This window comes from Molothrus ater, chromosome 3 (genome assembly GCF_012460135.2).
Source record: "Molothrus ater isolate BHLD 08-10-18 breed brown headed cowbird chromosome 3, BPBGC_Mater_1.1, whole genome shotgun sequence".
NCBI classification, from domain to species: domain Eukaryota; kingdom Metazoa; phylum Chordata; class Aves; order Passeriformes; family Icteridae; genus Molothrus; species Molothrus ater.
Window position 1 is genome coordinate 7,435,086 of NC_050480.2, and position 144,179 is coordinate 7,579,264.

Sequence of the window (144,179 nt, forward strand, 5' to 3'; positions counted from 1 at the left end):
TCTGCATTCTTCACACTGGCAGGTTTCTTCTTACTTTCCCTAAGCTGTTCCTTTTTTCACATTTCTTTTTCCTCCTGGCTCGTTTGTTTTATGCCAAGAGGCTTATTTGTCTTTCCTGGCTTATTTGTAGTGCATCTGGATTTAGGCATTCTGATAAATCAGTTCCTCTGAAGACTGTGATCTAAAAATGAATGTTGAGTTGGATTTTGAGCTAATTTAAACTGATATACATCTGATGAAGTGAAGTTTAGCCATGTAAAATTCCACTGCTTGAGCAAATGCATAAACAATGAGCATTATTCCCCTTCAGTGTGTCAGAAAAAGATACTGTCTACTCCTTCCAAAAAGATTATTTTACATTTGAGACACGTATCTATAAATGTCTGTATTTTGCAGTTTTGAAAATCTAAGCATGGAAATGTATTATGTTAAGACATTCCACGTGCTTCAAGGGATTGTCTTCTACTGAGCACATTATTTTTGAGAGGAGCTAAACCTTTCATTAGTTTTATCTGCCTGAATGTGTTGGCTTAATTGTGTGTTTTATTTGCTCTATAATATCATATGTGCTTACTATGCTTCAGCAGACAAACATAAGCTGGGGTCAGAGTGCAGGCTCAGACAATAGTCTGCAATTTTCAATACCCTGCAGGATTTGGGATTTCATTAGTAATTTTTGGTTTTATTTTATTATTAAACACAGAAGGAGAGAACCATTGAACTGATTCATCTTAGGCACTGTACTTATATGACTGGCTTGGAATTGAAAAAATATATTTTAGTGACAACTTTGCTTCTGATCTTAGGGAAAGCACTGATGGGAATTAGTTAGCTGCTGTGCCTTAAAAAAAAAAAGGCACATAATTAGAATTCAAATTTTAATCTTGCTGCCTTTGAAAGCGAAACAAAATCAGTAACAATCTAAAATCATGTCCCTTGCTCCTTTTCCCTTCAGTCAGAGGAAGATCCCCAGTGATGCCAAGAACATGACTCCATGCTGAGAGATGAGCTCTGGTGAATTTTGCTGCAGCAGCTACAGAAGTGGCTGCCTTGGCTGGAGGTCACTGCCACCCTGGCAACCTTGGCTGGAAAGAGCTGTCACACCTCAGTTTCCTCATGGAAAGCCTGATTGTCTGCTCACATTCACCTCAGCTGCATTTTTGGCTGGGTTTACACTGGTCTTTCTGCAGGGCTGGAAGCAGAGAGTTCTGCTGCATCGGGTGGAAAAGCCTTTTTCAGAAGGACAGGTTAGCTGAGGGTGCAGCTCTTGAGTGAGCCACAGCAATGCTCATCTGGCAGAGTGGTGTATGACAGCTGTGTGTCAACAACAATTAGACAAAAAAATAATTACAGACTTCAGTGGCAAAATAAACAAAAATATACCTGTATGGAAATCAGAGAAAGGCAAAATGCTTTAAGGCCAAACATGGTGAGTAAAATGAATATCTCCTTTTCCAGCATTATATTTGTTGTCATATGCACGAGGGCCTCCACACCAGTGGTGCTTAGTCCTTTGGTTATCTCTGAAAACATGAAAATGACACTTGGAATGAAAGTGCAAGAACACTGTGGATCTGGATCTACCACCTGCCAATAGAGAAAAGAACTACCAGCAACTTTCAACATTTGGAGTGGCATCCAGGCATGCCAGCCCTAACTAACTGTCTCTAGACCTACTGGAGACATGTTTGGACATCTAACTTCCTAATTAATTATTCACCTAAGTCCTAACCAGAAGCAAAACACATTTGTCCAGCAAACTGTGCAATCACTCTGGGAACTGCTGAGCTCCTGCCTTTTTGGTGTGCTGTTGAAAATCAAATTATATAGCTTGAGCAACAGAACTGTAATTAGGGTCAGTAGAAAACTGTGGGTAGGATAATATTATGGATTCTGCAATTTTTTGTCATGTTGCTCCAAAATATGCCAGAAACCAGAAGTTTTATCGCTCGACAGTGCATTAACACTGTCAGTGAAACATCCTCTGCTTCCTGATGTGGAACTGGCCCTTCTGTGAGCCTGTTGCCAAGGCTGGCCTCAATTTACAATAATTCACAACTGTGTTCCTCCTGGAGTGGATGGCAAAGCTCTTTGTTAACTCCTGTAAGAACTGGACAGGTCTAGGCAGGGAAAATAGGGAGGGATAAGGAAGATGATAGAGCAGAACTGAGGAGAAAAGAAAGCAGGCTATGGTGTTTCATCATAATCTCCCCAGTAATCACTGGCTCTCATACTGACACCACCAGGAGGCTTTTTCATGGATTAAAATTACTTTGTAACTAAAAGTTAATCAGTTCTTACTTTCCTGTTCTCCATCACACTCAGAAAATCTCTGCTCCAGGCTACTGCTGCTCCTGCCTCTGGCCTCTTAAGCTCCTCCTTTTTCTCCTTATATTTTCTTTTCCTAACCCCTCATCCTTCCTGCACATCTTTATTCCAGCTGTTTCCAGATCTTGCCTCTTGGGGGGCTCCATTCTCTCCACTTGCACCATTCCAACCCCCAAAATAATCAGCTGTGGGCAGGCTAACTCTGACTGATGTGTCATTGTTGGCCCTTTCAGCCAGGAGAATACACCTCTTGAGATCATTCCTTCAGGATGTCAGCAAATTCAGGCAAACTTTACAAGGCTGATATCATAATTGGAAGGCTGCCTAGGATCAGTTTTTATAGAAAAAAATATTTATATATATATATATATGTTTTAACTCTTGTGACTATAGTGGTGGTCTGAAGATGTAATACAGGGTCAAATAATTATTAAGATAATGCAAGATCCAGGCTCAAGCTTCATTCCTTGTGACAGGAGAGGGAAATAAAAATGAAGAAGGAAAAAAAAATAAGAGCTAATTGTGGAAAAGAAGCACAGAAACAGAAGAGGTGGAAAGGAAAAGAATGATGAAGAAATATAGAATGCTTTCATTTTTTGTTGAAAAAGTGTGAAAAAAAAATAAAACCCCAAGAAGCAAAGAAAAAATAAAAGGAAGAAGAGTAGGAAGAACAGCGAGATAAACTGGGGGTTGGTTGAATTCTATTTGAGCACTGCAGTGAAAAGTTCCAGCTATGGAATTACAGTCCAGATTCTTTAGATGCTGAAGCAGCCCATGAACAGCCTGGATCTCTGACTTAGGGACTACCACTGCCCAAACACTTCCCAAGAATAAAAGGCTGAAGTAACTGTGGAGCACGGGAGGACTTGGAGGAACCTCTGCATGAGGTGTAAGAAATGGACTGGATAAAAATGGAAGTGCTCAGAGCAGATGAGCAATGGTTCAGCTCCAATTGTTGTATTCCTGTACTTCCTGCTTTCTGAAGGCATCACAAGTTCCCTTCACACTGCTTTATGTGTGTGTGCATATATATACACAAACACACACATATTGAAGAATTTCTTAGCTTTCTAAGGAAGGAAAGTTGGTTTCTTTGCACACGTTGCTACATTCAGTTCCATTTGTTTCCTTGGAAGGAATACCAGACCCACAGATTGAAGCAGAGGTTCATGGACAACTCTCACTGTGCAGTAGTGTATCATCCCTGTGCAGGCTGCAAGGAGAAAAGGCATAATTATTTTTTTTAGTAGATCTCAGTAGGAGAAATAGAAAAATATGCAAGTCAGAAATTTTGGGATCTATTCCAGATTCTGGGAGGAACCCATCTAAGCACGGTGTCAGCTCTTAACACAACTCTGAAGTGTTCAACTCCTACTTACTCTAGCTTTTCCTTCTTACACTCCCAATTTAGCCCTTTTAGCCTTACATCTCCTTGTCTCCATCCCTGTTTTTCAGTCTCCTTTCAGCTTCAAGTTTTAGTCCCCACCATTGCCATATCCTACCTGCCAGGAATTCCAGACTTAAATAGAAATAAAGAATGTACAACCTTTGGGTTGATAGGATTATTTCTCCCTGAGGAAGATAATACACCTATCCACAAGCAAATTTTCAGAAGAGAGAGTGAAGAGAGGTCATCTTCTAGACCTCATCCTAGGCTCCCTTTCTTCCAAGCTCTGTGGTATTCCAGGTACCTCAAAAACCTTGTCACAGGGCTGCTCCCCCTGCATTTCCACCCTGCTCTCTGTCACAGCACACAAGTTTAATCCAAGCCTGCCCATTCTCTACTGAATGACTGAAAAGCAATTGGCAGAGGTTTGCTCTAACCTTCTGAGCGGTTAGAGCAAACCGCTTCTGAAGCGGAGAATAAAAAATAAAATATAAAATAAAAATATTGTTCCCTTCAGAGAGGCTTCTGAAGGGAACAATAAAAGTTGCCTCCTTGATATCAGTATCTGTGATCCATCCCTCCTTCAGGGTAAGGATGGCCTAGGATCACTACAGGAAAGGATGTGAATGTTTTTAAGGCAATACAGTATCCTTCATTTTTGCTTGGGTTAGATTTATTCCAAAGAATTGAGATGAGTTGGATACCCAGCAGTGTAACTTTCAGCTGTCATCATTAGTACTTGCTAATGTTGGAATACTGTAATTCAGCAAGAAAACAGTGAATTAAATGGAGAGTGTAAAAACCTCAGCTATGGGAAGCCTTATCTTTATTATCCATAATGTCACAACCTCCTGTATGAAATAGCCACATCTGCTTTGAAAATTGCAACCAACGACCTCAGTTCACATTAAACACATTTACAGGCTCTCAGACTTCCTGGGATGGGGAAATTATCACCATGAAGGCAGAAATGGAGACACAGAGGCATCACAGGGTGGTTTCAGAGTGCCACAGGGGACAGGAGGGAAAACCAGATCCCACATTAACTTCAATTCCTGTTGTATCCTAAATATCATCATTCCCTCCTCATGGTGTCAATCGATTCAAGGAATCCCAGTGCCTGAGGCACAGTGAGTGCACTCCAGGTGTGCCAGGAAAGGCAGGAATCACTGAGATGGTTTTGTGCTCTATGCCAGAGAGACACAAGCAGCTCTTTCCCCAAAGCTGTTTGCTGTTTTATCAATTATGCCAACAGTTCATTCATGACAGGGCCCGACCTACTCAAAAATCCTTATGACTTGCAGGATCATGGCTTGAGAAATGATGTTAAAAATTAAAGCATGAAAGTTTTTTGCTGACTCCACTATGCCAGCTTATTTATCATTTAGCACATGACCAGGGCTGTCACTGATTTACATCTGAAACAGGAGAGGTTTTTCTCCTCAGCTCCTGATGTCCCAAGGCTATGCATGTGTACACAAACCATATGTAAAAGAGAGGAGCTCTGTTTTCCAAGTGTGAGAAGGAAATTGTTCTGCTGTGAGACATAGGTCATCCCTTTGCCTTTGCTCCCAAACATGGTAAAGAGCAATAAAGCTGTTTGTGGACTAGAATGTGACGTGGAGTAAGAACACACAGTCCCCATTTTTCCTGCCTGTATGTATATAACAATGTCAGTGTGGGCATCCAGAGAATGAATGGTTATGAAATACTGCTCAGCAGCAATGTATAAAAGGTAAATGACACACAGCAAAGGAATCTCCCTTCAAATCACATAGCACATGAAGCCATTTTGGTCTGTGACAGCTACACCACTAGATTTTTTCCATGTTTATCCAAAGTAGCTTAGTAAGCATAACATGCATGCCATTCACTAAGTCTGTGCACCAAAATACAGAGTATGATGACCCCAAGCAATGTCTCCAGTGCTTGTAAACTTGTCAGAAAGGAGGACTGGCTGCTGCTACCTCTGTAAAGTATCTATTTCATTTAATTTTGGTGAGAGAAGTGACAAAAATAGCTCTTGTTCTACTACAGCTATTCAACTGTTATTTCAGTGAAATTACACCTGTGTAGATTTCTTAGAAGTAGGAGTTGTGCACATGTTCTGTGAGCTAATGAGACTTCAGAAAAGGTTGTCAAGAATGGCACAAGACATATCTATTATTTTTGATTCAGAATGAACCCATTTATCTTTTCTCTTTGCTAAAAAGGGCAATTTCAGGGTTTTTCTGGTGGCTGAAAGAAAAAAGCAATGCTAGATGCAGGCTTCCTTCTGTCCCATATGTCTTAAGTGTACAAAGCTTTTTTTAGAGAATAGCTTTCTTTCAGGGTAAACCAGTTCTTACTAAAAATAATTCTTATGAGATCAGATAAAATGAGAGGAATGTTGTTGGCAGATCCTGATACCTTATTTACAAAAAAAAAAAAAAAAAAAGGCTAAATCAGCCTAATCCAGGCCTGTAATACAAGGAGAGAGCTGAAGAACCTCCCCTGTTCCCCAGGGCTGTGGTTGACAGCTCCAGAGCTATTTTGGTGGCTGTGGTCAGAGGATGCAAAGTGCTGGGACAGTCCTCTCCACCAGCCTGCCTTAACCCCTGGGCATGCCCCAGAGAGCCACTCACAGCCCCATGCTGAGGCTTTTGGAAAGGCACAAGGACAAGCTCCGTGCCCAGCTGGGGGCCTGCAAACACAAAGCACAAGAGCATCTCTTAGATTGGTCACACCTTCCTTGATATGCATCTGTTTAATGAGAAATATTCAGGTCTGGCTGGGACAGAGCTTGAAATACAGCAAGGACCTGGTGATTCTCCCTCCAGCAGGTCTTGAGATCACACGCTGTGTGACAGTAAAACTTGCATGGGTTTTGGTGTCACTGTGCTCTTGGCTTTGAACTTCACATTTCTGCCTCCTCTTCTTTCATACCAATGTCTTCTCTCAAGCCTTTAGGACTGAGCAGTGCCATATCCCTGCTAATTTCTGGTGTTGTGTATAATTTTCCATCTTTTTAGCCCATTTTGGAGGTAGACAGCAAACCCCTGAGGCGGGGACTTGTGTCATCTATTAAAAAAACGCTCAGTAATTATTTATGATTCATTTGTTGCAGCATTTGTGTTCATTATTTAATAACAGATATGGACCACAAGTGTTGAGCAGACAAAAAGATTCATGTTGTCAGGCAGACTGAATGTGATTTTGCAGACTTCACATGTTGTCAAATACCTACATCAGTAGACAAACTTACTGCACGTCTAAATTCAAATCAAGCCAAAGCAAACCAGTTGCCTTTTCTGTGAATTGGTTATCCACAGTTACTTAAACTGACATGAAACTGTTTGGCCTGGTTTTACATGTGGCTTTACTCTTTGTTTAAGAGCAAAACAGAAAGGTCTGAGATGGGTTGGGGTCTTTTTTCTTCAAATAAAGCATTTCCTTGTAAAGAATTCAATAACTGAATGTGTTAAAAAAGTGTCCCTCAAGCAGGTTAATTTTATTTTCGCACTAGAAGAATGCCAGGATCCAGTTGTTCATTTATAATTCAGCACTAAGCTAAAGAAACAAGAGCAGAAAATACATTGTTGTAAATCATGCTTGCAGCCACAGAACAGTGAATTGCAGAGCAGCCATTTTAGGTTTTTGGTTGCTTTATCCCCTTTCCACATAATGAAGCCTGTTAAATGAATCCTTATGGGAATTGTTCCCAAGGTTTGTGTTTTGTACATGAAATTCCAAATACAAGAGTTGAATTTTGTGAAGTAAATGGTCTGTGTTCTGTAAAAATTGGTCCAAGGTACTTTTTTTTGGGAAAGGCTTCTTGCTTTCTAGATATAACAACAGCTTTATCCTTTTTAGTAAAATGTAAACCAAATGGCTCTGGAAAAAAAATATTTCAGTGGAATTATTTCTGTCAGAGGGAATAAAGGTGGCAACTGCAAATCCTGGTGTATTTTACTCAGAAGAATTCCTAGATTGTCTATAGCTAAATACATGGACCAGATCCTCCTTTCTCCTCTATTGTGGAAATCTCAGAAAGAAATAAACTGTTGCTGTTTCACTTCAGTCTTCAAAGTGAAGGCCTAACAGGGGATAGAGTAGAGGCTTTACTCAGTAAATGTGTGTAATTCTAGCCCACTTTTTTATCTTAATGCTTTTTTGATGAAATTATCACACTCTCTCTTCTGAAAATTTGCTTGTGGATAGATGTATTATTTTTCTCAGTGAGAAATAATCCAGGTGTCCAATCAACCCAAAGGTTGTACATTCATTATTTCTATTTAAGTCAATTAGAACAGTGCAGATGTCTCTTCTATTTGATGATTTGCTTCCAGAGAAAGACTAGAGAATTAATTAAAATACACAATCTAATTGAATGGAAAATCATAAGATTTTGTTTCTAGGAAACAACTTGTGAGTACAGGGGATCTAAAGTTGTGCATTTATGTCTAAGTAGAGAACATATCATCTCGAGCCACCAAAGTTTGACTCTGAGGTCAGTTTTCAGACTTCAAGTCTAATTTAGTTTCAGAGTGGAGCTTAAGGTTCCCAACATCCAGAGACCTGGGTGGGGGCGTAGGGGGGAAACATGTGATTTTGGTTTCAGTTAATTTCAGATTTATTTCTGTTTAGCAGATCAGTTTTCTCTTTCTAAAAGTGTTTTCATTTTGGCAGACTCCTCAAATGAAAGGCTTATTTCCGAGCTCTTTCCTGTGGAGTAACTGCTGCTGCTGCTGCTGCTGAGAGGTGAAGGGAGACATACACAGTGCTGAAGGGAACGTATGGAAGTGTCATGGCAATGAGAGGCACGGAGCCAAAGGCTGCCATTATCTTTCCTTCCATCCAAGAGGAGCTAAGCAGACAGTGCAGAGGGAGAACATGGCATTAGCAGATCCATCCTCCAGCCCTTTGGGTGCTGCCAGCCAGGTATTCTGAATGTGGACTGTGATTTGTGTCTCATGTGGTCACAGCTTCCAAGCCTTCCCTTTCCTTGCACAAAGATTCCCAGTAAGCTTTGTAAAGGCATGGGGATTCTTCAGCATTTATTTCCACTGTGCTAAAGACAGCAGAAACCAGAATTCTGCACAATACTCCCATTTGGACAAACCCACTGTAAAGAATCTGTCTTTTGAAGGAAATATTCAGCAATCTTGGCATTTTGATGGATTATGGAAGATCACTGTTTCCAACTAAGCATTTCTGTCTTTCCCTACTAATGACCACCCTTCTGCAATTACTCCATAGTTTCTATACCCACCTGTCACAGCCATAATAATGAATTTAACATTAAACAAATTTTTTCTTTACAGAATAAAGGAGAAGAGCCAATGAAGATAAAATCTTGGGTGCTTAGGACGAACTTTTTAAATTGCCTTGTAGATTAACAGGATTGTCTCTGCTGTTACATTTAAGTCCCCTGACTACACTTGGACAAGCTTTTCCCTGGTTCTTACAACCAGCCAGAACTCCTTGGTTCAGTTGCTGTAAGAATGCAGTAGCTGGAGAGGAATCATTAAACAAGTGAGGTCAGCATCTCAGGAGATCCTGTCTGCAGAACTTTGTAGGTAAAACCTCAGCTATGGAAAATTCTCAGCTTTTGAGGAAAACCTGTTGTGAAGGATTTCGCAAAAGTACACACAGCAGGATGTAGGAAGAGAAACGCATTTTTGGCTGCTTGAGAGCCCTCACAGAAACCAGTAAGATGTCCAAAAGGTCTGAGAATTTGAGGGAGAAATGCTTGTGAAGCTGAGCAATTTTGTGAATTGCAGCTGGCTTCACAGAATTCTTAGATGAGGAACAAAAAATGCAAGGCAGTCTCTTGTGTGCTTATTTAATGTAATTAATTAATGCATTTTGAACCACTTTTTTTTTTGGTGCAAAGGGATCTTAATTATAGCATAAAATTCAGCTGTAATTGATGTAAAAGATCTTCACGTAAATGAAAAGATGAGCTGCTGTGTTTGAAACTGGAGGGAAGAAGAAATGCCCTGTTGTAAGGTCACAGTTTATGTGGGTCTGACTCTCAGCTGTGTTAAAGGTTAACTGACACAGAGAGGACATGCTCAGGTACTTGTGTAGCACATGAACCAGCATTGCTGTCCTGGGTGAGGCTGTAATGCACTGATAATGAGGGTAACTCGCTTATTTCTGTGACTTAAAAAATCCATTCCAAAAATTGCCTGAAAATGCTACAAATGAAGAGGTTCATAGAGAAAGCTTGTGGATTTAGCTGTGCTCAAGAAGGACTCCTGTGTCCAAGACCTTCCTGCAGCCTACACCAGACTGATCTTTCCAAAAAAATCAACAGCTTTGGGCTTTCCTCAGTGACCTGAATGTAAGTGGAAGCAAGAGCACTTCTTTCTTATTTAATTTAATATGAATGCAACCAGAATTTATTTACTGGGGTGAAATTTCCTACATCTCTGTAGAAGTCACAGACCAGGATTCCAAAGCAATGCTTTCAGTCCTATTTTGTTCAGGTTCAAAGGCATCACTTCTTGTGGTGTGCTTTGACCTAACATGATCTGAATCATGCATGAAATCCCCCTGGGATTCCCTGGGCTCTTGTTCATCTTCTGAGCTTTACCTAACTCCTCTCCCTTCCCTAGCAAATCCTGCAGCAGCTTCCAGCCTGCTGTGAGTTACCTGAAAGGAGCATTATGAGACAGGAATCCCTGTGCTTTGCTGGGACAGGAGGCACATGTCTGCTTTCAGCTGTCCTCTGGACACTCCATCTGTTCCAGATTATGGAGAAGAATGTGAAGTTCATGATGGTTATTGTCAAATGAATCTTGTCATGTGTTTGCTTTAAAACTCCTTTTGAGTTTTTCTGATGAAGTTAAGAGATGGGAGAGCAATATAGGGCAGCTTTATCAGAGTAACTGGCCTCCTTTGGTTTTAAAGCCAAAATTAAACTGATAAATGCAAAGCCCACCTCTATAATGGCAGACTGACTTTGGTTATATTTATTATATTTTATTATATTATATTTTCTCTGGATTTGGTTTAGAGTAATGTTGTTATGTTTAGAGTAATGTCTATGAAACATGATTATATGGTAATTCCTAGAAAAAAAATTCATTCTCTGCCTTTGTAGATCAATGACTTGTTCTTTTCTCAGGACAAATGCTGATGAATTCATACAGGGTTTTATCAATTTTTAGCGTTGTAACCTCACCACCTTCTTGCTGAAGCCCCATTTCATTTCCTGCTCAGCCATTGCTCCAAAGGAGCACACAAGGATTGCCCTTGCTGCTGGGTCCTAGGAACAGGCTGGCAACCTTGCAGAGATTCCCATTCAGTTATGCATTTTTCACCTTATCCACCACTTCTCGTGGAAAGAGATGGGCATCTTATCTTTCTAGCATTTTTATCTGAACATGTCTTTACCAACACATCAGCTCATATTTGTAGAATCACAGAATCCTAGGATGGCTTGAGTTGGAAGAGACCTTGAAGACCATCTAGTTCCTTAGGCAGGGACACCTTCCACTACAGCAGATTGCTCAAAGGCCTACCTAAACTGGCCTTGAACACTTCCAGGGATGGATGCCAAGATCCAGGACCTTACACTTGGCCTTGTTGAGCTTCATAAGGTTCACGTGGGCCCAACCCTGTCAAGGTCCCTGTGGTGTCCCTTCCCCCCAGCACCTTGACAGCACCACTCAGCCCGTGTCCCCAGCAAACACACTGAGGGTGCACTGAGGGTGCACTCCATCCACAGTCCCTGTCCCTGATGGAGGTGTTAGACAGCAGCAGGCCCCACAGTGACCCCTGAGGAGCACCACTCACCGCTGGTTTCCTCCTGGACACTGAGCTGCTGACCACAGCTCTTGCAGAGTGACCATCCAGCCAATTCCTTATCCACCAACTGCCAGCTCCAATTGCCATGATTTCTCAATAGGATGGATAGTGGCTCAGCCACTTCAACCACTGGTGCCCTCAGGACCTATGCATCTCATGCATCTCCTCGGGTTCCATGGATTTTACACCTTCACACTCCTTAGATGCTCTGGTGTCTGTTCTTCCCTTACACTGTGTGGTTCTTCATTCCCCCAGTCACTGCCTTTGCCTTCTGTGACTTGGCTGGTGTGGCTGGAGCCCCTGCAGGTGAAAATGGAGGCAAAACCATCACTGAGATCTCACCCTTCTCCATGTCCCACCTGGGTAACCAGCTCTTCCATTTCCTTCTGAAGATGGCCTACATTTTCCTTGGTTTTTCTTTTATCATCAATGTACCTGTAGAGGCCTTTTTTGTTCTCCTTGATGTCCCTGGCCAGGTTTAATTCCATCAGGGTTTTGCCTTTCATAATCTGATCCCTGGATACAATTCTGTCTATATTCCTCTCAGGCTACCTGTTCCTCTGTTCCTGCTTCGATCCTCTGTAGACTTCCTTTTTCTGTTTGATTTTGTCCAGGAGGTCTTGGAGGATTTTATTGATGATTTTATGAATATACCAACCCTATCAGATGCTAATGGTTATGGCTGCTACCAGTTTAGGATGATTCTAAACCATGAACAGGTAAGTAGTGGAAGGGTTTTATTTCTTTGTGGATGTGCCAATACCCTAGTACAGTTGTTTTAATAATAATAATAATTTAAAACATTGCAAAGCTGGCATTTCCCCTTCACCCACTGGTGTAGTCACAGCAGAATGAATGGATCATTGTTAGAAGAGCCATTTCCCTGCACAAAGCAACCTCTATTCACGATTGGAAGTTTAGAAATGTTCAACCAGTCATGACAATTAAATAAAATTATTGGCTGAGCATCTCTTAGGGTTACAAATCATGCTGTCTCCAGTTGGTGCTACCTGTGCTTTGTTAGAAATCCACAGAATCTTTAAGACTGACAACAACTTTAGTGGAAACAGTCTCTTGAAATATGATTTCTCTTTCCATGTTCAGAAGCAAAGACCAGTTGTTTGTACCTTGAATAAAGAATAATTTTGTGCCCTTGTCCCCAGGACTAGAGACATGGGAGGGAGCCTAGAACAAAACCACAAAGTATCAGTGGAAGCTTTTGAGAAAGTGAGCTATGGGAACAATGAAAAATTTTGTTTGGTGACAGAGAGCAGTTGATATTTTTGGGATAGTTGATGTCTGAAGAAATCTGTGATAAAATTTACAGCTATTTAGAAGAGAAAAAAATCAGGGAAGATAGAATTTATCTAGACACAGTAAGCCTAAGAGAAACAAGAGAAGTTTTACAAAGAAGAACTTCTGACAGTAAAATGTATTCCAGATAGCAGAAGGTTGTTTTTTGAAAACTCTGAAAAAAGCCTGGTGGGGAATATTATTGGTCTTTTCCTACCTCTACTTATTTACACTCTCCAGAAGATGAATTCTTTCTTATTAACAGTAAGAAAGGCCAGCATTCAGCAAGGATTTGAATGTAGAGTCTCCAGCAGTACTGTTTAATGAGTGTATTCTTGGAAAGCACTCAGTTGACCGTGTAGTAGCTGAATTCCTGACTGCAGCACTCCAGGCAGTGTCAAACACTCAGGATGAGTTGTTTAGAAATAAACCTGTGACACAGGAAATAGGCTACGAGGTGGTTCTGTGCTGTCTGAGGGTGGAAGGAGCTGGAGAAAATCCATCACTGTTTATGTGGTTGTATTTGTGACACATGGGAGCTGAACTAACAGAGGAAGTGGAGAATAAATAAATACTCAGCAGAGAGTGATTATGGTTGAGATCCCTAGTCCTGTGAGCATGACTTAGGGCCAGTTGCAAGGAATTCCTTCTCATTGATTTTACAGAGTATATCTACATTCTGAAACAGTTTCTAGCTAGTTATAGTAATAATAATGGCATGTGTTAATGTTGTAATCTCTTAAGAGCTCATTTCTTCACAGGTCTTTTTATAGAAACATTAATTCTTTTGGCAAAAAAAAATTTGTGATGTTCTTTCTAAAATACTGAGGAAGAATATTTTTGCAACTGCTGCTTTGTATATTTTGGGTCTCATGCATGATTTATCACTTACTAAATTTGAAATCCAAATTATGGAACTGGCTATAGCTATTGCCAGAAAGCAGAATCTGCAGTGCTGGAAAAGGACTAAAAAGGTTATCATCTGACTAAGCTGCAACCTTTCTTGGAAGAATATTTGTATTGTAGGTTACTAACAGCTTTGCAATCCACAGGTGCTCACTCACAATAGCAAAAGTGTGGTAATTCATCTATAATCAGGACATTATTTTTACTGCAAGTTATTCTGACTTTGCAGTCAATGGAAACTAACCAGCTATAGTAAAAGTGTTGTCATTCATCTATAACTGGGACAGTACTTCCAGGGTAAGTTATTCCAACTTTGTAGTGAATGAAAACTTACCAGCAATAGCAAGTGTGTTGTCATTCATCTAAAATAGAAGGGAGGAGAAAGGAGAAAGATGGACAAAATGCAGAGCAATGTATTTGCAAACGAGTCTGAGTAAAATAACCCCAGGGGACTGCAAGGTAATGTGAAGTTGGTGAAATTCAGTACAGCTGAAAGGCTACAGCATTTCCTTTGGCATCTGCCTGCCTGATCTCAGGATGAAGGGGTTCAGTGCAGTGAACGTGCTCTGGTGAAGTCAAAGCTCAGCTGGGGTTGCAGAAGCTGCTTGCAGAGCTCAGTGCACTTTAAGTTAGGGTAAGTAAGATAAGTAATACCTGAGTATTTTAAAGCTGGCTTGGACATGGGAGATTGCAGTGTAGACATCCCATACATAGCTCTTCTAGGCAAGAAGCCTGCCCTTTTTTGTGCTGGAAGAGCACTGTAGGCACTTGCCAATCATTAATAATAACTAATTAATAATGGTCTGAATGCTTGGCTGTGATTGAGGACCTCAGAGAACAACTCAGCTAGAGTTGTAAGAAAAGATGGCTCAAAACAATCTTAACCAAATCCTGGGCCAGCTTTGTGCCTTGACTTTGCTCCAGCAAAAGATAAAGCAGCAGAGTACAATTTGTTCTAAGACATTAGCAAGGGAGAGAGAAGGACATAATGAATACATTTTATTGGTAATGCACAAGAAGAATGCAGAGTGGTGGCAAATAAGACTATTAGGGGATAAGAGTATAAAATTAGATGGAAAGGAAGAGATGAGAGTGGTCAATTCCACTGGTCCTAAATCAACATTTCATCTCAGAAACCACAAAAGTCAGCAGCTGAGTGGAGGCGAATGAAAGACTAGGGTCAAAACAACAATCATAACTTATCTGAGTGTCAGAAAAGCATTTTTACACTAAGTACACAACACATCGATTTACACTTGATAGACAGTACTTACACAAAAAGAGACTTCAACCCTCCCTGAATAGCCTGCAGCACAACACAAATTCTTTTCATGGTAAACCTAGGGGGGAAAACCAATCCCTTTTTATACAAGGAATTTTCACTTAAGTATTTGAGTCTACTGGGAACAGCCTGAAAGACACATGCCATACTCCCCACTCGCATCTCCAGAGGCTGGTGGTTTGATGTGCTGATGCTATTTGATAGTGTGGGGGGCACTTTTAGGAACCTTGGTGGAAAGAAGCACAGCAGAAAGCTTCAGCTGCTGTTTTCATTCCTCTTTGGAGGTGCCTGATGGAAGATCTAGGAGTTGTTTACTTGGACAACAAGGAGCAGGGTATGCTGGTAGGAAGACCAAGCTTCACCCTAGGGAGTCAAAGGACTGTGTTTGATAGCAAAAGATTTGCTTCCTTTGCTGGTGATGTTGTTTTTGCCTTTTTTACAACAGAATAAAAATATTATTCCTTTAAGAAAAGACCTTCTTGGCTATTGTTGTTGTTATCTGCTGAGTCATGCCAATAATTGTTTATTTTAGCATTCCTAGAGAATTTTAGAGATAGTTTACTTCCCCTTCCCCAGAAGGCAGTTAGGAAAAACTGTGTAATTTCATAAATAAAATAAAACTAAGGAGTTTTTAGTTGAAAGCATTTCCTTTAATGGTCTGCTATGCAACAGTTCAGCAGTCAGCTGACTCATGGCAACCTGAAATTGAAAATGACTTGGGGTTGAGGGAAAGCAAGAAGAGGACAGGAAGAATTATACTGGCCAGTATACTTTAACTATCTATATAATAGTTGGATCTTCATTTTGTTCAACTAACCATGACCTCACAGAATTGGTTCAGGCATCAGCTCTGTGTCTGGTCCAGAGCAACAGATGTATTTATAAATTAGATTAATATAATCACTGATGAGAAAAATATATTCAATTACTTAATTCACTTTTGTTTTGATAATCTTCAATGCTACCAGAAGCACAGTGTCAGAGCTATTTTCTTTTAGTTCACCATTTTTGGAAAGCCCTTCACTCTCTCTGGAGAGAAAGCTCATGCTTTGTTGTTGCAACTGTCTCACTTCTATTATATAGCAAATTGTGTTTTCTTTCTATACTAGTTCTGTAGAAAATAATCCAAACAGGTGAAATAAAGTATCTTTTCTTATGTATTCAAAAACCAAACTCTGGATGTATTAAGTGAAAAGAACAATAACCCTCAAAAAGCCAAACCACCAGAAAAAAACCCCACTTTCCCCTGTGCCAGAAACTTCTTTGACTGTATCCTGCATGATATTATTTACAGCCATTGAAGAAAGCCAAAGTAATTTTGCATATGAGCTGCTGTCCTAGGACACTGACTTTTGTAAGCCATATGAAGATCTCAGCTACTTTTTCCTTTCTGAAGAAACAAAGACTGGAAAGTGGGAGATTGTTTCAGAGAAGACAGGGGATATCTCACAGTGAGATAAAGAATTACTCTGCTTTTTGAAGCTTTTGGATTCCCTGAATGTCTCCAGAACATTAGAACATCATGCATCCTCCTCCTGACCCTGTGTCAAGGGTGATCCACACTGATGAGATGTGATGGGATCTGCTGGGTTTACTCAGGAGTAGCCTGCCAAGCCTCTTGCATTTGGCTGATATGAAATAGGAGCACATCCTCTTCTGCTTTATGCCTGGGTGAGCCATTTCTGTAGCCATCAGAAAGCCTTCATTAGTCAGGTTGCTTGGAGAGCAGGCACACCATACTGCTCAACCTGAGCTGGCTTAGCTTTTCAGAGCCCCTGAATTACAGTCCTAACTTGCAGCTGAGCAGCAGAAAACGCAGGAGGGAAGAATGCAAAGTGGTTTTGGGGTATTCTGAGCTGCTTGGATCCAGAGGAGGAAGGGCATGAACACAATCCTTGGGCACTGAGTGGAAGAACCATTACGCGGGTTGTCACGGACCTCGGGTTGTTAGCGTGACACCACCAGCTAAGAAGGCTTTGTGCCACATTGGTTTGGGCACTGCCAGAAGAAGGGAGAGCAGTGGGAGAGGATGCAGAGGGCATTGACACCCATGCTGTGCTGCTGGAGGATCCTGTCAGCCAGAGAGGTGACAGCAGGGTCACACCAAGTGACTTGGACACAGGACACACCGAGCAATTACGGCTTGGGAGCACACAGGCTGCTGCGAGAGCAGGCAGATTTCCCAATGCATAATTCAGTACCATAAGCATGTACATGACACTAACTCCTTCTTCTGCCAGACTACTTTCATTTCTTGACAATAACCTCACTAAATTGACCTGGAAAGAAAGAGGCATTCAATGTTTATCATTTCATTTCTGCCCTATATAATTTTGGCTCCTCTCCTTCTCATGTAGCTGCTAATATGAGTTACTGCAGATTTAGTATTTTGTTACAGATTAATTCAATGGGATTTTTGACTAAGCTAGCGTCCAAAATGACTTTGCACTTGGTGGCATCTGCGATGCCAGCATGCAAAATGATTCTTCTGGCATTTTTACAAATTCTATTGTACCACTGAATAGGTCTTGAGAAATCCAGCTATGACCATATCTGATTTGGCTAAGAACACCGAGTAATATAACACAAATAGCGATAATAGTTATTTTGCAGGAGTAAAAGCTTCTGGCTATTTTCATTCCCTCTCAGGCAGACCTGGAGCCCAGGCATACTTTCAGTGTTTTTTATATACCTGTCACAGTCAAAATTATTTTAGGTTTGACTAATAAGACCAGACAGTTGCATCAGGACAGACACATTATGATGCTGATTTTTTTCTGTTGTAGAACAACTGGTGTCTTTGAACAGAATCCTCCTTCTTCTGACTGTCTCTGCCATCCCTTCTGATGTACCTGCTGAAGCCCATTAGACACACATCTTAGATGTATCTATATAGATACAGATTTTAACATTTCTGCTTGGCTGCCTTCAAGAGACTTTTCACTGCCAGAATGGCTTTCTTTCCAAACCTTTTATTTGGAGGATGTTCTGGTGGTAGGAAGCCCAGATCTTAGAAAATTCATTATGCCTTAAGAACTGAGGTCCACTGCCAGTCATTAGAGTCCTCAGCATTGAAAGCAATTAAGGTAATTTTATTTATCAGATTCAATTGTGTCCCTTTTTCAGACTGTCTTTGCATTGTTGACAAAGGTACACCATTTTTAAGATCACAATGTCGCTTTTCTTATGATTACTCATCTGCATTTTGTGATTCACCTCTACTGCAACATTTTCATTGACATCATCCCTTTGCCAGTAAAAACATGTTTTCTTACTAAACTATTCTTCATTAGCTTCAGTTTCAGAGCCTGTCCTTGTTCCCAAGTTAGTGTTTTCTAACAACTGGCCATTTTTTTCCTCATTGATTAGTTCATCTCTTACTGTGCTACTGACACCATTAATTGACAGAGAGCGATTCTGCCTCACTGATCAAGGAAGAGGTGGTGCCAAATAGCTTGAGATTCATGGTACAATCCCCTTACATGTGTGGAACCTACATCAGACATACACATATATTTTTTTAATTCTTCATTTTTTATATCTAGAAGTCTAGATACTTATAAAGAAGATGTTTCTTTCTTGTGTATATTTTTACTACTAGACCGTAGAAAACCCTGGTATTCATTAGGGAAAAATGAAATTGGAGGTGCAAAAGCACCAAGATGGCTTAACGGCATTGGGAATTGCAAAGACACTTTGCTCATCACTTCTTTTGACCGAGACGAAAGAGAACGGGCATTCACTCGCTAGTTGACAGTAAGGAGCTGGGTTAAAGTTACTTGCACAGTGCGATGGGTCCGCTGCGGGTACCGACAGCAGAACGTAAACCCGCATTCAGGGCAGGCGCGGGGCTACCCAAACATGCAGAAAGAACATTCCTGCAGAATTCCTGGGAAAGGCTTAGGCCACCGGCTCCCGGGGCACCGAGGGGCCGCTGCCCGCAGGTACCTGCCGAACTCGGGCAGGGGGGCTCCGTGTTCCCTCCGCACCGGCAGCGCCGCACCGGGCGAGGACTGCGGGCCGGACCGAGCCGGGTGCGGGCAGCGTGGGGCCGAGCGGGGCAGGCTCAGCGGGCGGGGGAGCTGTTCACACGCCGGGAGGCTCCGCCGGCCGGGACGCGGCTCTCCGGGAGCCCATCCCGCCCCTCCGCTCCGGGGCGACTCCCGAGGCCGCCGGGGAAGACGCTGCCACGGTCGGGCGGGCTCTCCCGAGGAGCCGCCGCTTCACCTGCGGCCGCCCCGTCCCTCCACCCCCGCCACCCCGCGCCGGGGCCGCCGAGCCCCAGCGAGCCGCCCGGGCGCAGCGCGGCGGTGGGCGCGGCCTCCTCCTCCTCCTCCGCCGCCCGCCCCTTCCTCCCTCCCTCTCTCTTTCCTCCCGCCCGCCGCCGCTCCCGCACCCCCGGCCGCCGCCGCCGCTCCCGCGGCCCCGCCGGTGTCTCCGGCCGCCCCCGCCCGCCCGCTCTCGGTCTCCTCCTCCTCCTTTCCCCCCGCCCTTCCCGCGCGGTGGTTCGCTCCTCCCCGCCCCTTTCCCCCACCTCTCCCGTCCCCTCCCACCCCCGGCTCCCCGCGGTGGTCTGGCCCGGCCCGGCGGCGGAGGGAGCGGCGGAGCGGGCGGGCGGTGCTGCCGGGCGGGGGTCTCGCTCTCCGGGGGTCTCGCTCTGCGGGGACGCGGCGAGCGGCGGAGCGGGGCGGGGGAGGCAGCGCAGCAGGGAGCGAGGCAGCGGGAGCGGCTCCCCGACCGCGGGCAGCACCATGAGGTGAGCGGCCGGCTCCGGAGCGGGCGGCGGGCGCGGGGTGGGGGGCGATGCTCCGCGCCCCCCGGCTCGGACGGCGCACGGCCGGGAACGGGAACGGCAGTGGGAGCCGGGGGGATCGGCCGGCGGCGGGGGAGGGGGCCGGGCCGAGGGGAGCCCCGCGGTGGGGGAAGGGCCCATTGTTAGTGGCGGCGGGGGAAGGGCGGCCCGCCGTCCCCGTCCCCCCGCGGCGGCGGCGAAGTTGCGGTCGGGGGGCGGCGGCGGGGCCCGAGTCCGGGGCGGGGGGCGGCCCCGCTGCGGCGCCTCCCCCGGGCCGGGCACGGCGTGAGCCCCGGGCGCCCGGCTCCTTTCTTTCTCTGCCGGTGGTGATTTTTTTTTTTTTTTTTCTCCCCCTTTCCCTCCGCCTTAGCCGGCGCGTGTTGCATTGCAGCAGCAGCTGGGCTTTTCCCTGGGTAATCAATAAAGAGGCGCCGGGGGCAAGCGGGGAGGGGGGATCCCCCTCTCGGCAGCCGGGGAAGTGTCGCGTTTGGAGGTTCGGGATGTAAACACAGAGGTGGCCGCGGCTGGGGGCGGCAGGCAGGGAGGTGGGTGCCTGCCGCCTTCCCGCCGGGAACTCCCGCTCCCCGCCGGCTCATTCATTTGAAGGCGATTTTCTGCCTCCCCCCTTCCCCCCGCCGTCCTCCCCCCAGCTCGCTTTTAGCGCCTGTTCTGTTTCCATAATCTCCTTTCTGGATTGGTGCAGGACCCGGTGAGAAATGCGGCTCGGTGGCCGAGCGAGCGCTGGTCCGGCTGCCCGGGGACGCCGTGCTCCCTGTAGGCCTGCCCCTCTCTCAGACAGCTGGGGAAACCAGTTACTCATGCCTTCCCTTTTTTTTTTTTTTTTTTTTTTTTTTCCGCCTGGAAGTTATTGTCTGCCTTGCAGTTGGATATGAAGGTTCTTTGTCTTAAAGACACGACTGTAAGGTCCTTTGGAGTAGGGGTCCGGCGAGGTTTGCGTGATCAAAGTCGGCGAATTCCTCTGCTGCCTAAAACTGACGAGCCATTAGAATTCCTTGTCGATTACAGGAAAATCCTAATAAAATTTTTTGTACTGTGAGGATTCCCTCTTTCAGTGCACCTTCAGTGGAAAGGGTAGCGTTGCAGCGGGAAGCATGGGAACAATCTCCCTGCTGTTTTGTTTAGAATTGTGTTCCTGTATTTCCCTCTAGTTTTCTTTGTTAACTGTAGGTATTTATGTCCCGCGTTATTTTAAGCTTTGTTTTGTCTTGTGATAATTTATTTTCAGTTATTCACGTTGCTCATGTAGAAGTCAGATATCCTGCAAACGAAAAGTTACAGCTGGGAAAACCTACAAGTTTGTATCCAGATCCTTTAAGCAGAGGTGTTCTTTTTAATTACCTTGACAGCCTTCAGCACAGCGAATGCTGCTAATCGAGCAAGGCTTGGCACAAATACCTTGGGAAGCCCCATGGAAGTTTGGGTTTCGTGCTGGCAAAAGGCTCTTTAATTGTGAGGGTGATGCTGAGTGAAGAGAGCTAGAGCAGCAAGGCTGCTCACTGTTCACTGTGTAACTGTATGTGTGCTAGGACTTGTGCCAGCTTGGAGGGAGCACAAGTATTTCTCTCAACCAGCACAACAGGAAAGTGTCTAGGTTGAACCTACCCTTAGGTTGCTTATTTAGGTGTTTGAATAGCTGACTTGCAGCAGTGAGTAAATGTAGGTAAATGAATTATATTGCTGGCCTTGGAGCTTTCTGCCCTGCCTGGAGAGCATCAGGCTGCTAAGGGGGAGATGCAGTTGTGATTTGGAGGGTTGCTCTGATGAGTGGTCGTGGGGTGTTTAGAAGGAAACTGACTTCCAGAACGCTTGGTTCCAGCCCTCTGGAAAAAAAGAAACAAGCTGTACCAATTAAACTTCACAGGCTAAAAAAATGATGTGGTTAAAGAAGTATTTTCTCTCTATAGAGGCACTATTAAACTCACTCAGTTTTGTTTAATTGGTCCGACTCCAGTACGATGGCAAGCTTTCACTGCTCTGCTCTCTCTTTGGGCTTGTTTAGACTATGGTTGATGGTATATTTCTGAAACATGTTTAAACAATATCTTCATGCTGTATATTGTTCAGGCAATGACTTTTAATGTGCATTTGCTGGTCAAGGCAAGGTCTGATGGGTGAGGAGTGACAGGGTAGATGGGACAAGCAACCAGCATTTCATACACAGCTCCTGTGTTTGCAGATGCTGTTAAATCTTAGCAGTTCATACTAAAAATATACTTTTGGCACAATATTGATGGTCTTGTGGAATGAGTAAACTGCATTCTGTCATTGCTGTTGGGCAGGTAAGTGTGCAGTTGGTGCTCCAAAGAATCAAAAAAATGAATATATGAACTGGGGCGGGGGGGGGGGGGGGGAAGCACCCTCACTTTCTCTCCTATGTTTTGGCTTTTCTTCAGCCATCATGAGCCTGAACTAACTCTGATGATTTTGTGTTAAGATCTTGTGTCTTGTCTGGGTGTTTAGCTGGTCAATTACCAAAGAGGAAACTGATTTTCCTTCTGTCAGATAATACTAAAGATAGTTGTGAAGAGCATCTTTGAATGTTCAGATCATCAGCAGTTCTGTAAGACACAAACACCGACGCTGCACAAGAATTAATTCTTGCAGAAGTCTGCTTTGTATTCAAATTGAAATGATATGCTATTTGAATAACATCTGTTAGGGGTTTTAGGTTGCAGAGAAACCCTGAATATTAAATATCCCAGTGAAATGCTCTAGCCTGAGTATGAAGTTACTTGGTTGAGGAGCCAGCTTGAATAGGGCTGTGTGTATCTGTGTCTCCTGCCCTAGGTAAACAGCTGATTCCCACGGACACCTGTTGCTCTCTTTGTACTCTGCTTAGCTGACAGAAGTGCTGCCCCTAATCCACTTTCCTGAGAGCACTTATAATATAATAGGTATCCAGGAATGGGCATATTCAGTGGAGTTTCCATTCACCAGCTGGCTGGAAGGTGGTGGAGGTGCAGGTAACAGCAGAGTTTGGTGCCCCTGTTCTAGTAAAAGCATGACTTCCCATCCTGTTTGTACAAGAAGAACGTGTGTGAACAGACTTTTATTGTAGCATATGTTGAAGTCTGTGTTACAGAAGCTGGTAAACACAACTCTGCTGCTAGAGCTGGGATTCTGCAGTGAAGGTTAACTGAATTACCTTCTTTTTTAATTTTTTTTTTTTGCATATCAGGCTCATTTTGAGTTTTAACTCCAATAAAAATAAATGAGCTTTACAAGGTACTGACTTTTTAAAAATCAAACTGTACAGCCTTCTCTTGGGATTACTACATCCATTTCTTTGTGTGGGAAATAATTGTTTTTCAGTAGTGTGCTGGTCAGAAAGCAGACTGCTTAGTCGGGTTTCATTACCCACATTCCCAAGAACTGGGAAAGAAACAGCATTTTAAAGAAATTTTAAATTTGAGTATTTCCAGAGCCCAGTATAATACTTCGTGTTTATGATGGGCTACTATGCATATCATATGTATGTGAATTTCATTCCATGTTTAGGTAGGGCAAACAGCTAAATCACTATAGATTTTGCCTTTTCTGAAAAGTCACGTTGTATTCTTGCTTGTGTTTTCAAGCTAAAAAGGTAGCTAAATTTGTGGTCTCTAAGCCACACTGAAATTTCCACTTACTTCCAATCAGCAGCTTTTCTGCTCAAAAATATTGCTACAGAGTACACTTCATGTTATTATTTAAAACTCAGCATTTTTTATGCCTGGGTTGGTAAGCCTTCATTGTATTTTAAGTGTTGTGTTAAGAAAACTAATCCCATACTCAGTGTTTACTGAGTGAAAGCCCACAGCACAAGTAACAAAACATGTACCTCCATTAGGGGCTAGGAATGCTTGAAGGAACCCACACACATTTCCTGGGGTTTCCAGGAAAGTGGGTACACCAAGAGCATTATTAGAGACAATGGTACACGTCAGTCTGCTGCAATAACTGCAGTTATTTAAGGTGGTGAAACAGCACAGCAGCAAGGCCATCAATTTGATGGTGGCATTAAGTTATTCTTGGATACGTAAGGTAAATCTTTGGAATTGTGCCTTTAGTTTTAATACTTGCCCGAATGGTGTATTTGAAATAGGAGGCTTAATTTAGTTGAGAAATATTTGACAAAATGTTGGAAGTGCAAGCAGGCAGTTAAATTAGACTGGATATGCATAACTGCAAGCAACACAGTTCCTAAAATTGCTTGTATCTCAAGAGAAAAATTGGTGGTGTGGGCAGGTTTTATTTTTTTTCAGGTGGATACAAAAATTCAGGTTACTTTCCGTGTTCTTAAGTATACTAACAGATGGACTGAGTCATCTGTCTGATAGAAGTGTGGTCTTTAGCTTGCACTTTATTTGTGACAGTTGCAAGTAATTTTTGGACAGGCTGTTTCTGCCCACCTGATATGGGATCTGACAGCTGTTTTGCCCCCAAGGCCTCTGGATAGTTTAGTGAATTATTTTGATAGTAAAAGTATAAATCTTTTAAAAATTTACCCTGTGAATGGAGAGTGCAGGAATGAGAATCCAGTTTTTTTAGACAAAGCTATTTATGACCATCTTAGCAATTATGTTGTCAGCCTCTAAAAATTAGAAACAGTCTGGGAGTGTTTATAATTCAGGAATGCTCTCTGGAAGGGCATGTACAAGTTTTTTCTTGACTCTGGTTCAGGGTTTCATGTTTGCTGTTGGAAGTCAGAAAACAAGAGCGAGTTAGCTGGCATCCTGCTTCAGGCCACTCTAGCCTAAAAGCCTTTTTTCTCCACTTCCATAAAAAGCAGAAACATTTTTCTCCCAGCACCTGTTTCAGCGGATGCTTTGCCCTAAGTGACGTCTCTGGGCTCTGCCTCAGGCATGTGATTGGAAATACTTTGTAATGAGGGCTGCTCCTTGCCATGCCAGGGCAGCTCATGTGGAACTATTATAGAAGGAGGTTATTGAACCACTGGATAGAGTCATTTGCTCTCATTACTAGAGAGAGCAAATGTATTTTGTGAAACAGATATTATTCCTTTCTTTGCTTTGACCTTTCATCTAGCATTGCTTTTGACAGTTCATGCCTGCTTCCACTCAGCAGTGGAGAAATCCATGTGCCAGCTCTTTAAACATCCAGGCATGTTTAGGTTTTAAGAGTGCTGTAGTGGTGAGAGAGAGCAGAAGATATGTGCTTTTTGTGTTCAATTAATAAAAAATTGATTTCTAGTCATAGCTCAAATTAAATGTAGCAGAGACTGAAGTCACATCAGCCTTGCTGAACTGTCAGCTGTGTTATATTTGTTGGTGCCTGCCTCGCTCTCCCACCCCACCTTGCCCTGCCAGTCCTTGGGAATTCAATACAGCTACTTTGTGTTCTTGGGCTGTTAGAATCTCCCTTGGGATTAATGTGGGAGTGAAGCTGCTTTTGTACCTGCCTGTATTTAAACCTGCAGGTGAGGAGCCACTGTTGTTTCCCTGCTGTGCCTCTCCTGCCCTAACTTCCCATGGCTTCCCACAAACCTGGAGAAGAACATAGTTTGTATGGAGCTTTTTTTTGGTTGAATAATATACAGAAACTTTTTCCCCTTTTAAAAATAGCTGCACCACCTTATTTTACCTTTCAAATTTTCTAACATGAGAAATAAAAACATGTGTCTAAGTAATTGAGTCTGATTTGAAAATGCTCCGTAGCAATACTGGTTACAGAGGAAAATGTTGAATTTTACTTCAAATACTCCTAATAAATTGTCCTTCTAATTGCCAAACCTTTTCCCTGCTATCATGTATTACAAGTCTCCTTCACTTGTAGCTGTTTCATGATAAGTGTTAGAAGACTTCAGAGGAGAATGGGGATGTTGTGCTTACCAGCCTGTGATGGTGTTATGTGTTGGTGTGTGCTGCTCCTGATGTTATGGCTCTGTATGGGAGCTCATGGAACTGCTGCTGGGGAGGTGATGTGACATCTCTCTGGGGCTCCTGCCCAAATGCTGGTGACAGCCTGGTGGAGAACAGCAGGCTGGCTGCTCAGTGGGATGTGAGATGATGTGTCAGTCCATTTTGGATTAGTCTTTCCAGCTGAACTGCTTGTAACAAGCACATGTTTGTGGAATCAATGCACAAGTTAATGTGAGGAATTGAAGTACAGCTCTCTTGTCTCTGTGAGTAATCTTTAGGCAAGGCTCATTAAAAGAAAACACCATCAATATTCAGGCAAAAGAAATAATCTGCTCTTAGTTTCACATATTGAAAATTCTCCAGGCAAAGCTGTTTTATGTAAAAGAAGAATAGTAAAAACAATTTCAGTTTAGTCCAAAACTAGTCTGCTGCTTTGCTAAGTGTGTGAGTTGGTGTTGTGTGTTTTTACATTTTTTTTTATTATGGTAAAGAAAGGTGCTGACACCAGGTGAAGTATGGGAGAAAGAAGTGGAAACTGATTGCACTCCAGAGGGTGATACAAAAATGCTACTTTGCTGGACTGGTGTGCTGCCAGAAATAACTCTAAACTTCTAGTGTGCAGCACAAATGCAGTTGGAAGGGTATTGTTTGAAATTGTTCTTCATTGTCTTTTCTTCACAAATTTGAAATTTCTGTTTCCTGAACTGGGTTACAAAATGATCTATGCTTACTGCAAATTCCATACAGAAGGTAAGGCAAGGTTGTTGTTTGCTGAAGTATACTTGGTACCTAGTTCAGAACAGAACTTTTAAAACCTGGAATTCAGCAGAATGGTAAAAGAGCAAGAGTAATCATTGATACAGCTGAGGCCTATATTATGCATTAGTTGCAGTTTTATAGCAAGTAAGGAAAGATTTAAATTTTCTTTTTAGAGGAAATAAATCTCTATGTGTGTCCTTAAAGCAGTTTCCTTAAATGTAGTTTAACTGACTTCTGTCAGTTTATTGCTGGTTCCCATACAGTGAAAGCAGCTTTTAAACTGAAATGCTTTGAAGGGCATGTAGTTTAGGTAGAGTTTTATTGTGGTCCCATCTGGCTCCTGGTGAACACTTTTCTGGTTCAATATGTCTTTGTAAGTGGTCATGTCTGCTAGAACATTATATTTTGTGGAGATTTCCATTAAGTTGCATTTTTTTTTCCTGTCGTACGGACTGAAAATGGAAGTACTAAATGGAAAGATGATTTAAGACTCTGTTGTAGTTCATGTATTTCCAACAAAACTTTCAATACTGCTGCATTAGTGGTATTTTTACTGGCACTGGTGGAAAGAGGTGGTTGGTAGTTTTAGGTTCCTTTCAGCTTTCTGGTTGGCTTTGCAAATGTGACTTAAGCATATGCTCTGAGTAAATCTGGGCATAGAACCTGGCAGTAGTGCTGCCTAAAATCACTAGTTCTTCCAATAACTTATGTTGAATATGTGGCTTTTTTCAGGCTCCAAGCTTCCAGCTCCAGATGAGCAAGAATTTTCCTTTTCTAGCTGCTGTATGTTTTTCATGTCAATAATGCATTACAATGAACACTATACACTGCTACTCATTTTGAAAACTTGTTTTCTCCCTGTATTTTCCTGTTCTATGGAAATCTCATTGCCCTTTGCTTTCTTTTAAAAGGTTCTATAAAAGAGTCTTCTATAAACAGTGCATAGTGATGTGTACACCTTTTATTATATCTCCTGTGTTGAACTCTTATTGGTGTTTGAGGAAAATGTATGATCCATTTGGCAAGCCTTAGTTCATTAAACAATGCTGGCTCTTCTTTGAGAGTACCCAGCCTAAGTTTAATAAAACTGATTTTATTTTTAAATCTTGTTGGATTTGTATTTAAAACTGTACACAGTGAAGCTTTCCTAGAAAACTTGTGTTCTTGAATGCATTTGCAAAGCCTGTTTTTAGAAATCTGCAATTGGCTACTGTGGATGATGGTAAATGAACTTCACAACTTCAGAATAAACATAGTTACCTATTGTCTGAAATAGATGGTGTGGCCAGACTGACCAAACAGTGAAAGCTGATCCAAATGAGCCTAATTTTGGCAGAGATAATGGATCAAAATAGTGAATGACGGCACTAGGAAAATGAACAGTATTGAAATTTACCATTTGTATATGTAAGTTTAATCACTGAATGTGCTACTTAAGAGCAGGTATGGTTTGGTTTTTGATACGTACTACTCTAGCAGAAATACTGACTTATTTTTAAAAAAATTATGTTTAGAGGTACTTTTTTTTCCTACTTGAGAATACTTCTGCTTTGATAGAAATCTCTGAATATGGTCAGAGATTATATTATCTTTCAATTTATTGTTATACACTGATCTACTTAGTTGAATCACATTAGTGTGAGTAGAACAGGAGGGTGGTGCAGGAGGTGTCTGATGTATGTATATGAAATAAACGTGTTTGGAACACAGGACTTCTTTCCCAGTCAGATGTGACCAATCTGGTCTGGAGTCAGTAGTGTTTGGAACACAGGACTTCTTTCCCAGTCAGATATGACCAGTCTGGTCTGGAGTCAGTAGTTCTGTCCCTAGTCTCTGGTACAGTCAGTGCTTTTCCCCCTTGGTTGGAGCCTGCTGTTCCAGGGCTCAGGGAAGACTGAACTTTCCAGCTCAGTGCTGTTCTCACCAAGGGAAGGCTGAGAAGAGAGGTCCATTTTGGAAAACTAGCAGGGAACCTGTGTCTAATCATGAGTAGGAGGATGAGGAGATGAATGATGAGAGCACTTGAGTAGTAAGTGTTTGAACCTGAGCACCAGTTGTCCAGCTGCTTCGTCAGTGTTACGTGTTTTGGGGAGTAATTGGCAATGAGGTTTTGTGCCATTTCAATGGTTTCCTTGGGTTTTTAGCTACTGAGTGGAAATACAGTAGTGGCTTTTGGTTGGAAATGTTTACTTTGGGATTGAGGAAGGAGACTAAAGCAGTAAATGCATTAAAGAAGTCAGTCAAAAAGATTTTGCATCTTCAAGATCTCATGCTGCAATCTGAAGGATTGTGGTGGAACTGTTGTTCCAGTTTCACACTGTGGTGTCATGAGTCCAGTGATTTGCTTTAGTGATCAGCTGTGTTAACTGCATCATGTATGAATTATCCTCAGAATGATTTCTGCTGCACTTAGCATCTGACCTTGCATCTAATTGTGAGATGAAGAAATCTGGACTGCTGCACTCAAGGATTTGATTTTGTATTCTGGCAGTATCTTTGAGTAGTCTGTTCATAAAGTTTGGAGGAGTAGGGTGGCTTCAGGCTTTTTCTTTGGCATACTATCAAAGGTGACTTTGAAACCAAAGGGTATTCCTTTTATTTTGTGTACCTTTCTTAGTCACTGATAGAACAGGTCTGTGCTCCTGTAATTGTCACAGGAGCATAGCTTCCAACAATAGCTAAACCCACAAATGGATGGCATATGACAAGCACAAAGGTTGCCTTGCAGGTTATGAGTGCTGTTGCTGTAGCTGTGTTGCTCTAAATTTATGAACATGACAAAGGTTTTATAAGGAGAGGCAATATATTTTATTACATCACCTGCTGCAGTGGTGGGGAGCAGGACATGGGCAATTTCACACACCCAAAGGCTGAGTTCCTCAGAAAGTTGCTCAATTATTTGGAGACATCATGTGGAGATTTTGTACTGTGTGGATTGTTGCAGATACAGGTAAATGCTACTGTGTGGTTTATTTTTTTATAGATAGCTCATAGTTTTGATGTCTGACCTCATAGCAATATTTGGTGTAATTCTTATTTCAGAGATTAAGGAATTGGGTGCTTGAAAGCAGGTTAGCAGCTGTAGGATCTATTTAAACTGCAATTTGTTTTTGTATTACTCTACAAAGATGATGTCTGCATAAAGGAAGTGGAGATTGCATTGCAGAGAGCAATGTCAGAAAGTAAACCTGTGAAAATACTTTTCAAATGTCACTGTTTCCATGTAAAGCATCAAGATATATTTTCCTTTGAAGCATCTGACTACTGGAAACCATTGGGGGAAAAGGATGCTTGGAATGCCTTTTTTAAAGAGCACATGTCTGTTATTTTTGTGGAGACACAGTCTTGGTCACTGGTGTGACTTTTGTGTAGTAAATCTGTAGGATGCAGATAGAAATGGATTGCATTGCATCTTTAGACATGACTAATGCTTAATAACACTTAATAGTAGGATTTTATTTTCCCTGTTGAAATCCCCAGTTACCACAGGATAGAGGAGTGTACTGTTAAGCCAATTCTGAGTACTCTGGATATCTTGCCTTGAATTTCCAGGCCTCCTTTTCTTAGGGCAGATGGATGGAAATCAAGGGACCGCTCCTCTTGTAGTGCTCCCTGCCCAAAAAATAAAAAGAAAATCTTGATATGGAGACTGTTCATTTAACTGTGAGGAATGCTTGCAGCTTGGGTGATTTGTGTGTTACCAGTCTCAGCATTCCCCAGATTTTGGATCCATGTATTTGAAATCTAACATTTTTTCATCTTGAGTTGAACTAATCTCCTGGGCCTTGAGTGTGTCTGTGCTTGGGGTGGCTCTAGGGGCTCAACTCAGCCCAAAGCCCAAACTTATCAGGCATTTTGGTTGTAACTCTCAGTGAGCTTAGCCTGGTCTTGTCTTGGAATGGGGAGGGTGTTTAAGAAAGAACTAGCAAAGAAACAAAAGCCTGAGAGAGTATTCTCTCCAATTTGCTGCTGCATATTATTATATAATTTATGATGTATCAATGTATCAATTTCCCAGCCTCTTGAGTGATTGTAATTTTCTTGTTCTTTTGGGAACGTGGGGAAATCTTGTGCAATTCTTACAAAAAACCTTCCCATGAAGAGGCACAGAGTTTAAGTGTTCATACATTGAAGATAAATGCATTTTAACTTCAAAGTAGTTTGGGTAGGTGCTCATTTTTTATATTTTGTAAGACAAAACGATCCCCCAAACAAAACAAAGCAAAACCATTTGGAAATAAAGCCATAGGCTTTTCTTTCAGAATCTGAGTGCTTTAATTTTTTTTACATAGCATGACAGAAATATTGTAAAATGACAAAAGCATTTCATGCTTAAGAATGGAAGTTTTGTGCATCTAAGAACTTTTTATTGGTCATTATTAAAGAATTACAGTGTTGCTGGCCATATGCATTGCAGCAGGGAATTTTCTCTTGGCAGCACCCTTCCCTCCAGCCACTCAAATGCACAAAATCATTTCAATACAGAACAGAGTAAATGCTGGAGATGGCATCTTTGGTGGACTGGTGACAAAGGTAATGTTTATGCTGTGGATATTCTGTTTCTCAGGAAGACTGGGGTTAATTGTAGCTTGGCAAGTGGGGGGAAAATAAAAAAAAAAAGTTCCATATTGTTTTTCTGCAGTAGATTCCTGTTGCTATGCAACAAACAGAATGTCACTTAGTACAGGATATATTAAATTGGTATTCCCAGCACATATCTGTGCCCGTTCATTTTATACTTGAGCAGGAGGGGATGGTTCTGGTTTCCTGTAGCACTGGAGTATGAAATGTGTATTGGAGCTGCTATTCTGGGGCTGCAGTGACGTCAGTGCACTTGCAGAGCCTCTCTTTGTTTGCATGGATGGGACACCTGTGCAACACAATCAGGCTTCCAGGCACACAAAAAAGGGCTGCTGGTTATCTTCCCCGAGGTGGGATGGCATTGCCAAGCAACATGTTAGCACTTCAAAAGGGAGAAATTTGTTACATGGGAGAAAGATGATTGGGCTGTGAATTGTGAAGACCTTTATACGTGATGCAGATGGCATCATCTGACTCTTTAAACCAAAATATCTGGTTAATTTTTAATTATTAGATTTAATGTTAATATTTGAATATGTTCATACCTCCTCTGCCTACCTCCCCATTCCCTCCAGTGCTAAACCCAACCAGTCTCAGCATCTGAATTCTGCACATTTGCTTTCAATGGATTCTGGAATAAATGTTTAGAGCGTGTTGGGGAAAATTACCCTCTGTGGCTCTGGAAGCAGTAATTAAGTAATGGACAAATGACAACATCTGGTAAGGCATTATTTTATAATCTAGTTAGTCTTCCGTAGTGGAAAACAAGGCAAAAGTAATATTTGAAATCTAGGAGGATGATAATTTGATCTGTCAAGAAGTATAGATGTCTGAAATAGAGAAACTGGGAAGCTGAGGATTTGTAATACTGTGGTTTTGTAACATATGCATTGTGTCTCAGGCATGATGTTTATACTATGGAATCATCTTATTTTAGTCAGTTTTCTGAATTTTCCTGTGGGTTTTGAAGGACAATTCACAAAATTGAAGCTGAAATTAAGGTAGATATTTAAATTAGCAGGTCAAATACTGTCACTTTCTTGCTCTTAGAACTGTCTAACATCTCTTTAAATCGAAGCAGATTGGAAAGTAGCTTTTCTTTAAAAAAATACTATAGTAAATGTACTTATGTGTAGCTTCTTAATAAAGCAGAAACCAAAAGGAAGAGTTGAAGTAAAGCTAGAAAAAGATTCAAAACACCTCTCAGTACTGTTCTCTTGCTTGTTTTGCCAAGGGGGTGTCTCTAATCTATAAAGCATCATTGAGCAAGCAGCCTTTAGTAGCACAAATGCCTTTCTGGTAGTCTGATGCTTAATTCAGACCTCAATGCCAGGGAGTTGTGTGCCTGTTCTCAGGAAGGCCCAATAAAAAACATTGGTGTACACAAAGAGAACTTGATGCAACCTAAAAAAATTCTTGGGGCATTTGGTGAGATCAAACCTGAGCTCTGTCACAGAAATGATTTAAATACATGGATGGGGATGCTTGGGGCCTTTTTGCTTTCTGTTTGGAAAGAGGGAGCTCTGCTTCTGTTGCACAACTGCTTGGTGAGAATGAGAAAACTGCTTGTGACTTTCAGTGCTGTGATGGCTTGTTTTAGTTCTGTCTTTTGGCACAGGAAACAGTAGGAATTTGTAAAAATGGAGTATTAGGAATTTGTAAAAATGTCTCCACTTCTTGAGACAGGAGGCAGAATGAAATTTAATTGAGAAAATAATATTTTAATTTGTAATTTTAATGAAATGAACTTATTTTAGTGTGTAGATGGAGAAGCTGTAGAATATACCCAGGAAGGTGAGAAATTTGAGCTGTAAGTTTTAAGTAGTGTGCTGGCAGGCTGCTTAGGTAAATCCTAAAGGAACTCAGAGTAGAAAGTGGATGTTCTGGAAACACTCTGATTATAGAACAAAGAGCATTTAAAAGCTAGCTTCAGGTGCTATGCTGCTATAATAGGGCTATGACAAAGCAGTCAGCTTTTCCTGTCCATCATCTTCCCCCCCAAACTGAAATTAAGCTGGGACAAATCTTGTAGGTTTGATACCAGTGGTCCAAAGTTCTGTTTGGCTGTTGAAAAGAAATCAATACAATCTTTGTGTATGTGTGAGCAGTGCCACTACCCTGCTAGTTCTTGGTCATTGATTAATACCTGCATGCATACACCAGATGCAGAATTACCTCAGAAAGGATGTTGGAGCATGTGGATGATTTTATGCTATTTTTTTCCTCCCCTACAATAGAGCCTGGATTCTGGTTTGCAGCTAGAAATAGATGGGGGTTTGAAGCCTGCTTTGTTTTGTTTGTTTGTTTTTTAGTTTGCCTTTCTCTGTTGCAGAGGTTGGAAAGTCTCTAATGAATGAGATAGGGAATTGCTTGAAGGTAAGATGGTTTCATGGACTCAGTGTTTTCTGCAAGCACTGACTGCTTCTTATTTTTCAAAGAATTTCTGTCCTTTGGTGCTGCTTGAGAGTTGTCAGGGGTGTTCATTAGCTGTGTCCCAGCTTGTTTTCGTACTGACTAACTTAAGACTGTGGGCCTGATCTGTCAAAACATTAAATTATTCAGCATCTACCTTAGTCCTTCAAAGCAGAGAGAATCTTAGATGGCCACTGAAGACAAAGGCTCGTAGATCATCTTGGATTAAATGAGCAATATCAGAAGACTGGGTGCACCAGCTGTTGTGCTTCAGCCCTCCCATGGAGGAAACAACTTTTTGTCTATTTCTCTTTTACTTTCCAACTTTTGCTAATTTCTTAAAAAGAAGCTATGCTCAAGTTTGCAGCTCTCAAATGCTATATTTTGTGACACTGTGCTTAAACTGTGAATAACTTCTGAATTTGGTATTCAGAACAAGTTTTGATTAATGTGCAAAAAACGTCACTACACATTGAATAATGAAGAAACCTACTAGCTGTTCGTTTACTCCTCAGTTCATCTATCCAAAGTCAGAGGCAGTCTGAGAAAAAAGGTAGGAGGGGTGAGAGGAGTAAGTATGTAACTAAGACTTTTTAATGGTTTTACAACTGCAAGTCACTCCTTCCTTCATATATAAGCAACCAGAACTTTGCAGTGCTCTTAACTCCTGTACTTTTTTTAAACTTTGGAGTTTATTTTTAAACCAGAACCCAGTGTAGTTTTTTATGTTCTTTAAAAATGGAAATAATAGGCCAAATATAATGTGCCATGATATTTGAAAGGCAGCTAGATTTGGAGCAGATTGTGTTGCCTAAAATCACTGTAACTCTTGGGAGTTCTTGTCCTGTCAGCAGAGCATGCTCATGAAGGAAACAAAGTGTGATCACAGCAAGGTGTGCTTGCCAGGAACCCAAACTCCAGGGATCTGTGCTCTCCTTGTACTGCTAATCAGAATTGCTAACTTCAGCCAATTAACATCCATCAATAGTTATCCATCAGCTTTTAAGACAGGACTGGAACATTTTGTTCACTGTCCAAGTGCTTTGTGTAGGTGAGACCTGGTGGCTTTGTCTGAAGGTGCTTTGGATTGGATTAAATTGATCTCCCCTTTTGCCATACAGATAAAAGATGGATGATGTTCACCTGCCTGGGGCAGTCCACTTCAGTGACTCCTTTCAGATAACTGGAGTGCACCTACAGGAAATGATGAGATGGGTCACTGTTGTGAGTTTTGGCTACATGGCAGATGTTGGCCTGGTTATTAAGGAAGGAGGTGTTGTGGTACCCTCTGAGCAGCAAGGGACAGCTTTTCAAAATATCTGTACACGTTCTCTGCCTAAATCTTTGGAGGCTGCAGAGAAAAATGATGCCAGAGACCATCCAGGCAGACAGATTTTTCCTGCAGGCTCTGGTCTGTAGGTTGCAGTTCGGGCACCTTATTTAAATATATCTTTAATCTAATATGGTATCACCTCTATTGTGAAACTTTTTCCCATTCTGAATTATGATTGGAGGTTTTGTCTCACTACATTATTTAAATCTCCCTTCTGTGTATTAATGCTTCCATACTCACTAACCATGGATAGTACTGACCAGCTTATTCTCTCTGAAGCTACTCTAGTGTATGGGAGGCTTTGTGTTTCTCCTGAGTCTTTTGAAGATTGAGCTCACCAATTTCATTGATTTCTCATTGTGGTCTGTTTTTAAGACCTCCTGCCAGTTGTTACTCTCCACTTGGTCCACCTCATTTGGAAGCTAAGGCTGATTGTTGTCCCCTCTGTCACATCCTGATTTGCATCTGTTCACTGGCATGTATCTAAACATAGACCTGAACTTGTTTTTTCTGTCACTCTTCCAGTGTGCCAATATTAGTCAGAATTCTTACTCTGCTTGCATCTTCTGGGCTCCTGTCCTCTCTGGTAGCAAGAATACTCTTCATGGTTCTGCTGCAGCACAGGCATTGCAAAGCTGCACTTGATATATTTTCTCTGAGTGGAGTATCTGGTGTCAGAATAAGGTTTTCAGATCTCCTTTCTGCTCTCCTTACGGTAATTTTGTGCATACATCTCTTACAAAAATGCCCTGTGAATGCTGTCAAGAACAAAGTCATTTGACAGCATCTGCCCTCTGTGCTAATTCCTGTAGAACTCCAGAAGAAGTGGAGGAAATTCAACTTATTTGACATCATTAGTTCATAAGTGGCATTGGAGATGCAATTGTTACCTTTTAGCAGGTTTTTACTAATAGTTTGTGCTGGTGTTTTTCTTGTGATTGAAGTTAAATATAGGCACTTTATGGACATGACAGCCTGCCTACTTCCCCATCCAAAACCTCACATCTGCTCTGGATGTAACACTGGGCCATGGGCTTCTGCAAACATGACTGACATCCCTCCATGGGCTGAGCTTCTGAGCACCAGCTGAAATGTAGTAGTTTCCTGGAAAATGTTGCTGAATTTCACAGCTTGGAGCTGTATCTGTTCAGTGCAAGCCAAACAACTGCACTCTCCTGAAAACTGAGGTTCGTAGCTGTGGCATTCAGGTTTTTCTCATGGGGAGAAGGTACATAGTAAATGCAGACACAAAATATACCAAAAAAAAAAAAAGTCATCAGTCATGGTTGTAGCTTGCAAATTTTTGCACATTTGAGAAGATGAGCTTTGTAAAAAGCAGTGTGGAGCAATCTGTTGCTGGTATCTCTGACAGTACTGCAGGGAAAAGACTGAAGCATGAAGAGTGAGAGTGGTGTGGGCTCCCCTGGTAATGCTCCTTTGTGAAGGATTACCTGCCTGGGATCCAAGCAGGGTGGAGCAGCTTTTGGGGTAAAATCTTGGGCTACAACCTGCTGATGACAGGCTGAAAGAGTGGAGGAGGTTGGTTTTGCAGGAATAACCCTCTTTTTACCATAAACTCTTCTTGCTGTAGTTACACAACTGCGCTGTGCTTCAGATTTCATTGCCTTACTGTGCTACCAGTGTGTTGCAGGCACCTGATTAAAATCCTTTCAGTCTGGCCCAGGCTGTTGTTTGCTGCAGTAGATTGTAGCAGAATCTTATATTTGCTCTCTACTGAATCTTAAATTTGCTCTTACTTTCAGCAGAAATTCCATGTCTTCATCAGAATGAGGTATATTGTCATAAAATGGATCTGCATAGTTTAGAAACCTTTAAGGAAGTCTAATGCATGAGAGGTGTTTTGTGATTTATAGTATGTTCTTCTACAGTATAACGTTTATAAGTATAAATTTTTAAAATTATTTTTAAATTTTTAATATTTAAAAAAATATATATTTATAAATATATATTTATAAAATATATTTTTATTTATAAAATAATTTTTAAATCATTTTTTAAAACAAAATGTTTTAATTGAAAATAAACCAGTGCTTGAAGAAGCTTTGTGCTATGAGGGGTAATTTTGCTGAGATGTAATTAGCAATGCTCCTGGCTTGTGCACCTAGCAAAAATACTAGTTGAAGAGGCAGGTGGTTTATCTCCTTTGTACCCAGCTTATTTGTGTTTCATAATTGTCTGGAAGTGTTGGAAATACTGCTAGACTGGGTTATCAAATACTCATTTTCTGTTTAGCTGCTTGGTACACTTAGGGGATAAGCTTTTAAACTGGTAATCATGGATTATTTACTTCTATTTGAAACGATTTGAATTTTTATTAAAAACAGTATCACCACTCGTGTCTGCAAAACAGCTTGAAAACATGAGAACCTTTGCATTTTACTCTCCTTTTGTGTTGCAACAAGCTGCTATTTGTAGTTATGGTCTTTCCATGGAATTCCTTTCATCTCCTGTACACTGCTGAGTATCTTCAGGCTTAAGTGAGTAACTTCAAGCTGCTTGTCTCCCTGTTGGATGTTAGGTTTAAAAAACTTCATAGAAAGTATTGGAAAAGAGATCAGAAGAGGAGTGGGAATGGGGAGAATGCCCATCCTTTTATCCAGCAAATTCCATGTACAGAGAGAACTTAACTGGTCTGTGGGGTTTTTTGTTTTTGTTTTTGGGGTTTTTTTGGGGGTTTTTGGGTTTTTTTTTTTTTTTTTTGGTTTTTTTTGTTTTGGTTTTTTTTTGTTTTGGTTTTGTTTTTTGGTTTTTTTTTTTGTTTGTTTTGTTTTGGGTTTTTTTTGTTTTGTTTTGGGTGTTTGGGGTTTTTTTGTGTTTTTTTTTAATTTTTTTTTCTTTTGTTTTTTTAATTACTGTTTATTTAAAATTACTGTTCTAAGTAAAATCCAGAGGCTGAGGTAAGTGGCCATTTCTCCTATCAGGGTTATCACATGCCTTCCAAAAACAAGCACTGCCTTTTGCTCCCCTCTTCACCACTGGGGCCAGCAAAGGCACAAGTGAAAACCTGAAATAGATGCTTGCATTTTAAACCTCTCTCAGTGGTATTCTTAATGAAACAAATGTTCATTTGGCAGAGAGTGCCTTTCTGTCAGCTTTCTGCCTGGGATGCTTTCCAGGTGATTGCTGTAGGGTTACAGGTACCTGTTGATGGGATGAGCAGCAGAGCATCCACATCTTTAGAGCCCAGCAGTTGTGGAGCTGCTACCAAAAAATGTAATAGGATGAAGAGGACTTGATTTGTAGTGGTGTTTTACAAGCTTGTGTAAGGCATTTAGCCAGCCTCCTTGTTTTTCTGTGTTTTACCAATAACTTAGCTCAAGGTTTTGGAATTTAATTATGCTTGGTCAAAATAAATGTTGTTTTGAAGGCTTACCTGATCACTGCTTTGTCTAAGCTTCACTAAGTGCTGAGGAGTGATGCCTAGCACTTGCTAAAATTGTATTTCATTGCAAGCTTTGTAGAAATTAGAAGCAGAATTTTTGTCTGAAAAAACAGTTATCTGCTTTTTTGCCATTCTTTTCCTAAAAATTCTGAAGTTAATGGAACAATTTTTCTAATATTAAATAAAATAATTTTTAAAACATTTTATTCCTCTAGAGATCTTTAGTGGTTTTTTTTCTGTGATTTTGACTAACTGGGCAAACTGCAACTGAAACATCAATATTAAATTTAGTTTGCATTTTAAAAGATCTTTTATATGCCTGGTTTGCAAAACAGGTCGTTGTCTAAAAATGAGAATTTTTGTTTCCTAGCTTTAGAATGTCCTACTCTATGGTTTAGGCAAGGCTTGGTCAGCTCAAACCACTTTAGAATCTATTTGCTCATCTTCAGAGATAATAGTATAAAAAGCCATTTTAAAAAGTGGCCACAAAAGCCCCAAGACTTCCCCCAGTATTTCCCCACTTTGGGGAGAACTTCATTGACAGCCTGTGTTCTTTCTCCCTGTGACCATGGCAAAAAATGCTGGGATTATTTGCAGCTCTATTTGATCTGTGGAATGCACTGCATCTATTGTTAGCTCTCCAGCTGAAGCAGGAGCTGGAGTTGTTTTTCTCTTTTGACACTGCAGCAGCTCTGGCCAGACACTGCTGCTGTATCAGTCTGGAGTAGTTAAAGGTGATAGGGTTGGCCAGCTTCCCATCCTTTTAGTAGCTGAGATGTGGGAGATCATAGCTTAGGTAGTTGGGACGGCTTTAAAATTCTTCAGAGGACTGCAGGCAGTGCCTCCCTGCAAGCCTGTGAAGTTCACAGTGTTCAGCTTTCCTGTTGGGTTTAGTGTCTCTTGGAAGTCTAAGCTCTTTTCCTGGATAATTCCTTACCACAGAGATTAAACACTGTGTGTGTGATAGTAATGAGGGCAACATTGGCACATCTTGCCTGTAAACACACCAGCCCCACTAGCACACAAACACGTGCTCCTTTGCTGCTGACATCATCTCTTTTTTTCTTTTATTTTCTCTTCAGCATAAAATTTGGGTGTTGAACTCCTCACAGTTTGTTCACAGAGCTCACAGATCTGTTAGTTGTCTCAGGTTCAGTCTTATTCTGCATTGTGCTTTCTGAATTCCTTCCATCTGACAGCCTGTTCTTAGAGGGGCAGTGCTTTTCTGGAGTTACCTGATAACCAGAGAACAGGGCTTGTAGGGACTGGATTTAGGTTGGTTGGTTTGTTATGAGATAATAGATAAAAATATATCAGAAGTAGTGTAGCAGTAGATTACTTATGAAATAATGCAAATAGGTTTGAAAGCTGTTACATCTAAAATTAATATCAGATTAAAAAAGAAAGCTTGTCAGCATTTCCCCAGTGGTGATCCCTTGGCAGAGTGGCTGTTTATTTAAACTGGGACTTCCTTCTGACTACTTAAAACAATAGCAAATGGCTTTTTATCTAAAAGACTTTGCTTCCTATCTTAGATTTAACTGCCTTGATAACAAGATGAAGAAAACAGGATGTGTAATTTAAACAAGACAGATACCAGCCTTCTGTGATCCCCTGCCTGTGGAGGGAGTTAGGCTTTGTGTGAACTCCAGAGATTTTAATATTAGAATAGCACATATTAGAATAGCATAATTTTAATATTAGAAATGGGAGAGGTGCTGTGCTGGGGCAGAGCACTGCTCAGTGCAGTCCCATGCACCATCCTGGAGAGCAGCAACAGGAGAAGCTGCTTGGCAGAAATCGCCAGCAGCCCCGTGGGGATCTCTTTTCCTCTCCCTCTGCCAGCACCCTAGAATCCATTGTCTGTTTTGAGGTGTTTTGGAACATGCCTATGGATTCCTTTTATTATTCTTTTTAAAGGACCTGTTACCCATGAATTCCTCTAAATTCCTTTGTAGCTTGCTGATCTTATCTCTCTCCATAACTTCCTGTAGCAACAAAGTCCAGAAATTCGCTATCTTTGTATGTAACTTTTTAACCTTTAGGGTGGTAGAGATTTATTTAGGTGAAGTCAAATCAGAAGTTCAGATTTGCAACTCCTTCCCTTTGCCCTGTCATTGTGAGTTCTGCTTCTTTTAAGCAGCCTGGTTTATGGTGTACAATACAGTGAATATATTTCTTTGCAAGTAAAATGAAAAGGAGGAGCAATCATGTTGCTCCTAAAACCAAAAGGGCATTGTTAATTTTCCTCACTGTGGATTAAGTGGATATGCAGATGAAGGAGTTCGGAGTATCCAAACAGCACCTTCCAGTTTATTCCTTTTAGCAAATAAAGGTCTGCACTAGTAAGGGAAGATCTTTCTAAACATTTTGACAATTTTTTGACAGGTTCCTTTGGTGATTGCTCTAGCAGTCTGTAATATTTTTATGGCACAGTTTCTATAAAAGTGTTCTTTGTGTGTCTAGCACAGAGGCAGCGCACGTTGCGTAATTTTTATGGCTGGAGGGAAGAGCCTGAAACTTGCACAGCTCCTGTGTATGATTTACACTGAGCAAGAACAGGGCTTTCCTGCAGCTATTCCTTGCACCAGGTCACTGTCCTGCTGCTGTACCTGGTTCATTATTCAGATTACAGGTCAGTTTTGCTTGTTTTTCTTTTTCCTCCCCCCCTTTTTCTTTTTTTAGCTGTCCCTAGGTAGCTGTGTTTAGAGCAAAGCACAGAAAACTGAATAGAAATCCTGTGACACAGAGGAATATTAAAATTTTAAGCTTAGAACCTGTAATGCAGGAATGTGAGTTTCAAGACCTTAAACTTTAAATTCACAGGACCATTGTTTGTCAGGAGAAAAGTCAGTAGATCCTTATGGTGTAGTAGTATTGGTTGGCTCTTTAACCTGCCTTCCCTTTATCTCCTTGACATGAGAGTTGTAAAATGGAAGCATGGTGACCTCAGAAGATAGTTCTAGTGGCATCACTCTGTATACTGTGGCTTTGATAGAAGCTTTTCAGTGTAAGAGAAATACTGACTGGAAAAAAACCCCAGCATCTATGATATGGTTAAAGTCTGGTGAAATGCTTGAATTTACTCCTCTTTTAAGTTGTATGCTGGCCATTGCATTCATGCTGCTGATATGTGTGGATTGGCATAGTCTGTGTATTGTGACTGTTAGGATTACTCCAGGAATTTTCTCACAGCATTTCTGGATGTTTTAAGTCTTAATCTGACACTAATGAAGGTTTGGGCTTGATTTCTCTTATATCCTTGCTTGCAATAAACAGGAGTAGGAGTAATTTTTCAGTGATGGAAAGTGGAAATTTTGTAGGCTTTAGATATTGAAGAGGTTAACAATCTAGTGTTGAAGTACAGGCAAGAAACTGATGAGTTCCTGATTTGTTGTGTGGAATCTGAAATACTGTTTAAAACCTTCACAGGTAGTGTGCACTCAGAACGTGCAGGTAACTACAGCAGAATTCTTATTTTTTTGTCTGTTAGATGCTGGCTGTAAAGAGAATGTAGTTGTGTATAAGAAAATGTGCTTGTGTTCTAGTTAATTCAAAATTCAGTGATGTTTCCATGTCGGGACCAAAAGCTGTCTTTATTTACGGTTGTAAAGCTCCCATTGAAAGGAGTGGAGGTTATGTAATTTAAATTTAGGCCAAATTAGGTTCTTTTGGATTGTAAAATGGAGCAGTGAATGATGCAGGAAAGGCCTTACTTGTCTCTTAGAATCACAGAGGGGTAACACCTAGTGAGGATATTTGCTGACCACAGTGAGTTGCCTTTACAAATAACTTACACTGAGCTCCCATTTTAAGGTGGATAACTCTTTTTGATACAGAAAACCTCTGCCTTGTGTTTCCTTTAAAAGCAGTTGTGAGCTTAATTCATTACCTCTCTGATCCAATTAAGAGACCCAACTTTGTGTTTAGCTGTTTAGTTTCTCTGCAGTATTGTTGCTGATGGCTAGCTGCAAAAATCAGAGTGTACTTAGGTGTTTTAAACATAGCTTTTTTTCACATGCCCTTTTTTTTTGTCCTGGGAAATGGAACTCTTGACTGAAAAGGTGTTCACTCTTTGTTTGGGGCCATTTAATAAATGAATATTTTTTCTGCTAATTGCTTTCATAGGTGAATAATACTAGAACCTAGATTAAAATCCAAAAATACTGCAATAAACTTGGATTCCTACTCAAATTGCAGTGACAGCAAATTGATAATGAAATGTTGTCTAGAGGTACTTGCTATTATAACTGAATCATTTGGTTTAAGTTTTATCACTGGAGTACCCAGAACTGAATATTAATGAAGGTTAGACATGATTCTGGCTGTTGTTGCAGCATAAATTTTGCAAAGAACAGCATTTTTGGCTGTTGGGATTCTACACTGCATGTACAGCAAAGGAACTGAACAAAAAGTGTTAAGCAGCAATAAAGATTTTTTTTTCCAATGAAAATGATGTCATGGGATTGTCAGCTGAAGGTAAGCATAGAGATTTTGAGTGAGTTAAATCTAGGCTGCATCAAGTAAATTCAACTTAGAATCCAGCACTTAATACTACAGGATGTATTAATTCAATAATAATTCAATAATAATTCAATAATAATTCAATAATAATTCAATAATAATTCAGTAATGCTGGGGCTTTCTCTCCAGAGGAAGGGCTGGTGCATTGCAGCTCTCCTTGGTGAGCATCCTGCAGGGTTGTTATCTGCTGGAGAAGGATCTGGAGGGAGCTTTTTGTCCTGGCTGCTGTAACACCAAGTGCCACACCCTGGTGTTCCCTGGCTGCCAGGAGGGGCCCTGCAGGCTCTGCAGTAAGCCACTGTTTCTGCAGGCACCACCTGAGATGTGGGACAGGGGGAGAAGTCAGTGCTTTGCCTTCTGGTCCTAAAGAACCTTCACAAACCAAGTGCAAGTCTCTTAAGGTGTAGGACTTGATGGAAAGCTCTTTTAAAGGCCTTAGAATCAAGCATGTGAGGCTTTGTAGGTTGGTTTTTGTTTCCTCATCAAGTTATATAGTTTTCAAGTGTGGAGGCTGCTTTAGAGTAATCAGTGATGTTATGATACCAAGAACTATTCAAAGCACTTGTAAAAGTTTGGGGAACGAGAACTTTATTTAAATTACACTATGGCTGTGGTCATGCAGGCTCAGACAATGAATTCACTGATTCAAGCCAACAATTGGTATGTGAAAAACAGAGACCTGTTGTCTTTGGGATTGCACTTTGAGTCAAATGGCACGCACAGAGCAGGAATTTGTGCAGTCATTCTGCAAACAGACCTTGTGTACCGTCTGACAGGGTTTTTTTTTAATGCAGTTTGTTAAAAATATAACCTCCATATATGCTGAAGTCAAGACTTTCAAAAATACAAATTTGCTGATATGTGCAAGTTTTAATTCTAAGCTTCCTTTAGCCAGTGTTTCTAAAAATGTCACTTTGTGTATGAAAGGGGAGCATGGATAGCACCGACCTGATTCTAACACAGAGAACATCCATGCAAACTTTCCTACACAATTTTCTTCTCTGGTTTTCTGCAGACAGATTCAGACCAATCTGTTACAAAAAGGAGGAGAGAAGGTTCAACATCTCCTCTTCACTCTTTATATGTATTTATGTACCTGGCATGAAGGACCACTCATAGGGGCTGGACCTTTAGAGAGCAAAATCTGCTTTCAGAACCAACACCAAATAGCACAAGCCCAGAATTCTCAAGCTCTCTTTTTAGGAAGAGTGTTTTAATAGTTATTCAGCCTTCAGTGGTCAGGTTGTTTGAATCTAATTATCAGAGTTGTCCCAGGGTGTTAGAGAGCTGATACCAAGTTTCTCAGGGACATTGGTGAGATGGACAGCTTGGCCATTTGTTGTCACTTAATGCTCTGGCAGAAGTAGTAGCAGCTGGAGGATAAACATCTGAAGTGGTTGATAATGGAAGTTAAATTAGGCTTAAGTGTGGACTGCAGCATCTGAGAAGCTAATGCATGTCTGCAGGTGGTGAGCAGCCACAAATTCACATAGTTGGAATTACCAGGTGTGACTGTGGTCACAAGGGTTTTCAGGATGAAGAAGAGACGAGAATGTTGACTCTATGATCAGAAGGCTTGATTTATTATTTTAGATGTTACATTAAGACTATACTAAAAAGAAATAGAAAGGAAAAAGGTTTCTTCAGAAGCTAGCTAAGCTAAGAATAGAAAAGAATGAATAACAAAGATCTGTGTCTCAGACAGAGAGCAAGAGCCAGCTCTGCCATGAGTGGTCAGGAAATCTAAACGTCTACAGGAGACCAGTCCCAGGTCTACCTGTTGCATTCTACAGCAGCAGATAACCATTGTTCACTTTTGGTTGCTGAAACTGCAGCTTCTCACAAGGAAAAATCTTAAGAAAGGATTTTTCATGAAAGATGTCTGCGACAACCAGGCACTTGCAGGTGTTTGTGTCATCCTTGGGTTTCTAGAACAACCTCGATGCCTCAGAATGTTTTCACAGCATGGCTCAGGTCAGAGGGAACCACACTGGGTCGTCTGGTCCAACCTCCCTGCTCAAGCTGGGTCAGCCCAGAGCACACATGATGGCACAGGATTGTGTCCACATGGCTCTTGTGTGTCCCCAGTGAAGGGGACACCTTCACAGCCTCTCTGGACAACCTGTTCCAGTGCTCAGGGACTGCACAGGAGAAGTGTTTTCTCATATTCAGGTGAAACTTCTGTGCATGAGCTTCTGCCTCTTGTGCTGTTGCCTGGCATCACTGAGAAGAGCCTGGATCCTTCCTCCTGGCACCCTCCCTCCCTCAGATAGTGAGACATTGATGACATTGACATCCCCTCTGTGTTGTCCCTTCTCAGGGCTGGACAGGTCCAGCTCCCTCTGCCTTTCCTCAGAAGGGAGATGCTCCAGACAGCAAAGCTACACAAAGTTCTTCACGTACAATACATGAAGAGAACTCAGGACTTTGTTAAAACCATCTGTGATCCAGAATTTTTAAAAGAAGCAGATAAAGATCCAGACTGTTTGACCAAAAAATTTGCATATTCTTATCAGCTGGAACAAATACCATTTGGGTAACCACAGTGGAATGAGTTTCACCAGGCACCTTAATAATTGAAACCACTGAAACTTAAACAGAATAATACTAAAACCAAAATTACTATTTTACTATATTAAAAAATGTTGGGAACTGTAACCAGGAGTCTGTTTCTAGACTGTTTAGGGATTAATTTGGTTTCATTTAGGGATTCATTGGTTTCATTTTGTTTCATCTTAAGGAATATTATTGCTAAAGGTTAATGGGTTCCAGAAATGCTAAAAACAGATAACACTTGATGTTGATTATTCAGCCTTACTTTTCACAGTCCCTCATTGTTTATGAGGACCAAGTTTCTGGTTCTCAGAATAGTAAATGCCTCCTATGATGGTAAAGGAAGAACTTCTGTTGTGTTTCTTCCCCCCTACCCAAAAAATTATCTCTGCATGTGCTACCATGTGTAATACTTGAAACTTGGAATATTTGTCTCTTATATGGAGACAAATTTCCTATTTCAGTTTTATAGAAATATGAAATATTTCCTAAATATTTCATATTGTCTGAAATATTAAGGAAAAATAGTGCTTTTTGAGCTTGAAAACAGACAATTTAGTGTCTCTGCCAGTGGATGGGAAACACTGAGTTAGAATCATTATTATGCAAGCACTGCCCTCTTTTTTTTTTTTGGTGGGGAGGGGTTGTTTGTTCCTTTGTCAGCAACCTGAAAGTCTCTGTGTGTTGTGAAGTCACACGTGTAAGGAGGCAGAACATTCTGCTCTAACCATGAAGAGTTTGTTCTGTAATCTGTTATCCTGGGACTCTGAATTAATCAGATGCCTGCTCATAATTTACCAGCATCATTTCTAGACAGTGCTGCATTTGAGGGACTGTTTATCCTGGGCAGATAAGTCAAAATAAAAAATCACTTGGAGAAGTGTGAGAAAAAACAGTAAGAACACTGCTGAGCTGCGTCTCACTTATGTTGATGAGACATTCTGAATTCAGGCAAGACTTCTCATTTCCTAAACTATGAGAAGTGAGTGTTTAGATCCTTGCTCAGTTGATTTCCTACATGTAACTTTGTCTCTGGAATGTTAAAGGAAGTTGGGATACTGTAAGCATGGGGTTTTTTTTTTTACTGTCACAGACATTGAGAGGCTCAAATGACACAGCACGGTGCTTTGGGCCACCAGCTGGTGCCATAATTGCAAATGAGTTGAGCTGTAGCTTTGGATCCTAATGAAGTTATGCATGCTCCTTGGGTGTTTCTCAGACATGGGAGCAGAGCCATGGCCAGGGAACACCTGAGCCAGACACATTTGGCTGATTGATTCTTCCTCTCTGCCTTCTGAGACAGCCTCCTGCTGCTCTGGGAGCCCTCGAACCAGCACCTGAGTGCTGCAATACATTTTGTAACTCTGCTGCTGGATCCTGACCTTGTTCTGCCACCGCTGGTCTCTCCTGCGCCAGGGCTCACCTGGGCTGGGTCCCTGTGGAATTGCATCACTGCCTGGAGGGGTTCCTGTGATGGGCTCAGAAAGGGGGGCTGGCACCTTCTGCCTGCTGGCTGTGAGGTCAAGGGCTGCCTGTGCACGGGAGTGCTCCAAAAATAGCACCTTGGGAAGAAAGAATCCAATACACCTATCCTGACCTGTGTAACTTCTTCAGACTCTTCCATGAGATTTCACAATATTTCTTCATAGTCTGTTCTAGTATTTCACTGCTGTTACTGTTAGAGGAATTTTCCTGTTTTTCTTGTTTATAGAGGATGTTATTAGTCCATCCTCAGGTTTTTTTCCCTCTGTGTGGAATGTTTTACTCTTTTATTTTGTAACCTTGTGACTCCCATGTCTTTTTTTGATGCACTTCTGCCTTGCCAAGTGTTTTCCCAGTTTGTGTGTCTGCTCTAGTCCAAAGTGTGCTGCTTTGTGCTCATGTTTGTAGAAAGCAAACTGAAGTTACTTCCTCTTTATGCTTTAGATTTTACATTAAATGGATAGATGTCAGTACCATATACTTAGCATGCAGTGCTTCCCCCCTGCCCTAAACAAGCTGGCTGATGATGGAAGGCAGTGCCTGTCACTTCTGTGTGATCTTTTGTCCTTCCAGGCAGGAGGGTGGTGGTACTTCCCCTGTAGTCTTGTTTGTGCCCACATTACCTGAACCAGATTGTTACAAATAGTTCCCAAATGACCACTAGGAGCTACAGCTTTTATTTTCCCCCTCCCATACACTATTTCATGACAACCTACTCATCAATGGATTTGTCACAGAAAAGGTTATAGTGTGGTAAATCTTACATTCACAGGTAACTGGGAATCTTAGTTTTTATGAGCATGTTTTTCATACTTGGAGGTGGATTTGCCTCTCAACAGGAAGCCTCTGCTCTTGGCAGTAATAATACTATTTGGATTGTTTTGGCCAAGCCATTGTTAATATCACTAGATCTTGCAGTGTGAATGTTGGTTACTTAATGGAGGTGGAGAAATTGCTTGATACATCTGTACTTAGTACAATTATTTATCTTAAAAAAAATAGTATAAAAGTGTTCCCTATGGGCTTACACTGCACTATAAAAGACATGCATGTTTTTTCATGAGGCTGTTCCATAAACTGAATGTCTTTATGTGATGCAACAGTATTTTTAGGTGTTTCAGGGTGCTGCTTTACCTCTTTGAAGGCTTTTTCTAATTGTTTCTTTAGCTGTTGAGGTGAAGGAAACACAGGTGCTCATGGTGGGTCCCACTGTATGCTGTGTTTTGTGAGCAATTGTGAACAGCATTTGCTCTGTTCCCAGACTTTCCAATTTGCTTTGAATGCTCCCTTATATTGTGTTGGCTACTTTTCTGACCATTGTTAGGCAGGAAGAGGTAAGGCTGCATGCTGCTGCTTGTTATTGTATTTTTCATTTGAATATTTCTTCAAAATGCCTGTGCTTTTGTGTTGGATTTGGGTTATTTTTTTGAGAAGTCTTGCTCCTGTGGACTTCTCTGTGTGTCCACCTAATTTAGCAGATATTAGCTGTTAAAAAACACTGCCTGATGTCCCAGCTGGTGGAGGGAGATGTGTTGCCATAGCTGGATTTAAATAACCTCTGTCCTGCTTTGAGTGCGGGTGCTGCTGTAGGTCTGACCCAGAACCATAAGGAAAACAGCTACTGACATCCAAACTACTGCTTCTGACAAGGCCTGGCTTTGATTAGGCTGCCCAGGTTGCTGGCAGCCTTAGGTGCCTGGAATAAAAGTTTCTGAACCAAACCAGAGCTTTGGCTAATTCAGAGCATTGTGCTGCTGGGGTGGCTAACCAGTTTGCCGGGGTTTCTTTTCTCCTTCAGACTGGAGCAGCCTTTCTGCAGCTTTCTGCTTTGTTCAGTCTGGCTGGTAATAGGAACCCCAAGTCCCCCCTGCTTGGTTTTGCTTCCTATTTTGTCTCAGTTTTGTGAAAAACATCACCTGGTTCCAACCCCTGACACTTTCCACTGGACCAGATTGCTCAGAGCCCCATCCAACCTGCCCTACGCTCATGTCAGTGCCAACCTGGTGTTCAAAAACAAGTGTTAAATTAACAAAAACCTGGTGTTCAAAAACAAGTGTTAATTAACAAAATACGCAGGTGGGTTGCTTTTCTTTCCAGGTGAAATTAAGTTTTAGGCAGAAATTCCTTCTGGTAACGAATCTTTCTTGTAATGAACCATGGAGTGCATATTCATGGGGCTACAGTGTGTCACTCAAAGATTGGATTTTGCTTCTGAAGCAGCTTGCATGAGGATGCAGCAGCAGCAGAACTCTTCCATGGAGTAGCATGTGCTCCTAATAGCTCATGGTTACATTATTAGCCTCGGTGGCATGCTGCTGGATGGCTTCAGGAGCAGTCTGACAAAATGTGATTAGTCTGCACTTACTGGTACACGTAGTGTCTGGGAAACCCTGATGTAAGTCTTGAAAGGCTTTATCTCAACAGTCTTGCTTGATAGCCTTTGGGAGCTTTTTTCCAAAACAAATGACTCACAGCCCTTAGGTCCTTCATAGAGGCAGTGAATGCTGTTCTTTGTGCATGGCAGGAGGGAGAACAGGCAGTTTACCTTTTTGCTTTTAAAGATAAACTCTATAAACAAAACAACCCCACAAGTAATATGCTGATGTAGGGGAGGAAAAAGGTCACAGTGGAAAAAAAGTTGAAAGTGTGTAATTTTTTGCAGCCTATTTAAAGGTTGTTAGTGTTTTCTGGAACATTACCTGTTCGTTTTATGCACAGAGATGGGTAAACTGAGTTCTGTTGACTTTGTGTCACATTGCATGAACCAAATTTTATCGTTACATTTCATCACCTGCTTTTTAAGAAATTAATTTGGACAATTGGATATGCAGAAATGGAATCTGAATTAGACTATGTCAGGGACCAGCTAATTGAATTGTGGTTTTAACATATAACCACATATGGCATAAAACTGGTAATAAAACTTCTCTTTTCCCTCTGTCTCCTTGCAAAATACCTATTTGGGGTTGGTAGAGCAGTCTGTTTGCTTACCTTAGCTTAGCAGCTGATCACATAATGTATTCTGGTGTATGAATGCAAAACTAGTCTGAAAATGCTGTTTGGTGTTAATCCCCTTGTCTTGTGTATCATTTCCCTCAAAAAAGGCTTTTGTGAGGCAGGTAACAACTGAAGAGAGCTAAATCTTGCTAAGTGTGTAGCTGGTGTTATCAAACTGATGTGTGTGCTACAGCATGGAGATATTCTTGAGTTAAAGAACAAACAACCGCCCATCAACGCACCCGAAAAACCCAAAACAAATAAAAAAACCCAGACAAACCCCACCCAAACTGCCTCAAAAGTCCTTATTTCCAAGCAGACCTGAAGGCCCTGGTTGGAGAGTAGGATTCCCAGAGTTTCTATGAAGAGGGAAGGTGCAGAACACTCCCTGTGTGGTTTAAAGGTTAAACCTCTGAATGGAGCTGTTGAGTGTCGTGACACTGGAAAAACCCAGCCTAGGAGTAAGGGCTGCAAACAGCAGTCCAATGTGCTCTGCCATAAATCTTAAGGTATCTTAGCACTGGAATGAGTTATGAGAGACAGCAACATCCTAAAATGCAGGTTCAAACGAGGCAGGGCTGCCTGGAAAAGGTGGTTTCCAAAAGCTGGAGAGGGAGGAGAATACAATGGTTGGAGTGTTGATCTGGAGCAGTGAAAGGCACGTTCCATTTGGAGCCTGGTCTTGTACAATGGGAGAGGCCCCTGGATGCCAGCTGGATTGTGCTGCCTTTATGTGTTAAAAGAGCATTTTCTGATAATTACTGCTGGATTAGCTGAACCAGTGAAAATCCCTGCTCAGATAAAGCTTTCTGGCACTTGCAGCTAGCACAACCCTAAACAATGGATATGCTGATAAGGAGTCTTGATTTTCTAGTGTGAGCAAAATTGTTCTTCAGCTCACCTTTGCGTTGTAGTTTCTCCTCTAAATTATTTATCATTGCAAATAATCAATGAATATATAAATTTGCTTTTAAGTACTCTTATCCCAGTTGCAGTTTTGCAAGTCTTTTTTGTTTTTTCATTTGGAATGTATAGTGGTTAGTACAGGCCTCTACCTTTTTATTCCTCTGATGTATTTTTAACACTTAAAACCACAGAATGAAAGCCTTAACTGGCTAGAGCTGCTGTTCTGTTTGGGCTGTTTGTATTCCTACTTTCTAGATTGAATTTCTAATTTCAGTTTAATGAGAATTACTTCCTTGTATGTAATGATTCACTGAATAAACTTGGGTAAGAGGAGATAAGCAGTAAAATTAAGTACAAAGTAATAGTATTTTCAGTTTAAATACTGGGCTCTCAGGGTGAGATAAGGTGTAGTCAGTTATGCTCCTTGAAAAGGAAGAAATAGAATAACTGACATCCAATTCTAACTAATATTAGAAGAAAATGTCTAAACATATCTCCCAGTTTTGATAGTAATGTAATAAATGTACTCTTGCTAAATCAGGGGGGTTTTGGATCTAATTGCTATTTTGAAAACTTCATTTTCCTGTTTTTCTAGTAAAGGAAGTCAGTAACTACTTTTGTCCTTGCCCTAAAGAAAAAAAAAATAATTATCAGAACTTTAAGGGATTTCCTGACCTGGTAATACCATTGGGTACAAAGGACTTGCACAGTGGAATTTTTTGTAAAATCATGTATTATGTGTACAATGTAATGTATGACAACATAAAAATCTGTAGGCTTTTTTTCTTCTGAGTGATGTTTTTAATCAAATTTTAGCTGTTCCGGAGTCAAGTCTTAATTGTCAAGACTCAATTTCTATCTGTACCCAAGTACAGATAGAAATTCACATGCAGAGGTTTTGGATTTGTTGAATAATTATTTGTATTTGTTCATGCAGATATACGTGAAAGTGTGATTTGTCATGTCTGGGAAAGTTTAAAATGAAAGGACTCTTGGGAAATACAATCTCCTTTTGCTATCACCAGTAGATATGATGCAATTTGCTCTAAAACTTGGGGGTAGAGGTAGGTGGTCTTTTAATGGAACAGAACATGGATATGTTCCTGTTACTGTAGATCCTGCTGTTTAACAGATTAGCATATTGTCCTGTTTCCAGCTGGGACACACATTTAAGATTAAAGTAAATGTGAAAGAGAGTTGCCTTTCGAGTCTTAAAATTGAGGTTTTGTCTCTAAACATGAGCATTTGCAAAGCAAAGGGAACAACTGGAGAGACAGCTGAACTGCTGAGGAATTGGGAGCAGGAAAGCAAGGCAAACACAGTTTCTCACTGTTTAACTTGGGAACTGTTTTTCTGGTGTGAAGGCAGATCTCAGTGACAACATTTAAGGAGCTAACAAGCAAAGCATCCTAAAATGGGGGAAACAAAGTATTGCAGTCTGAAGCAATAATTACTTTGCCAAGAGGTTTGAAATGCTAGAAGAGCTGCTCTCTAGAAGAAGAACCGGTGTGTAACTCATGAGAAAGATGTTGATCAATATAGTAACTTTGATGACCTTGCATAGTGTTTTAGTAATTTTTTTCTATGTGGGTGTTGTCTGCTCTGGACTGAGACTGCTCCTTCTTTTTTTTATTTTTACTGTGTAACCATTTTGCTAGAATTTTTGATACAGACCTATTTGAGAGAGGTGAGAGATGTTGAAAAATAGTTTTTGTTTTTGCAATGGTGCAAATGTCCGTTTGTGCTGGCTGCTTTGTGTGGGTAAAACCCCTCCAAACAAGTGTTTGAAGCACACATCTGTGTTGATACACTTCTGTTCAAGGGCTGTGTGCTTACTGCCACCACACTCTCTGCTTAATTTTTATTGCAAGAGATGCTTGAAATAGCTGACATTGTGGGAAAATCAAACAGCTTCTACTCAGTGTTTCATGGTGCATCTAGATCATCCAGTTTTCTAGGACAGAACGTTGGATGTATTGAATGCACAAATGTAAATGTTAATTATTAACTAGATTGAAATTAGTTACTGCAGTCGTCTGTTGGTGTTCAAAGTTAAAAGTGGGTCACTGAGTCTCAAAATACTTTGCAATGAATTCTAACATTGATTTTCCTGTTTCTTCTTGTGCTGTTCTTTGCCTGCTAATCTGGAGAGGAAGAGTAGAGCACTTCAAGCCTATTGCTTGTGCAAGTAACAATTAGTGTACAAGTAACCTGTCCCTTCTGTTAGAATTACAGCAGCACATCCATGACAGGACAGATTCCTCTGAATCCTTCTGCCAGCTCCAGAAAAAGCATTTAATTTATAAATAAATGTATAAATACTGGTAGAATTTTTAGATCATATTACCTTTACCACCTTGTTGTTATCAAAGTCATTAACTGATGAAATCAAGATTCAGACTTTAGGGAGTGCAGAATTTTTTGCAGAATTTTTTTGGGATATGAAGGATATTCAGAGGAAAAAACTGATCACAGTTTTGAATGATTATAGGTTAATTTAAGCTGCATTTAATAAAAGAATCTATGCAATTGAGATTCTACCTAAGGGACTAGGTTTTAATGGCAAGCCTTAGTAGCTTGAGGGAAGTGTATTAGCAAGCCTTGCTGGAAGAAGGGAGGGAGTGGTGGATGAGTTGGAATCAGGAATTTCTTCAAGTTAAAATCTTGACTGACTTGCAGTCAGACTTGGAAGAAGAGCTTCTGAAGTAGCTGTGTGAGCAGCCACTTCAGGAAGGATATTACTAATATGTAGGGTATAGGAGGAGTGAAAAAATAGTAGTTTAAAAAGTGATATTGAGAGATAAAATGATGTGGGAAAGAAATCAGAGTTATTCAAATGAGACTGACTTAGCCTTGCCAAAAAGTAATTTGGATCAAAGAAGAGGAGAGTACAAGAAAAATGTGCTGTTCCATGAGTAAATGCAGTAGTTTGGCAGGAAAATTGAATTCATATTTCGATATAGGTGGTAACTTTGACTGCATTCAGTGGCAAATGTAAATAACCCATAATTGAAGTGAAAGCAGAATGCTTCCAGATTGTGTCAACTTGATGATGATAAGCTCTCCTTGATTTGTGAAATTTGTGTGTGGAAACCTGTGCTCCAAGAGGAGAGCAGACCTCTACTGTAGAGAGGCATTTAAGTGGAAATTGAGTATTCCTTTGTTTTACACGTTATCATAAACATCTCTACTGAATGCACAACATAAGGATGCTCATTAGCTTTTCCTGTACAAGGAAGCTGCTGTAACTGGGGTAATTTTTACACATCAGTGTTTGCTTACTACACTGTGACAGGTCTTGGGTTGCTTAAGGATTCCTTTGTTTTGAGCTGCTTGAATAAGGCCCAGAACTTTGCCTTATCCTGGTGCCCTCGGAAATGAGGACAGGATTGTCAAGAGCTCTGTTTATAGTTGAAGTATTTTGTAGTACAGACTTGTTAAGAGATGTCAGAAATTCATGAATCGATCTTATGTGTTTTGTTGGGAGGAGAGTGTGAAAGAAATTATTGCTTATTATTAAATATTCTGACATTTATTTGGTAGTACACATCAGTGATATAAATACTGTGTTGTTTATTTAAACCTCTTACTTCTAGGCTTTGAATATTAGAACCACCAGCAGTCTCTAAGATCTTCATTTAAAGGCTACAGAAGGAGAGGCTGCTTGAAACTTCAAGTGTGAAATGCATGTTGTTATTTTTGGGAAGAGCATTCCAATAAAATGAGGTGCTAAGGCAGAAATTGTCATAAATAAAGTACTTATATATCTGCAGTTCAGTGGGGTGTTCTCCAAGAATTTTATTTCTCTTGAGCCACACACTGTCTTAGTCAAGGTGGGAGTTCTTGGGGTTCATCTGCTCCCATCACCTTGGCTGGGATGAATTTTGAAGTCTCAAAGGATGGAGATTCCACAGCTCCTCTGGGCAGCCTCTCCTGGTATTTCACTGATTTCTTGGTGCAGCTTCTCTGTGCCTGGCTAAAAGCTCCTTTTCTGCACTTTTTGATTATCTCCCACCTTTCTGTAGTGCACTTCTGAGAAGATTGGGCTCTTGTTCCCTGTAATTCCCTGTTGAGTAGTTGAGAGTGGCCATTATGTTCTGCCTTAGCTGGAGACTGAACAAACACAGCTGTGAAGCCACTCCCAGTGCATCTTTTCCTCTAGCCCCATTAATGGTTTTCTCTTTGATTTGCTCCAATTTGTCCAAGTTGTTCCTTCCACTGGGGAGCCCAAAATTGGGCACAATGTGCCAGATGCAGTCTGAATAGAGGGGAACAATCACTTCTTACATCATTGAGGTTATTTTGTGCTGGGTGCAAGTTTTAAGCCCTTGCCTCCAGATTTCTTGAGGTTTCTGTCACCTGATTTCTGCAGCCTGTTGAGAAACCTCTGAACAGCAGCCCTGCTGTCCAGCATACCAATCTATCCCAATTTACAGAAATGCATCCACAGACTGGCTGAAGTTTCATTACATCCCATTTTCCTGGTGATAAATGCATTAAACAGCATTGGGGTGGTATTTATCCCCCTGAGAAATGCTCTGGTGACACTTTACCAGGGAGATGTCAAACTGCTCCCTGCAGCCCTCTGAGCCTCTGGCTCCCCAAGCCTTGGTTCTTGTTCTGCTGGAGGATGGTCATGACATTTCTCTTCTTCAGGCAGCCAGGAGCTTCTCTTGATTGCCCTGTAGAGCTGTTAGAGTGGCCTCATGGTGTCACCACAGGGCACCTTCAGGTTGTCACCACATGGCAGCTTCACCTGTGTTGGGTGCATGCTGTTCACTGGATGGACTCTCTGTATCCAGTTTATCAAACTGCAGCCCCTGACTTTATTTCCCTCTAATGCAATACTCATGGAAACCTGGAAACTCTGGGACCGAACTTGGTTTTGAGACCAAGGCAATTACATATATATAGATATATATATATATACAAGCCTTTTCTTGTACTTTGCTGCTCACCTGCTCACATTTTCATGATTAATCCATAAAACCATGGAAGATTTGGGTTGGGAGGGACCTTAAAGATCACCCATTTCCAACCCCTGTGCCGTGGGCACAGACACTTTCCCCTAGACCCTGTCCAACCTGCCCTACACTCATGTCAGTGTCAACTGGTGTTTAAAAACAAGTGTTAAATTAACAAAATAGGCTGCTGGGTTGTTTTTCTTTCCGGGTGAAATTAAATTTTAGGAAGACAATTTCTTCTTGCAATGAATCTTTTTGTAATGAACCATGAATTGCATATTCATATGTTAACACTGGGGCTAGAATGTGTCACTCAGAGATCAGCCACCTTCCCTTTACACAGCTCTCTACATCAGAGGCTGCCCTTATATATTAAATAGGTGATGTAAAAATGCTGCTCTCTTGCTGTTCAGGAGGAGCTGGGCATTGGTTATCTGAAAGTAAAATGAGTTACATGATCTCTGTTGCTGGTAATGTAATGATGGATTCTGTGGCAGCACCTTCAGGAACTGGGATTGCCTGGGGAATCTGGGCTCTGAAAGCTGTGATTTGTACCATGTGTCAAAAGCTTGGGAAATAACAGAAGAAGGTCACTTTTTTGTTAAAATATGTATAGAACATAGGAAATGTATGGATGTTAAGTGGTTTTTCACAGGAAGTCATCAGCTGTCAGTCTAGTTGTTGGAGATGTTGTTTTTCAATGCCTGCTTAAAAAGGCTTTCCCCACAGTATGTTGGGCTCAGATTCATGGAATTGCAGCAAAGAAGGCAACAAACCCTCAAAAAATAGGCTGTTTGTAGGGAAGAACTAATATGTCTGGCTAGCTTTTGGTCCTGGCCTTTTAAGGCCTTCAGGTTAAAAGCTTTGAACTTTTCAATCCATCATGATGGCTCCTATTCAGTAAAGATACTGATTTTTATGGTTGATAGCTTTGTTCAATTACAGGGTACCCTGGTGCTTGCAGGTTGCTTCATTCCCAGATATTGCTCTAGAGGTTTTTTTCCATTAGCTTTGACAACAGAGACAAACCAAGAGATTGATTTTTGATAAAAATCTGTCTTGAGATAGGTGAAAGGTCATGGTAGGAATCTTCTGCTCCTGTTGTAGTGTTGAGTAAAATCACTCCCCAGACAGAATTAGCCTTTACTGTGGCAAAACCTTTGGCTTGTGATGCCACAGTATTGAATCTGCTTCAGTTCCTGCATGGATTCTGCACAGCCTTTTAGTGTAAGCAAAGTGGGAAATGCCCTGAAGAAATATGTTTGAAAAATCAGTGGAAAAATGGATTTGATTATAACAATGTAATATTTTCAGGAAAAGATCAGGATAAATTACCAAAAATGCCATGTCTAAGGGAACACCCCTGTGTAAGAGGATAAAAGAAAACAAGGATATGGATGAGTGCATGGAGCAAGCATAAACTGAATTATCTTATTTCATGGTTCTGTGGAGTCTAAATGCAGGACTTTATTTTACCAGTATAAAAATAATGGCTAGAAAGATTTCCCCTGTCAGTGTACATGTGCTATAATGAAATCCTTGGCCTCTGTATAGTCCTGATTTTTTTTTTTCAAAACATCTGTTGGAAATATTTATTGGAAAAAAATATCTTCATGATTCTCTGTGGGATGAAAAGATATAGAAAATAGTGGAAGAAAGTGGGAAAACGTTGCTCTTGTCTCTTGCAGGTGGTTTCCTTGAAAATCTTAGCTCCAAGCTAAAATAATGAAGGCTTCTAATAAAGTATTTCCATCAAGTTACCACTAAGTTTGCATACAAGGCAAAGACCGACATCTGTGTATAAAATTCTAGCTATATATCGAATTCTAGCACATATTCTTCTTTGTCTCAAGCTTGGAATGATGGATGATGAAAGTTTGCAATTCTGTACTTTTTAAAGGAAGAAGACAGCAAATGGTTATTCCTTCTGTCTGCTGAAGGAATTGTTTAAAAAACACCCTTACCTTTGTGTATGAAAGGATTTTAGTGTCTGTTTCTCTTAAAAAACTGGTATCTGGTTTTGGGTAACTACACAGTCTGTTTAAATTGAGAGCTGAGAAGTGAAGTATCTTAACATCATCTTTGGTTGGACTTCAGAGAGTATTTTTGAATTTAAGGGTAGCTAAAATTAGTCACATATGTACATTTCATTAATCCTACACTACATTATTTTATATATAGCTAGCCATTGTTAATACAACTAGTTTCATGCTACTCAAAATCCATGTTTTTCAGTCTATTGTTCTTAATTCCTATTAATACTTCTGGGTTTTTTTAAGGTTTGTCTCTGTAGAGTCAGTGTTTATTGGTTTGACTTGTTGTGTTCTCTCCTAGATATTTCTGATTTCCTTTGAGGGAATAGGTGAATTTTTATGTGAACCAGCATATGACAAACCTGGAGACAATATTGTATTGCCAACACAAAATTGCTTTGTCCATTGCATAAAAACATGAAATACATGAATATGTGAAATGTTCGGGTAAAGAAAATTTCTTTGGGTTTTAATTTGGGAATTCTGTGTGAAAAGTAGGCTTTCACTTGACATCGACCTGCTGTTCTAAATAATATTTCTCTTTCTGCCTGAATGTCCTGCAATGATTTCTTTCAGCTGTTTGATATTCACCTGCTGCTGTGGAACAAACTACAAATGCAGAATCATCAAGGAACAGATTTATAGCAACAAGAGAAATTTATGAGACTTTTCTGGCTCTGACAGCAGACTTCTCCTAAATGAATATTAAATGCTTTTATGCACAAGATGAAAACCAATTTTCTTTCAGTGGAAGGTGCTCATTGAGCAAAGAAAGTTTGTCCTCAGCAAACTGTGTACCAGCTGAAACTCTGGAGTGTTACAGAACCCTGTGCCAAGAGCAAAGCACCTTTCCTTTGCCAGCTATTAATCCCAAAGATTCAGTTTCCCCTGCTTCTCAGCACTACTAGTGTTATTTCTAGTTGGGACTTTCCATGCAGGATTTTCTGCTGGTTTCTGCTGTTGCAGCTAATCTGTATTCTGAGTAATTCATGAGAAGAAAAAGTGGGAGAGATGAATGAATCTCTCGCTTATCAGAGACGGAAAAGTGGGAGAGATGAATGAATCTCTCAGTTATCAATCAAAAGTTTTCCAGGCTCAGGCAAGGACAGGAGAGCTGCTAGTGAAGCAATCTGGGATTTTTCCCTCTGCATTCACCTCCTGTTCCAGCAGGCTCTCTTGTTTGAATTGGATCTGCTGGAGGGAATCAGCAAGGACTCTTGTGCTGTGGGGGGGTTGTAGTGTCTGAAGAAGAATCTGCATGGAAGCAGGTCAGATGAATCAGCTGCTCCTAACTGAATCTTCCTTTAAAACCTAAATAGCAAGTAAATTCTGTCCTGGCTGAAGTGTTGGAGTGGGCAAGCTGCATCATTTGAAGCTGGGTACAAGTGCACAGCACAGCTCAGTTCCTGCTGCTGTACCAAGCATGTGATTTTCCCTTGCCAGCACCATGTTTAACTGGCTTTTAGTAATGCAGGGAAAGTTGAGATTCTTCTTTTCCAGCTGAGGATGAGTTAGAGAAACTTAACTTCTTGAACTGCTGTGTTCACCTCTGCAGAGCCCTGAAGGTTTGTGTTTTTCCATGATGTCCTGTTGATGGTGTGGATGTCTTGTTGGCAGAAGGAGGAGAAGAATTTTGGTACTCAGCCTCCTCTGAGATGTCCTTCTGGCCGAAGTGCTAAAATTCAAGAAATGAATAAAATTAAAGCAGCTGATTATGAGTTAAAAACCTCAAGTAATCCAAAGTTCTTCCCCTCTCCTCACTCACACCATCCCCATCTGCAAAGCCAAGCCCTTCCCCCTACTCCCAAAAAATAAATATTAAGCTGTGTAATTGAGTTCAGTCTGGAGCACATTTGAGGGCATAGGAAATATTTCTGTGTTAGCTTCAAGATGCTGAAAACCAGCCTAACTGTTAAGCCAGATGAGCAACTTAGCATACATGGCAACTTTGTCTAGAGTGTCTGCTTTAGTTAATAGAAAGTAGTGGTACAGTATGTGTGGGATTTTTTTATGTTTTGGGTTTTAACTTTTTAATAGCAAAACAGAGAACACACATTTTCACTGTGATGTGCCAGTTGGGATTTAGGAACAAGCAGGAAAAATTACCTTGCAAAACACCACCACTAAGATAGAGAACTTTATATCTCTACCAGCATTTAGCTGCTTTTCAAAAATGTGTATTTTTAAGATGTTAGAATTGGAAATGTTTAGAGTTTCTTTCTAGCTTTGTGCCACATGGTTTGAAAAATCCTAAACAGGCGTTTGATGAATCAGTGTCTCTTCCCATTCCTTCTGCCCTGCAAAGACTGCACATTTTAAGAACATGTTGTTATGTCTCTGTAAATTGAGAACATAGCAGGAAAAAAAACCCAACCTGAATCACCAGAGGCAGTGGTAATGGGATATAATTTTTCAAAACCCTCATTGTTACATTACTGACAAAAATAGCAAAGGTTGAGCATCAGAGCTGTCACAGCTTTTATTGGTATAGTTAAATGACCTTTTCTGTGGCTGCAATTGTGCTGTGTTCCATATGAGTTTGATCCTTCAAGTATGTTTATCCTTTTTACTTCTTGAGGGAGGAAAACCAAGCATCCACTTCTTGTGGAGAGGGAGAAAAAAAAAAAAGGCTTAGGTCAGCAGACTGGATTGGTGTCACTGTGCATTGAGCTTAAGAACTTGGGATGTGAAAGAATGAACACATTCCATCTGGGCAAAAGAATGATGTCTGCTAGGGTTCAGTTTGCTATGGGTTTTGAGCTTTTTGTATGATCTCATCACTGGAGGAGGAAAGTATATTCTCCCATAAGAATAATCTTATGATTCATTACTACTGTGGTTTTTTGTGTGAGCCTTTTGAGTGCCAGACCTCCCCCCACTCTTCCACCCCAAATAAAAACCAGCCACCCTGGCGTTGGCTTTATATGGTACTGCTGTAGGTGGACTTACCCAGAATAATGGCTGGCTTTAACAATCAGAGCCTTGCATCTTTGTCTGGAGAATAGCTCCTCCTAACATATATTTATCCAGCTATTTGTCAAGCTTTACATTTTGGGAAGAGAGCTTTGTACACTTTGTCTTCTAAGGTTTGGTAAGCACTTTTTTGCATGAATGTTCCCTCGTATGTATTTTATGTTTTCTGCAAATAATTTCATAGACTTAGTTTAGTAAATTTACTTGGGAATATACTGAATTCTCAGTTTTTCTTTGTTAATATTTCACTGTAGTTCCCCAGCACACTGCCCTAATAATCCAGCAATCAGTTCTTGGAGCAGCTGTGCATTTTGGCAGTAGCCTGTGAAGCTGGAGATGCTCAATCTCCCACATCCCCTAATCAACTCACATATTGAAAAGGTGCAGGCTAATCCAAGTCTAATGGTTTCTGGAACCATTACACCCCACCAGGAAGAGGAAAATTTGTAGATAGGCAAGTAAACCCAGTAGGATGCTTTTGAAGGCCTAATGACATGGCATTTTTCTCTTGCAACATAACTGGAGACAATTTGTTTATTTGCCACCAGTGTAAGGTAATATGTAAAAAAAAATCTGCATTTGTGATCAGACCAAAGTGAATCTGGTGCAGCAAATGAAGGAAGCCATCCTAGCACAGGTCATGTAAGGGACACAGGTGTCACAGCAAACCCTGGGGACTGTGAGGAGCTCATGTATAAATACTGAGTATTTATACAGGAGTATTTACTCATGTATATATATATGAATATATATATATATATATGAGTAAATACTATATATATAAATACTATATATATATGTATATATGTATATGTATATATATGTACATACTCATGTATAAATACTGAGTGAATACCTGTTCCCTAATACAAGTACAGCAGGGAAGTGTCATAAGCATGAAAAGCAAGAAATACAATAAATGATACCATTCTTATTCACTTGGCTGTTGCTCTTTTGCACTGGAGTTCATATATATTTGTAGAATGCAAGAGACTGGTTCTAGTAACAGTGTGTATGTTAAAGTCAGAATTTTCCTAGAAAAAAGTGGCTCTTCAGAAAAAAACCCTAAACTGTATTTTTCATTAGACCTGTCAAAGATAGTCATGAGCTAACAGTGTGGATTTTTGATTTGGTGTAACCCTTTGAAGTTAATGGATTTCTAGCATGCTTTTCTTTTTGCATTTTTAAATATTTTATGGTGTCTAATTATAATGTACAATATACTATATTCAGATGCTAAACTATCAAATTGCCATTGAAGAGCAGAACTAAAGATTCTTTTCACTAAAGCTCATGCCTCCATGCTTTTCTTTTTTTCTTCATTTTAGAGAACTCATTACTAAGAGAGAATAATTGAATAAATCAGCCTTTCACCTGATAATTATTGAACCCTGGAAACAGGCTAGCATCCTGTGATGGTTTAATTTCTCTCTGATAGGGATCTTTTCTTTCTTTCATTTTTCCATCTTACTCTTGCACTCTGATAAACAAAGTGCTGTGTGGTGGGAACTGTTGGAAGGAGGGGGGCATGTCACCTTCAGATTGATACCTGGATATGAAAATTACACACTTGGAACACTGAAATTTTAGTTACAGCATTTGTATGAAGTGAAGGCAGAAGGTTTATTATGTAGTGATTGAAAAGGTCAGCTGGAAATGGTTTGTATTTGTCATTTTTTTAAAGTTTGGGAATCATCTCATATTATTATATGAATAGGACTAATTCCCCTGTTATGAAAATTTTTGTTTTAAATGGAACACGAAGCAGTTGAGATCTAGACTTGGTTAATACTTTCAGTTATGAGACATGGCCAGAGAAGTGGAACTAAAAATAGTTTAGCAGTTGTTAAAGAAAAACTAGAAATTCAATTCAAGGTCATCTTATTTGCACTTGTGAAGAGTGCCACTTGAATACTGAATAGTTCTAAAATGAATAGGTTCTTCTTCTTTATTTCTAAATTTTTTTTTGGTATGTTAAATAAAATAATGTCAAAAGTTGTATAAACTTGGGCTGAATAAGAGCACCTGAAATTTGATGGTGTGTCCTGTTAAGTCTCCTGCTCACTGTACCATTACTCAGTCACTCTCTGGTTCTACCTTTGTTGTAATTGGAACATATTAGCTTAGAATCACAGTCTCCATTTTTAATAGAATCTTTTTTTTTTTTTTTTTTTAAATATGTCTGGCACATGACTGAGTAGAAGTTACTTTTTGGCAAGAACTCTGCAAACTAAATCAGTATCTAGGCCTGTCACCTATGGTTTATTATGCCTGTGATTGATCCAAATTGAAATATAGCAAAAATTTATTATGGGATCAGAAGTTTTCCAAGTTTACTATCAGGCATTTTAGAAAAACCACTACTGTTTGTCATGTACTTTGTGAACAGTACAGAATGTTTCTAGGTTTGAACTTTGAGATGTGTGCCAAAAATATCTAAAAATAAAGAAATCCAGTAGGTTCTTGCACTGTCCTCTTCTCAAGTGAGTGAACTGTATTTCACTGTGGCATATATTTAATGAGACTGCAAAATGCCTAAAAGCTGTACCAAAATTGATTTTCTTTGCATTTAGTCTTCCTGTTTTGAATGTGCTCCTTCCAGTCTAAGCTATAAACTCTGCTCAGAAAAGAAGCACTTTAGTTATGTATATTATTACTTTATTATCCCTAAATTGAACTAGAAGAAGGGTGGTCTAATTAAAGGTTGTAATCCCATTCTGATCTAGTTGTTGGATAGGTGATGGGGTTAGAACACTTGCATTTTGAAAATGAAGAACCTATTTCCTCATTTGATCATGAATCTCCCACGTGCATGAGAGACTTGATCTCAGTATTCTCTCTTCTCCATGAGCCCTAAAGAGCATCCCAGTATTGAGCACTTTTGGAATTGTTAGAATGCCATGGAAAGTGTGATAGAAATTGATTCTGTTTTCTCAAAAATGTCAGGATTGAAAGTTAACAAAACAGCTGGATGTACTTAGGAATTTTCTTGTATCAAGAGATGTGAATAAGATACTGAAAAATCCAGCATGGTCTTTGGAAAAAAATCCCAACAAACACACACACCCCTTCCCAAACCAACCAACCAATAAAAATCACAAAAAACAAGATGGGTGGAGGAAGCAATCCTTTCCCTCTTCCATGAAATATGAAGAAATAATCCTTTACTTTCCTATGTCTCCTCAGCCTTCTCAGTTTTCCAAATGTTAGGCCACATTCCTTGCAAGCCAGACATCATGTGCTTTCTATAGTGTTGGATGTGCTGGAGTGCTGTGTTCACAGAATCTGACTTACTGATAAGAAATCATTCCTTTCTATTTTGGTTTCCTGTCTGCATCTGGACCTTACCCCCAAAGAGAACCTGCATGGTATCACCCTTTCCTCTCCTAATAAATACTCTGTTTCTGCTGTGGTCTGATTTCATGTGTTTCATAGATGATGACATTCATGATATGCTCCTTTTTAACTTCAGGCTGTAGCTCAGCTTCCAGATGACTGGCACAATCAGAATTAGCTACCAACAGCAATCTCCTGGTGAATTTGCACTTTCTGGTGATCAGTAGAACCTTTTCTCAGGGAGCAAATGTTACATCTGGGTGTCAACTGTTGTAAAATATGTCAAAACCAAAATGTGTTTCATTTGCGAGCTGATGAAAATTTTATGCTGGACTTTATTCCCTGTGTTTGTTTTCTTGTCTATATGTTAAAATGTGCAAGGGCCTTCCAATTCTCATTTTTTGTAGGAGTAATTTCCACTGGGAAGTGTAGATTGTATGAAGCTTGTGCAACTCCAGATTCTTTGCTCTTTGCAGAAAGCTTTGTACACGGTTATGGCATTTAATGAAAATTCATGGCTGGTGGTGAGGAAAAGGAGGGGGGAAAAACTGTAAGGGGGAAAAAGTGCAAAAAGAAGAAGTGAATACCTTCTTGATCTCTTTTATTAGTTGTCAGGCCTGTCTGTCTGGACCACAGCTTTTCAGAATGAACTCATATATGCAAAATCTCAAAGTCCTGGTGGTTTTGTGTTCAGAAAGGTGGAATTTCAGCAAGTTGCAAGGGCTAATGCTTTAACATTTTAAATTAAAACAACTTAACCAGAAAGATGATGCTTTGCCACAAGTAATTTCATTTTCTCCTCCACTTTGTATGTTAACAGTGAACAGAGTATCTGCCAAGCACGAGCTGCTGTCATGGTCTACGATGATGCCAACAAGAAATGGGTACCAGCTGGAGGATCAACTGGATTCAGCAGAGTTCACATCTATCATCACACAGGCAACAACACATTCAGAGTAGTGGGCAGGAAGATTCAGGATCATCAGGTGAGGAAAGCTCTGAAAATTTAGAATATTAAGTCTTCAGCAAAATTATGGGAGCAATTTTAAAAAATCGTGGCTTTTTAACTGAAGTAGCAGAACTTTTATTGCTTTTTCCCTGTGAACTAAGCACTTTGCATACCCCCAAGGCAATAGTCCTTTTGCCATTCCTTCCTACAGATATCTATTTATAAAGGCTAGTGGTGTACACAGAAGTCATCTGGTTCTTTTTAAGGCAAAGTGGCAACCTGAAAGCTTCTCTCCCCCACTCTGCACTGTGAGCTGCAGCCTGTGTAGACACCAGCAGTTCTTTTAGCTCTTCCTACCTCATGGAAACTTGCATGCATGATGTCTCATTTCCCCAGGTCATTTTGCTCAAAAAAACCTTCTGATGTTTAGTAATGCTGATCATCTACCACTTAAACAGAGTGAGAAGGGAGTAACAGGGATTACATCTTTATTTCCTTGATGAAGTTACTGGATCATGATTAAATGGCAAATTAGCACTCTGTCTGTAAATGTGCTCTGCCATGGGATACTTGGGATGGGGTTAAAACTTACTCTTTTGTTTGAGAAAAGCTGCTAATATTTGTTTCCCTGCCTCCCTCCTAGCATTTAAAAGAATTATTTTGGTCTGGTTTTGGTCATTTATTACACACCTGAAGCCTAAACTGGTAACCCCCTGTGTGATTTGTTACTAAATACTTACTCCAAGTAATAAATGGTCTCTGTGCATTCATCTGAGAGTGAATCTGGGGTTTTTTTTTGTCCCATTATTCAGCAGAAAAAGGTGAGAGGATATGGTTATCCAAGTGCAATGGGATCCTCTTAGTGGATGGCTTGTAGTAAATGGCTGCCCTAATAGCTCAAATTTTCATCTTTTGTGTGAGCCACAACAATCTTGCAAAATGATACCCTGTGATCCATGGTACAAATCCAGCAAAGCTGTGCAAACCAAGGGGTGCAGCAGCCACAGGGAGAAGGTGATAACTTGGTTAAAAAAGAAACCCAACAAATACCCTGTGAAATTCATGGGAAAATGAGTTTCAGCATTTCAGATGTGTGTTTCAGTAATCTGCTGCTGATGTTACTGCATTTTGCTGTTTGGAAACATGGCTGCATCTTTTGAAGTGAGAACACTTTAACTACAAAAGTTGATACAAAATATCTCATTAGTCCCCTTGTGTATTCCCACCACTGATTACAGGCAGTGTTGGAATCAAAATTGAAATGTTTTGTGCTTTCAGCCTTGTGTTTCACAGATTATGGCTCACGAATTAACCCGCATGGTGAAGGAACAAAATCTACACAAAGCTGAAACTTCTGCTGGAACAGCAATTTGAAACATAAGTAAATTTTTTTTTTTTTTTAATGATTATAGGTGGTAATAAATTGTGCCATTCCAAAAGGGCTGAAGTACAATCAGGCTACACAGACCTTCCACCAGTGGCGTGATGCTAGGCAAGTGTATGGTCTGAATTTTGGCAGCAAAGAAGATGCCAATGTCTTCGCAAGTGCCATGATGCATGCCTTAGAAGTATTAAATTCACAGGAAGCTGGTAAGAGGCTCTTCACTTATTTTCTTCCCCTAAGATTGCTCCAATACAGAAAAATTCAAATGTTTATGTGTAAAAGTCTGTAAGTCTTGTTTTTAATCATAAATAAGCCTCTAGGTGTTTGAATTATTTGGATGTTTTGTCTGCCTAATTACTGCTTCTTAACAGTGCTTCTCAACTGAACTGGCATCTCTGTAATTGCACTTCCTAGTTAGTAAATCAATTTACATATTTCTATATTACATACAGAAACTGCTGGCTTTGCCTTTTTTTTTTTTTTTTTTTTTTTAAGGAAGCAAAACAAAAAGACCTGCCCAAGAAGCATAAGGAAGATACTTTTCAGGATTTCTAGACACATCCAGGTTCCTATTGTGTTTTGGTATTTTTGCTTCTCACTGGTTACTGGTTTATTATGAAATTGTGAAGGTTTTTTTCCTCCAAACTTTGCAATTCTCTGGCACTTTTTACCATGCAGAGTCTTGAATCCAGGGTTAACATTCAGATGAGCACATACAATTTAGACACCAGGTCTGTAATTTCATTTGTTTGAAGTTCAGGGTGACATAGGCTTTAAAACAGTGGTGGAAAAATCCCTGCCTGTCAGTATTCTGCTGATATCTGTAACATATTCTGGGTAGGCTCTACAGCAAATTGATCAGTATAACACTGTGACACACACAGAGGGAGTTTCTTTTAAAAGACTGAGAGTCTTTTGTGTTCTTGTAACCAAATAGAATTCTTTTGTCCTCATTAAAGTTTCAAGATTGCCTGTGTAACAAGAGATAGTACTTGTGTGCCAGTTTCCTTTCTCTGGTGTAGAAGAGAGGCTGTAGATAACTATAACCAGGGCTGTCTCAGCTACAGCAAAAAAGGTGGTTTTATCAAGTTGGTGTTTTTTCTGGTAGTTCTTTCAAGACTTACCTTTTGAAACTAATCTGTCTAGGCTGTGGATGATAAATTCTGCAGTGCTTACATTGTTACACAACACAGGAGGCCAAAATAGAAATGGTAGCTGGAGTTAGGAGGTTTCTTTTTGCCTGCTAAAATAACCCAGTTGTGATTCCCAGTCTCCCACCTCTCAGCTGGGTCTTTTCTCTTCTACATCCCTCAGTTCTGCTTTCCCTAAGGGTTACTCAGCTGTAAACTTTTCATGCATTCTGAGTGTTCATCACCTGTCTCCCAGCCAGTATTTGGGAACATATGAAATGTTGGTTTGTAGTCTTTTGATGAAAAGGCCTGATTGATGGTAGTAACCACAGATTTGGGGGGTTCAAGTTCTTTCCCATTACCTGTGCTTGAAGAATTTGTGTTTCAGTGTGTATATATGCATATGCACATCTTTGTAGTTCAGTTTAACTCCTCATAACACTGAACCCGAGCTGCTAGAGAGGCTGAAATGACATAGGCAGGCTCATTTCTTAGACATTGCTCATTTCTTAGACAGTGTGTCCTTTTTAAATTTTGTGGCTTGTAATTTGTCTAATGACTTGTTCTCTTCCTACTTTATGCAAGGTATTTGTGTGCTGCTGCATTTTTATATTGCCCAGTAGTAGAAATTTTATTATAAACAGAGGTGCCAGTTCACTTTGTAAAGACTTGGATAAAACTAAAATTTTATGACTGTAAAATTTCATAACTGTGTATGACTTATCACAGCCTGGTTGCTGACTACAGTGCTGTTGTCCTCTGGTTTGTTCTCAACAATTCTCAGATTGACACGAATTAAGCTTTGTAACTATGTTTGAAAGTGACTGGGTTAACCTTTAAATATTTCTGAATTACAGCATTGTCACTTTGTTTCTCCTTGTTGTGAATTTAATTCGGTGGTAGCAGCAGGCAGAAGTCAAAATGCATTAATTAGCTGCATCACAAGCTAATGGTGAGCAAAGGAGATAATTGTTCTTCCCTGGCTGCTGTCAGCCAAGGGCTGTGCTGGTTTTAGAAGAGCTGTCACCTGTGCCACAGGCAGAGAGGTGCTCTAGCTTCCATCCAGCTGAAATAAAACCAAACCTTCACATTATCAGCATTGTTTCAACAGATGAGCAGTTTTGCGCTGCTGCTTCTAAAAAAAAATTCCTAATAAGGCACAGGGAATTGCTCTCTCAGCCTCATCTCACTCCCAGACAATGTTTAAAGATAAATGTTCATAATGTTTCTCTGTTAGACTACTGTCAACAAGTTTTATCAGCTGGGAAGTTTGTCACTGTCTGATGTAGATATTACTTAATTTTTCTGACCTGTGTCAGTGGAAAAGTATCTTTCTGAACATGCTGCTTCAATAATGGAGATAGGTTGCTAAGTGGCTTGCAGTTCAGAAACTCATTAATTGTGCTCCTTGCTCAAAGCTCAATGAATTTTGTTTCTCTGTAGCTGGTATAATTTCCTAAAAGTGCAGCTAGAAATGAATCCTTGGTGTTAGGTTCCCCCCCCCAGCATCTCTGAAATAGATGAATATTTACTTAGACAGGTCACTGGCTCTGAGGCTCTAATATTAGCTCTTCATTTTAGGAAATGGATTGTAGCTGCCTCTCTTCTATAAACAAATTACTCTTTCTGAAAAGGTGTTGAGAGGGTATGTGTCATAAAATAAACTTACACTGACATATGATGATCAATACATTATATATGATTAGTTTTGTTTCTTTCAATGTATCTGGTTGGCTTTTAAAAATTCCTAACCCATGCTGTCCTTGTTGGTGTTTGGATGACACTGCTTCAAAAATCTGTATTTGAAGATGACAACTTGTCTCTGTTAGTTTAAATAAATTGCTGTGTTTCCTAGTGTATCCAAAATGGCATATAGAACCTCCAACTGAAATAAAGAAGAGATCCTACATAGATAGCTTCCCTTTTATTATAGAATTGCATCCAGTTAAAGTTAGATTCTTGCAGTATCCTTATTTTCTGCTGTGCTTTCTCATTTTGGCAATTTCTTTTATTAGCTCCCTTATTTTATGTTGTATTTTATTCATAAAAGGAAAGCAGTTTTAATGTTAGCTGAGCATACTATTCAGAAATTCATAAAGCTGCAGATGAATTTTAAATTTTATGCAAGGGTTCACAGAAATCTAAACGACTTCTGAGGGATATTAAAGATTAAGTTGTGTACATCCTTTTGGTTTGCAAGTCAGCTGTTGGGTATGGCTCTCTCTTTTTAAAATAAAATTAAATCATGGTCTCTTTCTCTTGCATATATTTGAAAAATGCCATTGATCTTTTAGTTGGCATCCTCAGCTGTTCTGCTGCCTGCTGGCAAAATTGGAGCTTGTTTAATTTAGGATCTCCCTCTAGTGGATCTGCTGGAGTCGAGGTGCTGCTGAGCTCTCAGGGACAGGTTTTTGTCCTTCTGATGAGTTCAGAGTGAGAATCTCTGAAGTTAAGAGCAAAGGCTTTACTGCAAGTGGCAGCTTTCTGCTAAGAAACCAGCGCAGGTTTGTCTCAGAGGGCAGGGAAGCAATGGCTGCCTTCTCAGTGAAACTGCTGCAAATGCTCTGCTGATGGAGGATTTTATCCTCTCCCTGTGTTATAGGTCTGGTAAATGAACGTGCTAACTTCTCAAATGGTTGAACTCTGCTTATTTAAATGCATTTATTTTATTTTAGCTCTATTCTGGTTCGAATGACTGCATTAGCAAACCCTATTTTCCTGCAGGCTAGTTGGGCAGATTGTAGGCAACCAGCAAATCCAGAAGAGTAGGACAACACAGGACTGCATTTTGTCCTGGAATTTTAAAGAAAATTAAATAAAAATTATTAATTAAATAAAATTGAATATTGCAGGTTCCTGCCCCACACTGTTTCAGAAATACATTAAAAGTGAACCAAGGTTTTATTTCTGGCCCTCATTTGGGAAAATTTGGAAAGACTTACTACTCATTACATTAAATAACTGTTTGACATGGTCAAAAGTGACACCTTCATCAAATGCCAAGTGCATGTCATCAAGTTTAAGAGGTCAAATGGAGAGGATTTCTGGCTCTTAGGCTGTGTGCAGTGTGTTCAGATATTCAGTAATTGTCTTGTCTGGAGATGACAGCTTGCTGCAAAGGTTTTGCATTGCATTACAAAGGAAATTTTCATATCTGCATTAAGTAGGGCTCATTGCTGCAATCAAAGTGGCTCTGGAATGAGAGAAAAGCTTCAATGAAGGGAAATCAGACAGCTGAGAATTCTCTGATGTGTGAGACAATGGATTATTTCTTTGAAGGAATAAGGTCACGGAAGGGAAGCTTGTGTTGGGAGGAACAAAGGAGCATCATACTCAGCACTGCTGCAAAAAACACCTCCTAGTTCAGCTGGAATCAGTGTTGCTTTGTGTGGCATCTGTCTTCAACCTCAGGAAAGCCTTGCTAAGAGAATAGGAAACCAACTGTGGGCTTTCTAGATGTGTGATTTGCACCTGGGGAGGTCCTGGGAGTTGTTTGTTGCAGAAGATGAAAGCAGCAGAAGAACTGAAGCAAGGATGTGACAACAGTAAATCAATCTATTTTCATTCTTTCTCATAGAATTCCATAGATGTAAGATTTGTGATGCTTTTTGTGCTAATCTGTAGCAGTTATATATATATATATATTGGTTCTTGAAAAGATTTTGGAATGTTCTGGATATAAAGGCAGGGTCATGAAGGGCTTCAGTGCATCTGTTCTAGTGTTGCCTTAGATCACAGTGTAATTCATAGGAAAATGGGGAGGAGGAAAAAGAACCAGAGGGGTTTTTTTTGTTTCCAAGGTCTCATTATTTTATCCTTCTGACCTTGGAGGGGAAAAAGCCCCTGTGGTTCAAGTTTTTTGAGTTTCTCTTGAATGAGTAAATTTAGAAGTTAGGTTGTCCAGTTATTAAATAAACAAATCTTTATTCACAGCTGTACATTAATGTGCAGTCCCTTCTCTTCCAGCAGAGATAGGTAATTAAATCCTTGCTGATAGAGGAATGCACTCAAATAATGGATTGAATAATTTAATATCTTTGGGAAATGCAAACTGAAACAAAAATTGGGGTTGCCTAATTGGAATATATAGAGAGACTGCAGAAGACTGAAATGAGAAAAGTGGAGCTTGGGGGCTGCTTTTCTTTGTACTGCTTTGGTTCATGTCATGCTAAAACTTGTTTTGGGAGAATAAAAATTCTACAGCAGTGAAGTAATGAATGCTATACCTGTACTCTTAGGAAGCCTCTGGAACAGGCTGTCAGCACTCCCTGTCAGAACAGGAGTAACATGGTGGTATTTTTATTACCTGTGTTGTCAAATGTTGGATAATATCTCTGGTCTTGCTAACAAGATTTTTCCCTTCCTTTTAAATGTGGGATTGATTAAATAATTTTTTTAGGTCGTTTCTAGGTGTTTATAATAGCTGATACTGATTAGGTAATCCTGATTTATGTGCCAAAATGCTGATCCTGCAGGAAGTTCTACCTGTTTATTAGGCAGAGTATTTCCTCTGCATTGTAATTGCAGATAAGATTAGTGAAAGCATCATCAGTGTTGGCTGTGGTGTTTGGAAGTGAAGGGAGGGTTGCTAAGTTTTTAGAGTTATACAAACTTTTAAGAGTTGCCTGTATGGTGTTGCTGATTTTTTTCTTTTGGTTCTTCAGAATTAGTGGTGTATCATGTGAAAGCATGAAATTTTAGGTGAACAATCTGAAGGATTTAATTAAAATCTGGTAGCTGGTCTAAACTGCATGGCAAATATTAATAGAAGTACATTAATTTGTGGATAAAGTTTTGTTTCATAAACATGGAGGAATGTCAGCATATTTTACAGGTGGGGGTTTATAGTGTTGTCTTTAAAAATATTATCAGTAGAAGTTGTGGATAGATTTAATCTGCTTTTGGGAGCAGGGTGTTTTCATGAAAGCCATGAAGATAGCTGTGAAATACACCTTGGGTAGGCTCAATTCTGTAGTGTTATCCCCCAGTAGTGACAGCCATCACCTATAACATTGCTATTTAATCAAATTTTGGCACAGCTGAGGGTGGAGGGGGAGCTCTAAAAATCCCACAGTGGATGCTATTGATAGATTTAACTTCAATGTTTGCTCCTTTATGTTTGTGCTATTGCAGTTTCATCCAGCAGCTGCAGTTCCTGCTGGTGAAGCTGTGGCCCTGGGCATGGGAGGGTGGCAGAGGGACACTGGGAGCTGCTGATGTCCCCCAGAAAATTGGGTTTGAGCCAAGCCTGGCTCCCAGGTTATCAGAGCTTGGTTTCCAAGGCACTGCTGGCCCTGATAGGGGCTTCTGCTGGCACTGATAGGAGGCTTAGCTCTACTTAAATTCACGTGTGCTTTAATGAATAGTTTTGTTGTTCTTGTTGCCTTTTATTGCCTTGATCAAGTTAAAAGAGCTTGTGGATTGACGTGGAAAGTGTTCAGTTTGAAATTTGGAGTGATGAGTGAATTAACTCAGCTGAAGGGAGCTGTGAGTGAAGCAGGGGCTTGAAGGGAGGGGCAGCCTTGGCTGGGAGATGATTCACCCTACCAGAAGTACTAGAGAAGATTTTGTCACTAGCTAATGCCCTAGTTTTTGGCCATCATGGTCCTGCATATAAACCCATAACACCAGTTGGGAGGGTATGTGTCATAAAATAAACTTTTACACTGATATGATGATCAATACATTATTTATGGTTAGTTTTGTTTTGTTTCTTTCAGTGTATCTGCTTGGGTTTTAAAAATTTCTAACCCATGCTATCCTCATTGGTATTTTGATGATACTGCATCAAAAATCTGTACTGGAAGATGACAGCTTGTCTCTATTATTTTAAATAAATTCCTGTGGCTTGAGCAGTGACTTGGTTTTGGTTCTGCTCAAGGCTGGTTAGAAAATCAACCCAGCCTTTGTTCTGGCATGGCCTGGAGCAGGACAGGCTCTGAATGGAGCTGGAGACACATCAAAGAGGGATACCACAGTTGTTGTTCTTACTGCTTCCTGCACAGATCTCTGAAAAGCCTGCTTTCCATTCATTCAGAAAACCTTTAACCATTTAAATACCAATAAATTTTAAGTTCTTATATACCCTAACAAAAATAAATCTTTTTGGCTGTAGCTTTGAACTCTTGCCTGTGGTGTGGGCTTTGTTTAGTAGGAGTATTCAAACTGTCCTTAAAGAAAATATTTTCTAAAGATTATAATTAGCCAGGTCACTTATGTTTATATCATATAAATGTATAAATAAATTTGCTGTCCACTTTCAGTCTTGGAAAAGACTTCTAAAAGACAAGTCACACTTTGATTTGGATATCAGACTGTATAATTGGAACACTGCTTAGTTTTGGCACTAACATACTGAGAAGTGAAGGAGTGGGATTTCTTAGTTACTGAGTTGTTTATATAAACTTTTCCTCTGGGGAGAAAATGGAGATCTTTACCTCAAACTAAAATTCTTATGTGTGATAGTTGACCAGCCTTAGCAGATTTATTCAAAACTTAGGCTGAGAATAAGCTGTACTCTGAAGCACAGTAATTGCAGGTGGGAGGTTTTCTTTGCGGTTTTGCCTTCTTGATTTTTAGGGCATGTGAGGTTCTGAGGAAGATTTCACATGATCTGACTGCCCCTTCTCATCCATCCTTGTGTTACCAGCTCCCAAGTGAGCCTGTCCAGCCAAAGGAAAACACCCACTGCAGCTCAGTGTATAATTTGCAGGACATGTCTTGTGCCAATCTTGAGCAGCTGATGCTTGGGGGGTTTTTTAGGGCTCCAGGAATGTGATATTTTCAATATCAGTCAGTGTCAACACTGATAACATACAATGCAGCTGGCAGGAAAAGAAGTGGGGTAGGGTGTGGTGTGATACTTCAAAAGAGAGGAGGTAACTGAGAGAGTGTCACAGACATCTTTTATGGAAAATCCTTTCCTCCTGAGAAGCTGAGAGGCCTCAGGAACAAAATGTAACAATAGTTATCTGCTGCTGTGGAATGCAACAGGTGCATCTGGGATTGGCCCATGTTGGTTGTTTCTAATTAATGGCCAATCACAGCCCAGCTGGCTCAAACAGAGAGCCCAAGCCACAAACCTTTGTTATCATTCTTTCCTACTCTATTCCTTGCTAGCCTTCTGATGAAATCCTTTCTTCTATTCTTTTAGTATAGTTTTAATGTAATATATATCATAAAATAATAAATCAGCCTTCTGGAACATGGAGTCAGATCCTGGTCTCTTCCCTCATCCTGGGACCCCTGTGAACCATGGTCACAAAAGAGGAACAAAACAGGAACAAAAGGCATTGAGGGAGGACAAACCCTGTGTTTCCTTCCTATGCTTTCATAGGGACCTGCAACTGAAATTGTTTGGCTTTTGAACAGAGATACAAAGTAACCAGTCAGTTAGGGCTAAAAAAATTAAGGAGTTTGATAAACTCCAACTCTGGTTGTGGTTTAAAAGGGTGATGTTGGGATGCTTGATTTGGTTCAGGCAGTGCCCAGCAGTCTGATGTTGGTGTTCTGATGTTGATGCCACTATAATTGTCATTGTTACTGCATGAAGCACCAGGTCTGGCTGTCATCTAGCTGGTGGAAATGCTTCATGCAGGGCTTTTTTTCCCCTGAGATTTTTAATGTGGTAGATTGCCAGTCCATCTCTCACCACACACTTGCCTGAACTGTCATAGAGGAAGGGTGATGCAAAGGTGAAAATAAGCTGAAAAACCAGAAAGCACTGAAACTGGAATGGCTGCTGAACAAATTAGTATAAAATTATATCCTCTGTCTGTCAGAATGTGCTGCAGAGTGCACCATCTGTGCCTTTTTAGAAAAAGAGAGATGTTAGGTTTTCTTTAAAACTCAGAATGAATAGACCATTCAGCCTCATCTCTCACTTGGCTTATATTGGCTTCTGAAGATAAAGTGATCCTGTAAAAGGATCAGAGTTCTTTTCCAGGCAGTATCTGAATATTTCTCATGGGGGTTTGTGTTTCTGAGGTATCTTAAAATGTTCAGAAGCCTCTGAGAGAGGTTTTCACTACCTAGTTCCTGTTTATTTAATATACCACCTGTCATGCTACCCAGGCAGTTGTATTTTAGCAGTAAAGTGGTAGTCTTGGCTTGCTGTAATAAACCTTCTAGGATAAAACATGCTTTTCCACCTGGCATGTACCTTTAATTTTATAATGTCCATTAGCAGGGTGGCTGCAGAGGGAAATTTCATGAGAAAACAGGACAAATGACTTGGGAGCTGAACTTCCCTTTTCCTGAAAGCCTTTGGTATACTCAGATTGCATTTCCTTAAGGCAGAAATGTGTAAGAAGTACTGGAACCAGCAGGTTAATTGCCAGCAGGGGATTTTTTTCCTTTTCTGTGTGCATAGCTGTGAAAGAAGCCCATCCCTGGAGGAGGCTGGCCAAGCTAAAGCTGCCTGGGCTTGCTTGTGTTTGCCATGTGCAGAATTGGTGGATAACATGGTTTTCTGAAGGACACTGCTCTGGAACAAAGTTTGAGGCTATAGGAACAGGTTTTTCTCACAACTAGGTGTGTTGGAATAGCCAGTGCAGATGAAGGTTGGTGTTTACTTTCTGCAGATGTTGGCTAAAGAATGATTTAAAAGGTTGGAGAGTTGTGGTCTGCACCCAGCTACCTTCTTCAAAAAAAAACCTTTTAAATGGTCTTAAAGATTAAATTGGCTGAAGTTTGATCTTTTCATTTCTACTGCATTTTCAGCACAAAATAGTTCTGGTTCTAGTTCTCAGTTTCTACAATATGGACCCATTGTGACCATTTCTTTTCATTTTTCTTTTTCATTATTAATTTTCAGGTCAGCGTGTTCCATTCTGAGGAATAAGCCAGGAATTTCATCCTATATCTGATACTCAAAAGTGCTGCTTGCAGTTTGCAGCTCAAGCTGTGAGCCTTGACTTACTCCAAGTGTTGTGCTGGGCATGGCAAGCAGCAGAGCTGGTGTTTCCAGCACCTTTCAGTGCTGCTGGATTGTGTCTGCTTGTGAAAGGCCACCAGAGGCTGCAGGCAGCAAATAGCCCAGCTGCCTGGGAGCTGCTGTCATGGGCATTAAAGCTTTCCACCTGTCTCACAGGGCAGAGGAGAGGAGGATGTGTGTCCTACAGAAGTTTTCAAGCAGAAAAGTTTTCCAGATGAGCCGTGTGGCAGATGTTTCTGTTGAATGGTCATTTAACTGCAATGAGGAATTAATAATTAATTTTTTTTTTGCATTTATAATACAGGTTAAAAATATATAGTTTTTTAATATTGAATTTTAAATATATAGTTTTTTAAATATTGCATTAAAATATAGGTTTTATACCTGGGGGTGTCTCTTGGAGATACTCAAGCAGCATCAAGGCATTAGGTACAAGGGCCTAGTGCTTGCTGAAAGAATAACTAAGGAAGACACCACATCTGGGGTACACTGCCTGCTTTCATCCTCCACAATTAAATCCCATTACTTTTTGTAATTGTAGGGTACATAGATAGTGTACACTTTTATAATTTTCATGATTAAAGATCACAGTGGACACAAAACTGGCATTCTGAGGAAATTAACCTTTTTGTAGGGCTTTTAGACAAGGCACTTGTTGGCTGTGTCTCAAGCAAGTTGCCTGTCCTTGATGTGTCAGTGTATCACATGTGGTCTTTTTATCACTCTTTTTGGGTGACTTTCACAAATTCAGATAGGAAAAAATTTTGCATTTTGATATTTGAGATGGGGAAGATCTCATTACAACTCCATAACTCTAACTAGTTTGGTGGAATATCAGTGGGAAATCACTGCTTTGCTCTTGGACATTTTCAAAACTCGATGTTTTAATTGATTTTAATTCTTTTTTCTTATAAATCCCATAATCTTGAGCATAGCTGTAGTCTAAATAATTTCCTGGATTACCACCTGACAGCAGCAATGCATCCATGGTCTCCTATATTTCATTCCACACTCTGTTGTTCTTCACTTCTTTTTACACAGTTTTGTGCTGTAAATACATTTGTGATTAAAATGGTAAAGCTTTTTTTGTTTCTAGAATACAGATCTTACATAGACAATTACTTGGAAGTTGTATGGTTCAGAATTTCCCATCAGTAAAGGCTGAAGATGATTTTGCATGACCACCTTCCCTTTTGCATCTCTTGTGCTTAGCAGAATTCACAGTTTGCACGTTTGTTATATGCCCCCATTCCTTTGGACACAATACTTACCAATTCAAAATTCCTTTGGACACAATATTTATCAGTGCAAAAAAGGTCTTTGATCCAAGTTGATGACCTGAAATCTGAGTAAATTTTGGTGTGACCTGTAGAAACATGCTTTATCTTCCTTCTCTCAGTGTGGTGGTATGGTTCTGATGGTTTTTCTCCTGTTCTTTTGCTTTTTTTTTTTTTTTTTTTTTTCCTTTTTCTGTTTTCTCCCCCCTTTCCAGTGTTCTATTTAGGTGAGTGGTTTAATTTTTTGAGCCTTTCCTGCTCCTCCAAGAGTATTTGTTCATTGTTTTAAGAAAAACAATCAGCCTCGGAGTGCTTTTCAAAGCTTTTGTCAAATTCCATCATGCAAAGAGTTTGTTTTGCATTTTTGTGAGACCTTTCCATCCATGTGAAATAAATTCATTCTGCAGATGTGTGAGGTAACGTTGTACATGTGTGAGGTTGCAGTTTTTATTTGCTGCATTATGCTGTTGAGCTTGTTTGGCTTAAAAAGCAAAAGTGAGCAGTTCTTAAAATGTTGTGTGATGGCTGGCTTTTTTCTTTGATTTTTGTGCCTTTTTTTTTTTTTTTTTTTTTGTGCATGGTAAAATTTCAGACCATTAATTTATGATCTGTTTTTGCTCTTAGGTCCTACATTGCCTCGACAGAATTCACAGCTTCCCTCTCAAGTACAAAATGGTCCATCACAAGAAGAAATGGAAATCCAGAGAAGGTATGGTATTAAAAGTGAACAGCTTGTTCAGTTCAAGGAAGTGATAACTCTTAATGAGGAGAAAATAAATGTCAAGGACTTAGAGTTGCTCTCTTGCACGAGGGCAGCATTTGTGTGTGCCGTTCTCAGTGCCACTGTAAAAACTTTCTTGCTGGATCCCTTGTTCCTGCTCTCCACCCATTCAAACAATGCAGTTGGAATTGGCATGCCAGGAAAGAGTTGAAGATCAGAGAGGAAGCCTTGGGAGATTTCACTGTTGTCATTTTCAACCAGGCTAATTCATTTTCCAGTGACTGTTGTGTGCTCAGTTTTTGACACTGAAAAAAGCAGCAAGTGAGGAAGGAAGCTTTGGAAGCAGAGAACTGAGTCATCATGAATGACAGGGCTTTTGTCCTGAATGTGGATGTGCTAGATCAGAACATTCTATTGGAAATCTTGTTTGCCTTTACACTGTATTCTTTAGCAAAACCCCTTCATTTTCTGCTTTTAGTGTATAAATTGATGGAGCCTTTAGCAGTTTAATTTTCAACTGAAGCATTGCTGGTTATATCTGTGCTGCCCTCAGTGACTGGTCTGTGTTCCCCTGGCCAACTGGGGCTTCCTCCAAGTTTAGCTGTTCCATTCCATTTCTATCCCTGTGGGATATTTTTTCAGACCTGTAGCATTTTAAACATACAGAGTCTTTTCACATTTCTTTTAATAATCATTATGTATTGATGAAGTGCCCATTTTCTACAAACTCTGTGGTTGCCATATTCCCAGTTTTGCTTTGTGGCAGTGTGGGGTGAGTGTGGGGGTTATGGGTGTCTGACATGGCAGAGGCTTGTAGGACAGTGCTGTCCCACTGGGCTAAGGGAAAACAGCAAGACCTTGGGCTGTCCCAAGCACACTGCCTGTGCTGCAGTCCTGGATTATTTTACCATCAAAACACTCCCAGGAGATTAGCTGTTCCCTTCCTGAAGGGATGCTGGGAATGATTCAGGTCACATGCAGGACAGATCCAGGGAGCAGGAGCCTTGGATAAATGGGAGGTGGTCCAGGCTGATGGTGTAAATGCACCTAACAGCTTTTTGTGCTGACTGGAAGAATGCTTCAACATGTTGGCTCTAATTAGCACTGAAGCTTTCTCTATTTTGCTATTCAGCATTTAGAGGTGAGCAGAACCAAATTGCCAATTTAGGAATAATTCATTTGATAAAGAAGCTATATATGTTGAACAAAGGGTTGCCATCAAAATTGGCATCATACTTGTCTGTCTCTTTTCTTCTGTGTCTTCTTAAATCTGAGCAGGAACCACTTTATCTGAAAGTTACCTTGTTTAAGAACAAATAGCAAGAACCTCATTACAAATCTGTCTGTTTGATGTGTTTATGTGCAAGTTTGCTGTCATGATAAAAGTCTTTTATGTCACTTCTTTTGACAGACTTTTAAAAAGCCTTTTTTCTTTCGATTTTTTTTCTGTCCTACATTAGTGGTTTTTAGTATTTTTATTTGCTGTCTGTTCCTTTAGAAAGCTGCATTATCTGAAATTTATAATGCTGAAATACTTTTGAGAGAAGCATTGTAGAGTGGCATCTCCTCAGAATAAGTGCTGCCCTATATTAAGAGCTCTGAAAGTCTCTTGAAATTTTTGGTATGTGAAGGACATCCTATCAGATGGCATTCTTATGGCTTGGCTTTTTTGATCAGTGTGCTCGACTTGTTTCCATTTAATGCAATGTCCTCTTTGAAGTCTGCTTCTGGGTTGGTTTTGTTTTTCCCTGAAACAAGGATGGAGCACTGGAATGAGTGTTTTACTCATGCTGCTAGACAGATTGCCCGTGGAAGGACTATTGCTGCTGTGTCATTAAGCTTAAGAAGAACATGTAATTTTGTTAAAACATTTCACAAATGCTTCTTCAGTCTCATGACTCCTCTAACTACATGGCAAAAACAAAGTTCAATTAACTCTAAGCTAGAACTTCTCTTCTGTAGTAACTGTCTTGCAGCTTTCAGACTCTAAGAGCAAGAGTTACTACCATCATGTAGAGAGTAGTAAATAGTTGGGAAGAAAAGGTTTAAGTATGTATTACTTTGAACATATCTCCAAGTGACATTTCCAATCTCACTAAAGGGTAAAAGCAGTGTGGGCAGGCTTGAATCCTGTGGGGAGCAGCAAGACTACAGGGAATGCAAGAAATGGGAATAAATGTTACTGCGTGGGCAGGGACATGGGGTTTGTGATGGAGCAGGAGAAAGGCTGTGCCAAGTCTGTGCCTTGTGGAATGTGTGTCTGTTGGGTGGGGGTTTTCTTGGAAGTGTGGCTTGGTAATAGTTGTCTTTGAATTCTGCTCTCCCATCCCTCCTCTTAGGTGTGCCTGGATTTAGCAGTGTGTAACTGACTCCTGTGTTAAGTGCAGGAAAATGTTTTTTTAAATTATTCTAAGCTGGAGAAAAATATCTGCTTGTGTGAAAATTAAAGGGACCCTGTGGAGGTCTAGTCTAACCCTCTGCTCAGAGAAGGACTAATTTCAAAGTTAAATTATGTGGCTTGGAGCTTCAGGGTTTTCTTAGGCAGAAATAGAAACATTTCTTCAGAAGTATTTTGCCAAAGGACTGACCAGTGAAGAGTGGCATAATAAAGAGAGCTCTTCAGCCATCAGGGTCTGATGTTTTCCTTTGCTTTCATAACCAGTGTTCAGGAATCTTGGGAAAATTGGGAATTGAAGAGTGAAATTAGTTCATTGCCAGCAGAAGTACATTATTTTGGTTCAGAGATTTTTCTCTGTTTTTAGAAAGGATTTAGATGCCCTTACATTTTGGGTAAAACTGCTTTGTTTATTTTGCTGCAGAGCTTCCTACTTGAATATTTGTATTGCTTACTGGGCAGTGATACAGTTCCTAAGGCTGCTAGGACCAGATGTGCCATCTGAAACACTGAGGTTTTTATAAGGCCAAGATTACACATAAGGTATAATGAACTAATTTTTTCTGGTGAATTGATAACTTTGTTACTGTCTTTTAAGAAACCTTAACACATGGTGGATGCTTTCCCTCTCAGGGGGTACTTGATGCTAGCTGTAATTTTCCTTAATTTGCACTCACTTCAGTACAGTAATAGCAGGCTTTAAAACACTCCAGCTTCCATTTTGATCCTCAAAACTGAAGGGATATTTTGTTCTGTGAGTTGTTTTTAATTTTGTCAGAGTGGTGGCCAGGCAGTGTTTATAAATTCCACTGATTGATAATGAGCCAGCTTCAGTTGACATACATATTTGTTAATAACTGCAGAGTTACCTAATGCCAAAGACCATTTTAAAATACAAGATTAGTTCATGGCATGCCTGTGTGTGCTACTGGTGCATGTAAATTTACCTTCTCTCCCAGCCGTGGTAAATACATTGTCAGGAATATGAGTCACTGAGTTGGTATCTAATATGACACTTGGGAATTTAATGAGTTAATGTTTATAAATAACTTCAAAATGGTCACTGCTTCATAAATAAAGAGCTCCAGGAACAGAGGAACTGTACAGATAGTAAGGAATGATGAGGGTGTACAAGCCCCCCACTGCCCTTCAGGGGCGTCATGGACCAAAACTCGACCGAATTCTTTCGTAAGTACTCAAAAACATTACAGGTTTGGAAAATGCAACAGCAGAATATTAGGGAGGGATTGTACTTATTAAATACTTTCTTTGCTTTGGTTTAGTTTGGTTTGTGGTGATACTGTTAAAGAAAACACAGGTATGCCTGTGCTAGAATTTAGTATTAATATGGTGTGGGTTTCGTAACATCCTGTGGAAGGATTCTTAGTTTTAGTACAAGTTCAGAGGCTGTCAAATGTAGCAGTTTCTTAGTAAATAAGAGACTTGAAGGCAATATTTTTATTTTACAGATTAATTTTTTTCTGAATTTTGCTAATCTTATTCTTCAACTATAGTAAAATGTTTTCCCCCTTGTAACTTAGTAATTATTACATACTCCTGAGCTGTTTTGAAAACATATGTAGAAATGCTAAGAAAAAAAAATATCCTGCAATTCAGTGTCAATGTAGCTATTGTAGTTTAAGGGAATCAAAGTTTGCCCATGGCTGTGTGTCCCTGGTAGCCTTGTTTGTACTGATTTCCCACAGCCTGTAACTTTTCCCTGGTTAGTGGCCAGATGTACAGCTTCCAGCTTCCCTTTGCTTCTGAAATGGTGCCACTTATCCAACAGCTTCTTTCAAGGAAGTAGGGTTTCTTTAAAAGGCAAATGGATTGATTAGATTATAACTGAGCACACAGCTCTAAGCTGAGATACACATGAATATGATGGAGTTGTTGGCTTTTTGGTTTAGGGTTTGAGAGGTCAGTAGAATCCACTCATATGATTGTATTGTTTGCATAGCTGTGGTTTAGATGGAATCAAAAGGGGCTTTTCCCCTTTTTTTTTTTAAGATTTTTTTTTTTTCCTGTCTCATTTTCTTTCCATTTGTAATAAAGTTTTCAGAGACTAACCTGTCTTATGGGCAGGTGTAATGGGTGTTGTGTGGTTACAGCATAATTGTAGATGCTGGTAACATTGATCTATTGAGAAGACCACTCTTCCATTAAGCAGTATTCTGATGACATTGATAGAATTGCTTTCAAATCTTTCAGTTCTGTGAGCTTTTTTCTGTTTAATGCAGAACATGAAATTGGAGTTGAAAGTTGCTCTACATTTTCCCAGATTTTTTGTTATTGTGGTTCCCTTTTAAGAAATTGTGTTCCAGTTGTACTCACTGGAATTCACTACTGAGAGGGAGTTGCCAATGAAAGTCGGTTTTTCTACTGCTGAGATTCTTCTTTTTTCTCAAATTCCATGAGTACAGGTGTCTTTCTGTGATCTAGCATCTGCCAGGAAAGCTCATGTTCTCTTAGTTTGAGATAATATATTGAAAAGATGTAGATGAGGAGAATTAGGTTTAATGAGGTGTGATCCAAGAGCATTAATAGATCCCTCAGTCTGTTAGAATTCCTCTATCTAATCCATTTCAAGTTTCTACTTGTCTCTTCATGTCTTTATCATAGTGACTGGCTACTAATTTTTGCTTGACTGATAAAACCTAGTTCTTGCTACTTGCAGCTAATGCATTTTTAGCTTATAACATAAAAGCTTCTTCTTAAACCTTAAATCCCTTTTGATCAAGGAGATGAAAGCCTGTTAATTTGACTTTGGTAACAGATAAAACATTGGACAGTAAACTGGACCCAGACAGTATTTTCTTCACAAAAACAGGCTGTTCCTGGGCCTTGGTAAGGCATTTGACAGATACCAAGAGGGAATTTTCAGGCCATGTGGAAGAGAGGAGGATTGCTGTGGAAGTGTGAGGAGCACAAGAACAGACATCAGTGCACCAGTGGGACCTGTAGCAATCACATTTCTTTTGGTGTTTTGCTGAACAAAGCAAGTCCTTGTTGCTGATGTGAGTTGAGTTACGAGAGAATGAAGGAGAACAAGAGGGGTTGGATGATATTGCAGATTGTGATGATCAGAATAGAATGAGAGTTCTCATAGTAGGTGTCCTGTTTTTAGAGGGGAATACCACCAACCTGTAGACCACATTAGTGTACAGGGAAAAATCAAATGGACATTGGAAGTGTTACATGCAATGGTGTCTGATCAAGAGAAAGCTGCCTGAACCTGGAAATAGCTGTAAGGACCTGGATTTGTGCAGTGATTCAAAATCATGATAAATGCAGTTAATTACATCATCATTTCACCCTGTGTCAAGTGTTTGATACAAACCATAATTTGAACCAGTCTCACCTCTCGGTGCTGCTGAAAGAACCAAGGTGCAGAGCACAATTCAGAGTGGCAGAAATTGTCAGTTCCAGAGCATATACATCAACTCACTTCACAAACCTCTGGCCTTTAACAGTCAGGCTTGGCAGATCTTCTGAGTCCCTGTGTCCTGCTCATTGTACCAAGCTGACCAAGTCTGGTCTGGTCTTCTCTGACACCATGTGGATTATGCTCAGGTAGAAACTGTCCTGAGTGTCAAGCACTTGACAGAAAATAAAGCTGACTTGGTGAGAGTTTTAGAGCAGGAGTTAAGTTTAGATAATGCAAAGTGAAGTTTATGCAGCTGAGATTGTTTAGGAAGATGCAAAGAGGTTAAATATTGATCACCTCTGCTGAGCTTCTGTTATTGGTGCATCCTGTACTTCTTATTTATGAAGATTCTCAGTCTCTGTGGAGGCTGCCTGTGTTTGATGTCAATACAGCTTGCAAATTTCCAAGATGTGGATGTATTTTCTCTTTGTACATGAATTATGAAATTTGGGGGGTGGTGTGTGTTCATTCCATGGTACATAATGTGTAGGCACTGAGATATTGTAAATATTCAGTAGGTTTGCGTGACCATACAGGAGAGTGAGCTCTGTGGCAAATGCTGAATTTTGGAGTGGTGAATAAATATTTAATATTAAAGATGGAAGAGCAAGTTTAATGCTGGTACTCAGTTTTGATTACTCAGATAAATTCCTGCAAATTTGAAGAGCCATAACAGGACACACTTTCCTGAACTGGTACAGAAGATGATCAGAGGATTAAACTATTAAAAATCAAGCTAGGAGCTAAGTACAAAATAACATGCCAAAGCACTTTCTTCCCCCTTCCAACAATGCTAAAGTAAGTTGGCTATGTCTGTATCTGGACTTCTGTGGATTCCTGGTGACCACAAGGTAGAGGACAAGGTGCTTCAGATGGAGCTGAGGTCAGCCTGCATCTGCTGCTGGTGTCTGTGACTAGGGGAGCTAAGTTCAAAATAACATGTCAAAGCACTTTTTTTCCCCCTGTAATAGTTTCAACAAGGCTAAAGTAGCTTGGCTGTGTCTGTGTCTGGACTTCTGTGGATGTCCTGATGATCACAAGGTAGAGGACAAGCATGCTTCAGATGGAGCTGAGGTCAGCCTGCATCTGCTGCTGGTGCCTGTGACTAGGGGAGCTAAGTTCAAAATAACATGTCAAAGCACTTTTGTTTTCCCTATAATAGTTTCAACAAGGCTAAAGTAGCTTGGCTGTGTCTGTATCCACTTTATCTACTTCTGTGGATGTCCAGAGAAGAGTTCCTGGTGACCACAAGGTAGAGGACAGCGTGCTTCAGATGGAGCTGAGGTCAGCCTGCCTCTGCTGCTGGTGCCTGTGGCTCAGGCAGACATTGTGTAGCCTGTCTGCAGCCAGCTGCTGTGTTTGCTGCAGTGACTCAGTGCTGGGAGGAGGAGAACCATCATGTGAGATGTATTCTAGTGAGTAGTGACTGTTGGATTAGATAATGCTATCTGTGCCCACATGCTGGGGCTAACAGCATTTGAGAATCAAACTCCAAACATTGCTGGCTTGGTTGTTGCTCTGCAGTTGGAGGCAGGGTTAGAGGAGCTCAGGGCAGCCCCAAAAGTTTGGGTACACTGAAGCTTCAGGTTGAGCAGCTCAGTTGGTTTGGATTGATGAGCCCAGCTTTAATCATAGCTGATGTGGTACATTTACTTCTCCAATTTAGCATAGTAGTTATTCCTAGATTTCTTGCCTTTAAAACTTAAAAAAAGCCCCTAGTGAAACACAGAAAGAAAGATGTATAAGCTGTTGAGTACTTTCTTAGAACCACATTTGGTTTCTTCTACTGAATGCCTGAATGGTAACTTTCAGAACAATAAGTGCAGAATATTACTGCAATGGTTATAACCAGCAATAGTCTGGCAACCTTCATGCTGCCTTCTTAGTGTCATCCTTATGTCTCTCTTCTGACACACTTTGTCATTTTAGAAAAAGGAACAGCAAAGCAAGAAACTGTTTTTCAAAAAAAGCAAAAAAAACCACTGTGAGTGACACAGAAAATCTCCCCTCAATTGTATGTTTTTAAGTCCACGTTGTTTTTTAATAACTCAAGTGATGGTTTTTGGTGTCTTCTTTCAATACACATATTGAAGTTTTTTTCCCCCTCATTTGCCTTGTTTTTGTATCTTTAAGCAGACAAAACAGGGATAGTGTTCATATTGATCTTTGAGTGATTTGATGCCCTGCTTTGACACAGTTTTTCTGCCAAGAAAGAATGAAATATGAAATTGGTGTGTTCATAAATGACAACTAACAGCTGTCAAATACTATGAATTATCTGCCTGCAGCTGACCTCTTCATTCAATGCAGCAATTGCTTCAGTCAGGTCTGTTCCTCAAGATATTTTGTTTTCTGCAGGCTTTGTCTTGGATCTTTGTTTTCCACAGTGAGTTTTAAAATTAAATACTTCAAACAAGTTTCTGTTCATCTTGAAATGTCTGTCAGCTCAGTGCCTCCTGAATTTGGATGTGATACAAAGATGCCTTTGTACTGTTCATGGAAATACCTCTGTTTTTAATGTATCTGGCTTTGTGACAAGAAGCCTTCCAGGTTCGTGGCTGAACTCTGTTATTCAGGTTGATATATGGGCTCCTCAGTGCAGTTTCCTATCATCTTTTTAGGAAAAAATGTAATGGCTTGATCTCACAGCCAAGAGCAAAGCAAGCTAGTGTTAGATTCCTGAAGATTTATGTGAATGTACAGCACAACTTCCACTTGAGGAGGCAAGGTGACCTGCCAGAGCAGGCAGCTCTTTGCTTTTGCAAACTGTTTCACTTCTGGATTTGTTACTCATAGGTTTTTTGTTTTGTTTTTTTTTTCCCTCTTGGTGACCTTGTGACAGAAGCTCTGGGTTTTGACACAGCTGGAGTTTCTTCATGTTTCAAGGCATCCTTGCTCTGGTGGAAGGAGTCTTTGCACAAATCCAGTAACTCTGCTGCAGGTGGCAAAGATATGGAGGCTTAGATGTGGAAAGTGTCCCAGGAAAGGACAGTTTCCCTCTGGCTGTTAACTCTGCTCTGAACCAGAGTATTGTTTTACCAGTAAACACTGAAGTTTCTTAATCTAGTTGAGATCTGTGTCTTCTCTTCAGCCTGTGTGGTAATGGCCATATTTTAAGACAATTAACTGAGGTCTCCATTCTTTTGATTGACTATGTTGAGGTCTTCAGCAGAAGGCCCAGAGGATCTCACAGTCATTCACCTTCAGGAGCAGAAGTTAAAAAAAACCATCTGTTCCCTTCCCCTTCCCCAATACAGATGAAAAATAATAAATAGTATTCATTTGAGACAGCTTCCTAGTCACCCATCACACACACTGGGCTTTGAATGTAGTGGTGCTTTGCTAAATGGAAAGTGATCTCAGTGTGCATGTGGTGCTGGCTCATTTCATAGAATAACAGGAGCTGAGACAGCAGGGCTGCTGAATTGTTATTCCTTTTTATGATCAAGAGCAAGGCAGGAAGGCTGTGTGTGTACCTGAGTAAGTAAATTAACTGCAATTCTGTTTTACAGTTGTCACGTAGAAGAAATTCTAAACATTGTCACCATCTCAGAATGTGGGGGGATTTTTTCCAGCAGGGATGCAACAGTGTGTGCTTAATTCTGCTCATTGCATCTTTTTTTTTTTCCCCATGTGTTATTTCAAGAATGTAGTCATGCTCCTGCTGCTTGGCTGCCCAAAGAACTGCAGGATTAATGCTCATATTAAGTCACAAGTTAATACTGTAAATATGATTCTTTCTTTATCCTCAGCCAGTATCTCCTTAACTGGACAAAAGTATAAGGGCAAGAGGGGAAATAATTTTAAAAGGTGGTGCAGTATTAAAGTAAGCTAATTTAAAAACAGCACCACCAAAAAAAATAACTGAGAGCCTCTCCCAAAACACCCCAAAGTGAAGCTTCCCAAAATGCTTTTGGCATGAAGCTCATTAAAATCCACAAAGAAAGTGTCATGAACAGTCACTGAGATAAAGGTCCCAGCTATTCTGAGATTCTGAAGTTGACTCTGAATCTAAACATGAGTAACAGCACCTTGTGTGTGACTGACATGTGCACTTCTACAGCAGGCTCAGCTATTTCATGGAAATTACCTCTTCCATTTAATAAGTCACACTTCTAAAATAGTTGGAATAATCACATTGTCTTTGCATAACAAGCATTTCACTACAAGACAGCTCTCTGGGGCATTTTGAGTATCTCTTTAGCTTTTTCAAAAGTTGTCCTGGTGGCCAGATGTGCTTTCTAAGACTGAAGGGTTTGCAGGTATTGCTTTCACAGGGTTCTTGAACTGCCAGTCTTGACATTCAGATGTACTTTAATTGCTGTGTGATCACTCTCCTTAATCTGCTAATGCTTTTGTCTAATATAATTTTGATCTCTGACAAAATTCAAAAATAAAATTATACTATCTAATGCTGACTAAACAAAGCCAGAGGGATTTAATGCCTTTTTTTTTTTTGAATAATCAAATGTGGTTTTAATCTTTTTTAGCTACAACTGTAACACTTGCTAAGATCTAGTGTAGTGTGTAGCTTATGGAATTCTTCCTTGCTTATTAAGTTGTGTTCAAGCAGCTTGATTGCAGTACTGGCATCTGACCTGTGCACCTTTTGGTTTGTTATTCAAAAGATTTATTAAAATTGTTGAAATGACAGCAGAAGTGTAGTGAGTTGTGAGGTGTGGGTTTTTTGGTTGGGGTTTTATTTTTTTTGTTTGCTTGTTGTTTTGGCTTCTTTTTTTTTTTTTCTTTGTTGACAAAGGGATGCTTCAGTGACATATAATGAGAAATTATTCTCAACAATGGTGTATTTAATCTCATATGTATAAGATATGCTTGCAAGGTATTTTGCTGCCCTCTCTTGGTAGAGCTTTTGTATTGTAAGCAAAGTGCTTAACTTTGTTCCTGGCAAAAAATTCTGGGTTTAATCCTTTTGGTTTCTGAAGAAATGGGAAATGGCGATTCTTTTACCAAAAAAAAAAAAAGAAAGAAAGAAAGAAAGAAATGTTAAATATGGCCTTACTCAATATTTACTAAATAATGAGTACTTTGTTATTCAAGTCCTGTGTGGATAAAAGTGGTTATTTCACTGTCTTTCATCTTAATTTTATTTAGTCAATACAATTTGATAGTGTTCATTGCCAGTTGCAATAATTTTTGCTTCAGACTAAATATAAACACTTGGATGCATTTTGTTATGACACAAACCCTTCTGGGCCAGGCCAAACACCTGGAATGCTTCCCTCTGCTGCTCTTCCATCCTCTGGGCATCCCTTGCTTCAACAGCTTCTGCATGATGGAGTTTCTGTTTTCCAAATTATTTCCCATGGTTCTTGGGGGGCTTTTCCCCCCTGTGGTCTTTTTCCTGCTTTTCCTTTGAATCACTCTGGCAAGGAGTTCCACAGCTCATCTGCCTGATGGGCAGGGCTGCTCTTTTCTTCTTTGCTCTCAGTATTTGCATTGACTCTTTCCTCCCAGCTGTTGTGAAGGAGTGTCCCCATCACTCAGAGCTCCAGTTGTCTTTCCCAGAATGCAGAATTACAGCTTTATAAATTATTTTTAGATGGAAGGCGCTGGGTACATTTGATAACAGTTTTCTACTGCTCTTAAAATCTTTTCAGTTCTGATTTTCCTCCTGTTTTGAGGTGGGAGCAGGGATGTAGGGCTTGTGAGGCAGGGTGGTGCTATTTCTGTACTGTCCATAATCCTTTCTTCATGAATAGCATCTGGTTGGGTTTCTTGAACAGGACACATCAATGAATTGTTGTAACCCTAATACCTCACTCCTGGGTCCACAAGCAACCCAAAGTCCAGCACTTTGTAAATTCATTCAGCAGATACTTCACTCTCTGTCCTGCTTCACTTCAGTTGAGGTTTCTTTGCCAATTTTATTCCCAGGTTAGTTGGAATTAGAAGATCAGTAATTCTTTATAATCAGCCATCAGCCTTGCTGTCCTAAATAACTAAATATTATTAAGGAGCTTTATGACAAGCACCTCACTGTTCCTTTTCCTGGTTGCTTATGGAAATACAAAATTATGGCAGAGCCCTTGGTATGGCTTATTCCAAACCAGCCTTGGCAATGCTGCCCTTGTGTGAGGAGTGACCCATATTGAGCTTCTATTTATGTAAAGAAATTAAGAACTTAAGCAAAAGAAATTTTCTGGCAGTTGCTTGATGTGTTGTTGTTAAACCCAGGGAATTGATACCTTCCAGTATTATAAACTAAATATAACGTGAAATGTTCATGATCTCAAATGTCATATCTACATTTTAGGTTTAGGATGAACAGAGTGTGCATTTCTAGGTGGAATATGCTCATTTCTGGCAAATGGCTGCTAAAGAATGACAAAAATAAACAAAGCTGTTTTGGAATCTGTCAGTGTTGTCTTCTGCTCTGAACAGTCTTTTAGATACAAACATGTGCATCCACCTCTCCTTTATGGAAAAAAAAAAAAAGAATTTCAACATGACCAAGCTGAAGTTAGCCTTGATGAAAACCCTGTTTTCCTCTAATAATAGGTTTGATCTGAGGGGAAAAAAGAGCACATAGTCAAGTTAGTTTTGTACAGTACAAGCAAAAGTGTAACATCAAAAATATTCTTAATACCTTGGAGGTATTAAATTAATATTTCTGTGGTTTGTGTTATATTCATTATATTATATTGTATTATATTAACATTTCTAGAACTCCTCTACTGGCTCCAAATCTGTATGGGTCAATCACCAGACTTTTTAGTGGACTTCAGATGCTAAAAATCAGTCATTTAACAAAAGCTGGGTTGCAGCTCTGGTTTCATAGTGTCTGTTCTTACAGCTTTGATTTGTGGCTGAGGGAGGAAATGGTCAAGGAACAGAACTGGTTTTTTGCTTCTGATGGGTAATGAGTTAAGTAGTGAAAAAAGTCCCTTTGTTGTGCACAACAGGAACTTACTTGGTTATAGAAATAATAAAATTTCAAAATTTGTAATTTTTTTTGTTTGTAAAGGAAAAACAATGGTCTGAAAATTGAATGGATTTCAATAACAATGGTTCATGGGCTGGAGTTTGCAGTTATGCTGGTATTTTCTGGGCAAGAAAAGGAGTGAAACAGCTGAACTTCCCTTCCTTTTCAGAATTCTGTCCTTATGACTCTACATATACAGCATAGTATTGCCAATGACTGTCCAAATTAAATTGCCCAGTGGCATAGTATAGAAAACACACATCTGTTAGCTTGAGGTGTCAAAATTCAGATCTCCTCTCTGCTTTATAGTTAAGAGCTGGATGTGCTTTTTGTTTGTTGAGAAGCTGTCATCAGTTTGCTTCTGAAACATGGCAGAAAAAATGGCTCTGTGCTTTGTAGACGAGATTTTCTTTCTAGCTGTTATGATTTTGATTTTTATTTTTGGAAACAAGAATTAAATAGAGAACAAGACAGCAGCGTTTTCAGTGTTATGTACTGACAGGAACATACTGGCCACAGCTGGGAGGAGGATCAGCCTAATTTTGTTTCATCACTGAGTTATCCCCAAGAGATGAACAAGCCTTGAAAATCAAGAAGCTGTATTTTAACCAGCTAGGAAGATATATCTTCTAAAAAGCCCTAAAAAACCCTAAAGAAAATACAGAACAAGTTGAGGAGGAAGGATCAGACAGGTGGTATATAGCTTTTCCCACTGCATTTTTTTTTTTCCAGGAAAGTCCTTTCAGCCAACCCAGTGGCTTTGGCAGAGAATTCTGCAAGGTTTCTTCTTACCCTTAGGGTATTTCCACTGCCTGGCTTTTACTTGTTTTCTTCCTCTTCACATCTTCCCCCTCTCTGCTTTGCTTTGCAAAGCCTCCCATGAGCTGGAAGCCCTGCCAGCTCCCTGCAGTGTTTCCTTGGCTGCTGCACCCTGGATTTTTTTTGACCATGTCCATTTTTTCTCTGCCTTCAGGGTGTTTTCACGTTGTTGCCAGTTCAGCTGTGTGTATGTCTGTTAAGATGCAAGTGGGGATGGACACGTGTGCATTTTGATGGATATGGAATAAATAAATAAATATGGATAAATTCTATCTGACTAGTTAATCCAAAAACCATAATTTATTTGAGGTGTTTCTTTTTTTAATGAGTGTTTGTGTTACTGCTGTTTCACTGCACTTCTGTTCACTGCTGTGAGTATAAAATACCGTGCAAAGAACAAATGTAACTCCATATCCCAAACTGGGAAGATTGTATCAGTTAGTAAATTAGCAGTAAATTACCTCTTGAAGTCTGTCTCTCAGAATGTTCAGTTAGTTAAGAGGAAATCAGATATGTGATTCTTTTTACTGTAAATATAATAAAACTATTATCCAGCTCAGAAAAGTGGCGTGCAAGGATTAAGACTTCCAGGTAGGTACAAATGCTGTGCTTTTGTTCTGGCTGCTACCAGGATTGTCGATGGGTTTATCTCCTTGTCCTTTGAAGAGCTGCCTGATGTTTTAGGTTTCCACTTTGCAGCTTAGTCTCTTTCCTTTTCTCACCACTGCAGACAATTACAAGAGCAGCAGAGGCAGAAGGAGCTGGAACGGGAGAGGCTGGATCGCGAGCGGATGGAACGGGAGAGGCTGGAGAGAGAGAGGCTGGAAAGGGAAAGGCTGGAAAGAGAGCGCCTGGAGCAGGAGCAGCTGGAGAGGGAACGGCAGGAGAGGGAACGGCAGGAGCGCCTGGAGAGGGAGAGACAGGAGAAGGAGAGGCAGGACCGCGAGAGACTGGAACGACTCGAACGGGAGAGGCAAGAGAGAGAACGGCAAGAACAGTTGGAAAGGGAACAGTTGGAATGGGAAAGAGAGAGAAGAATTTCAAATGCTGGTAAGAATTTCAAAATCCGAGCGTGTTCTACCACCAGACCGCTCTTGATGTGTTTGGGTGATGGAGTGGGAGAGAACCAACAAATGGCAAGGGTGTACAGCTGTTAGCAACAGTCAGTATTTCAGGCTTCATTTTGCTGGAATTCTTCCCTTTTTTATGGCAAGAAGTCTAAGATATTTGACTTTCCTGTCATAATTTTCCATTAATTCTGAAATAAACTTTTTTGCATTCTTTGCTCACTCCGTTGCCACACTCTCTGATTGCATGGAAGAGCTTGAATCATTTTGGGCACCTCCAACATTGGTTGAAGTGTGATGAGTTAAACTTTCTAAATACCTTATCATTGTTTGCTCTATTCAACAAATGTATTGTCATTACATAAGCTGGGAAAAAACCCCTAAAATGTATCAGGTTGAGTGTGTTAACATAGAAGGTATGTTGCTATATAAGGCAAAGTAATAGTGTGAGAAATGCTTTTCAGTCTGAAGCCTTGCTTAATCTATCATTGTAGTAACATTTCAGTGAAATGTGTTGTATTTGTAGATAAGATTATGCACTGCCTGTGGAAATGTATCCAGTGATAACTGAAAGCTTTCTCATTTTGGTAATACAATGGAACATTAGTCAAGTGCTTGGTTGTTCTTCAGTCTCAAACTCAATTTACATAAGTCAGCTCATGGTGAAAGTCAAGGAATACTATGTAAGTCATTTTAGAGCGGAGGATTTTATTGGTAGTTTTATTCCCAGTACTTTTAATATTTGCTATGCAGCTTTCTCTGGGGAATAGGGAGATGTCACTTGCTGCCTATGGTAAGAGTTTTATTAGTGGAGTTGAAACAAATGTTAAGATCACTCCATTTGCTTGCAGTTTGCAACCAAACAAGACGATAAAAGCTGGTAAAAGACTGATTGCTCAACCCTATATCTAACCCATCTCACAGATGGGATTTGATAAAACTTTCTCTAGAACGTACTCGTAAATTCAAATGTTGGCACAAGAAGAGTTGGTAGAATTTAAGAGCAGCTGTTGATAATATGTAAAACTTTCCTAACAGTATTTTCACTTGTGCCTAATCCTCTGGTACTAACTGTAGTCTACATTTTTACATTTTGTTCGAATGCTGGTTTTGTTGCTTCATTAGCTCCCTTTTTCTCTTTCTCCTTTTTTTATCCTGCCTTTGCTGCTGCTTTCCATCTTCTGTCCAGCTCCATCTTTCGACAACTCCCCGTATAGCACTCCACTTCCTGAATACTCCAGTTGCCAGCCTCCTTCAGCACCTCCTCCATCATATGCAAAAGCAGTCTCAGCGCCAATGGCCGAGGCCACACCGGAGTACGCTGTAGTGACTTCTGCACCACCGACCTCCACTCCCCCTACACCGCCTCTAAGGCACTCTGCATCGCGTTTTGCTACATCCCTAGGCTCGGCTTTCCACCCCGTTCTCCCCCATTACGCCACGGTTCCTCGGCCCGTGAACAAAAGCTCCCGGCCCCCTTCTCCCGTGGGCGCCGCGGCCACGTTGCCTCCCAGCAGCAGGCCCGCGGCCTGGGCCGCGCCCAGCTTCGCGCCCCTGCCCCCGTCTCCTCCGGTCATGATCAGCAGCCCGCCGGGCAAAGCCGCCGGCCCCAGACCCGTCCTGCCCGTGGCGGCCTCCAACGCGGCGGCCCAAGCGTCCACGTCTTCTCCCACGGCTCCCAACGGGCTTCCCGAAAACTTGGCTTATCCGGTTCCTTCACCTTCTACCTCAGGTCCAACGCCGCCTCCGCCACCTCCTCCCCCCCCGCTGCCTTCCTTTCCGCCTCTGTCACTCTCTGGGCCTCAAGCTTCTCCTTCTCCCAACTCCCCGAATGCCTCGACTCCCTCATCCAAGCCTAGTGTTCTCCCTTCTCCCTCTGCAGCTACCCCTGCCTCTGTTGAGAACTCTCTAAACTCTGTGCTGGGAGACTCCTCTGCTTCTGAGCCAGTCTTGCAGGCAGCCTCTCAGCCGGTTGAAGCTCCGAGCCAGCAGGGTAAGGCTTTCTGTTATTGCTACTAATGCGCTAAGGGGCAGAGCCCTGACTGCCCCCAGGCATGAGCACGGTGCTTCCCAAGCTGCACTGATCCCAATGCCAAACACTGCTGGGGTAAGGGAAATGGAAGAGCTCTGGGCTTAGGAGCCACTGTTCTGTGGCCCGTTGTGAGTAAAGTCCTAATTTCTTAAGAACTCGTCTTTCAAGAACAGAGTTGGTCACATTCTTGCTTGGTAAACCCTGCACTGTTGGTTTATTTGGGAAGTGGTGTTACCACTTCATAGTTCATAGATCATCCATTTCCTAATGGCAGCCAACATAGAGGAGCACATGTGTGGCTTTGGACATGTAAATGACCTTTAGTGAGGTCATGGTTTATTTGGGAAGTGGTGTTACCACTTCATAGTTCATAGATCATCCATTTCCTAATGGCAGCCAACATAGAGGAGCACATGTGTGGCTTTGGACATGTAAATGACCTTTAGTGAGGTCATGGTTTATTTGGGAAGTGGTGTTACCACTTCATTAGTTCATAGATCATCCATTTCCTAATGGCAGCCAACATACAGGAGCACATGTGTGGCTTTGGACATGTAAGTGGCCTTCAGTGAGGAACAATTCATATTTAGAAAGTAACATGTGACACCTACAGCATTTCTTTCTGGGCAGTGGTTGTATTTTGTTCCATTGCTGTGTGCACATACATATGTACATGTGTATTTAGATACAGAGAGAGAGAGACAGGTCTTTCTGCAGTATTTTACCAGTGTAGCTAAGAAGACTTTGGACAAAAAGTTTGATTAAGAAGGTGACAGCCTTAAGGAGCACTCCACCAATATGATAGAAATGCATTTTACATGGTAATACATGTTTTTGTTAGCCTGCTTTTGTACTGATTTAACAGATTTAGGTGGATTTAGTAGATGTAGGTCTTTGTACAGAACTCTGCAGTAGCTCCAAAGGTGTGGGCAGAAGGGCTCCTGGGGGATAAGGAGCTTGATACAAGCCCTGCAGAATGGACCCTGTTTATATCCTCCTGTCTGAAATGAAGGTCTGAACTGCTTTGGGATGGAGTGGAAATAGAATAAATGGCCTCACTTCTACTATGGAATAAAAGTGTGCACTTGGACAGTGAGTGATGCCAAGAGCGTTTAAAAGGCTTTTGAATTTCTGCAGTGGGTAGCAGAGCAGGAAACCAGGAAGGCTCATATGTGAAATTCCTGCCTTTAGAGATTAAGGTAGTTGTGCAGTATTTTTCCTGCCTCTTGGTGGTTTTGGTGAGACAGAGGTAGGATCTGTGGAGGTGTGGAGCTGTTGTCTACGTCAAGATTTCTTAAACTCTTCCAATAATAATAATAATAATAGTACAGTGATCATCAGAATATTCTTTTTTCAAAGTACACTTTGTATTTGGATAACAATGTGAATTTAATTAAGTAGAAGAATGATAGATAAAAAATAGAAGGGCTTCTTCCCATTAGCTTGAAATATGTCGGTCTTCTAACTCACTAATTACTGTTTGTATTAAATTGTAAAAGTTGATTGCTGGAATTATTTTAAAGGAAAGATTTACATACAGCTTAGAAATTAGCATTGGCACTGGACCAGTCCAGGGGCTCAGATGTTTGGGTGATGTGTCAGTGCTTGTTAATGCATTGAGGTACTGTTCAGCACCATGTGAGCACACCCTGTTGTTCTCCTGCTACGATGCTCATGCCTGACTTTACTCTCTGCCTGTTCCCTGGTGTAAAGCTGCTCTTGGTTGCAGCACAGAACCTGACTGGAGGGGTTTCATGTAAATGTCTCTGGAACTGTCTGATCTCTCACAGGATACTGTGTAATTTTTTTAGCTCATTATTTAAGAATGCTTCTCTCCTGCTGAAATTCAGTGTTTCCTTGCCCATTATCTTACCAGTTTTAATGTCTTGTACACTGAGCAAAAGAACCACCATTTCAATGGGAGCAAGACCTTTGTTTTCTAAATCCTTAATGTCTTCTGTTTGTTTTCTCTCTGACACTAGGTGTTGTCCAAGGACCACCTGCACCTCCTCCTCCACCTCCCCTGCCCCCTGGCCCAGCTCAGTCTTCAGTAGCAGCCCCAGCTCCTCCTGGCCCTCCACCACCTCCTCCCCTGCCACCTTCGGGGCCGCCCCCGCCGCCGCCGCCGCCTCCTCCGCTGCCCAGCCAAGCCCCTCCCGTTCCCCTGCCCCCTCCGGCTCCCCCCCTGCCAGCCTCGGGCTTTTCAGCGGGATTCGTGGCCGAGGATAATCGCCCTCTAACTGGACTAGCAGCTGCACTCGCTGGAGCCAAACTTAGGAAAGTCTCAAGGGTAAATAGAACTCTGGTTTCTTTTTCACCTTCCTGTCCCCCCGCTTCTAAGCTTTGGTCAAGGTCAGCAGCAGGATCAAGGCATTTGGGGTAGGCTTGGTTCATGAAGGAAAAAGCATTACAGGATGTGCTCCCAGCCCATACCATCCTTTATGCACTTGTGCCTGTAGCATTCACGTTCTCTGAAAAAATCCCTTCACCCAGGATTTCTCTCCTGGGAAGCTGAGAAGCCTCAGAGAAAAGGATAAGAATGGATAAGAATGCTCTTCTCTCCTGCTGAAATTCAGTATTTTCTTGCCCAGTATCTTACCAGTTTTAATGTCTCATACCCTGAGCAAAAGAGCCACCATTTCAATGGAAGTAAGACCTTTGTTTCATTCACATTCTCTGAAAAAAATCCCTTCACCCAGGATTTTTCTCCTGGGAAGCTGAGGAGCCTCAGAGAAAAGGAAAACAATTCTTATCTCATTTGCTTCTCCTGTGTTGTGCTCACATGTGGAATGTGTTTGGAGTCATTAGATTCTGGTGTGGGTTGTTTTGACTCTTTGGCCAACTGGGGCCAAGCTGTGTCAAGACTCTAGAAAGAGTCATAAGTTTTCATTATCATCTTTTTAGCATTGAGTTAAGTATCCTTTCTGTATTCTTTAGTCTAGTATAGTATTCTTTATTATAATATAATATTATAAAGTAATAAATTAGCCTTCTGAGAACATGGAGTCAGATTCATCATTCCTGCCTTTGTCGGGACATTCCCAGCAAATACAATATGTGCCTTTCTTGCACGTGAACTTTGCTGGTTCCATGAAGTCAGCTCTCATTCTGTTGGCACATCTGCTGTCTTTTTGTGTGCTCTGAAGGGTGAAGACTCCTCCAGTTCGAGTGGAGGAGGAGGAGGAGGAGGCTCTGCTTCATCCAAAACAGACGGTGGCCGTGGAAATGGACCCCTTCCCTTGGGAGGCAGTGGGTTGATGGAAGAAATGAGTGCCCTGCTGGCCAGGAGGTGAGGAGCTGTTCCTGCTCTGCTCCAGCTGCTTAGTCATCACACAGGTGGGATTTGGGCTTGCAGCTGGCTGAGGATCAGATGGAGAGCAGCTCGAGGTTGCTTTGGGAAGCTGATCATGTTTCATGAATAGCCATTTTTATTTGAGTGTAATCCAGTACTTCTGTGTAAGCCTTTGTGCAGCAGTAAGGGAGTGCATGCAGACTTCAAATTGCACAGTTGCTTTGGCAGGAGGGCTTTGCCTTTGAAGGTGTTTTGAAAGTACTTCTTAAAACACTATTTTTCATGCGGCTGTGTAAGTCTTTAATTGCAGTAAACAACATTCTTCCATCTTAAAGCCATGATGAGCTTGGTAACTTTTGTCTCTGCTTACAGGAGAAGAATTGCTGAAAAGGGATCAACAGAACCAGAGCAGAAAGAAGATAAAGCTGTGAGTTGAGAAATTTTATCTGATTCACATTACTCAATACAAGGATTAGCAGAGAGATTCCAGTGGTGTACAAGGGATTATTTATATTTTACTGTATAAAATATACATATAACCACTCCTCTGTGAAGTGCTTGCTCATTTTCTATATACAGTTGTGCAGAGCCATTTTAAATATATTTATATAAAAACTGAAATACTTAAACAGTTGAGATTGGTTCTTGTGAATCTAACAGATTATAAAGATTATTTTTCTCCTTCCCTCCTCTCTCCCTATTCCCTCTCTTCTCCATTTTAATCAGGAAGAATCAGAGTCTTCATCTTCTAAGGTTTCTTCAACAAGCACACCTGGTAAGTAGCTCAGGTTTGTGAACTCTGGGTCTTTGTAATGCTAAAATCTAGTGACAAATCTCAGTCACCTCTGCTGAATTTTGGAGCATGCCTCTTCTCCCATGATTACAGCCTGGGGTTTTACTGTAGAATGGGTCCTGGTTCAGAAGATGATGGATAAAAAGACCATAAGTGAATAAAGAATATAAATGCAGAGTGCTGAAATTCTTAGCCCATGATCCCTCTGCTGAAGGGGCAGTGTTTGGAGCTGTGTAGCCAACACAGTCAGTAAGGAAAACTTACACATTCTGCAGCTGGCCAAGAGGTATTGTCAGCATGCAGATGTAAAATATTGTAAATTATTGTCCCTCAAGAGACACTCAGGGCTTTGTTTTCCTGTCCTTTAGTAGTCCCTTGTTGTACCCTCAGTTTCCCTGAGCACCTCTCAGTACATACCTGCAAAAGGGGGGGCTGTGCCATTTAACCCTGCAGTCTGTCACCCCAAAAGGCAGTGGAAGCAGAAAGGAAATAACTGGATAATGAATACACCAACTTTCAGCCTGTCCAGCTCCCTCTGCTGATTGCTTGCCCATGTGTGCACTTCTCCTCCAGATGATTCAACCACTTGATGATGTGCAGGCCTTTAATATTGAAAACCACTGCTGTAGTGTGAACAAAACCTGGCTGGGGAATAAAAAGGAGTGCTAGGAGTTGTGTGTCCAGATGGAAATAACTGGCAAATTTAGTCCTGAGATACAGGCACTCATCTAGAGGAGTCAGACTGCAAGGAAATAAATGACATCACACAAATCAAGGTTTTCACACACATCTCCTTTATTTTTCTCTTCTTTTACAAGAGTCTGCTTCATTTTGTTAAATGCATTGTGTTAAACAGAAAGGACATTAGCCTTGGGAAAATGACTGCTTTTGGAACACTTCTGATAATATAGGCCCAAAAAGATGGAAAATAAAACCTCTGGAACTGGTTTCTTTAATTGGTGATGATAAGAAGCCTCACCAAAGCTGTTCAAAATGTCAAATGCATTCAGAATTTGACCATTCCCTTCCAGTTGAGAAAGTTTTCTTTGTTTCTTGCTGTGAGATGCTCTGGTAATGCTGAGCCTCATTGCTGGAACAGGTCTTTAAAGTGTTTTAAGAGGAATGCTTGGCATCCTTGAGCAAACTGCAGCCATAGCAGAAGTTTCACAGTTTTACAGATATAGCTAAAATCCTACTAAAATAACTCCTGTGGCAGGACAAGTCCTGAAAACTGGTGTATAAAATTAAGTTTAAGGCTTATTATTAGCATAAGTAGCCTGCACTTGGCTGGGTTACAGACTGTGCTGGCAGACTACTGCAATTTAGATATTCTCAGTATCCAGCTGCATCCCAGGGAATTTTCTGGTCAGTAAGAGACTCTGCAAGGGCCTTTCTGCCTCTCTGCTTGCCCAGCTTAGCAGAGTTAAGCAATATGAAAGAAAGGGAGCACACTAAACAAACTCCAAATCTGAAGTGAAGACTGATAAGATCACTGGCACACTGAAGTCCTGAGTAAGTAATGATGGCAATTAATAACAATCCACACTACAGAAAGGCTGTTTGACCTTGTGCAGGTTGTAAGGAATGAACCTCCTTCTTTCTTGTTGCTGAAAGGATACTCTGGTTGTGTCAGGTTCTATCTGCTGGCACTTCACTGAAACTGGCACTGAAATTATTTTCTATCATGAAGAGTTTAAGAAAACTCCTTGTAGAATAGAATAGAATAGAATAGAATAGAATAGAATAGAATAGAATAGAATAGAATAGAATAGAAACGAAACCTATTCCTCAAGTGTTTGAAGCTGACTGGTTACACAGTTCCATGGTTCACAGCTGAAGCCATCCAGTACCTATAAATACCTAGAAATAAATCCAATGCCTATAAAGTACAGGCAGACCTTCTCCCACCTAGATTAGGAATCAAATGGCATTTGCAGGGTCTGGGAGACCAGTGACACTTCAAGATGCTCTCATTTGATGCATTCACAGATGAGTACAAGGGGAAGCTGAATGTAATAAAAAGAGCAAAACACCAAGCAGCTGACTTGAGTTGCCAGATGCTTGAAGTTTCCTCACATAAATTACACAGTGGATAGAAAAAACCAGTTTTTCATCTCCTCACTCTGTTTTCCAGAACTAACAAGAAAGCCTTGGGAAAGGACAAATACAGTGAATGGAAGCAAGTCACCTGTTATTTCCAGGTACTCCCCTTTTGTACCAGCTGCTTTTCCTTACATTTGTTATTGTTGCACATGCTGCTAAAGATACTGGACTAGAATAGTAAAGATCATCTTCATGAGTTTAAAATTGCTGCTGTGAAACTGCTTTTAGTAGTTCTAAGTAGGAATGAAGAGTTACTTTTGGAGAATGCTAATAAGGGAAATTTTTGACAGTAAAATCAAAAGTTTTACCCAAAAAAGTTTCTTTTAACAATTTTTGGTGTATAACCTGAATTAATAAGGTCTATATTTGCCTACAGCAATGTTTAATTTTTTATTTGAAGTCTGAAATTTCCAGCAAGGTGAAACCAAATTCAGTGCTGCAGTTCACATGTTCAGTAGTAAATCTAGAGAATAGATGTTCTTTCTATTTCTCTGCCACTCACAGAGTGCCTTTATAGATATTTCAGTTATCTTGGTAAGATTTGATTCTGTGACAATTTTCAGTAGCTCTCATACCAGTCTAAGAAAGTCCATCCTAAAGAAGTATAGAAATGTTTTACATCCTTCAGTGCAGTCTTTGATAACTTGTCAGCTGGAACTCTGGTAGGCAGGCAGTGTTTTGAAAGGCATTTTCAGCAAGTGAAATGGCTACTTTAGCAAGTTTTTGGATATGTATTTGATTGTAATTGACTTTAGGCAGAAGGCTTGTTCATTTAGAATTCCTGTGTATTGTACACAGAGGTTCAAGTGTTCTGACCCCTGATATATTCTGAGGAAGTTCCCTGAATTTCTTGAGAGAAAGCAAGAGAAACATCTTCAACTTGGGAATGCTGTGTTTGAAATTACTTGAATTCTCATGAAAATCTGGCTGTTGGGCACAGCTAGAAAAGATTTGGTGATCAGATTATTAAAAAAGAGTTGTTCTGTGAGTGGCCTCACTTGTAGTTGAGATTGCCCTTGGGGTCTTCAGTTCTAAAATGCAGCACTAAACACTCTCTTGTGAAGGAAGTATCTCTTATTTTAGAATAAATCCAGGAGTTTGAGGTGTGTGCAGCCTTGGTTCTGGTTGCTTGCTGTGTTTTTTGTCAAGAAGCAGGTGCCATTGGTGGTGATATTCCCTCTGCCACCCTGTCAGGGGAACAAAATCCTGCATCACCTTTGGCCTTGGCTTTCCCTGCCCTCTCCCCCTCCTCCCCAGGACCTCTGACCTGCTTTGACCAAGGTCCCTTGTGCTGATATTTTGATCTGCTTCAAAAGGTGGCATTGAGGGGGAGCTTGTCACAGAAATAATTGGTGTAAGGAGTCCTAGAGAGCATTTTAGAGTTCATGTTGTGTGAGACAGGGGCTGACCTGGCCCTTTGGCTGTAGATACTTTGCTCAAATTGCTTATCCATAGGGTAAAGGGATTAGTAAGTAGGGCAACTCTCAATATCTGACTCTTTTGGGGAGTCTGGGATGTTCTGAAGTCTGGATTCTACAGTAGGTTCTTGTAAACTGTTTCATGCTTCCAGTTTCTCTGATCTTTTTCCAGCTGATGAAATTCAGAGGTTGCTGAGGTCTGTTTAAAAATGTTTTCTGACCTAGAGGAGTACAGAGGATTTTTCAGATCTCTCTTAGATTTATTGGGGCACTCTCTCCATCAAGCTTTTGTCTTCATTCATCCAGTGGATAATGCAGATAGAATTTAACTTGACATGAACTTCCCTGGCTGTATACTCTAATCCAAAATAGGAATTCTGTGTTTATTTAATGTCAATTTTCTTTCTCAGTGCTGTCATAACCTGTTGGAAGGTGCCATAGTCCATACTTCAGGCCTGCTGATACAATTTTCTAGTCAGTGTTGATGGCTTTCTCTGCCAGGATGAGGAAATTTTCATACAAGGAGAAGCTGTTAGAAGAAGTCTCTCTTGACTATCCTGGTATTTCTCTTAGCTCTCTCCATTTGCCAAGTCTCTCTCAGCAAGCAGCTTGTTCAGCTAGCCTTGTTTAGTCAAGGGGAGCTGCAGTTTGAGACACTAACACTGTGTCTGCCAGGAGGGGATTTGTTTTCACCTGGTAGGATGTGAGGATTGCTTTCACCTGACCTCTGCAGGGAGAGCATGTGAGTCACACACAGGGATTACACACTTAAGGAACTGGCAAGTCAGCAAAATTTTCTCTCCAGAGATAGAGGATGAAGTTGTTGTTATCCAGAGAGAATGTTATAAGTATTTTAAAACAAGTTAGTGTCCTGTCTAAAATCAGGCCTTTGTTTTTTGGAGCAAACAGAAGAGACTGAAGCTGTGGGTTTTTAATATTTCCTGAAACATGCAAGTAGAACTCTTGAATCTACTGAAACCCCATGGTGTTTAAGGTGCTAAAAGTGAACAAAATGAAGACCTATAATAGCTTTTAAAGGTAGTGTTTCTCCCCCTAATAGACGGGAATCTCCATGGAAAAATCTGCTTGCTTCTGAAAACAGGTTCTATGATTCATTAAACAGGTATCATCCTGTTGGGATTTGAGACTTCCTAACAACCCCTTTGACCAGTTCAGGGTGGGACTTTTTCTACATGGGTTGGTAATCACCACATGCACCAGCAGGTTCCTCCCCCACATTTTGTTTGTCCAGTTGAGCCCATTTTTGGACTGGTTAAAAGCAGATGGTGTCAAAGGCAAATTGAGATGGCTTAAGAACCAGGTATGAATTCATAGAAAATACTGGATTTTTGGCAGTCTCCACCTGCAAAGGTACAAATTCCTGTTGAATATGCCAGGATTTAGTGGACCATTTGCAGTGTTTTAAGAAGCAGGTTTTCAAAACTGTAAGTTTAGATACAGAGGAACAGGAATTAATTTTCTGGGTGTGTTTTTACACCTGCTTTTTCATTAAAGACTTTTAAAACATAAATTAATATTTCTTCTTGGAACACATTCACAAGTTGGTTAACATCATGTGTATTTTTTGCTGGAGATCTTAAGTTTCACTCTCTAGTGGTCATAAAGTGTTGACATTGAACCCCTTCAGGCTTTGAGAGCTTTCCAGAGGTAAATGTTGTTCCAGAGCCTCTCAGAATTACTGAGTCAAATTCCAGCTTTGTTCCTCATGAAGGCACTCGTTGTGGTGATTACTTAATCTTTTTGTATGAAAAGTTCCCCTTTTAGCTACTTATCTTGGGTGCTGTATTCTGCATGTTGGCATGGGTAAGATCTTTCCTTTGCATGCTTGGTTGAAGGTGTGTTAGGGACTGTCAGGCAATGCTATGAAAAACCACACGGGAGAGCTCTTCAGCCACGTTGGGATGTTTGCATTCACTCAATTTCAATAGTTAACGTTTGCCTAAATGACAGCTGCATTCAAGCTGAAAAAGGGAAAAAAACCATTAGCATCACTTGGGGAGGAACGCAGCTAGATTTTCCTGAGATTAGAAATTATCTGTTTTGCTAATTATGGTATTTCAGTGTTTGAATTAAGAATGTCTTGCATTTTGGAAAGCAAAAAGTGAGCACATTGTCAAGATTGAGGGGCAGTGTTCATAAAGAAGCTTTCCTGTGGAGATTTTTAACAGATAGAAGCAGTAGATAATATAGTTATGGTGGGTAAATAATATAGTTATGGTGGATAAAACTGACCTTCTGTTCCAAAGATATGAAGAAAAGGAAGCAGTCAGTTTGTGTAGAGCTTCTTTTTGAAGTCATCTTATTAGTACATTGAACTCATAAGTAATTAAAAAAAAAATTAAAGCATGCTATTGATTGGGTTTTTCCATTAAGGCAGATACTGGGTGACTGTTACCAATTGCCAGGAGCTGCATTTAAGAGGATTTTTTTCAGTCATGTTGGATAAATGCTGTCATGCCACAGTGTATGGGAACAGAACTACAGTCAATGGAAATGATCAGAAACTATATATGAACTACCTGAAAAAATCAGTGTTCTGCCTGGAGTAGGTCAGGGCTCACAATTTCAGGTGTAAACTGCAAGTAACTCTTTAAATACCAGATGAACCAGCAGTGGCCAAAGATCTCAGCTGATGAGTGTTTTTGAGCAAGGAATTCTTCCATAGTGAACTGAGCACTGTAACATGTAAACAGTTCTGTAAAAGATCCTAAACTGTGGTTTGCCTTCATAGCATCAGTGCACACTGTAGGTTCTCTGGTGGTTGCAAGGTGAATTCTATTTTCCAGCTGCTTTCACTATCAAGTTACTCAATATTTCATCTTCTGTCTTACTCAGTGGATTGTGTGTTTAAGTTTGGTGTGTTTCAAGAACAGTAATTAGCAATTTCTCTCTGGGAATTTACATTTAAGCTGTGTGGACTTAATTCTTTACAGCTGGGACAGTTGAGGTCTGTGATCCTAGGGAAGAACAAGTATCAAACCAACATTTTGATGTGTGCACCCTTTTCTGTGGGAATCACACTTGGAGTGTTGTTCTCCAGTTAGCAAGTCAGAACACAGTCCTGTCAGGTTGTAAAAGCCAACAAGACAGCCTAGTGTGAGGTTCATTCAGCTCTTACTGAACAAAACCAGCAGAATAGGATCATTTCCTTATGGATAAACTCCTGTCTTGTAAGGGAAGATGCATGGAAGCTCAAGGCAGTGATTTTGTAAAACAAACAAAGAAGTAAAGTCTTTTTTTCATTTTTATCCAGCTTTGTGGCAGTAAATCTGTCTGCACCCTCATGTAACAAATGCAGAAAAATGCAGTGCTGAATGAATTTCTCCTATGCAGGAATTTTGAAGGGACACACTGAGTGTAGGCCAGGCTATTTTGTTCAGAGATGCCACATACAAGGGCAATGAAATAGGACCCAGCTTAGTCTACTTTATTCTCTGCCCTTCCTTAAAATTAGCATACTGTGATAATTCTAAACATCAGGGAAGCCCCTTGAGATGAATTGTCAGGAATTTTATCCACAGCTTCTTTTTGGCTTGAAGTTTTATAGGTAAAGGAGGGAGAATGTTAGCCAAGGTGTAAAATGTATTTAAGAACAGCAGAACTTTCCTCCCTCTTGGGAGAACTCCTTTGTACTCCTGCTGTGAACATCCAGGCTCTGTCTCTGCTCACAGCTCTGGAAGTCCATGAGTCTGAATTGCCCCTTAAATTAAAGAGGGGATCAGGAAAGAGAAGTGGAAAGGCAGGAAAAACCCCTTCTCTTGGAATCTGTGTTTAAAATGCAAGGTGATCTGGGTAAGCAAGTTTTTGATGTCTTAAAGAGAGTATTTCATAAGCAAACATGAAATATGACATAATCCAAAACATTAGAACTTCCTCTCAGTTAACATAAATAAAGATAAATCTTGCTGCTGTTATAGTATTTGCTTTCAGTAGCTTTAGAAAGCAACTGATGGACTAATTGAGGTTGCAGAGGAGTTGGATAACATTGCTTGGGTCTGTCAAGTGTTGAAAATGCCCCAGGGTGATTGCTCAGCATAGTCAGCATCAGCATGCAGTCATTAGTTAGTGGGAGTGCTTCCTTGGGAGACAGACCCTCTTTTGAATGAGCAGGCAGTTACAAAAGGAAAGAGCTTGACATTGGAAGGCATTCAGCTTTTCATGCCCATTATGAGGAAATCAGAAACCACTGACAGTGAAATCTGTCTGCTGCTTTGAAAGTTCTTGTTTTGAACTAATAACTCTTACGGTAATTAATATTTCCAGTGCGTGGAAAACATTCTTGGGTGTTGCTTTCTATTCTGTGTGGTATTTTGGGTCTGCTTGATTTTTCCCATCCTCCCACTCCCAACAGTTTTTGTTTTCCATTCTGATTTTTTTTACTATGTTTTTGTTAGACAAATGTCAGCAATTTTGATGGGGGAATCTCTTATGTATCCTGTAATAATGAGCAGCCAGTAACTCCTGGATGTGTTTTTGTGCTGCAGACCAAAATCTACACCAACGGGACAGCCCAGTGCCAACGGAGTACAGTCAGAAGGTCTAGATTATGACAGATTGAAGCAGGTATGTGGATAATGCTTTAAAAAAGGTTGCTGTGGAAGCTGGATATAAGAACTTGCAGCTGTCCAATACCAAAATTTAAACTGTTTTGTTAGTTGCAAAGTTTTAATGATTTAGTAATTACTAGTCTTTATTTTTGCCCAGGCATGTGTCAGTGTTCTTAGGAGCTGGAGCTGTAGGATGGAGGCTTAGACAGCCCTGTTAGTTTCTCACAAAGTTCCTGCTTTTGCATGAGGCAGCACTCACAGGATGGTGTTGACATTATAAATGGAACTGGGAAATCAGTTTGCCTGGAAAACCTTTCCTTCTCTTCTCTGTTTCCAAGCAAACACCAAGCTCTTGGGGCAGCTCTAGCAGTACCACCATGTTTTAATATCAGATGTCAGCACCTGTGGTCACAAGTTTGGTGGTGGAAGAGCACCCAGGGATTCTGCATTTTGTGCAGCTCTCCAGTTGAAGAGCAGAGGAAATCTGTGGGAGTTGTGGAGTTGGAGGTGAAGGATCTCCAGGTGGTGGTTGGATCAATCATCCCCAAGTGGGGAGAGAGATTCTGGTGCAGGCTGCAGCTCAGTGGGTAATTCTAGAGCCACTTCTACTTTGGTAACAACTTTTAGTTGCTTCTAGGCCATATCCCCACACAGTGGTAGTTGGCTTTAGGTTGGTTTATGGATCAGTTTTGGTTGGTTCTGGATTGGGTCCTGGTTCAACAGTTCTAGAGTGGCTTCTGGCCTGGGGAGTGGTTCTGGAGGAGCTTGGAGAAAAGGGTGGAAAAAACATCAAGCAGGGACAGCACTTCTCTCTGTTCTCTTCATTCCATCACATTCCACTGGGATTGGGACCTTGATACCTTGATTACCTTTTTTTTTTTGTTTCCTTGAAATATTTCCTTGGCTTGTGGTGTTTAGTGAGCTCCTTTCTTTGCATTCCACATCACATTTCACCTGTAGCAAAGCTTTCTCGTTCTTATCCCTTCTCCTCTCATAAATTCTACAGGAATCAATTTGTGGCACTTCTAGGGACTGTTTTTTCTGTATTGTGACTGCACTAATAATGTTCTAGGGATGCCTCAGGTTTTGAGGATTAACTTGGAAGCTGAGGAGTGGGTTATGCTCAGAAGGGTTAAGGATTAATGGGAAGAATTGTAGTGGGATAATTCTGGATTTCTCTCCACAGAAATTTACAGTTTGCTAAAACTAATCTGTTATTTATGCTCTGACACATTTTAGGATATTTTAGATGAAATGAGGAAGGAGTTAACGAAATTAAAGGAAGAACTCATTGATGGTAAGTATTGCTCTGTTCACTGATGCTGCTCAGTTTTAGGGTAGCTGCAGGTGCTTTAAAATGTAAATGCAATGTATTGGTAGCCTGAGAGTGATTTATTGGTAAAAGTAGCTTTGTTCTTTGTCTGATGGCAAAGCACTGGTGCCAGACCTGTTCCAGTTGATGTGCTTCAGGGATTTCCCTCCTGGGGGTTTTGTTTTAGTAGAATGTTGACACCAATGTGTCTTTTAAGAGTGGTTGAAGTGATGCTGTATTTGAGTGATTTGAAGTTATCCTTAATATCATGTGGTGGTAGGTGGGTTATTTTTAAATAATCCAGAGCTGCTGAGGTATGTATTTCAAAACTAGAAATATTTAGAAGAGAATTTGAAAGAATTTTAATGAAAGCTTCTAGCTTTCAGTTACCTCTTTGGTCTGTAACATATGATTCAAAGAAAAGAAGTCTCACAGTTTTTATTTTTATTTTAACAGAAGCTATTTTCCTATGTAGTCTTCTCTACTTAAGGGAAATCATTGAGAAAACATAATCCTAAAGGTTCACCTATCAGAAATTAGGCAAAACTCTGTGTATGATTTACTACCTTGGTGGGCCTTTTGTTCTTTTTGGCTTTGTGGAATGTACCCAAACAAAGTGTGGGGAGGAAAAAAAGTCATATTAATCTAACAGCACTGCTGATAAAATACTGAATGTCATCAACTGATGTAGAAAGAACTGGCTGGTTTGGGACAAAGGAGAATGTAGTGCTTTTCCCCTTATTTTGTTTGTGTTGTATTATACCACGGTCTTTTAGACCAATAGAGTGCAAACAGGCCCCTGAGGCTGCTCTTAAATAAATAAAATAAATGAGTCCATACTTACACTCATTGAAAACCCCAATGGTAGTGTTTCCCACAGGCTTGCTGGAGGTGGGAACTAAAAATTAAGATTTCAACATAAATTTTACAGGAATAAAAAAGGCAGTGCCTGGTTGATAATGCCACTTGCCTGAAGCCACATGGGGCTGCCTTAGGTGCTGGCTCTTCACGTTGTGAGAGCAGGGTGAGCCTGCTTTGAGGGATCACTTGTGTGTTCCAGCTTGCTGTCCTAAAGTAAAGAATCCTTTCTTTGATCTGCTAACCCTGTCTCTGTCTCTCTGCAGCTATCAGGCAGGAACTCAGCAAGTCCAATACTGCATAGAAAGACTCGTACTAAGCCGATGTGACTCTTTAACTTGATATAAAACTGACTACGTTTTGTGAGCTGGTAGAAGAAAACGGAGACAGACAGACAGACACTTGGAAGGAGGGAGAAACAACCTATTCTGAAAAGCTTCAGACACATCACTCTGGTGATAATGCTATTCCCCTCCTAGTTTGCAGCTTTTTTCTGACCTTTACAGCAGGGTGGAAAAGACTCTTAAAGTTACTGTAATGATTATGCAGAAATTCCTACATCTATCAGACAAGATCACAGTGCTTTGAAGTCTACTCATGTCAAGATAAAATTGCACACGTTTCAGAATTTGTTGTTGAGACAAAAAAAAAAAAAACAACAGGGAAAAGCTTGGGAAGGCTTTTCAGAGAGGTTTTCTTTATTAATGAAGGAGTTAGCAAGTTATACTGTTGTACTTCAAATGTATCTCAGGTTTGTCTTCCTATCATATCTGATATTTCCATGAGTAATTTAAAAGATCAGATGTGTAGAAGTTCGGTTCACGAGACAAGGAGCAATTGGAGACACGTGCTTTGAAAGGGCAATATTTGTAAGTGAGGGTGACCTAGACAGTGATGACATATCAAGATTTTGGAATTTTATGATAGGAAGCCTCTCTAGTTAGCCTTCATGCAATTTTCTAGGAAAATTTAAAAAAAGAAAAAAAGCAAATACAGTCCAGAGTTTAAAGATGTAGATGCCTTCCTACATTGTTACGATGCTTTACCAAATCTAAGACTTCGACATAAAGCGAATCAGCAGTCAAATGTAAATCATTAGTATGTTGTAGATTTACAGTAGATTTTGGGGCTTTTTTTAGATTTATGCATGTGGACATTTTGTAATGTAACACAACACAGCCAGCTTTTTAATTAAAAGAAAAATTGCATGTCACAGAGTAGCCTTTTCATTTGTAAGGCTTAATTTATGCCCAGGAAGATGTGGGAAGAGGGAGGGGGAAGGTGACACATTTTTATTACTTTCTACACTTTTTCTTCATCTTACATGCATGTGTAATAATGAGGAAAACATGACTTTTATCAGTAACCATGTTAATGGAACCAGGTACTTGATCCTTTTGTATCTTTTTTCAGTTTTCTATTTGAAATTCAGTAATAACTTCCAGTAATGGTTCTGAAACTCCCAGGTGAACCAAACTCGTTTCTCGGTGAGAGAAAAAACGTTGTAGGCATCTGACTTGCTGAGGATGCCCCTGTGTAAGTGCATTGTCCTTCACCTTTTCACCATGACCCTCTGCTTCACTCTTTTCTGAGACTCCATTTGTTTGGTTGTTTAATGAAACAGAAGAGCAGGAGTTACCTGAGAACCAGCAGGTCACAGTAAATGGCCCCTTCTCCTCCTAATTTCTCTGCCACCCTCCTTTCCAAAAAAACTCAAAGCCAACAAAAACCCCCCACAGCTCCACACGAGACAAACCCTGAAAAATAGCAGTGAAATGCTATTGGTTTTGCTCAACAGTTTGAGAGTCATTTTTAGGGGAGGTGAGGTGATACCTCTCTCTTTCCCAGGGTTTTCAGTCTTATGAGTGTAAATTTTATTTTTTTTTAATTTTGTTTTTTAATGTGGTAAAGTTCAGTGGAATAGAAATTCTGCAAATTGGCTTTGTAGTGCTTTGAACAAAAAATATGGATCAAAATCTTCCCTTTTTTCCTTGCACTATCCACTTTTCCAAGCCCTGTTTGCTTTGGAATCTGTGCTGATCCAGAAGAAAAGCTTACTTACAACTTCTGGAGAGATTTGCTTACGAGTACAGGCAGCTCCATTCGTGGCACAGATGCTTTCAATAACAGACTGTCTAGAGTGCTGAACACCAAAGCAAAACAGCACTCAACAGCTTCAGAAAGGCTTCACTAGGAAATCTTTTTCCCATTCAAACATTGCCTGATCCTTTTTAGGTTCAGATTCTAAGGGAAGATGACAGTGGAAATATTGCCTAACTCCATTTATTAATTTTTTTTATTATTTTTTTTAATAAAGAGGAGAAACAACATCACTTTTCTGCATGCATTTATTGAAGGCATTAAAAAGAAAAAATCCATAGTAAGCTTGTCAAGTACTGTTTTTCTCAAAACAAGAGGAGGCATTTTCATCTTTGTTGATGTAGCTTTTTGTTTTACACAGACTTTTGGAGCAGTAAGGATGTTTACCCTTGTCAGAAATCACGTTTGATTCGTTTCTAGGAGGGTTCAGGAGTTACACAGTGGAATAGCATGGATGGCTATAAGTGGTCCAAAATTTAAAGGCTGAACTTCTAGATTGTGCAAGGAACTGGCTTATGCACTAAACGTTTTGTGCCTTGGTCTACAATTAACATGATTTCTGTTTAAAAGAAAAAGGAACAGATGTTGTCTTTTTGTGCTGCTTCTACATACATACTTTCTGTAATCCCAACCTGCAGAACTGGTTCTTTCCAGGAAATTGGATTGAATTAAAGATTACTGTAGACATTTCCTGACCTACTGACAGTTGCACCGTTTCCAGAGATTTCAGTATTGAAAATGAACTGCAGAAGCTTCGATTACTTTGCTTTCCGGTGACTAAGTCCTTTAAAAACCATATTGTGGTGGTTCTGTGCTTTTGTACAATGGATGTCTTAAGCTGAGGGCAGTTTAAGGGATCCTTCCTAATGCCAGGAGGGCGTTGCTTTCCTCAACACTGTGATCTGACCTGTGATAAACCTGCACTAGAGACGAGTGGCTCCCGAGTCAACCGCAAACCAACTGAATGTAAAACCCTTAGTGCTGGTGCTGAAATCTCTTCAGACAGTCACAATGATTTCCAGTTCCTTGTTTTAAAGTTACCAAGTGTCAATCAAAGACTGAAGCTGTTCACTAATGAATGTTGACTTTTCATGCATTTAGGTTTACCTTCTTTTTAGTTTCTCAGTTCATTCTCTGCTATTTTTATCATATTGTGTCATTTTAAATTTCTTACATGCTAACGTTTTGTTTGAGCGAATGAAATAAAATTGCAATATATACACGTTGCCACCATTTATTTCTGGAACCTCATAGAAGACTCTCTGAGATTTACTGCTCAAAGTCCCCAGATTTTTAATGACTGTGATCATTCCTTACTCCTTGATTCCACCTCTCCTTTCTGTTTCTCCATCAGAAGATCCAGTAGAGAACAGTGAAGACTTTAACCTTATAAAGAATGTAACTGCAGGGACTGTGTACATCCATGAACAGTGACTGCTGTACATAAATTAAAATTAATTTCAAACATATGATGTGATTTACATTCTCACATGCCATATACACACTTTGGTCTCTGTATCCATGGAGAACATGGAGGGAGAAGGAAAGACTGGGAGGGAAATAATTGCAGCCAGTCTGACTTTTTCTCTTGCTGCTTTTATGTTCATGACTTATTTTCAGTACTGGTAATACAGCAATGATCTACCATGGCAGATCATTAGAGGTTTCTGTGCACTAAGGACAGTTTCCTCAATTTATCTTACAGCAGAATCCTGAGCAGAGCTGCTCAAATGTCCTTAACTTGACATCCTGAGGCTGTACTTCACTGCTGCTGTTGTTTGGCAAACCTTGGTCCCAGTGCCAAGTTTGGCACCAACCTCAGTGAGTTATAAAGGTTTGGGGTTTTTAAAATAAAATTATCACTAGATTCTGAAATGGTCTGCTGTCCTTGGGGCAGTGTTTAGGCACCAGGTGTAAACATTTCTGATTTAAATGTCCTAACAGTGTTACCAACTCAGTCCATTGGTGTCAAGAGATGGATGGCAGCTGCTTTTTAAAGTTGTTCATGAAAAGGTAGGGAGATGTCACTGGTTGATCAAAGTGGGGATTGCCATGGGCTCTTCTCAAAATGTTCAGTTTGGCTCAGTTCCAGTGCTGGATATTACTTGCCAATGTCTTTTACATCTAGTCATACAAAGAAAATGCAAAATCAAGAAGATTCCCTTGGTTTTCAGTAGGTGACCAAGATGGGAAGCAAGAAAAATTTTCCCCCAACTGTTTTTTTACCAAAGACTTAACAATTCCTTTTGAAGCTGTAAAATTTTCTTGGTTCTGTAGGCTGTTGCTGGGCAGGAGGTGATGGAGAGAAGGTACAAAGGGAAAAGGTGGTGATTTTGGGGGAACTGGGGCCACTTCAAAGTTCTTGAAGAATGGGCTAAAGATCACTTAAATTGTCTAAAGGGGTGATTTTGGGAAATGAGGCTTCTTTTGCATGCTCTCTGGGAGCCTTAAGGGAGAGAGAAGTTGTGTGGGCAGTCAGTGCTGTCACAACATGCATTGGCACACTCAGAAGAGCATGTTTTGAAGTCAGCCCCTTGGAGGGCCTACCAGGAGTTAATATTTATTTGAACACAGTGGAAATGGTGACCTGAGACTGTTGAATATGTCAGGAGATATATTCAAATCATTCTAGGTTTATAATCTTCATTAAAACTGTGTACAATAGAAATGGATGTAATTTTCCGAGTTATGGCGGAGGAGGGGTGGTTCTGGATGTTGGAAAAGCTCAGGCAAACCCAGAAATGTGCAGGATACCTGGTGATCAGCATCTTCATTGCACAGGGCCTTCCTTGGATGGTTGGTTGTCACAGTGATGCTGAAAGTCAAGCAGCTTTGGAAATTGCCTCCCTTCTATGGCTGGGTCCCAGCTGAACGCTGTCATTATGTAACTGTGTTTTCTAACATTTACATTGTAGAACTCGGTGTCCAGGATCTCAGTGAGTGTTGCTCTCATGTCCTGCTGATAAATGCTCAGTGGAGGAGATGTGGAGCAGCTGCTGCAGCTGGGCTGTGCTGCTGCTCTGGCCGTGGCAGCTGCAAGCTCACATCTTCTCTGAGATGCTTCATTTTGCCATCATTGTTACTCAGGGGTGGGCACCACCTTCTCCTCCCTTCTCAGCCTGTTTTAGAGCTGTCACCTGTGTGACAATTTCACCTCTCTTTGTGACTGCAGGTCTCTCTGTCTGCCTCAGCTGCTCAAGCACAGCAGAGTTGGAAGGGATCTCCCATCATCATCTGATGTTTGCCATCTTTAATGTAACTTTTTATCACCAAGTCCCCAGCTGTTCCATGAACAACATCAGCTCAGCAATAAAGCTGTCTGTGCTAATGTGCTGGGAGTGTGCTGAACTGCTTTTCCTTGCAGAGTCTCTGGGAATTGTGCTGCTGACACAGGCAGAGGGGAAAAAAAAAATAGAGCTGAGGAAGTGGGTACAGGAGGAGAAAGTGGTGTAGGGGAGTCTGGAAGTGTTCAGGCTGTCTGCAGGGAAGGGTGCTGCTGGAATGAATGGGGCTGGAAAACACAAACAGCTTTTAAACCTACTCTGGATGCTGATGGAATCCATAAATTGAGATAGTCAGGCTTTCTGAGCAGTCTGAAGGCTGCTTGTCCATCACTCTAGGGCTAGGAAGTAAAAGAAAAAAAATAAATCTCTGTGTTAAATGTAAATTTTCTGCTACTTGGCATTTTTCCCCCAGTCCTGTTCTTGTGAAACCCCTTAGACCCCACATAGCTCAGTGAGCCCTGTGATGCTGCAGAACCAGCCCCAAAAGCCCTCCTGAGGAAAAGGGGGGTGCACACACACTCCTAACTCCCTCCTGACTGGATCCAGGGGTGTCTGTCACTGCCAGGAAGCCTTGTGGCTGGAGAGGTTGAGAAACACAATTTCCCATGGCTTTTAGGCTGAAATCTTTCTTTCTGCCCGTGCTCAAAGGTGAGCATCAGACACGAGCTCAGTGATCTTTGCTGCAGTGATGAGAAAAGCTCTGCCTGGCTCTCAGTCCCACAGGGGGATTCTGCACTGCTGGAGGCTGAGAGGGGTCCCAGGAGTCCAGTGCTGATGGAGCTGGTTCACCAAGGAGTTTATGGGGTGAGTGAAAAATCCTTGTGTTCAGAGTGAAGGGAGACACAAGTGCAGCCAGGGTTTGGGTTCTCTGAGGTGAGAACCTTTTTATTGCCTGCTCTTACCTTCCTTCTTCTGGGAGTGAATGTCTCAGTCACAGAGCCAGTTCATGTGTTCCATCTGCCCAGAGTGACTTGAAACAGGAGTTGGGCACTCAGAAACTGAGATTTTGGCTGTTCTGTGCCTTCAGGAAGGGAGGAGGAGGTGCCCACCACGCCCAGGAGCAGTGAGGAGCTCGCTCCTGTTGGGCACTGGAAGTTCAGGGACACGGTGCCTGATGAATTCTGTGCCCCCAGAGGGAGAGGAGTGCAGTCAGCCAAGGATGCAGCTTCAGGCTTTGGCTGATGGCCCAGCAGAGAAAGGAAATCCACTGCTTGTCACCTTTTTTCTTTTGTTCTCACCTTAAAGAGATGTGTCAGTGGTACCCAGCAAGGCTGGAGACTGGGGGATCTCCCTAACCTGGCAGCTCAGGGCGTGCACAAGACATTTCTGGAGGCAGCAATGCTGAGTGAGGCCTTCAAATTTGGTTTGGTTGTTCTGTTCCTTGAGGGGAAACAAAATCCTTCAGATTTAAAAGATTTAAACACTCTTCTGAGGTACTCTGGAGTCAGGAGAGCTTTTGTGGAGCCGTGGTGGCAAATTAACTCCAAATCTTCACAAGGTCACATGCACAGATCTGAGAGTGCAAGGAAGGGGAACACACTGCATACCAGTGACAGCTTTCAAATACTCTTTAAACTCTTATTTTTTAAAAGACAAATAAAAGCATTCTTTGAGGGCTTTTACAAAATCGCTTGCAAGCTGAAAACGTGGCAGTTGTGCAGTTTATTGGTTGGCTTAGGGATGGAATTGGGGTACTGCAGCCTCAGGGAAAATAGGTAGAGAAGTCACAAGTCCTCAGCAGCGGTGGGCAATGAGAGGACTCCACAAGAGAGGGGTTTTGGCAGCCAAAAATGCAAATTCCTTCCTTGAAAATGAAGGAGTAGAGTTGCAAAGGGCTTCAAAGATGGTGGCAGACTTAGCGTGGTCAAAACAATTAATGTTGGTTGGAGCATCTGGGTTTTGTGTGTGAGGAAAGCCAGAGGAGAAGAAGAGAAGTGGAATGAGCACTTTAAAATTCCTGCAATTTCTTGCTGAGTTTTTTTTTCACTTTTATGCCTTTATTTGTTCATTAGAGGTGAACTACATAACCAAAATCATGCCTTTCACTTATCTGGTTAGCACAAAGGGAGATGAGTTCAGGAGTGGGGGCAGAGCCTGGCTGGGGCAGAGCTTGGGCTGAGCCCTGCAGGCTCCAGCACAGCCTGGCCCTGAATCCCTGAGCACCACCAGGAAATCTTTGGCATTTGTGCAATAATTGCATTTTATGTATCTGCTGAAGGACAGCTTCATGGCCATGAAGTCATTGCTCCTCCTCCCTGTCAGCCTGCAACCTTTAGAGCAAATAGGTCAATGAAAAGACCAAATTTACCTTCCATGTCACTCTAAAGGCAAAAGGGTTTGTGATTTGTTTACTGGACCCAAATCATGGAGGTTTCCCTGTATAACTCTCACCTATCAGGATGAAAAACATTGCCCATGTTCAAGCCCTGAGTATTCTCAGCTTCTCTGAAGTCAATACTAGTTTGGGGTTTTTTTAGTCTGAAATGTTCCCAGCCATCAGATGTAATTGTCTTGTAGTTACTACAATCTAGTAATTGTAGCAACTAGTAAATTTAGTAATTGCCCAGCATTTTTTATGCATCTATGAAAAATATTTTAAGCAATAAAGTATAATGTGAATTGCAGGAAATGGCACCTTTTTTTTTTTCCTGCTGAATAGCTGGAATAGCTGAGGTAGAGATACTGGATAAATTAACAGCAATTACTGACAAGTCAGGGCTCCTTTTTGAGCCCTTTCCAAAGAAAATCCATCCATCTACTTTGTGTTTTTGCATGGATTTTCTCTGGAAAAATGTAACAAAAATGTGGCTATGGATGGGTCATGCAGGGAAACTCCACTCATTTCCACTATTTCCTATGAAAAGCACACCATCAAAGTAGAATGTGGCAATAGAGATATTTTGATTACAGGATCTGATTCGTTTGGTCTCATTCAAAACTAAAGCTTTGCTTGTGTGAGGACTACAATTTAAGAGGAATTTTCCAAACTCAGGCTAAATATTCCTAGCAAACTACATAGGGGATATCACAAGAAACTATTATTTTCTTAGTCTAGAAAAGCAATTTAATTCTTGATAGGCTTGTCATCCATAAATCTGAACTCCTGCTTAAGCCCATGATTAACAATTTCCACATTTTTCAAGTGCAAAAAAAGTTGCAGATGAGAGAACTCTGTCTGTGGACAGCCAGATGGACTCTGGGTGTTTAGTCTGTTTTGCCCGTGGACCAAAATTGATATTGAGCCTGCACAGATCCTGTGTCATGTTCCAAAAGGTCTGTTAAAACAAAAAGTGGAGATGGTAGGGCACCACTGAACAGTAATAGTTGCTGGGGGAAAAAGAAAAATCTGCATCTGCTGCTTCAGTTCTGCCAAATATGCAGTTGGTGCACGTTAGTGATGGTTTTGCTCAAGTGCATTCATTCTTCTAAGGGATTTTATTAAATTATTCCTCTGTTTCTTTTGGTTTTCTCCAGTGACTGAGTGGCCTCGAACTCAGCTGTTGATGTTACATTCAGGTAGAATTTTCTGAAGGGCAAAAATAAAAATCTCTCAAATAATCACCCAGTAAAAAAATATATGCATTTTACCTTCTAGCACAAACCTGAGTGACATTTCTACATTTCTGAGGGGCTGACCCCAAAACATGCTGCTAAAATTTCAAGAGAAAAAGAAAGGAAAGGAAACTCTGTGGTTTGAGTTATTTCCTGCCATGAGGCAACATCTTTGTGTGCCACAAACACACAGTCACCAAAGTTAGCAGAAAACTGTCTTGTGAGCTCCTGACCCTGCCCATCTTTCCAGACTAGAGATGTACAGGTGGTACCATCCCATGGCCAGTGGGGTTGGAGGCTGGAAGGGCAAAGAGGCTCTGGGGAGGTGGTAAAGTGAGAAATATTATTTGTTAGGTGAATGTTGGTGCTGCTGCCCCGTGGGGTGTGCTGGGGGGTCACACCCTGCTGCAGGACAGATGCCACCCTCATCTGCCTCACAGTCTGCTCTGCCCATGGAGAGAGGGAGCAGTAACCAGGAGAGGGGCTGAGGGAGAGGGGACAATCCTCTTTTCCTGTGGCTGGGAGAAAGCATCTTGGGAACAGGAACAAGTCCTGAGCTATGGATGCCAAGGGTCATGCTGGGAGCCCCAAGGGAAACCTACAGCTCCAGGAGGGACTGGCACCACCTCAGCTTCCCCACCTTGCTTAGGTCTCCAGCTCCAAACTGCCCAGCCTAGACAAAGCTCTGGAGAGAACCAGCATCTCCAGAGGATGGAGGCTTCATCCATCCCTCTCAGACTGTGGCTTGACAAGAGGGGCCCTTATTTGCCCAAGAAGAGCCTTTGGGCTCTTCATGCCATGGGATTTGTTCCAGTTCCCTGACTGCTGTGCTGCTGCTGGGCAGTTTTAATCATTTAACTTGAGATCAGGGAGATTAAGAAGGAAAAGAGCCTCATTGCACAAGGAATGGACTCCTGTGGATGCACCTGCAAAGAAATTCCCTTCTGAAAATCCAGGAGCCTGGGGTAGAATCTTCTGCTGGGAGGTGAGTGTATCTCTCCTATGTCTCTCTCCACCTCCTCCAGAAACTGGTAGGACCCCTCAGTCAGAGGATGTCCAGGAACTATGTGGACACCTTGTTGTTTAAGGATCCATCTTGCTCCTTTCTAAGTTTTTCTCTAAGTGGGTTTTCAAAGTTTTTCTCTAAGTGGGTTTTTGAAGTTCTTTTCTAAGTGGGTTTTCTCACCTTCCTGTTCTCACCACCACTCTCCTCAGAAGCAATGGCCCCTTAATTATTGCTCTGCAATTTGCAGGTCCACCTCCACATCACCCAGCCTTTATCAGAGCACAGGACCCACCACAGCTGATCTCCCACCACAGCCTCTGCACTCAGAGTTTCATTTAAGAGCAAAGCCAAGGAGCAGGGGGAGGCTGGGGCGTGGTGACTCCTGCCTGGCTGCTGGAGTGCTGCTGCCTGGATAAGTCACAGGCCACCACTGCCAAGCCCCACACAGCATTTTGAGCCTTATCGAGGCTTCTCAGGCTGCTGAGCTGGGAGCAGGCAGGAGTGCTCCAGCAGCTGGGCTGCTCCTGTCAGTGTCTGTCTCCAGAGAATGTAGGCCAAGAAAAGCAGATGGGTTCTCCCACAACCTCTTCAGGGACAGGCATGCATTGTCTGGACAGCTCACTGGCAACAGTGCTGCTCTTCCCTGCTCTGAGCAGTGTCAGGATGTGCAGGGACTGAGAGCCTCAGCAGGAAAATGCTCCAGCAGAGGTGGAGCCTGATCTTGCCCAGAGGTGGCTGCTGGTGCCTGATGATTGCTGGATTTCCATGTGTGTGCCCGGCCAGGTTTCTTGTATCAAGAACCAACAGCTCACAGTGAAACTTCAGAAAAGAAGCTAACAAAACCCCAAACCCTTTCCTAGCCCCTTCCTTATGGAAGGAGCTGAGAGACAGGGTAGGATTATTGGGATGTCCTGTGCAGGACCAGGAGCTGGACTCAGTGATCCTGATGGATCCCTTCCAACTCACCTTCTTCCATGGTTCTGTGACACTTCAGGCTGCTGAGCAGCCTCAGGTCTCTGAGGATTTGGGCAGCACAAACTGTAGGCAGTGTGGCTGCTCCTTGAGGTTTCTGCTGGCTGCTCCTTGAGGTTTCTGTCGTGTCCCTCATTGTCTATCTGGCATCTGCCAGAGGGGGTTAAAGGCAGCGAGCAGCATCTGCCCTGTCCAGCCCCTCTCTGCCATTTCTGCACCAACCCCAAGAGAACTCAGTCCCTTGAGAGGGAGAACAGTGATGCAGGACTTAGGAGTTTTTTCCCAATCATCATCTTTTGATCTAAGCAATTCTGGAAAGCTGCTGGGCAGGCCCCGTGACATACCAAGTAACAAAAAGTCCTAATCTTGACTGGTTTATGTATTTTATACCAAATTTCCTGCAGTGGCATCTGCTGGCAAGGTTAGCAGCTGCAGAGTTTGCAGTGATGTGATGCAGGGTGGGACTGCTGGGTGTTGGTACAGGCCCTAGGGAATGTTCTGCTGACCTATTTAAAATGCCTTATCAGGGACAGTGAAAGCTCTGAGTGAGCAGGCCTGGCCTCACAGCTGACCTTGTTTTGAGATGAAGGTTAGATGAGGCCTGGCTCTGTTCCAGCTGGAATTTCCCTGCAATCCACTTTATGAGTTTGATTCTTTGCTTTAAATATCACAGAACAAAACTGATTCTTATTTACTTTAAGATTTTATTTACTTTATTTACTTTAAGGATTTGCTTTCCTTGAATGAATGTCAGTCCTGGAACATCTCAGGCCAGCTGAGGTCACTTTTCTCTGATGTCTGTCACAAATGAAAAATGGCAGATGTGTTTCCCTAGCCAGGCTGGGTAATTTCAATGCTCTTCACTGGGATACTGTCCAAGGAAGGAATATGTCCCAGGACAAGAGCAATGCAAGGAGGAGGAGGAGGGACTGAAGGGTCCTGAGCCCATCTCCAGCTGTGTGAGAGTTTCCCTGGCACTCATCCAGATGTGTGCAGCCCCTCTGAGGTCACCCTGAGTTGCTGATGTGTGGAAGAGAGAACAGACGTCATGCAAAAAGAATTAAGATTGCTGTGGAAACCCATCGAACACCGTGCAAGCTTAGGGAATTGTCCTTCACCACCAGGGACAGACCTTGTTTCAAGTGCTGCAAGAAGTCACTTTGGAGACAAATATTCAGTGATTTGAACTAAACAGGAAAAACTCTGCTTTACTCACCCCCAAGGCTCCCCAGCAGAAAAGACACGGAGTCGACTGAATCTCACACGTCATGTGAATGAACACAGAGTCTGCTTTCAGAGCAGAAGGGACTCACTGTTCTCCAGGTGATGTAAAAAGATGCACTCAGTTCAGTTAACACACCTCTTCATATGTAAAATCACTGGTAAATGAGAAACAATTGTAATAGAAGCTTTAAATTCTTGTAGCTCATTTCATTGTATAATTCATAGCAGCAGTCTGGTACTGCTGTCTTTGAAGACCCAAATTACATGTTTGGTTTCAAGCTGCATATTTTATCTAAAATGGCATTAAATGTATTTTAAACAACAAGTAATTATTATAGTAGTAAATACATAATTACAAAAAAAGGAGGGGGAAAGCAATCATCTGAAATACATGTTTTTCCCCTGGGAAAATTTTAACTTGGCATAGTAGACCTGCACAGATGCTCTTTGGGTTCGGTGTTTCAGATCTCTGTAGAAGAGATCTACCTATGATTTATAACTATACAGTGAAACACAAAATTAGTGTGAAAAATGCCAATCACTTGGTTTTAAGATTTTAAAAGTTTAATAGTAATAAAGTGGCTATAAAAATAGTAATATAATTAGAGTGATAAAAATTTGGACAAATTGATTAGGACAATATGAGACAATAAAAACAAAGAGTTAAGGACAGTCTGGGTACCTCTTTCTGGGCAAAATAAGCCTGAAAAAGGACCCACGTTAACAGAGGATTAACCCTTAAAAGCAGCAGCCTGTTGCATATTCATACACCTCACACACGATGCATCAATTCCATTCAAACACAGGATTCTGTCTGGTCAGGGTCAGCTTCTTCCTCTGAATCCTGACAGTGTCATCCTCAGGGCTGAGCAGGTGGGAAGTTGATTTCTCCTGATAATGGGGCAATAAATTCTCTTTCTCTGAAAGATTGAGGTGTCCTGTGGCTGCTGTCTCGCTGCGAGTCCTTTCTTTAGAAAAAAGTATCTTACATAGCATAGTTTCTATTTTAACATTTTGTTATAACCTAAACTATATTTAACACACTACTTAAGAAAGTTAACACAGCATAACTTTCTAACACAACACATATAATATTCATTTTAATATTTGCAAAAGCCAATCATAAAATACTCATTTTTCACAATTAGCTAGATGGGCCTACTGCTGTACTGCTTAACAATACCATTACCTTTTTCCTGCAGAGTTTCAAGAGCCATTTCCATGTGTAACTTATCCTCTACAGCAGGAAATGAGAAATGACACAGCAAAGCACTGCTGGACCTTTGTGAAGAAGCCTAATGTGCTCTGAAAAAAAGAAAAAAAAAAAGGTTTTCGTGTCGTGGTGTTGTTTCAGAGCTGCAACAGCACAAACCCAGCACAACTCAGATTATTTTCATAGGGAGCAATTTTTGTCTGAGCAGTGTCAGAGGTTTTCACGGAGACAACTCAACAGGACCGATGCTCCGATACAGCATGCCACACTCTGGGAACACTACCACGGGATCTGTGCGGGAACAGAAGAACAAAAGGCATAAAGCAGCTTAGCGCTGACCTAAATAACCCAATATATTCCTTTTTAAAAACTCTTGCCCTGCCATGTGGGGGGCGAATCCCGGCAGATTACAGAAACGCGCTGTCCTTGGGAAAGCTGCAGGGCGAGCAGCGGAGCGACAGCAGCGCACGGGAAACCACCGGGGGCGCGGGGACCGGCGCTGCCATCGGCCACAGCACCAAAAAACTCCGATAAAAACCCCAGCAACACCGCTGGCCGCTTGCCCCGCACCTCCCAGGTGCCACCAGCTTGTCCTGGGGGCCAGGAAATGCCGAGTGGAGCTGGAAGCTTGGCCGGGCGTGGGCGGGCGCTCGGCGCAGCAGCCCCGGCGAGCTGCAGGATTCATTTCCTGCCGAGCGCTCCGTGCCCGGCCCCGGCTGCAAAGCCAGCCCTGAACTCCCTCTGAACCTCCGCCGCAGTTTCCGTACTCTTTGGGCTTGGCAGGAGCAAGGGCTTCTTGCTAATCCGAGAGCTGGCTGTGGAAAATGCGTGTTTTATGACTGGCTTTTGGCAAATATTGAAATGAATATTGCATGTGTTGTGTTGGAAAGTTACGCTGTGTTAATTTTCTTAAGTAGTGTGTTAAATATAGTTTTGGGTTATAACGTAATGTTCAAATAGAAACTATGCTATGTAAGATACTTTTTCTAAAGAGAGGACTCACACCGAGATAGCAGCCACAGGACACCTCAATCTTTCAGAGGAAGAGAATTTATTGCCCCACTATCAGGAGAAATCAACTTCCCACCTTGCTCAGCCCTGAGGATGCAGTCAGGATTCAGAGGAAGAAGTTGACACTGACCAGAATCCTGTGTTTGAATGGAATTGATGCATCGTGTATGAGGTGTATGAATATGCAACAGGCTGCTGCTTTTAAGGGTTAATCCTCTGTTAACGTGGGTCCTTTTTCGGGCTTATTTTGCCCAGAAAGAGGTACCCAGACTGTCCATAACTCTTTGTTTTTATTGTCTCATATTGTCCTAATCCAATTTGTCCAAATTTTTATCACTCTAATTATATTACTATTTTTATAGCCATTTTATTACTATTAAACTTTTAAAATTTTAAAACCAAGTGATTGGCATTTTTCACACTGGGGAAGAGGCTCTGAATTCCCACAGCCCAGGGGGAAATGGATGGGGAGTCCTGGAGGTACAGTGGTGCCAGCACCTCAGCTTAGCTGTGCTTTGGGTCCTGTTTCTGGGAAGGCCCTGCCCTGGTTATTTGAATTCTAGGAATTTAAATACGTGACATTGAAGTGTGTGCTGTTTATTTTGGGGAAGGGGAGGAAAGCAAGCACTAAATTACCATACTGGAGGTGTATCTGCACCCAGGATATTCCAGGAACTAGCCTCTGTTCCTTTTTCCTAAGGCAGGTTCTTCTAGAACTGATGCTGCTCTGCTGCATGCTTGTCTAGAAGTATCCCACTGTAAATGGGGTACAATAAAACCTGGCAGGCTCTGGGGCTTGGCATAAAATGCTGTATCTCACCCCAAAATCAAAATATGCACAAGTTGCTACCAAGTGCAGCTGATCAGGCCACAGGTGTAATGTTGAAGGGATGCTACTGCTTTTTCATGTGTAGCTTCCCGTTTGTTAAAACTTCAGATTTTCTGAACATTGTCAACTCATGAAAAATCTCTCACAAAATATGTATTTCAATAATCAAAATTTAAATCATCATTTTGTCCCCTAAGGTTTAATCAGAATGATTCCTGCATTTTTGCCTAGCAACACAAACACCTTCTAGAGAAAAATTTACTCCTGAATATTTTCAGAACTTTATATAAATCCACATTTAAAAATATTTATAGTGCAGCTGAGTGTGACGGTGTTCACAGGGGTCCAAGGATGAGGGAAGAGACGAGGATCTGACTCCATGTTCCAGAAGGCTGATTTATTATTTTATGATATATATTATATTAAAACTATACTAAAAGAATAGAAGAAAGGATTTCATCAGAAGGCTAGCTAAGAATAGAAAAAGAAAGAATGATAACAAAAGCTTCTGTCTCGGATAGAGAGTCTGAGCCAGCTGGGCTGTGATTGGCCATTAATTAGAAACAACCACATGAGACCAATCACAGATGCACCTGTTGCATTCCACAGCAGCAGATAACCATTGCTTACATTTTGTTCCTGAGGCCTCTCAGCTTCTCAGGAGAAAAAATCCTAAGGAAAGGGTTTTTCATAAAATGTGTCTGTAACAGCTGAGGCCTGAAGTGATCTAGCTCGATCCCATACGTGAAGCACTGGGGTGTGCATGTGTTTGTTGGTAGTCTGAGCTGGAGCTAGCCCTGAATGTACAGATTACAGCTGAGATCAAACTTGAATTCAAAGAAATGCCAGGTTGATTCCCTCCTATCTGAGTTGATCTTCCTCCTCCTCGAAGCACGTTTCAATAACCCTCTTGTTTTCTCCCTCCGAGTTCCCGGATGCTATTATTGTTCTTATCTATACGTTCCCTCGATTATGGCACTGCCCTCTGAGGCTGTCACGGCTGTGGCTGCCTCATAATGCCTGCAATTATTGCTCCGTGGGCTGCCAGGGCCGCTAATGATGCTGCGGGTGCTGCGGGAGGCGAGGGCAGCGTGCTCGCCCTGCAGAACGCGCTGTAGGGAACAGCAATGTAGGTCACAGCGGGGCCGGGATCCCCCTCTGGGGGCAGCGGTGGGGCCAGGGGGGGTTTGCATCGGCTTCACAACCTCTGATTCCCTTGGAGTCTCCTGGGCTTTCAAGAGGAGCAGGTTCTTGTGTGTTTATGCTCCTTTTGATGTGTGCGGCACCCGCAGCTTCTACGGAGATCTGCTCCCTCGGGGTCCTCAAGGTTTGGTGTTTTCATGCACTCTCTCCAGATAAAAATTCATCTGCTTGTTCAAAGCATGCTGGTCTGAGCTGGATGCTGTTTCCTGATCTGTAGCCCTACTTCCCAAGAATATTTCTGGGTTTCACGTTCTCTGAACCTCAGAGAAAGAAAACACAATTCTTATCATTTGCTGTGCCCGTGTTTGTGCAAAAGGAGAATGCAATATGGAGATTGTTTACCCACAGTGATGGTGTTTTGTTTCCTTGGCCTGTCAGGGCCAAGTGTGTGTGTGTGGGGACTGTTGGGTGACAGTCACGAGATTCTGAGTGCTTGGCAGGTTCAGTTTTAGATGTATCGAATAATATGGTATAATAATTAATTTGCCTTCTGATATCCATGGAGTCAGATGCATCATTCTCTCCCCTCATCGGGGCCATCACAGCATTGCAATACTGATCAAAGAGTGTGCCCAACAAATTCCTCCAATTTGGCAGCCAAAGCAGCCTTCCCTGTTTTCTGCACTGTGTGGAAGCTGAGGGTGGATCCAGGCAGCACAAGACCAATCCTTTCTGTGCTGCTCAGCATCCTCACGTGTGCATTAGCCTAAGTGCAAACTGTGAACCTCACAATGCTGAAATCCCAGCTAAAAACTGGTACCTTTTATCACCACAGACTGAAATTACTCTTGTAAAGTGGTAGAGAAAGATTCCTGCATTTTGGGTCATTAAAACTACGTTTCAGAAGTACAATATGGTAAATAACACAGCGGTAATAACTGGATATTTACTATACCAGTATAGTAAAGTACCAGTATAGTGTGGTATAATACTATACCAGTGTAGTATAGGATAATGCTGGTATAGTAAATAACACAGCAGTGCTGTGGCACAGCAAATGAGGCTTTGCTCTTGGAGGCCTCTAAGCAGCATCAAATACAGGTGGGGAAGAGACCATGGAAGAAGCATCAGGGCAAGATTTTATACTGTAAGTTATTTCCCACAAACACGGGTGGGAAGGGAGAAGGAGCAGGGATGAGAAGTGTCTCAGCCTTGGTATTTTTTTTTGCACAGCCTGTTAAAGACCAACACCTCATAAATCAGACTTGGCTTTACTTGGCTAAGCGGGGCATAAGCCCAAGAACAACATCTAAAGTAGGGCAGGACGAGGTCACAGCTGTGTGCTGGGGAAGGCAGCACAAACCCTGGCTCCCAAACCCACCACACAGACACACATTCTCCCACAGGCTCCCAAACCCACCACACAGGCACACATTCTCCCACAGGCTCCTGGCTCTGGAATCGAGCCCAGGGGTGTATCCTGGACCACTGCAGGGAGGGTACCCCAGGCCATGCCTTGGTGGCAGCCAAGGTCAAACAGCCTTGCAAGGAAGTGCTGCCATTCTCAGCAGTGCCCTCGATGATATGCTAGTGACTGAGGAGAACAGAGGAAAATGAAGAAACTCAAGCCTTTTGTCCAGTTCTACCTCTGCAAAGCAGTGACTTCCACTGAAAATAGGAAAAAAGTTGAATTCTGTGAGATACCTTGCATCTAGCAAGTACTTTCTCCCTTTCCCAGGAGAAGGCAGGGCTGGAGCCTTGCAGCAGTTTTCCTCACAGATAATTAGCACGATGATTGCGATGTGTTTAACACACACCTAGCGTGAGAGGTCACAGCAGGCACTGATTGCTTGGCTTTCCCCTGCTCTAATTGCAGTCTGTCAAGCCAGAAACCACATGTTCATGGTTCGTGCTCCAACGTGCAAGGCAGGGTCTGGTGAATGGTCTCTGGTGCTCTGAGAGTGTTATCCTCTCTGGTTTCGTGTGTGAGGTTGCTGTGGACGTGGGCTTTGCTGAGAGAAGTGTCATTTACTTGGAGCTCTCTGAGTACTGTGTGATCCTCCATCAGAAAGAGCTGCTGATGATGCAAACCCTCCCCACAGCCCTGGTCTTTATAGGCTGGCACACACCCGTGAGCTGCTGATTCAGATGGATTTTTAATGAGGGGAGTACATCCAAGAGTGAAGGGAACTTGCTTGTACAGCCTTGGCTGACCTGCTGCTTCATGAGATCTGCAGGCTGTTGCAGAGTGTTGGTGCTGGACACAAAAGCACTCAGAGAATATCTCTGATCCCCAGGTGGGCATTTCAAAAGAGGCCATTTTAATACTGAGAGGTATCCTTCAGTTAATAATATTAATAGCACCAGCACAGGGCAGTATTTCTCAGCTCATACCAGTGCTGTATTGTCAGCTTGTTAGATGTACACGACCAATAAATCCCATTTTTCAGGTAGAATGTGGAAAAATAGGTTTGCCTCTGCCTCAAGTTGCACTTGAGGTGGCTTGCAGATAGCTTCCTCAAAGAAGAGATAAAAGAAGTACATCTATTGAGAGGGCACTAGGTGCAGGTTCAGAAATCACGGCACGAAGTCACACAATGCTGGTTCTGCAGTCACTGAATTTTGTAGTTTTATCCAGTGATAAATGTCCCCTGCAAGCTTTAGTAATGAAATCCCTTAGAAGGGAGAGCTGCAACAGCCACCGAAGCTGTTACAGATGGAATTTGCTGCTACAATTTCAATAGATAAAATGTAGAGGAAACTTTGTTTCCTGCAAAAAAAAAAATTATCAAGCTAGTGAAACAAAGTTGTTGGTTTTTTTTTTTTTTTTTAGGTCTCAACAGTTCCTGGGGTTGTCCAGATATCAGGACTATGATGTAAGAGTTGCTCTTCTTTCTTCTGTCTCCGTGAAAGCGTTTCCAAGGGGCCTCAGAAAGCACAGGAGAGGGAGAGCTGGCTGTGGCAGCAGGACAATGGATCCTCCCCCAAACCCAGTGAGAGCCAGCTCAGATCCAAAAACCCTGCAACAACCTGGTCCTGCAGCTGAGAGGTGAGACTTTGAATGAAGGAGAGGGAAGAAACCAGGATAGTTGTGTGTGCCTTTTCCTTCCATGCTGTGAGCATTGTGTGGGCTGCTCATCCCCAAAACAAGCTGCCAGCCGGCAGCAGCCAATGTCACAGGGTCACCAAGGCAGGCCCTCCCTCGGTGTGGGCACATAAAGCAGGCAGGGCAGGGGGCTGTTGGCATCTGCCCAGTGGCAATCTCACACAAACTGCAGCAGTGGAAATAGGTATTCCAAAGGACTGTGGAATTACAGTAATGCCAGTGAGACATGGGATAGCCCACAGCCTCCATGTCCTGCTGCATGAGGATAATGCTCCCATGTTTCCTACCAGCATAGTTCTCCAGCTTTCACCAGTTTAGGTGGAGGTCTTATTCTCATTACCAAAATCAGATTCTTCCTAATTGATCTGTGTATTTGTTAATTTTACCCCTGCTATTTTAAAATTATTTTGTTCTGTATACCAGAGAGCAAATACAGCCTAGATTAGACTGCGTAGACTAGACTGCAAGGGTACCACAGCTAGGAATAAAGCAGCTGGGTTTTGTGCAAAAGAGGACAAATTCATTATAGAGTTCTCCTCTCTGCCTTGTCCAATTTTCCCCCCATCTCTATGATCCTGCAGGAAGCCACCCCCTGAGACCACAAGGTGAAACCCAGAGGCAGCTCATCATGATCTTGGTGTCTGTGGTTTCTTTGATAATGTCTCTCAAAGCTATTACTACTGAGATGTGACAGCCTGCAATAAAAAAAAAAAAAAAAGAAAAGAAAAAAAAAAGATCTCCAATTTGTGGGAATGGTCCCAAATCTAAGCCCCTCAATGCCTCAGGTTGGAAACTGCCCTGTATGGTTTTGGTGTCACTGCAGTAAAGCTGCTCTGGGGAAGGGCACAGAGCTGCATCTTCCCTCCCTGTGGCCCTGCTGTGCCATGCAGCCCAGAACTCACACCCTGAGCATGAAATTTAGGATGCAGGAATGGCTGAGGGTTTGTTTTGCTCCTCACATGAAGTTATACCTATCCAGAGCACAACATCAAAGCACAGCTCTGCTCCCGTGCCACCAGCGTAGACGTTCAGCAAGTTTGGCTGCTTTGTAAAGGGATAATGAGAGGTGGGAAGAAACATGCAAACAAGTAATGAAAGAAACCAAACAGATTAAAATCAGAAGCTTGAAGTGCTTTTTTCTTTTTTTCTTTCTTTCTCTTTTCTCACTTTTTTCTTCTTTTTTCTTTCTTTTTTTTTCTTTCTCATTTTTTTACTTTCTTTTTTTTTACCCCCTTTCTTTTTCGTGTTTTGTTTCACACTTGCACTGTGCCGTGCTCTCAAACGGGGTCATTTGCAGGAGCTTAGGAGAAATTGCTGTGACAGGCAGCATGGCTCAAGACTGTATCTTGGAATTGCCCTCCTTGGAGCAGCTGCTCAGGATGCCAGGGATACAATACTTTTCCTGTCTGAGAAACAAAACAATAAGGCTCAAACACATGGCTTCTGGAAACACAGGCAAACTTCTTACACATCGAATGTGCTTGCTGAAACTATAAACTAGATGTTAAGAGGGCTGAGCAGATTTCAAGCAGAAAGTACTTTCAGGAATTTCAGAGAAGGCTCATAGCTGTCTTTACCATGTAAGTTTTATATTATAAAACTTAAAAAGTGTTTATATTGCACGCACACACAAACACATATATATGTGTGTATATATATATATATATATATATAAAAACACATGGGAGTTTTATATTATAAATCATGTCATCCTGCATAACTGTATAGTAATGAATTCTATAGCAGTAATATATTGTGGGTTATTTGCAATATATAGCCTATATAATGAGATAAATTTGCAGTTACAGATTTCTTATGTATTTATAAGCAGTTTCTTGCATGTTTATAAGCCTATAAGCTCTGATTTGTTTTAACTGTTGAGTTATAGAAAACTTCTCTCCAGTGTATGACTCCATTCCTCCCATGCCCCTTGGGAGCTGTGACACTTTGTTTGCCTGCACATGAAAAGCTATGGCAGAGCCATAACAGCTCTACCATGCCAGTAAAAATAAGCCAGAAGAAAGAGAATGAGTAGGAATAAGCCACTAAAGACTAGCAGGGCTCTCATTTTGCAAAGGGAAGTCAGTGGAAATCTTTGGTGCTGACTTATGGACACCTGGGGAGCATGAAGCAAAGCAGAAACTGGGCTCCCTTTGGTCTTAAAAGTGATGATTTGAAGTCCTTATCCCCACCCCTGCAAGGAAAGGAAAGTTTAGACTAGTACAATTAACAACCAAAGCTACTGAATACATACAAAGGGGCCAAACAAGTAGTATTTCACATTTTTTTCAGTTTTCTGAGAGGCTGTATACAGTAACCAGATATAGACTGTGGTGTGGAAAGGGATTTGGTGCTTTGAAAAGAGGAAATTCCCCTCTCCCAGCGAAGGAAATGTGCTGTGCCTCAGAAGGCTCGATGAGCATTTGGCTGCTGTGAGCAGGAAGAGAAAAGCATTTCATTTTGAACTTGAAAGCAAAACTGGGTTTCAAGTGAACAGCAGAGCAGCAGTGTCACTGGCAAAGTCTGCAGTTTGGGTGAGCTGCACAGTTCCTTCACTGAAATGTCAATATGTAGGCAAGAAAGGATATACAGAAAGGCCTTTCCCTGAGGTTTTCCTTTGCAGGAATGGGAGAAGCCTCCCCAGATTTTGTGCATTTATGAAAGTGACCTTTTTGAAGTGAGAGAGGGGGAGCTGTGAGAGATGCTGGATCAGTAGCTGTCTACAAATTGGCTTTAGTGGTCTGAAGATTATAGTGTTTCTGAAAAACATATTTTCAAGCCAAGTGATGCTGATTTATGCACAGAACTGCTCCCCCCCCGAAAAAAAAACCCCAAAAACCCTCTCCTTCAAAGTCAAAAATGCTGTAAAACCCCAGCTTTGAAGCAAAGCTTCAGCGTTGATCTCCTGATTTCTGTTTAGCCTTGCCTGCTGCAGCCTGCAGAAGCAGCCCTGGCTTTTTTTGGCCATCAGGAGCTGCTCTGTAATTCTGCCTGGGTTGTGTCTTTTTCTCCCTCCATCAGATGAAAGCTCAAAGCAGTGCTGAAGTGGCAGGGGAAGATGGGGCGGCTGCAGCGCCTCTGCAGAGCCTGAACTCAGCCAGTCCAGGAAGTGGCTTTGCAGCCACCACAGCTTCACCCAAGGCTGGTGCAATGGTTGTAACTGGAGGAAACGTGCTCTGAGAAATGTCATTATATATAGCAGAGAGGAAGGGAACAGAGAAGTAACCAAGCTTTTCAATTGCAGTCTGGTTTTCAGCCCTGCTTGCCCAATCCCTTTGCACCACGAGGCCCTCCTGCCTCCACCAGGGCTGTGTGAGGCAAGGAACACCAGAGCTTTACAGCAATAACCTCTGAGCCACACCACAGTGGGATTTTCTTCATGAAACAAGAGAGGAAAAGGATAAATAACTCCAGTGCAGCACCATGTTATGCACAGTTAAGATCCACGGGGGTTCCAGCAGGTGGACTTGGGCACCACCTGTTGTAGCAGGAGGGATCCATCCACACCAGGTCAGCCAGAGCCGTTTTGAAGGGAAAAACACAATTTAAAAGTGAAGGGAGTGAGTCACGTTGCCTGCTGGCATAAATGCAAAGTACGTAGGAGCAGCAGGAAGTGTCTTTGTTTTTGTGCAGGGGAGTGTGCTCAGGGGAGGTTATCACTGAGGTGCATTTCTGGCTAGCAAAATAAGGGCTTGCTCCAGCAGCATCACCATCCTACCTGGCAAGGGGAAAACAGTTTCATGCAGTTCAGTATCAGGTACCCAAGATTTTGCTTTTTGTTTTTAACACTGTATTTAACAACACTGAATCTTAAACCAGCATCCTGCCACTACTTACTGCTCATGAAAATGCCAGATGTGGTGTGTGCACAGCAGTCTCATTTTGGACTCAAAAACCTCATCAAAGCTCTCTGGGACTGGTGGTCTGGTCAGCTCTGCACAGGTTGGGAAAAATATCCTGTGAGCCATCTGAATTGCCCTACTGGGACTCTCAGCCAGTGTAATGATGTCTGCAGCACAGCCAGCTTTCTTGGAGAACAAAGTGCAGTTTCCTTTTGTGTGCTGAACAAACAAACATTGTGTGGGAATTGGTCCTAACAGAAATCTTTTTTTTTTTTTTTAATATCCAAGTAACTTTTTTTTTTTCCAGAATGATCCTTGGGAATGCCTGTGACTGGTTTGTGAAACTCAAAAACTACAGAGGTATCCATGGTGGGAACAGACAACTCTTGCAATAACATCAGGGATGGTTCTGCAGTTGAAATTAAGCATAGAAATCTCTGAAAACTGGCAGTGTGCCTAGTACCAGAATTCATTATGGTATTATGGTAATTCTGTGTTTAGTATAGTTTAGGTAAGGAATCATCCTAACTCTCCTTTCTCCTTTAATTAAATGAGAGGTTTGCATTAGGCTCTGCTTGCTGTAACTCATGTTTTGGGCTGAGCTTGTCCTGCCTGGTAAATGGAGAGAAACAAGGGAGAGAGAAAAAGAGAAGAATCTGAAGTATCAATCTTTGCTCCTTATCTGTCTCCAGGTGCTGGCTCATGGGAAGTTTTCACACTGACAGTGTCTTTCAGTGTCTTTCAAATAAACAGTTCTGATCCAGCTGTTGGATGCTCAGTGCTTCACCAAGAATCTGGACACAGATTTGTCATTGTGCATTTTTGTCATAAATGGTCCACATATAAAGCTATGGCCAGAGCAAACAGACTGTAAAATGTAGGGAAGGAAGGTAAGAGAGATGTGTGGAGATGAGGGAGGTGTAGGCGTGTACATGCAAATCCTGCCCTGAAGCATCTTGATTAATTTACTGAAATTGCTTCTAACAGAACTAAATCCATGTGAACATTTTTTGAAACAAGGATTTTAAATATTAAACAATGAACAAGGATCACACATATATTGAAGCCCTTCTCTAACACTTCTTACTAATACTTCTGGAAATGCTGAACTTGATGCATGTATGCTAGTTTGGTTTTTAGAAATCTCTTCTAAAAAGTAAACACCACATCTGAATCAGTTTAAACCCTGCATTTTCATAAACCACAGTAGATACATTAATAAGATATATAAGATACATATATGAATATATATCTTAACATGTTATTAGAAATATAGATGTTTAAGTTCCAAGAGTTAATTAATATTTAAATTACTGTGCTTTAAAAAATTATAAAAGGACTAGTTGAGCAGGTTTAATCAGAGAAGAAGTAAATTTTATTGAGAGTAGATATGCAGTGATACCAGCTTCTAAAGCCAAAATATGTGAGCTCATCTTTTGCTAGATGCATCGAGCTGATTACTTCATTTACCACTTCTGGTTTAGGCCTGCATGTTTGGAGTAATTAGATTTTATTTTTTTTCTGGAATAAGATGAGAGGTGGGAGGATAGCAGTAGCACCAAATACAAGAGACAGAATATGAATGCCATGTTAAATAAAATCATATCTTTGGTGTCTGTACCCTGGTAAGAATTATCATCTATTCCACATATCCCAGTGTTAAAAATATTTGTTACAAATTGTCCAAATTTACCCTAGTCATTTTCCTTAAATATTCCCCCGTAGTGCAGTGAATTTTAAACACAGTTTAGAAAACTGGAGGTGGCTGCAACACTGTGCCTCGATGCAGGGCCTCGTTTGCCACTGGCCCCGTCAGCAGCCTCTGATCCCTGCTGATCCCTGCCTGGCTGTGTCCCATGGATGCTCCAATGCCTGCTCACTCTGGACCAGCAGCCTCTTCAGCCTGTTTTACAAATAAATAAAGAAATGTGAAATGTTAGTTTTTGTCTTACTGCAGGGAGTTGTGTACAGTGCCAGCCATGGGCATAAAAATCATGTGCTGGTTGCAAAAACAAGGCTGGAAAGTGAATGTTGTTTTCATTCTTTATCTATATACATAAATATTTATGTGTGTTATATACACATACACATGCACATATAGGCATGTGTACTTGTTTGTGCTGACACTTCAAAGCCTTTGGGCTCTCTCTGTTTTGCATTTGCCATGTGTTTCATTTGTTTCTTTTTCCTCAGGTACCAGATTGCCTTCATGTTTAGGGATGGAACATTGTTAATGTGCCAGAAGTGGGGATTGAGGCTTCTCCCTTCATGCAGGGCAGGTTGTCACACAGGAACCAGAAAAAGGTAAGGTTCTGTCCCTCCCTTCCTGTGGAGATCCCTGCAGAAGTCACTCTGCTCTGTAACCTCTTTCTGAAGACTAAAACACAGGTTTAAAAGCCAGAAGTCTTCTGGGACACTGCTTGTGAGTCAGGAGTACCCAGGGGAAGAGCATGGCTTTTATTTGTATTCAGAATAAGCCATTTAAACGTTGACATTTTCTCTCTTTCTCTAGAATGAAAGCCACTTTCTGTTTAAACATTTACAACCCTTTCAAGGACATAACTTTGCTACATAGAATGGGTCTGGATTACCAATGCTTGGAAATCCTGTAGTCTGTGTTTTCCATAAACCTTCAGAAACTCGACTGTCCCCAGGGCTTTGTGCTGGAGTAATTGAACAGCCATGCTGCAGAAATGGCAAGGTGAGCAGCCCAGCAGAAGATACAGCAGCCAAACCTCTTATCTCAAGAGCCATTTCTTGGTGAAGTGCATCAACTTCCCTCAGTTAATAATGAGTCTTATTTATAAATTCACATACAATACAGAAAGGAAATTTGTTGCACTGTTGTGGAGATCAAAGTTTCAATGTGCTTTTTTGTCTCCTTCTCCTGTTTAGAGAACTGGAGTCAGTTTGCATGTGTCTGTGTCCCTCTTCTTATTGCTGAGCCCAGCATGGTTGATAGCCTTGAGTATTTTTTTAAAGCTGTTTCCAAAGATAAACATTTTGCAAAACTTCCCAGAATGCAAGTGTTCAACCTAATTTGCCCAGAGCAGCAGTGTTTGTTAGCAGGCTGCTCCTTTATAGGCAGGCTGAAGTTCCAATCTCTACATCATAAATGAATATACAGTGAGAAACTTTTTCCATGGTCAAGGGTGGAATCCCTGCCTTATTGAGGTCTGTGCAAACAAAACCTTTATTGATTTAGTTAGGTAACATTCAGAGGTTAATCCCAAATCTCCTGCTCCTTCAATAAGAAGCATTCAACCACTGAAAAAACTAGGAAGCAAATTATATATAATAATGGAAATCCCCAAAATGCCTGAGCACACTCAAACACCTTTAAGAAGTGGATCATCAGCTTTTCAACATTTGAGAAGCAGAGAGGAGATGGGTTTTGTCCACATGCAGAATTCAGCCTGCCTTTCCTTCCAGCAGTTTTGTGATGTGACACAGTGCATGTGTTCCTCATCACCAGCTTGGCTGTGGCAGGTGAGTGCTTGGGTTCATGTCAGGAGCACAGCTGCCAGCCAAGAATTTTCCTCCAAAAAGTAGATACATTTTCAACAGACAGGCTGGGATGCTTTGATCCAATATGACGAAGGAAAAAGAGAAAGCATATATACATATAAATATTTATAGATGTACACACATTTTTATATATGTACACATAGAATGTACACACACACATATATATATGAATACATATGAATACATGGGTTGTTTAGCAGACTATAAAACCCACCACACTACTGAGTCTTATGGGTGTTTTCTTAGCAAAGGCCTAATCAGGAGAGGAAACAGAAGCTTATTACCCCACCCATCCCAGCAGCCTCTGCTAAAGGCATTTATCAGAATGTTTCTCAACCTTCTTGTGTTGGCAGCTTTAGGTTTTTGCAACTTTTTTTGGGTTATGGGTGATTACGGTGGTGGCTGGGGTGGTGGCTGGACTAAGGCACATTAAAGATCTCTTCCAACCTTGATGATTCTGGGATTCTCATTAAAATGGAATTATTTTCTTAGTTTTATAGTGTGGGGTTGGGATGCTTTATTAGATCTTGGCAAATTTCAGACCTAACTTGCAGCAGATCGTTTTGGTGGTGGTGATGCTGATTGGATTTCACATTTGTCCCATTCTATTGTTGTCCCATAAATATTTCTGAACTAATCTCTCAAATGTATCTCAATTATCACTGGCAGAATTGAAATAAACAGTTCTTAGTGGCCCAAGAGCTTTCTAATCCAAGTTGAGTAAACAATCCCAAACCCAAACCATTTCTCTGAAGGCAAGTTTATTTTCTAAACAAGATTTCAACTGAAACCCTTCATTATTTAAACATATTAATTGTAGGCCTCTGCTGCCAACAAAACAAAGCAGGCCCATTCCAAGCAATACCTGCTGTAATTTAGACTGAACTGCTGAAAACAGTTCTTAACAGTACAGTTGTAAACTTTGCAATAGTAAGCAAAGCAGAAATCTGAGCTGGAACCAAAATATTCATTATCTGAAGCCAGAAATCAAGCTTCATTTGCACTCTTTTGTGTAGTAAATTATCAAATGTCTCTCAGATAGAGCTGATTGCCTTAGCACAATTAATATCCAAATTTATTCTGACTGCATTTATTAAAATCTATGCTTACATGTGGCTCTGGTTTGACTGAGTAACTCTTAACCTTCTTTAGACATCTTTTACTGTATCACGTAGTGAAAAATACAATGAATCCTTGATAAATTAAACTGGGCCTCTGTAGTACAAAAATAGGGGACATACAAACACAATTTAAAAAGAATTGTTTGTGAAAATTAAAAGTTCAAGGATAAGATAAGCAGAATAAATAATAAAATATATCCATTTTTTATAATTCACTCAGGATGTCCCCTTTCCTGCAATCACTTAGAAGAAACAAGCTTGGCCTACTCTTAATTCAAAAATTATAGCTAGAAACTTAAACCCCAATAGAAATAAACAAACAAACCAACCAGCAACAGCAAAAACAACCCCCCAAATACAACAATAATGTCTCAGACAAGTTAAGCTCATGACTACCATGGGGCCTGTTTATGTCAGTTCATTTTGGCTGTGGTTTTTTGGTCTGGTGTTTTTTTTTTTTCGTTTTTTATTTTATGATGTTGCTGTTGTTTCAGGGTTCTTTTTTATCTGAGACTTTTGCTGTGTCTGCACGGCACTGGCAGTTTTCTGTACGGGACAATGGTGGTCTTGTCTTTAGGGAATTTCCCTTCGTTTGGGAAGCTTTATTAGCACAGAGCATCACTTGTTAGCCAAATTTAGAAAATTTGGGAGGTCCATAAAAATTGTGCGGACACAAACACTCTGTATTTCACTCTTAACACCACTTTAAACATCTCAACACTGGAAACAACTCATTTGAACGCTGAACCTCAAGGACGATTTGTTAACTTTTTCATAACACATTTTGTTTCTGCCTGCTCAAGTATTGCTTAGACTTCCTGATTTCAAAATCTGGCCAGGAACTCAAATAACCTTTCTGGAAAAGTTGCCCCAAAAGCACAGGGGTAACCACACTGCATAGTGCTGTCTTTTACTGCACTTTTCTTACTGTATTTTTACCACATTTTGGCTTTGTCGAGTGCTTGAGGTGCAGGGCTGGAGGGAGCACAGCCTGTTGTTCTGTCAGTGCAGGCGCACTTGTCATCTCACGGCTTCAAAAGCCTCCTCTGCTTTTATTTTTCTTTTTCTTTTGGAGAGAAACGGGTGTTTCAGTGCGTTTTCACCGCATTTTTACCACATTTTGGCTTTCTTTAGTGCTGGAGGGAGCACAGCCTGTTGTTCGGTCAGTGTAGCAGCACTCGCTGCCTCGCCACCTCCGCTTTTAAGCCCTTTCTAATTTTTCTTTTTGAGCGAGAAGGGACGTTGTGTTCTGCATTTTTACCACATTCTGTCATTGTTGAGTGCTGGGGGTGCAGGGCTGGAAGGAACAGAGGCTGTTGTTCGGACAGTGTAGGAGTACTCGCGGCGGCGGAGGCGGCGAGACCGCGAGTGCTCCGTAAACAAAACCCTCCGTTTTGTTTACCCGGGCGGCGGGGCCTGGGTGGCGCAGGCGGTCTGAGCCTGCCCCCATCGCCACGACAGCGACCTTTCCGCCCCGTTCTCCCTCCCCTCCCGCCATCACCCGCCGTGAGGGGCGGCGGCGGGGGGGGGGGGGGCTGAGCGCGCCCCTTCCCCCCCCCCCCCCTCCGTCCCCTCACGCCGGGGCGGGGCCTGTGCGCGCGCCGCGGGGCGGGGAGGGCGGACCGCGCCATCGCCGGCGCAGCCAATGGCGTGCGGCCACCCCGCGATTCAAACGGCGCGTCCCGGCCAATGGGCGCGCTTGGCGGGGCGGGCGAGGGGGCGGGGCCGTGCGCGCGGCCGTAACCGTCGCTCGGCGGGGCGGTTGTTCCCCTCAGCGGAGAGCGGCGCGCGCTCGGGCCCCGCTCCCGCCGCTCCGCGGAACCGCCTCCGGCCCGGCCCGGCGCGGGCGGGCTCCAGGTAACGGGAACGGCGGCGCGGGCGGGCCCGGATACCCCCACCTCCCACCCCCTCCCCTCCCCCGCAGCTTTTCCTTGGCGGCTTTCCCGGCGGGAAGCGCTCCGGCCGATCGCCTCGGGCCTCGCTCCCGGCGGGCGGGCGGGCGGACGGCGCGGGCCCCTCGCTTGGAGCACCGGAGGTGGCGGGGTTGCGCGGCCCCGCTTTGTTCGGCTCCGCCGCGCCGGGCTCCGAGCGGGAGTAGGCCGCCGAGGGGCGGTGCGGCCCGGCCCCTCCCTTCCCCCGCGGCGGAGGCCCCGCGCCAGGCCCGGGCCGCGGGCGGGGCGGGGCTGAGGGGCCGGGCCTCGGCCGGCACGTGGGGCCCTTCCTGTCAACAGCGCCCGCCGCTCTCGGGCCCGCCCTGCCGCGCTCCGGGCCCTGCCGCGTCCCCTCCGCTAGCGGGGTTTCCGGTAGAAAGGCTCTTTGCAGGGAAGATCCGCGGTTCCCGGCCCCGGGGTTCATGGGTTGTTGCTTTTGTCTCGAGGCGTATTGGCGCTTGTTTTTAGCGGTGAAGTTAAGTTGGTTTGGACAGGGGTAGGTGCCTCCACTGTTCTAGATGTGGAGAGAATAGTGGTGTTGCTGGAAAGGTCCTGCACAGCTCTCTGTGGTGAATTCAGTATAACTTTCCATGTGTTGTTAGCCTTGACTGTCAGCTTTTTCTGTATTTTCCTGCATTTCTTCTTGCATTCAGCTGGCTCCCTCCTCTGACATCCAGAACGTTACCTAAGAGTGGTGAAATGTCAGAATTAGTAAATGGAATCATTGAATGTGTGTGATTTTTTTGCTCCCAAGAGGGAAAACTTGTTTATTATTAAAACTGCGTGCCCAACTTGTGCTGATGAGGGTGTGATCTCCCTGTGGCTACAAGGTAACAGTCATCACTTTCTCCACGCTGAAATATCTTCCCACATCTCTAGTGAGAGAGTCACGAAGAAGACCAGAAATGCATGCATGGGGCAATAATGTTTCTCAGCCAAGTTTCTTTTTAATTATTTCATTCTTGTTTGAGTCAGCAGAAACTTTTGTTCTTTACCCACTTTCAAGCTCCAGGGAGATTTGCATTAATTGGCTTGGCTTGGTATAGGATACAAAGTCCTTTTGAGCCTTTCTCTTAGAATCTAGACTCCTAAGGGAAAATTGTAATGGTTGAGAAAATACAAATTTCATCTCCTGAGTCAGTGGTTAAACTTGCAGTCAGGTGTGTGTACAGTTCAGGGTTCATTGTATGAGATTATTTTCTTTGGATTTATGTTTTAAAGCCATGGGAATTCAAAAGTTTGTGCAGAGCTGCTGGGAATATTAGGCTGATGCCAGCTGATACCATGAAAATCATCAGGGGTGTGTAGAGCTTGAAAGAGCAGTACATTAAAAATGTAATCTCTAAACCCAATTTTTTTTGGAAAGACTTCCTGTCTTTTCTCTTCTGGATGCCAGAAATTGTGTGTGTTCATCTGAACAGATGAAGGCTGCCTTTAAAAGGTGCAGCTTTTTGAAGTGGGATGTAAGGAATGAGGAAGAGGGTAAGAAGTTACATTTACTTATTTTAATGTTTAGTGTTTGAGCTTATTATTAAGCTGTAATATTTAAGGCAAAGAATTGAAAAATACATAAATTTTGCCATTAATAAGATTGTACTTTTGAGTCAGAAGATATTTCCACTTGCTCATTTATTATTTTGGAATCTCATATTGGCAGTATCTACCTCAGGCTGAATTACATGACATGGATTTAGCTACAGGTCTTTAAACCACGTTTTTCAATTTTTTAAAACTAACTTCAGCTCCTTTTGAGAACAAGGTTGGAGGAAGGGAAGGTCTTTCTGCCTTTCACAGTAATTAATTCATCAAGTCACTTTTTCTTTAGACTTTGTGTTTGCATACAGAAGTGCTAGGTTTTGAAATCTGGCAGAGAATTGCTTTTATTAGCCTTATGAATTCAAATTCAGAAATTGTATCTAAATTCTGAAGTGGTTGCTGTAAATTGGAAAAAAAAACAGTGTACATGTCCTCAGTAACAACTTCATGAAAAAATGTTACCCTTTTTGAAAAAAGATCCTGTTTTGTCCAACTCTGTGTGAGATCAGCCAGCTTTGTCCTGCTCAGGCTGCAGGTTTGCAGCTGTGCCTGAGGTGCTGCAGGTCAGGAGGAGAAAAGTTGGCTGGGGTGCAGGAAGTGCAGCAAGCAGAGGGGAAGTGAAGTCATGGTGACATCTGGGGACAGCTCTGAGTGCACTCAGGTGCTCCTGGGTTCAGATTATTTCTGGAAGAACAGGAAGAAGCTGTGGCTGCAGGAGGCTGGCAAAGAGCAGTGGTAGCTCTGGATCTCCTGAAGAACTGCCTGTGGGTGAGGAAACTGGGCAGGGAGACAGAAATGGGGAGTGAGATCGGATTTAGGCAGAGGTGGCAAAGGGGAGCCAGGACTGCTTTGGTCAGCAAGGGCAGAAAATCCACAAAGACTCCAAGATTGGGGCTAAGGAGAAAAGGGAGAACTTTTCATAAGAAGCAGGGCTATGAATTTGAAGGGGTTAAGCTGACTGGGATAAAAGAAACTTGGAGGAGTGAGAATTCAGAAAGAATAAGACAGAAAACAAGAAACTGGGACAGCAAACACTTGTTAGAAGGCAGAAGAGCTGGAATAGCACACGTCTGACAAGCACAGACTAGAACTCATCATTTTTCTGACTGGCAAGTGTCAGTGAAACCAAATTATAAAACTTTGTTTTTTCTCCTTCAAGTATTATACAGCACAGGAGATGGCCAAATATTTCTGGTCTGAAGCAGTTTGGTGTTTTAGTAATAAAATCCATATGAGGGAATTCTGCTGAACTTTTTAGGTTTTTGACTTGGAGAGCTACACAGGTGTAAAATTTATCATCAGCAGCAATGTCAGGAAATGCCAGAATGAATGTTGGATGTAAAACCTCACTGGGCCCCATCCCCCAGTGTGTGATGAAGGTCTGTGATTGAATATTAACAGTATTTTTCCCCAAGAATCTTAACTTTTCACTGCAGGTTAGTTCATATGTAATGATTAACTAGTTACAGACTTGTATTTACCCTAGTTGTTTGGTTTCACTTTCTTATCAAACAAAATTGATAAATCAAACAAGTTAAAATGAAATGCTTTGACACGAACATTATGTGGTTTGTGTCTGTTCCCTGTCCCTGCCATCCCCTCTGAGTTCCAATGTTGGTTGTACACGTGGTGCCAGTACAAATGGTGGTGTGCATTTCACCTTAGTATGAGTGTGCATTTCACCTTAGTATGAGTGTGCATTTCCCCTCAGTGTTGGTGAGTGTGCATTTCACCTCAGTGTTGGTGAGTGTGCATTTCACCTCAGTGTTAGTGTGGACTTCACCTCAGTGTTAGTTAGTTTGTATTTCCCCTTAGACTTTTAAGATAGTCTCACTTGATACATTGAGATTAAAAGTATATTCTGCTTGGGATACCCGTTTTCAGAAGGCAGTGACATAACACAGGGCACTATACAAACAGTTCTGCAGGCGTTTACACTTGAAAGCAGCTTCCTCTGAGTTGTAGTTGTGGTTTTTCCCAGCTCATGGTGGGTGGCCCAGGGGTAGTAGTCACTTACACCACGTTTTGTTAATATCAAATAAAAACCTGATGATGCAGATGGGAGATAGAGTTTCAGTTTTCAGGTTGCTGTGGGATTGCTGTGATGCTGAGCTTTGTTTTCCCATGGAGCCCTGGAAAAGGCATTATGCCCTTTTGTTAAAGAGGTGGAAAATAAAGCTCCAGACAGGAGCTTAAATTCTGAAGTTTTGTAACTTTGGAGTGTTTGGCATAATAAATTGAAGAGAGACTGTAATGTGGCTGTAAGTGTTGAATGATTGGGGATGTTTAATGTTTAGAAATCATCACTTCTGTAATTTCTGTAGAACCACAGGAAACCAGGGTTAGAGGACACTTCAGTACCATGTAATTTGCATTTCTCTCTAGATAAGATGAGCTTCATTGTGTAATTTTGGTCCAAGATGTACTTTGCCTGATGATGGAGATTGTGTGTCGTAGCTCAGTGCTAGTCTGATAGATCTGAATGTTTGTCCAGAATGTGCACCTCCAATCTCCTCTCTATTTGAAGAGATCACTGCTGTTCTCTTACCACACAGCCTTTTCCCTGTTTCAAGTGAAGACTTGTGGAACGTGTCCCCTTTTCAGTTACAGATACAGAAGGAGAGGAGGGCCATGAGGGCTGAGGTGTGGCTGCCACGTGCACTCAGTGCTGTGTTTTGCAGGGACCGTGTTTGGAAAATGCCCAGCCGGAAGTTTGCTGATGGCGAGGTGGTGATGGGCCGCTGGCCGGGCAGCGTCCTGTACTACGAGGTGCAGGTGACCAGCTACGATGATGTGGCTCATCTCTACACTGTCAAGTACAAAGATGGAACTGAGCTTGCACTGAAGGAAAGTGATATAAGGGTGAGTGTGAAAAATGGGTGGTTTATGATTGGCTTTTAGCAAATATTCAAATGAATATTGTATCTGTTACGTTAGAAAGTTATGCTGTGTTAATTTTTTTAAGTAGTGTATTAAATATAGTTTTTGGTTATCACATAATGTTAAAATAGAAATTATGTATGTGGGATATTTTTTTAAGAAAGAAATGAGGTACTCCCACTGAGATAGCAGCCACAGGACACCTCAATCTTTCAGAGGAAGAGAATTTATTGCCCCATTATCAGAAGAAACAAATTTCTTCCTGCCTTGTTCAGGCAGGATGATGCCATCTGGATTCAGAGGAAGAAGCTGACAATGACCAGACAGAATCCTGTGTTTGAATGCAATTTATGCATCATGGATGAGGTGTATGAATATGCAAGAGGCTGCTGCTTTTAAGGGTTAATCCTCTGTTAACGTGGGTCCTTTTTTGGGCTTATTTTGCCCAGAAAAAGGTACCCAGACTGTCCATAACTCTTTGTTTTTATTGTCTCATATTGTCCTAATCCAATTTGTCCAAATTTTTATCACTCTAATTATATTACTATTTTTAGT

The 144,179-nt window shown here is 41.3% G+C and overlaps 2 protein-coding genes and 1 long non-coding RNA gene across 8 annotated transcripts in view; all 3 read left to right on the forward strand.

Moving 5' to 3' along the window:
- LOC118684608 (uncharacterized) overlaps window positions 1–4,134 on the forward strand; it is an 18,896-nt gene extending 14,762 nt beyond the window's left edge. Inside the window, exon 3 of the long non-coding RNA XR_004979874.2 lies at window positions 956–4,134. This is a non-coding gene — a long non-coding RNA (uncharacterized LOC118684608). The remainder of the gene's footprint in view (window positions 1–955) is intronic.
- A 15,285-nt stretch (window positions 4,135–19,419) lies between these two features.
- Window positions 19,420–112,668, forward strand: ENAH (ENAH actin regulator). 6 transcript variants are annotated; one of them, XM_036379571.2, is made up of 15 exons: window positions 19,420–19,749; window positions 64,744–64,909; window positions 66,285–66,462; window positions 77,814–77,825; window positions 78,223–78,307; window positions 92,634–92,953; window positions 94,160–94,963; window positions 96,985–97,292; window positions 98,149–98,291; window positions 98,667–98,721; window positions 99,021–99,069; window positions 101,222–101,288; window positions 107,114–107,192; window positions 108,416–108,473; window positions 109,613–112,668. In XM_036379571.2, the coding sequence occupies exons 1-15, from the start codon at window positions 19,745–19,747 to the stop codon at window positions 109,648–109,650; spliced, it is 2,367 nt and encodes a 788-aa protein (XP_036235464.1). In that variant the 5' UTR covers window positions 19,420–19,744; the 3' UTR covers window positions 109,651–112,668. The 6 variants fall into 6 exon arrangements, with proteins under 6 accessions (XP_036235464.1, XP_036235466.1, XP_036235468.1 ...); XM_036379573.2 differs by having other exon boundaries at window positions 94,853–94,963; XM_036379575.2 differs by lacking the exon at window positions 94,160–94,963.
- Window positions 112,669–139,030: 26,362 nt separating this feature from the next.
- Window positions 139,031–144,179, forward strand: part of LBR (lamin B receptor) — an 18,628-nt gene continuing 13,479 nt past the window's right edge. Inside the window, exons 1-2 of the mRNA XM_036380312.1 lie at window positions 139,031–139,134; window positions 143,426–143,606. Coding sequence (XP_036236205.1) covers window positions 143,442–143,606 — 165 coding nt within the window. The 5' untranslated portion in view covers window positions 139,031–139,134; window positions 143,426–143,441. The remainder of the gene's footprint in view (window positions 139,135–143,425; window positions 143,607–144,179) is intronic.

What these genes read in the sequence shown, in the direction of transcription:
- ENAH (XM_036379571.2), top strand. An exon ending in GGAAGATTCAGGATCATCAG is followed by an intron (nt 64,910 to 66,284) that starts GTGAGGAAAGCT and finishes TAATGATTATAG; the next exon opens with GTGGTAATAAATTGTGCCAT. An exon ending in AAAGGAAGAACTCATTGATG is followed by an intron (nt 108,474 to 109,612) that starts GTAAGTATTGCT and finishes GTCTCTCTGCAG; the next exon opens with CTATCAGGCAGGAACTCAGC.